The following is a 127,535-nucleotide window of genomic DNA, read 5'->3' on the forward strand; positions in this document are numbered from 1 at the left end:
ACGTCCACTCTATCCAGGCCTTTCAGTATTCTGTAAGTTTCAATGAGACCCCCCCTCATCCTTCTAAACTCCATCGAGGACAGACCCAGAATCCTCAAACTCTCCTCATACGTCAAGCTTTTCATTCCCGGATCATTCTCTGCAAAACATGGACAAATCTGGTTAGACCTAAGGGATAGAAAGTAGACTATGATCGTATTGCGAATGCCCAATAGACCATTGAGAAAGTCTTAAAGGAAGAGGTATGAAAATTTAGGAACAATATATTCTTTCAAATAGCTGGCATGGATGGGTCAAATAAATCTTATACCCAGGAGATTTGAGACGGGTTAACAGCGATCCAAGAAGGGGAAGATAAACTAAAATGATTAGTTCAAAAGAGGGATGTCACAAACCAAGGTCTAACAATGCAGAACAAAACTACATTAGAAAATAGAAGCAACGGAAATTGGAGAGGAAATGTGAAGATTGACTGACAGGAAACATGAAGGGAAATATTATTTTTTGAAATGCAAAGACACGTTTCTTTTTTTAAAAAAGGGGCAGGGACAATTGTTGGAGATCAGGAAATGTTATGGTAGGTGAACGGAGATAAGGCCTGCCTTGGTTTCCACATACATGTGTGGCAGTGAGAATTAATGGTTTCAAGAGGAAATGAAACAATTAAACAGGGTAATAATCGGTAAGGATCACTGAAAAAATATGTGCAAATCAGTGGGAAAGGTCCTGGGCAATTTAGTAGTAACCTCAATGAGAGTTTCTCCAGGGTTGATTGTGATTTGTGTCCAATAGAAATTTCCATGAAACTTCAGGGAATGTGTCATGGAAATTCACCAAGGTGACGCCAGAGATCGGAGGTGTTCATTAATAAATATATAAAAAGGAATAGAGTGGCTAGAGTGAATGTTGGACCCTTGGAGGACGAGAGGGGGGAGTTAATAGTGGGAAATGAGGATATGGCTGAGTCTTTAAATAAGTTTTTTGTGTCGGTCTTCACGGTGGAGGACACAAATAGTTTGCCAAATATTAACGATAGAGGGTTGGCAGCAGGAGAAATACTTAATACAATTAATGTTACCAGAGAGGCAGTGCTGGGTAGACTAATGGGACTGAAGGTGGACAAGTCCCCGGGTCCGGATGGAATGCATCCCAGGGTATTGAAAGAAATGTCAGAGGTAATAGTGGATGCGTTAGTGATTATTTATCAAAACTCGTTGCATTCTGGGGTAGTGCCGGTTGATTGGAAAACGGCTAATGTTACGCCGCTGTTTAAAAAAGGAAGGAGACAAAAGGCGGGTAACTATAGGCCGGTCAGCTTAACGTCTGTAGTAGGGAAAATGCTGGAATCCATTATTAAAGAGGAGATAGCAGGGCATCTGGATAGAAATGGTTCGATCAATCAGACGCAGCATGGATTCATGAGGGGAAAGTCGTGCTTGACGAACATGTTGGATTTTTATGAAGATGTGACTAGGGCGGTTGATGGAGGAGAACCGGTGGATGCGGTGTTTTTGGATTTCCAAAAGGCGTTTGATAAGGTGCCCCATAAAAGGCTGCTGAAGAAGATTAGGGCACACGGAGTTGGGGGTAGTGTGTTAAAGTGGATTGGGGACTGGCTATCCGACAGGAAGCAAAGAGTCGGAATAAATGGGTGTTTTTCCGGTTGGAGGAAGGTAACTAGTGGCGTGCCGCAGGGATCGGTACTCGGGCCGCAACTGTTTACCATTTATATAGATGATCTGGAGGAGGGGACGGAGTGTAGGGTAACGAAGTTTGCGGACGACACAAAGATAAGTGGAAAAGTGAATCGTGTGGAGGACGGAGAAGATCTGCAGAGAGATTTGGACAGGCTGAGTGAGTGGGCGAGGATATGGCAAATGGAGTATAACGTTGAGAAATGCGAGGTTATACACTTTGGAGGAAATAATAACAAATGGGATTATTATCTCAATGGAAACAAATTAAAACATGCTACCGTGCAAAGGGACCTGGGGGTCCCTGTGCATGAGACGCAAAAGCCCAGTCTGCAGGTGCAACAGGTGATCAAGAAGGCAAATGGGATGTTTGCCTATATTGCGAAGGGCATAGAATATAAAAGCAGGGATGTCTTGATGCACCTGTACAGGGCATTGGTGAGGCCGCAGCTGGAATACTGTGTGCAGTATTGGTCCCCTTATATGAGGAAGGATATATTGGCATTGGAGGGAGTGCAGAGAAGGTTCACCAGGTTGATACCGGAGATGAGGGGTTTGGATTATGAGGAGAGGCTGAGGAGATTGGGTTTGTACTCGTTGGAGTTTAGAAGGATGAGGGGGGATCTTATGGAGACTTATAAGATAATGCGGGGGCTGGATAGGGTGGAGGCGGAGAGATTCTTTCCACTTAGTAAGGAAGATAAAACTAGAGGACACAGCCTCAAAATAAAGGGGGGTCGGTTTAAGACAGAGTTGAGGAGGAACTTCTTCTCCCAGAGGGTGGTGAATCTCTGGAATTCTCTGCCCACTGAGGTGGTGGAGGCTACCTCGCTGAATATGTTTAAAGCGCGGATGGATGGATTCCTGATCGGTAAGGGAATTAAGGGTTATGGGGATCAGGCGGGTAAGTGGTACTGATCCACGTCAGATCAGCCATGATCTTATTGAATGGCGGGGCAGGCTCGAGGGGCTAGATGGCCTACTCCTGCTCCTATTTCTTATGTTCTTATTATAACAAGAAACTGGGATTCTTCATTGGAGCAGAGATTAACAGGAGAACTGTTTCAAGTGTTCAATATGATGAGGAATCCTGGTAAGTATCATAGAATCCCTACTGTGCACAAGGAGGCCATTCGGTCCATCGTGTCTACACCGCCCACAATCCCACCCAGGCCTGATCCCCACAACCCCACATATTTGTCCCGCTAATCCCGCCAACCAACGCATCCCGGGAGACTAAGGAGCAATTTAGCATGGTCAATGCACCTAACCCCCACATCTTTGGACTGTGGGAGGAAACCGGAGCACCCGGAGGAAACCCATGCAGACACGGGGAGAATGTGCAAACTCCACACAGACAGTGACCCAAGCCGGGAATTGAACCCAGGTCCCTGGAGCTGTGAGGCAGCAGTGCTAACCACTGCGCCTCTGTACCACCATTTCCACTGGTTGGAAAGTCAGTAAGTAGAAGAGAGAAATAGAGCTCTAACAACTGAGTTTTGGAGTACTTTTAAACAAAGTGTTGTTACGTTATGCAGAAACTGTGCTAGAAACAGACAGCTTTTAAGAGATGTCAGTCTGCCTGAGACTCTTCACATTATATCAATAACTAAACAACACTGATAGTGATTTTAATCTTCAGTTTATTAGCTAAGAACTGCCAGGGTAAAGGAAACATAACTGAGCCCAACGTGTGGTTGACGCTGTGCCCTGCATTTCTCAAAATAATGTACTGACATGTAGAGGGAGTTGCTGGCCTCCAGGTATTTTACCGACTGTATTGATAATCATGAGCATACCTGATAGACAATTCATAACTCGGAGTAAGGAGCTCGCAGAACATTTCAAACGCAAACTGCAAGGCTAGAACATGTACAAACATTGTTTGAACTTTCAAATTCAGTTCCAGCTCCGAATAATTCTGTTCTCAACTGAGATTTGAGCGCACATCCTGACTGGAGTCACTGGAGGATCAAGTTTGGGAACCCCAGTTAGAAACATAGAAAAACTACAGCACAATACAGGCCCTTCAGCCCACAAAGTTGTGCCGAACATGTCCCGACCTTATCGATTACTAGGCTTACCTATCACCTTCTATCTGACTAAGTTCCATGTACTTACCTAAAAGTCTCTTAAAATACCTTATCGAATCCACCTCCACCACCATTGCTGGCAGCCCATTCCACGCACCCACCACCCTCTGAGTGAAAAACGTACCCCTGACATCTCCTCTGTACCTTCTCCCCAGCACCTTAAACCTGTGTCCTTTTGTGGCAACCATTTCAGCCCTAGGAAAAAGCCTCTGACTGTCCACTCGATCAATACCTCTCAACATCTTCTCCACCTCTATCAGGTCACCCCTCATGCTTCGTCTCTCCAAGGAGAAAAGGCCGCGCTCACTCAACCAATCCTCATAAAGCATGCTCCTCAACCCAGGCAACATCCTTGTAAATCTCCTCTGTACCCTTTCTAAGGCTTCCACATCCTTCCTGTAATGAGGTGACCAGAACTGAGCACAGTACTCCAAGTGGGGTCTGACCAGGGTCCTATATAGCTGCAACATTATCTCACGACTCCTAAACTCAATTCCTCGATTGATGAAGGCCAGTACACCATACGCCTTCTTAACCACAGCCTCAAGCTGCACAGCTGCTTTGAGCGTCCTATGAACTCGGACCCCAAGGTCCTTCTGATCTTCCACACTGCCAATATAATATTATATTCCGCCATCCTATTTGACCTGCCAAAATGAACCACCTCACACTTATCTGGGTTGAACTCCATCTGCCACTTCTCCGCCCAGTCTTGCATCCTATCAATGTCTCGCTGCAACTTCTGACAACCCTCCACACTATCCACAACACCTCCAAACTTTGTGTCATCAGCAAACTTACCAACCCATCCCTCCACTTCCTCATCCAGGTCATTTATAAAAATGACAAAGAGTAAGGGTCCCAGAACAGATCCCTGGGGCACTCCACTGGTGACCGACCTCCATGCAGAATATGACCCATCTATAACCACTCTTTGCCTTCAGTGGGAAAGCCAGTTCTGGATTCACAAAGCAATGTCCCCTTGGATCCCATGCCCCCTCACTTTCTCAATAAGCCTTGCAGGGGGAACCTTATCAAATGCCTTGCGGCAGTCCATATATACTACATCTACTGCTCTTCCTTCATCAAATTGTTAAGTCGCATCCTCAAAAAATTCAATCAGGCTCGTAAGGCATGATCTGCCTTTGACAAAGCCATGCTGACTATTCTGAATCATATTATACCTCTCCAAATGTTCATAAATCCTGCCTCTCAGGATCTTCTCCATCAACTCCATCAACGGCAGGGCAAGGTTTACAATTGGGGGAGAGGTAATTATGATGCGATTAGGCAAGAAGTAGGGGGCATAAGATGGGAACAGAAACTGTCAGGGAAAGGCACTAATGGAAAGTGGAACTTTTTCAAGGAACAAATACTGCGTGTCCTTGATAGGTATGTCCCTCTCAGGCAGGGAGGAAATGGCCGAGTGGAGGGAAGCATTGTTCCATGGAAAGAGGTGGAATGTCTTGTGAAAAGGCAGAGGGAAGCTTATGTAGGGATGAGGAAACAAGGTTCAGATGGCTCGATTGAGGGTTACAAGTTAGCAAGGAATGAGCTGAAAAAGGGGCTTAGGAGAGCTAGGAGGGGACATGAGAAGTCCTTGGTGGGTCGGATCAAGGAAAACCCCAAGGCTTTTTACTCTTATGTGAGGAATAAAAGAAAGACCAGGGTGAGGTTAGGGCCGGTCAAGGACAGTAGTGGGAACTTGTATATGGAGTCAGTAGAGATAGGCGAGGTGATGAATGAATACTTCTCTTCAGTGTTCACCAAGGAGAGGGGCCATGTTTTTGAGGAAGAGAAGGTGTTACAGGCTAATAGGCTGGAGGAAATAGTTGTTCGGAGGGAGGATGTCCTGGCAGTTTTGAATAAACTGAAGGTCGATAAGTCCCCTGGGCCTGATGAAATATATCCTAGGATTCTTTGGGAGGCAAGGGATGAGATTGCAGAGCCTTTGGCTTTGATCTTTGGGTCCTCACTGTCCACGGGGATGGTGCCAGAGGACTGGAGAGTGGCGAATGTTGTTCCTCTGTTTAAGAAAGGGAATAGAAATGACCCTGGTAATTATAGACTGGTTAGTCTTACTTCGGTGGTTGGTAAATTGATGGAAAAGGTCCTTAGGGATGGGATTTATGACAATTTAGAATGATGCGGATTAATCCGGGATAGTCAGCATGGATTCGTGAAGGGCAAGTCATGCCTCACAAATTTGATAGAATTTTTTGAGGAGGTAACTAAGTGTGTTGATGAAGGTAGGGCAGTTGATGTCATATACATGGATTTTAGTAAGGCGTTTGATAAGGTCCCCCATGGTCGGCTTATGATGAAAGTGAGGAGGTGTGGGAAAGAGGGAAAGTTGGCCGATTGGATAGGTAACTGGCTATCTGATCGAAGACAGAGGGTGGTGGTGGATGGAAAATTTTCGGACTGGAGGCAGGTTGCTAGCGGAGTGCCACAGGGATCAGTGCTTTGTCCTCTGCTAGAACAAAGAACAAGAACAAAGAACAATACAGCACAGGAACAGGCCCTTCGGCCCTCCAAGCCCGTGCCGCTCCCTGGTCCAAACTAGACCGTTCTTTTGTACCCCTCCATTCCCACTCTTTGTGATTTTTATTAATGACTTAGAGGAGGGGGCTGAAGGGTGGATCAGTAAATTTGCTGATGACCCCAAGATTGGTGGAGTAGTGGATGAGGTGGAGGGCTGTTGTAGGCTGCAAAGAGACATAGATAGGATGCAAAACTGGGCTGAAAAATGGCAAATGGAGTTTAACCCTGATAAATGTGAGGTGATTCATTTTGGTAGGACTAATTTAAATGTGTATTACAGGGTCAAAGGTAGGGTTCTGAAGACTGTGGAGGAACAGAGAGATCTTGGGGTCTATATCCACAGATCTCTAAAGGTTGTCACTCAAGTGGATAGAGCTGTGAAGAAGGCCTATAGTGTGTTAGCTTTTATTAACAGGGGGTTGGAGTTTAAGAGCCGTGGGGTTATGCTGCAACTGTACAGGACCTTGGTGAGACCACATTTGGAATATTGTGCGCAGTTCTGGTCACCTCACTATAAGAAGGATGTGGAAGCGCTGGAAAGAGTGCAGAGGAGATTTACCAGGATGCTGCCTGGTTTGGAGGGTAGGTCTTATGAGGAAAGGTTGAGGGAGCTAGGGCTGTTCTCTCTGGAGCGGAGGAGGCTGAGGGGAGACTTAATAGGGGTTTACAAAATGATGAAGGGGATAGATAGAGTGAACGTTCAAAGATTATTTCCTCGGGTGGATGGAGCTATTACAAGGGGGCATAACTATAGGGTTCATGGTGGGAGATATAGGAAGGATGTCAGAGGTAGGTTCTTTACGCAGAGAGTGGTTGGGGTGTGGAATGGACTGCCTGCAGTGAAAGTGGAGTCAGACACTTTAGGAACATTTAAGCGGTTATTGGATAGGCACATGGAGCACACCAGGATGATAGGGAGTGGGATAGCTTGATCTTGGTTTCAGATAAAGCTCGGCACAACATCGTGGGCCGAAGTGCCTGTTCTGTGCTGTACTGTTCTATGTCTATGTCTAACTTACCAACCACTGAGGTTAGACTCACTGGTCTATAATTTCCAGGGCTATCTCTACTCCCTTTCTTGAATAAAGGAACAACATCCGCAATCCTCCAATCCTCTGGAACCTCCCCCGTCTCCATTGATGATGCAAACATCATCGCCAGAGGCTCAGCAATCTCCTCCCTCACCTCCCACAGTAGCCTGGGGTACATCCCATCCGGTCCTGGCGACTTATCTAAATTGATGCTTTTCAAAAGCTCCAACACATCCTCTTTCTTAATATCTACATGCTCAAGCTTTTCAGTCCGCTGCAAGTCTGCACTGCAACCACCAAGATCCTTTTCCATAGTGAATACTGAAGTAAAGTATTCATTAAGTACCTCTGCTATTTCTTCCGGTTCCATACAAACTTTCCCACCGTCACACTTGATAGGTCCTATTCTTTCATGTCTTATCCTCTTGCTCTTCACATACTTGTAGAATGCCTTGGGGTTTTCCTTAATCCTGCCTGCCAAGGCCTTCTCATGACCCCTTCTGGCTCTCCTAATTTCCTTCTTAAGATCCTTCCTATTAGCCGTATACTATTCTAGATCTCTAACATTACCTAGCTCCCTCAACCTTTTGTAAGCTTTTATTTTCTTCTTGACTAGATTCATTACAGCCTTTGTATACCACGGTTCCTGTAACCTACCATAACTTCCCTGTCTCATTGGAACGTTGCTATGCAGAACTCCAGACAAATATTCCCTGAAGATTTGCCACATTTCTACCGTACATTTCCCTGAGAAAACCTCTTTCCAATTTAAGCCTCCAATTTCCTGCCTGATAGCCTCATAGTTCCCCTTACTCCAATTAAACACTTTTCTAACTTGTCTGATCCTATCTCTCTCCAATGCTATTGTAAAGGAGATAGAATTATGATCACTATCTCCAAAATGCTCTCCCACTGAGAGATCTGACACCTGACCAGGTTCATTTCCCAATACCAAATCAAGTGCAGCCTCTCCTCTTGTAGGCTTATCTACATACTGTGTCAAGAAACCCTCCTGAACACACCTAACAAACTCCTCCCCATCTACACCCCTTACTCTAGGGAGATTCCAATCAATATTTGGGAAATTAAAATCTCCCATCACGACAATTCTGTTATTATTCCACCTTTCCAGGATCTGTTTCCCTATCTGCTCCTCAACATCCCTGTTACTATTGGGCGGCCTATAGAAAACACTCAGTAAAGTTATTGACCCCTTCCTGTTCCTAACCTCCACCCACAGAGACTCCGTAGACAATCCCTCCATGGTGTCCATCTTTTCTGCAGCCGTGGCACTATCTCTGATCAATAGTGCCACTCCCCCACCTCTTTTGCCTCCCTCCCTGTCCCTTCTGAAACATCTGAAACCCGGCACTTGAAGTAACCAGTCCTGTCCCTGAGTCATCCAAGTCTCTGTAATGCCCACCACATCATATTTCCAAGTAGTGATCCATGCTCTAAGCTCATCCACTTTGTTCACAACACTCCTTGCGTTAAAATAGACACATCTCAAACCTTTGGTCTGAGCGCTCCCCTTCTCTATCACCTGCCTATCCTCCCTCTCACACTGTCGGCAAGCTTTCTCTATTTGTGAGCTAACTTCCTCTCGCCCAGTCACTTCAATTTGATTCCCACCCCCCAACCATTCTAGTTTAAACTCTCCCCAGTAGCCTTAGCAAACCTCCCCGCCAGGATATTGGTCCCCCTGGGATTCAAGTGCCACCCGTCCTTATTGTACAGGTCACACCTGCCCCAAAAGAGGTCCCAATGATCCAGAAACCTGAATCCCTGTCCCCTGCTCCAATCCCTCGGCCACGCATTTATCCCCCACCTCATTCCATTCCTACTCTCACTGTCGCGTGGCACAGGCAGCAATCCCGAGATTACTACCTTTGCGGTCCTTCTTCTCAACTCCCTTCCCAACTCCCTATATTCTCCTTTCAGGATCTCTTCCCTTTTTCTACCTATGTCATTGGTACCAATATGTACCACGACCTCTGGCTCTTCTCCCTCCCACTTCAGGATATCTTGGACGCGATCAGAAACATCCCGGATCCTGGCACCAGGGAGGCAAACTACCATCCGAGTTTCTTGTCTGCATCCACTGAATCGCCTGTCCGACCCCCTCACTATAGAGTCCCCTATTACTACTGCCTTCCCCCTCCTTTCCCTACCCTCTGAGCTGCCGGGCCGGACTCTGTGCCGGAGGCACGGCCACTGTTGCTTCCCCCAGGTAGGCTGTCTCCCCCAACAGCACTCAAACAGGAGTACTTATTAAGGGGCACAGCTACTGGGGTACTCTCTAGTACCTGACCTTTCCCCTTCCCCTTCCTAACCGTGGCCCCGGTGTGACCACCTGCCTGTAACTCCTCTCTATCACCTCCTCATTCTCCCTGACCAGATGAAGGTCATCGAGCTGTAGCTCCAGTTCCCTAATATGGTCCCTTAGGAGCTGCAGCTCGATGCACCTGGCGCAGATATGGACGTCCAGGAGGCTAGGAGACTCCAGGACCTCCCACATCTGACACCGAGAACAACAAACTGGCCTCACACTCATAATTCCCCCTCTCTTCAAAAAGCACAGGAAACAACTAAGAACTAAACCTACCCTGCCTCGCCCGTTTCCGCCTAAGCCCGTTGAGCCAAAGCCCTTCAGCCTTCACTCTGCTACCTGCTCACTCCGCTGCCCGCTGGATAGTGTGGCCTGCTTTTTAAACTCACGCGCACTACTGGCTGACTTCAGGCACCTGCTCAGTCAAAATAAAACTCCGTGAAAAAGAAAGGTAAAAACCAAGAATAAATCTCTTACCCTCAGCAGTCCTGCCACGAATCTCTGCCTTGCTCCGGTCGAACAATGAGGTAGGTCTTCCCAGGTAAGTGATCTTTCTCTGGGCCTGAAGCACTCAAACTCATTGTAATGCCAACATATTTCCCCGGTTTATCAGCTAGCTATTTTAGGGCAATGTAACTTCAAGTCATTGTGATCTGTCTGGTTCAATACAATACGAGGCAATGCATCCCATCTCCTTGCACAGAGCAATCTATCTGTAGAATTTACGATGGTTTAATATTTGTAAAAATAAAGTTCGAGTGATCACTACAATTCTCAGACAGCCAAGATTAGATTCCTGCCTTAAGGCCACCACCCACCCCCCGCACCCCCATATTTTCTGATTATTTTGATGTGGGATGGGTTCTGGTATGTGCTGGGGAGGGGAGCTCTGCCTGTCCACATACACTGTCAAATTGACGCATGGCATGGCCATGATGAGTAGTGGATCAGTGATTGCAATATCAAGGTCAAAATTGCATTACATCTGCCCCATCCTGGATCTCTTCAAGTGCACTTAATCTTTACTCCCCACGGTTATCAACCTCATCACAGACTAACTTCAATGCGTCAAATGGCAGCTCAGAGAAGTGTATGTCAGAGAATTGACATTATTGGATACGATTTCTCACCGGTGCTGCCTTCAAGAATGGCTCATTGCGATAATTTTATCATTCCATTTCAGAATGCAACCAGTGCCAACTTTGTATTGGATGTAACGTGGCCAACGGGAACAAGATGTGAGGGTCAGCTGACCCAGTAAACTATGGAACCAATTACAGAGTGATGTAATAGTCAGCTGACCAGTTGATTCACTATAAATAAGGAACTGTGTGGAGCTTCGACTGGCCCAGGGTGAGGCCCCAAGTTTGGAGTAATGATGTTTCTTTATTAAACCCTTTCTTTGATTTTTAAGTTGGAGCAAGTTTTGTTGTATTCTCATTAGCTGCATTTTTGAAGAGTTCCTTTTGAAGAAACACAACACAGATGAAAAAGTCCTGAGATCAGACCAGAAATTGTATTCAGGGGTGCATAAAATTTAATTCCAACATTCTGTAGTGTATTATGATTTTCTCTGAAGCAGACATAACTCTGCTTCTCTCTCCACAGGTGCTATTTCACCTGCTGAGTTTTTTCAGCACTTTCTGTATTTATTTCAGAATTCCAACATCCACAGTATTTTGCTTTCATTTTCCTTGTCCTGAGGGTTGTCCAGTCACCCTTAATAAAAAGTGAGCATGTGACTGGGGTGTATGTGTGTGTGTGAATATTGTCCTGTCTGGGTGTGGGTGTGCCAAAGTTATGAGTGCATGCCTTTGTAGCATGTGTGTGCAACTGTTGTATGTGTGAATATACCTCATAGAGTCATAGAGGATTACAGCATGGAAACAGGCCCTTTGGCCCAACTTGTCAATGCCGCCCTTTTTTTAAAACCCCTAAGCTGGTCCCAATTGCCTGCGTTTGGCCCCTATCCCTCTATACCCATCCGACCCATGTAACTGTCTAAATGCTTTTTACTAGACAAAATTGTACCCGCATCTACTACGACCTCTGGCAGCTCATTCCAGACACTCACCACCCTCTGTGAATAAATTGCCCCTCTGGACCCTTTTGTATTTCTCCCTTCTCACCTTAAACCTATGTCTTCTAGTTTTAGACTCCCCTATCTTTGGGAAAAGATATTAACTGTCTAGCTGATCTATGCCCCTCATTATTTTATAGACCTCTATAAGATCATCCCTAAGCCTCCTACGCTCCAAGGAAAAAAGTCCCAGTCAATCCAGCTTCTCCTTATAACTCAAACTATCAAGTCCCACCTGTGTGTACGTGAACATAATGTGTGTTTGCACACAGAATTGCTCGAGTAGCACAGAGGGCCGGGAATTGTAAGCGGGAGGGCTGAAATGGGATTTTGTTGTGACTTTCCCGGGCCATTAATACAATATGCAAATAATTCTTAACATTGCTTTAGCGAGCACAGGACTCAATTGTCCGGGCTTGCTAATGTGATACCACCCCCCCCCCCCCCCCCCTCTGCGGGGGTCGCTCCCACTGGCGGGGATTAAAGCTGGTCCTCCGCAATGGAGACCAGGTGTGATAACCTCTTTTTGGGGGGGCAGAGGCCCCCACCAGGATGTCATGGGTTGGGCAGTGCCAGCCTGGTACTACCACCCTCGCAGTGCCAGCTTGGCATCCTGGTGCTGCCAGCCTGGCACTGGGCAGTGCCAAAGTGGGGGCTGAGGGCTCGGGCCTTGTGTGTGGGGGGTGGGACCAGATCAGGGACAGATCAATCCATGCTGATGCTGGGGGAACCACTGCACACTCTGCACTGTGATCAATGGGGGAGAGAGGGGGCTATGGGGGCTGGCCATCAGAGGGGGTGCTCAGGCTGGCCATCGTGGAGGGGTTCAGGCTGGCGATCAGGGGGGGTGTGGAATTGGGGAAGCCATTGGGAGTTCCGCGATGGGGTGGTCGGCAATGGGGGGGGTTGGGGGGGCGGGTGGGGGGAGTCAACTGACTTAGTTTTTTGGGGGAAAATCACCCCAACAAAAACAGAAAATGCTGGAAAATCTCAGCTAGTCTGACAACATCTGTGGAGAGAGAATAAAGCCAATGTTTCGAGTCTGGATGACCGTTCATCAGTTTTATGAACACCATCGGGCAGATCCAGCGGGCAGCGTCGTTAGTGGGCAGCAGAGAGAGCAGGTAGCAGAGTGAGGGCTGAAGGGCTTTGGCTCAATGGGCTTAGGCGGACACGGGCGAGGCAGGGTAGGTTTACTTTTCAGTTGTTTCACCTTTCAAATCTTAAGTTCTTTCCCTGTGGAATCTGAGGAAAAGGGGCATTATGAATGTGAAGCCAGTTTGCTGTTCTCAGTGCTGGATGTGGGAGGTCGTGGAGTCTCCTGGCCTCCCAGAAGTGCATATCTGTGCTGGGTGCATCGAGCTGCGGCTCCTAAGGGACCGAGTTAGGGAACTGGAGCTGCAGCTCGAGGACATCCGTCTGGTCAGGGAAAGCGAGGAGGTGATAGATAGGAGTTATAGGCAGGTGGTCACACCGGGGCCACAAGAAGCAGGCAAGTGGGTCACAGTCAGGAAAGGGAAAAGTCAGGTGGTAGAGAGTACCCCAGTGGTTGTGCCCCTTAAAAATAAGTACTCTTGTTTGGTACTGTTGGAGTGAACAGCCCACCTGGTGGAAACAGCAGTGGTCGTGCCTCCGGCGCGGAGTCCAGCCTTGTAGCACAGAAGGGTAAGGAAAGGAGGAGGAAGGCAGTGGTGATCGGGGACTCCACAGTGAGGGGATCAGACAGGCGTTTCTGTGGAGGAAGTCGAGAAACACGTATGGTGGTTTGCCTCCCTGGAGCCGGGATCAGGGATGTTTCTGACCGTATTCACGAAATCCTTAAGTGGGAGGGAGAGGAGCCAGAGGTCGTGGTGCATACTGGTACCACTGACATAGGCAGGAAAGGGGAAGGGGTTATGAAAAGAGAATATAGGAAGTTAGATGGGGAGTTAAGAAGAAGGAATGCAAAGGTAGTAATCTCGGGATTGCTGCCTGTACCACGAGACAGTGAGGGAAGGAACGAAATAAGGAGGAAGGGTTGAGATGTGTGTATTTTAACGCAAGGAGTGTAGTGAACAAAATGGATGAGCTCAGAGCGTGGATCACTACTTGGAAGTGTGATGTGGTGGCCATTACAGAGACTTGGTTATCTCAGGGACAGGACTGGATACTTCAAGTGCCGGGTTTCAGATGTTTCAGGAGGGACAGGGAAGGAGGCAAAAGAGGTGGGGGAGTGGCACTGTTGATCAGGGATAGTGTCACGGCTGTAGGAAAGATGGATGCCACAGAGGGATTGTCTACAGAATCTCTGTGGGTGGAGGTTCACAACAGGAAGGGGTCAATAACTTTACTGGGTGTTTTCTATAGGCTGCCCAATAGTAGCAGGGACATGGAGGAGCAGATTGGGAAGCAGATCCTGGAGAGATGTGATAAGAACAGAGTGGTCGTGATGGGAGATTTTAATTTCCCAAATATCGATTGGAATATCCCTAGGGTAAGGGGTTTAGATGGGGAGGAGTTTGTTAGGTGTGTTCAGGAGGGCTTCCTGAGACAGTATGTGGATAAGCCTACAAGAGGAGAGGCCGTGCTTGATTTGGTATTCGGGAATGAACCTGGGCAGGTGTCAGATCTCTCAGTGGGAGAGCATTTTGGGGATAGTGATCATAACTCTATCTCCTTTACATTAGCATTGGAGAGAGATAGGATCAGTCAAGCTAGGAAAGTGTTTATTTGGAGTAAGGGCAATTATGAGGCAATTAGGCAGGAAATTAGAGGCACAAATTGGAAGGAGGTTTACTCAGGGAAATGTACAGAAGAAATGTGGCAAATTTTCAAGGAAAATTTGTCTGGAGCTCTGCACGGCAATGTTCGGGTGCGACAGGGGAGTTATGGTAGGTTACAGGAACCGTGGTGCATGAAAGCTGTAACGGATTTAGTCAAGAAGAAAAGAAAAGCCTACAAAAGGTTCAGGGAGCTAGGTAATGTTAGAAATCTAGAAGAGTATACGACTAGTAGGATGGAACTAAAGAGGGAAATTAGAAGAGCCAGGAGGGGACATGAGAAGACCTTGGCAGACAGGATAAAGGAAAACCCCAAAGCATTCTACAAGTATGTTAAGAGCAAGAGGATAAGATGTGAAGGAGTACGACCTATCAAATGTGACGATGGGAAAGTCTGTATAGAACCGGTAGAAATAGCAGAGGTACTCAATGAATACTTTGCTTCAGTATTCACAGTGGAAAAGGATCTTGGTAGTTGCAGTGCAGACTTGTAGTGGACTGAGAAGATTGAGCATGTGGGCATTAGGAAAGAGGATGTGTTGGAGCTTTTGAAAAGCATCAAGGTTGATATATCGCCGGGACCGGATGGGATGTACCTCAGGTTACTGTGGGAGGCGAGGGAAGAGATTGCTGAACCTCTGGCGATGATCTTTACGTCATCAATGGAGACGGGAGAGGTTCCGGAGGATTGGAGGATTGCGGATGTGGTTCCGTTATTCAAGAAAGGAAGAAGAGATAGTCCGGGAAATTATAGACCAGTGAGTCTAACCTCAGTGGTTGGTAAGTTGATGGAGAAGATCCTGAGAGGCAGGATTCATGAACATCTGGAGAGGAATAGTATGATCAGAAATAGCCAGCACGACTTTGTCCAAGGCAGATCATGCCTTACGAGCCTGATTGAATTTTTTGAAGATGTAACTAGACACATAGACGAGGGAAGAGTGGTAGATGTAGTTTACATGGATTTCAGCAAGGCATTTGATAAGGTGCTCAATTGCAATGAGCAAGGCTCATTGAGAAAGTGAAGGGGCATGGGATACAAGGGAACATTGCTCTGTGGATTCAGAACTGGCTTGCCCACAGAAGGCAAAGAGTGGTTATAGATGGGTCTTTGTCAGCATGGAGGTCGGTCACCAGTGGGGTGCCCCAGGGATCTGTTCTGGGACCCTTGCTCTTTGTGATTTTTATAAATGACCTGGATGAGGAAGTGGAAGGATGGGTTGGCAAGTTTGATGATGACACAAAGGTTGGTGGTGTTGTGGATAGTGTAGAGGGATGTCAGCAGTTGCAACGAGACATAGATAAGATGCAAGACTGGGCGGAGAAGTGGCAGATGGACTTCAACCCAGATAAGTGTGTGGTGGTTCATTTTGGCAGGTCGAATAGGATGAAAGAATATAATATTAAGGGTAAGACGCTTGGCAGTGTGGAAGATCAGAAGGATCTGGGTTCATAGGACGCTCAAAGCAGCGTCACAGGTAGAGGCTGTGGTTAAGAAGGCGTATGGAATACTGGCCTTCATCAATAGAGGAATTGAGTTTCGAAATCGGGAGATATTGCTGCAGCTGTATAGGACCCTGGTCAGACCCCACCTGGAGCACTGTGCCCAGTTCTGGTCGCCTCATTACAGAAAGGATGTGGAAGCCATAGAAAGGGTGCAGAGGAGATTTACAAGGAGGTTGCCTGGATTAGGTGGCATGCCTTATGAGGATAGGTTGAGAGAGCTTGGTCTTTTCTCCTTGGAGAGGAGAAGGATGAGAGGTGACGTGATAGAGGTGTATAAGATGTTGAGGGGTATTGATAGAGTGGATTCTCAGGGCTGAAATTGTTGCCACAAGAGGTCACAGGTTTAGGGTGCTGGGGAGTAGGTACAGAGGAGATGTTCGGGGTAAGTTTTTCACTCAGAGGGTGGTGGGTGCATGGAATCGGCTGTCGGTAGTGGTGGTGGAGGCAGATTCGATAGGGTCTTTTGAGAGACTTTTGGATCAGTTCATGGAAGTTAGTAAGATGGAAGGTTATAGGTAAGCCTAGTAGATAGGGACATGTTCGGCGCAACTTGTGGGCCGAAGGGCCTGTTTGTGCTGTAGCTTTTCTATGTTCTATCATTAGATTGCTAATTCCAGATTTTTATTGAATTCAAAATTCACCAGTTGTCATGGTGGGATTTGAACTTGAATCGCCAGAACATTGCCCTGAGTCTCTCGGGATTGCTAGTCTAGTGACAATACCACTACACCACTGTCTCCCCTGTGGGCAACCACAGGTACAAGATAGTTCATGCTCCTCAGTGTTTCCTACAAGTTTCCATAGCAATGCAACGCTGCACTACTGCGCATTTCTGATAGGTATCGATAGATAATGTAAAATCTGAAAAGTAAATCACAAAACGTGGTGAATATCAATACAACTGTTAAGAAAACCACAAGGTTTGAGTAATTTCTTTTATTTTTAATAGTTTTTACAAGCTCAAAGAGAGTATACAGGGAATAAAATGCTTATGTTGGAAGCTGGAGATTGCATTCCATCGGGCTTCGTGAAATAGAATCCCACATCACGGCGCCATTTAGGCAATCCTGGTTCACAATGCCTCCCAGAAGTATTGCAATTTGGACATTATTCCTGGAGGCAGTAGTTCCTACGTTTCACTGACAATCCTCGCTAATCTATGGAACAGTTAGGCTCAAATATACAAGAGGAGTACAGTACAGATGAAGGCAACAAACGGGATTATATCGACAATGTTAGAAAAGCACATGACCCAACAATCAAATTTAAGTAAACACAATTAAGAATGGAAATATAGAATGTAATCCAACTGGTCTCGCTGCTGTCCCAATAATGTTTGCTTGCCAATATTCACAGCTTGTATTTCTCTACCCTTACCCCCACTAAAGAATTCTGACAAGACATTTGGTCAGGTCAACTGACTCTTGCATACACAACACAAACTATTACAAGCAATCTTTCTATACATTGTTTGTTAAGCCAATATAGTAACATAGAATGCCAACCTAAGCCCATTTAATTATTAAACATATTAAACATATGAACATATTAAAGCAAATCCCCGGTCTACCAACACACTTTTATGGGTTCCAACTGCTGATCAAAAGGAAAAGCTAAATCCAAAACTGAAATCACAGAGAATCTTTAAATGGTGTTGCCAGGATAAAATGTTGCATTGGATAAGGTAACAGGTTGAACAGACAGGGCATGGGCTACAGATGCCAGCCAGCACATATTTTGAAATGCATTTATTAGTGTCACAAGTGTGCTTACATTAACACTACAATGAAGTTACTGTGAAAATCCCCTGGTCACCACACTCCAGTGCCTCTTCGGGTACACTGAAAGAGAATTTAGCACAACCAATCCATCTAACCAGCACGTGTTTTAGACTGTGGGAGTGAACTCACACAGACATGGTGGAGAACATGCAGACTCCACACAGACAGTGATCCAAGCCAGGAATTGAACCCATGTTCCTGGTGGTGTGAGGCAGCAGCGCTAACAACTGTGCCAACCACTGTGCCACAACACATCACCTGGTGGAACGCAACAACAATGTGAAGGTTTTGAACATTTTTGTTGTAAAAACAGGTTCAAATGCTAAATTCAGATCAGTAACGTGCGTTGGGGATTTCCAGCAGATTAATGCAAGGTTCACCAATAGAAATACCATACCTAACTGCATGATACACATATTTGTACATGAATAGAAAATAAGTATTTACCATTTTAGAAAAAAGAAAAGCAATGCATTGGGCATTAATGCTCATCCACATTACAAAGTCCAAGTAGTCCAATTCTTTCTGTTTGATGTTCACCTCCAACCTCCTTTTTAAAGCCAATATGACTTTTACACATGAGTTGCCTTTCTGAATGACAGTTGTTCAATGCAGTCTTGTGCTGCACCTTAAATTGAGATTTTGTTCTGCCTATTATAGACGCAAAAGCCCAGTCTGCAGGTACAACAGGTGATCAAGAAGGCAAATGGGATGTTGGCCTATATTGCGAAGGGCATAGAATATAAAAGCAGGGATGTCTTGATGCACTTGTACAGGGCATTGGTGAGGCCGCAGCTGGAATACTGTGTGCAGTATTGGTCCCCTTATATGAGGAAGGATATATTGGCATTGGAGGGAGTGCAGAGAAGGTTCACCAGGTTGATACCGGAGATGAGGGGTTTGGATTATGAGGAGAGGCTGAGGAGATTGGGTTTGTACTCGTTGGAGTTTAGAAGGATGAGGGGGGATCTTATGGAGACGTATAAGATAATGCGGGGGCTGGATAGGGTGGAGGCGGAGAGATTCTTTCCACTTAGTAAGGAAGTTAAAACTAGAGGACACAGCCTCAAAATAAAGGGGGGTCCGTTTAAGACAGAGTTGAGGAGGAACTTCTTCTCCCAGAGGGCGGTGAATCTCTGGAATTCTCTGCCCACTGAGGTGGTAGAGGCTACCTCGCTGAATATGTTTAAAGCGCGGATGGATGGATTCCTGATCGGTAAGGGAATTAAGGGTTATGGGGATCAGGCGGGTAAGTGGTACTGATCCACGTCAGATCAGCCATGATCTTATTGAATGGCGGGGCAGGCTCGAGGGGCTAGATGGCCTACTCCTGCTCCTATTTCTTATGTTCTTATGTTCTTATAGCAACGCAGACACAACATCAAAGTATTTCAAATGAGACATGGCTTAAATGGATACTCTTGCATCCCTTGAATTTTATTTGGCAAGTAGCTCCTTTCCCTGCCCCTCACCCATAAAGTTGGTGAAATGTAGCTCGAGGACCAAAGGTTTGAAGAGATCATGACAATTGCGATAACTTCACAAGACAAGCCATTGAACACCAGTCATATGCACCATTGTGTAACTGCCAGAGTTCCTGCCCAATCACATATCTCTTTACCAAATCAATAAATCGCAAAAAACGTAGGTGGACAAGGTGCTATGGTGATGACTGCAGTTTGCTACTGGACAGTTGTTGGGCTTCGGTTTATTTAATGTGAGTCACAAGTAGCCTTACATTAACACTGCAATGGAGTTACTGTGAAAATCCCCTAGTTGCCACACTCCGGTGCCTGTTCGGGTACACTGAGGGAGAATTTAGCATGGCTAACGCACCTAACCAGCATGTCTTTCGGACTGTGGGAGGAAACTAGAGCACCCAGAGGAAATCCACGTAGACATGGGAAGAATGTGCAGACTCCGCACTGACAGTGGGCCCGATTTTGCCATCAAGCTGCGCCCACTTTCGGGTACGAAAACTTGGTAAAGTTGGGCATGAGGTGAGTGGCGCGATCCGCGCCTGCCTCTGCGCTGGTTTCCCCTTTACCGAGGCCTGAAAATGGGCACGATCGGGACAACGCCCAAAACAGGTTCGACAGCCATTTAAATGTATTTGCATGCAGTTAAATTGACTTAATGATCTGCATAGCACCTTACCGGCACTTCCCCCTTTACCACCGCATTCGCCCCATCCAGAATCCGCACGAAACAGACATGCTCCACAAAAGTCCGATTTGGGTGCTCCAGGTGGTGACGAGGTAAGTGCCGAGTGCCTGACGGCTCTCTGCTTGAGATCAGTGGGGTGGGAAGGGGAGATCCGCTGCCACTCTGCCTGAGATCAGTGAGGGGGAAGGGGGGGTCCACTACCACTCTGCCTGTGAAAAGTGGGAGGGAAGGGGGGATCCGCTGCCACTCTGCCTGAGATCAATGGGGGGGAGGGGCCTGCGATTGATCTGGGTGGCGGAGGGGGTGGGGGGATAAGGGGGTCAGTAATGTTGGGGGGGATGGGGCAATGCCTGTGGAGGCTGGGGGGAGGCATTATTCGGCCCGGGAGCGATGTGGCAGGGGAGCAGCATTCTATCACTTTTTTTCCTCACATGCGCAGTTGGAGGTGCCGACCAGAGTGGCAGGATTTCAGCCACATTAAGTCCTGCCCATAGGCTTGTGCAGCGCGATTCGGACTCGCTGATATTTTTTCAGGCAGAGTGCGTATGGGGGGGGGGGGGGGGGCCTGAGAACTGGTCTAAAAGTCGGATCTGAAACACTCGAGGTTTCATGTCCGCCCAGCACTTAGAATCAAAATGGTAAAATGGGGATCTGTGACCCAAGCCAGGAACCAAACCCGGATCCCTGGCGCTGTGAGGTAGCAGTACTGACCACTGTGCCATGGCACCACCCACGCACTCACACCAAGTGGTGACAAAGTAACTTGGAACACGCAAACACTTGGAAAAATGTGAAGCATTTCTCATCTTGCAGTGTGTGCACTCTTTCAAAACAATAGTCACATATTTATTTTCATCCAGGTGTGTAAGATGAGGTGATGTTCACTCCTGATTGTTTGCCTCTCGCGATCGTACCAGCACTGGATATCTGGCATGATCAGCCTCACGCCATTTCTGGCTGAAGGCTGAATAATGTATTCAAAATAAATTTCAATATAATTTACATGGCATTAGCGAGCCCAGGATTTAATTGACCTGTTCACTTGCCTTTGTGGACTCTTTGGGGGAGCTTCTCTCCGCCACGAATCACAGCTGGTCCCCAGCAACGGGGGGGGGGGGGGGGGGGGCGGACATGCTGGAGTCTGACAGTTCTGGAACTCTGTGCATGCGCAGTGGCCCCAATCTGTCAGACTCCCCATTCGCTGGCCAGCCCGGGATCTGCACAGTGCTGCCCCTCCAGACTACCCCCCCCCTCCCCCCACCACCACCCACAGCGCGATTTTGGCCCCCACAGCAATTCCCAGGCCAGCCCTGACCTCTCCCCCACCGTCCCCGAGCACCTCGATGCACAGCCCACAGCCCCCAGCAGTGGCGATCCCGCCACCCCTCTCACCATGGCAGACACCCCCGATAACCTCGCTGGGGTCAGACCTCCCCCCCCCCCCCCACAAGAGACAGCCCCCCTGGCAGACCACCTCCCCCAGCCTGCCCCAATCGCTGCCCACCCTCCAGCCCAGACCAATCCTGTCTGCAGCACGGTAGTGGGACCCCCCCACCCCCATCGATCATCCCCAGGCCCGGGCCACAATAGGCCCCGCCCCCTTGGCATTACCCAATGCCTGGTGGGCAGTGCTCAGGTGCCCCCTGGGCATGGGCACTTTGCACCTTGGGCAGTGCCAGGGGCACAGGTTGGCACCAGGGTGCTCATGCCCAGGGACCACCAACCCCCCACTGTCCGACCCCTTGGGAGCCCCGATTGCCCCCCCCCCCTTCATTCCAGCGGGGTCTCCCGCTAGTTCCCCGAATGTGGGGAGCTCGTCTGAACTATGGCAGTACAAAGTACTCCTGGTGGGGTGAGAGATTCAATCGGGACCTGAAATATATTCAAAAAAGATTTAAATTACTTACCTGCCTTCCCGCCGGTTTGCAGCGTGGTCTGACTGGCGACAGTTTGCTGGTTCTGGGTGATGTGCATGCGTTCCCGGCGCATGCGCAAATCCCTGTTCCAAGGCCAGTGGCGCGCATCTCCCACAGTGACCTGACAGAAAAGTTGCGAGTCGCGATGGGAGAATTGCAGCCCTGGTTCTGGTAAGATCACGAGAAATTGGGCACAATCCTGGGAGGGTGATTCTCCCATTCGAGCCTGAACTCCCACTGAAAAAACAATCGTGAATTACAGCAGTTTTCCCGCCACTTCAGCACTTAGAACCTTTTTGGGAGAATCGCCCCTTTGATTTCTCGGCTATTGCCTGATTTTACCAGCTCACTCCGCCCATTGATATGCGGGGCTAACCAGTCAAATCACAACTGATAAGATTGCAGATTTGAACTCACCCAATAGAAACTGTCCCGTTTTTCCACCCATCTTGGATTTGGAATTCTTTTGGTAAGATCAACCCCCGTGTCTACAGAACAGTTACCAGAATTAATTTGCCAAAATCGTGGAATCCACATGATGCACCATTGATTACGCAAAGACTCGTTGTTGCGAAATAACAGGCTTTTATTAACAAAGAACTGGAGCACTCCCGAACCGATAGCTAATCCGAACTGAGGCAAAAGGGGCGGAGAGCAGCCAGCTTTATACCCCGAGAAGGGCGGAGCCCCGGATTGAGGCAGCAGGGGCGTGTCCAGGCATATCACATAAACTCTCACATAAACAGACATCTACAGTGGTTCACCACACCACGATAGACACAAACTGTGAACAGAGAAAATATTACTGCTCACGAGAGAGAAAGGAGAAGTAGAAAACAGGTTGCATTTAACAGATATCAAGTGGATACAGGAATACATTTGAGAATTAGGCCCAATATAGAAGGTTCCGAGGGCAATTGGGAAAAAAACAAGAGAAAGCAGAGCATGAGAAAAGACTGGCAGCAAATACAAACTTCTTCAACAGTAAAACAATGGTAAAAGGAGTAGGGCTGTTAAGGGAGGAAAATGAGAATTTTCACATGGAGACAGGGGGCATGGCTGAGGTACTTTTCATGTCTTCACCAAGCAGAAGAACAGGATCAGACAGTATACATTAAAGGATACAATTCTAAAGTGATTCCACAAATCATTGTAGGAGCAGGGCAAGTTGAGAAAGTGGCTAAAAAAGCACAGGATCTTGACCTTTATACATAGGAGCATAGATTACAAAAGCAAGGAAGTTAGGATAATCCGGTATAAAACAATGGTTTGGCCTCAACTGGAGTATTGTGTGCCTTTCTGAGCACCGCACTTTGGGAAGGATGTAAAGGCTTTAGACGGAGTACAGAAAAGATCTATGAGAATGATTCCAGGAATGAGGAAGTTCAGAGATAAATTGGAGAAGCTGGGAGCGTTCTTTTGGGAGAAGAACAGACTGAGAAGAGATGTAATAGAGGCATTCAAAATCATGAGCAGTCGACACAATGTCAGTGGAGATAGAGTGAAGGACTTTTTATTGGGAAATAAGTCGGTGTGCGGAGTTTTTTCTATTCATTCGTGAGACATGGGCGTCACTGACTGGCCAGTATTTATTGCCCATCCCTGGTTGCCCGAGGGCAGTTGAGAGACAACCACATTGCTGTGGCTCTGGAGTCACATGTAGACCAGACCAGGTAAGGACGGCAGATGTCCTTCCCTAAAGGACATGAGTGAACCAGATGGGGTTCGACAACAATTGTTTCACCAGTCATCAGTAGATTCTTAATTCCATAATTTTTTTGAAATTGAATTCAAGTTCCACCATTTGCCGTGGTGAGATTCGAACCCACAGAACATTAGCTGAGTCTCTGGATTAATAGCTGAGTGATAATGCCACTCGGCCATCGCCTCCCCTAAGTGTTTTCAAGGAACTGCAGTTTGCGCACAGTGAAATCTGTCTATCAGAGTGGTTGAGTCTGCAAGTAAAATATATGGGAATAACGGTTTCAGGGACTGGAATGTTGTCACTGGCAATATCAGGTAATCTTTGCAGGTGCATCAAAGTCAAAATTAGGGAAATTATTGGGGTGTGCCATTGACATTATGAGGGCAAATACTGGAGGTGTAACAATACCAATACCGGCTGAATATCGGACTGGGAATTTGGAAGAAATAATGCATTTTGGAAGAAATAATGTAGTGAGGAGTTATACAATAAATGGCAGAGTCATCAGGAGCATAGAAACACAGAGGGACCTAGGTGTGCAAGTCCACAAATCCTTGAAGGTTGCAACACAGGTGGAGAAGGTGGTGAAGAAGGCATATGGTATGCTTGCCTTTATAGGACGGCGTATAGAGTATAAAAGCTGGAGTCTGATGATGCAGCTGTATAGAACGCTGGTTAGGCCACATTTGGAGTACTGCGTCCAGTTCTGGTCGCCGCACTACCAGAAGGACGTGGAGGCGTTAGAGAGAGTGCAGAGAAGGTTTACCAGGATGTTGCCTGGTATGGAGGGTCTTAGCTATGAGGAGAGATTGGGTAAACTGGGGTTGTTCTCCCTGGAAAGACGGAGAATGAGGGGAGATCTAATGGAGGTGTACAAGATTATGAAGTGGATAGATAGGGTGAACGGTGGGAAGCTTTTTCCCAGATCAGAAGTGACGTTCACGAGGGGTCACGGGCTCAAGGTGAGAGGGGCGAAGTATAACTCAGATATTAGAGGGATGTTTTTTACACAGAGGGTGGTGGGGGCCTGGAATGCGCTGCCAAGTAGGGTGGTGGAGGCAGGCACGCTGACATCGTTTAAGACTTACCTGGATAGTCACATGAGCAGCCTGGAAATGGAGGGATACAAACGATTGGTCTAGTTGGACCAAGGAGCGGCACAGGCTTGGAGGGCCGAAGGGCCTGTTTCCTGTGCTGTACTGTTCTTTGTTCTTTGTTTGTAATAATGCCAATTTCAGAGGAATTATCAGAAGGGCATCAATGCCAATATCATGGTAACTAATGGAGTGATTTTAATAGCAATATGAGGGCACTTAATGGAGGGGTATTAATACCAACATCAGGGTATATATTGGAAGGGATTCAAGGCAATTAAGGTAATTATTGAAGAGCTATCTATGCCAATATAGGGTAATTATCAGACTCCTTATTGGAGGAAATTACCACAGTGTCAGGATAATTATTGGAGGATTTCAATGGCAATATCAAAGTAATTATGGTGAGAGTATCAATGCCAATATTGGGGCATCATTGCCGGTATCCGGCCAATAATTGGAGGATATCCAGTGCCTATATCAGTGTAATTATTGCACAAGTGTCAATTGGAGCATCTGACAAATTACGGGAGGGTTATTTATATCAGTATCAGGTTATTTATTAGAGGGATAGTCATTTCAGTAATGCGGTATTAATCAGAGAGGTATCAATAAGGTAATAATGGAGGAGATTCCAACGCCAATATTAAATTTGTTATCAGGGGGATATAGATAGCAATGTGAGAGAAATCTTTGAAGGGGTATCAGTGCCAATACCAGGGTAATTATTACAGAGCTGTCAATGTCAGAGACATAGCAGGTGGGGGAACTGATTGCAGGAGCAACATTGGCCACAGCAGGATAATTATTGCAGTTGCCATAAAGGCAATATCAGGATACTATCAAAGCGGCATTAATGCAAATATCAGGGAAATTATTAGAGGGTACTCTCTTCCACCTTCTTCTGTCGGGAAAAAGATACAAAAGTCTGAGACCACATACCAACCGACTCAAGAACAGCTTCTTCCTTGCTGCTGTCAGACTTTTGAATGGACTTAACTCGTATTAAGTTGATCTTTCTCTACACCCTAGCTATGACTGTAACATTCTGCACTCTCTCCTTTCCATCTCTATGTACAGTATGCTTTGTCTGTGTACCGCAAGAAACAATACTTTTCACTGTATACCAATTCATGTGACAATAATAAATCCAATCAAATAATTATTGGAGGGGTTCCAATGGAATATTAGCATAATTATTGGGGGAATCTCAATGTCAATATCAGGATAATTATTGGAGGAGTATCATTGGAAGTATCAGGATAATTACTGGGGGAATATCAATGGAAATAGCAGGATAATTATTGGAGGAGTATCAATGGAAATATCAAGTTAATTATTGGGGAGTATCAATGGAAATATCAGGATAATTACTGGGGGAATATCAATGGAAATATCAGGTTAGTTATTGGAGGAATATCAATGGAAATATCAGGATAATTATTGGAGGAATATCACTGGAAATATCAGGATAATTATTCAAGGAATACCAATGGAAATATCAGGATAATTATCGGAGGAATATTAGTGAAATTATCAGGATAATTAGTGAGGAATATCCATGGAAGTTTTAGGATAATTGCTGAAGGATTATCAGTCCAAATATGAGGATAATTATTGAAGGAGTATCAAACCAAAGTCAGGGGTGGAGGCAATCTTACCAAAAATACTCGGAGTCCAGAATGAGCGTGAAAACGTTTCAGATCCGGTTTTCCAGCCACCAGTCGAATCATATGCACTTTTTGTAACAAAAAAACTCAATCTTTTTCTCACAAATAGAGCAAGTGGGTGGGGCCTAATTCACCTGAAAGGTAGCTGATAGCCACAGAGGACACCATTACACGTGTGCAGGTTTCTGTGCTCTGTCAGTGCCTCTGCTGCGATAGCTGGCAGGCCTTTGTGGCCTAAACCTGGTCCCCCGCTGTTACCACAGCGTCCCGCAGTGAATAGGAAAGATTGCTCCAAACCCACCTGGAATGATTGCTGCCAAATCCACCAGGCCCCTGGCCCCTCCCCCCTCATCAATTGCTGGGCCCTATTTTACCATTTTGATTCTAAGCGCTGGGCAGTCTTGAATCTGGGAGTGTTTCAGATCTGACTTTTAGACCCCTTCTGAGGCACCCCCATACGCACTCTGCCTGAAAAAATATCAGTGATTCTGAATCGCGCTGCACCAGCCTGTGAGCGGGCCTTAACACACCCAAAACCCTGCAGCTCCGATCAGCACCTCCAACTGCGCATGAACAGAAAAAGATAGAAAACCACTTCCCTGCCTCATCCCTCCTGGGCCAGATAATGCCTCCCCCTGGCCCCTACAGACAATGCCCCACCCCCCACAACATTACTGTCACCCTTATCTCCCCCACACTCCCGCCACCCAGACCGATCATTGGCCCCGCGCCCTCCTGCAGGGTGGCAGCGGACCCCCCTTTGCCCCCCACTGATCACAGAGTGTCAGCAGACTCACTTCCACCACCCCACCGATCTCAAGCAGAGAGCCATTGGTCGCTTGGCACTTACCTCCTCATTCAGCCTCACTGCTGGAGCACCCAAATCAGATTTACATGGAGCATGTCTGTTTCGTGCTGATTCCGGATGGGCGAACGCGGTGGTGAAGGGAGAAGAGTTGGTAAAGTTCTGCATGCAGCCCATTAAGTTAATTTAAATGCATGCAAATGCATTTAAATACCCATCGTGCCCGAAATGGTGGCGAGCATTAATGCCAGTGTCAGAGTAATTATTGGAGGAATATCAATGCCAGTATCAGGGTAATTATTGGAGGAATACCAATGCCAGTATCAGGGTAATTATTAGAGGAACATCAATGCCAGTGTCAGGGTAATTATTGCAGGAATGCCAATGCCAGTATCAGGGTAATTATTAGAGGAACATCAATGCCAGTGTCAGGGTAATTATTAGAGGAACATCAATGCCAGTGTCAGGGTAATCATTGCAGGAATACCAATGCCAGTATCAGGGTAATTATTAGAGGAACATCAATGCCAGTGTCAGGGTAATTATTAGAGGAACATCAATGCCAGTTTCAGGGTAATTATTGGAGGAATATCAATGCCATAATCAGGGTAATTATTGGAGGAATATCTATGCCAGTATCAGGGTAATTATTGTTGGGGTATCATGCCAGTGTCAGGGTGATTAATGGAGTAGTATTAATGCTGTAGTTAGGGTAACAATTGGAGGAGCATCAATGCAAGTCTCAGAGTAATAATTGGAGGGATGCCAATGCCATAATGAGGGTAATTATTGGGGGATATCAGAGGCAGCAACAGGGTAATTGTTGGAGGAATATCAATGCCAGCATCAGGTAATTATTGATGGGGAATCTATGCCAGTGTCAGGTTAATTGCTGGGTGGGTATCATTGCCAGTATCACGGTAATTGCTCGTGGGGTATCATTGCCTATGTCAGGGTAATTGCTCGGTGGTGTATGATTGCCAGTTCCAGTGTAATTGTTCATTGGGTATCATTGTTAGTGTCAGGGTAATTACCGGTGTGGTATCATTGCCAGTGTCAGGACGAAGTGTGAAGGGGTCAAGAACTTTAAGTTTTTAGGTGTCCAGATCACCAACAACCTTTCCTCGTCCCTCAGTGCCGACACTATAGGTAAGAAAACTCACCAACGCCTCTACTTTCTCAGAAGACTAAGGAAATTTGGGATGTCCACTACGACTCTCACCAACTTTTACAGATGCACCATAGAAAGCATTCTTTCTGGTTGTATCACAGCTTGCCCTGCTCTGCCCAACACCACAATAAAACTACAAAAGATTGTGAATGTCGCCCAATCCTTCACGCAAACCAGCCTCCCATCCATTGACTCTGTCTACACTTCCTGCTGCCTCGGCAAAGCAGCCAGCATAATTAAGGATCCCGCTCACTCTGGACATTCTCTCTTTTACCTTCTTCGGTTGGGAAAAAGATACAAAAGTCTGAGGTCACGTACCAACCGACTCAAGAATAGCTTCTTCCCTGCTGCTGTCAGACTTTTGAATGGACCTATTTTTCATTAAGTTGATCTTTCTCTACACCCTAGCTATGACTGTAACACTACATTCGACACTCTCTCGTGTCCTTCTCTATGAACAGTATGTTCTGTCTGTTTGGTACGCAAGAAACAATACTTTTCAATGTATGCTAATACATGTGACAATAATAAATCAAATCAAATCAAAATCAGTGCTAGCTAATTGCTAGGAGGGGTAACATTGCCAGTGTCAGGGTAATTGCTAGGAGGGGTATCATTGCCAGTATCAGGGTAATTGCTAGGAGGGGTATCATTGCCAGTGTTAGGGTAATTATTGTTGGGGTATCATTGCCAGTGTCAGGGTAATTACTGGTGGGGAATCATTGCCAGTATCAGGGTAATTGCTAGGAGGGGTATCATTGCCAGTGTTAGGGTAATTATTGTTGGGGTATCATTGCCAGTGTCAGGGTAAATCCTGGGTGGGGAATCATTGCCATTGTCAGGGTAATTTCTCAGAGGGGTACCATTGCCAGTGTCAGGGTAATTACTGGTGGGTACCATTGCCAGTAACAGGGTAATTATTGATGGGGTATTACCAATGGCAGGGTAATTGCTAGGTGGGGTATCATTGCCAGTGTCAGGGTAGTTTCTGGTGGGTGCCAGTGCCAGTGTAATTATTGATGGGATATAATTGCCAGTGTCAGAGTAATTGCTCGGTGGGGTATCATTGCCAGTGGCAGAGTAATTATTGATGGGATTTCATTGCCAGTGTCAGATCAATTGCTAGGTGGGGTATAATTGCCAGTGGCAGGGTCATTATTGATGAGGAAGCATTATCAGTAAAAGGGTAATTTTCGGAGGATTATCAACGCTAGTATCAGGGTGATTATTGGAGAAATATCAATGCTGTAATCAGCGTACATTTGGAGGGGCATCAGTGCCAGGGTAATTATTGATGGGGTACCATTGACAGTGTCAGGGTAATTACTAGCTGGGTTATGCTTGCCAGTGTTAGTGTAATTGCTAGTTGGGATATCATTGCCAGTGTCAGGGCAATTATTGGATGAATATCATTGCCAGTGTCAGGGTAATTGCTCGGTGGGATATCCTTGCCAGTGTCAGAGTAATTGCTAGGTGGGGCATCATTGCCAGTGTCAGGGTAATTTTGATGGGGTATCATTGTCAGTGTAGTTATTGGAGTATTATCAATGCCAGTATCAGGGTAATTATTGCAGGAGTATCAATGCCATCATCAGGGTGATTAATGGAGTAGTATTCACGCCGTAATCAGGGTAATACTTGGAGTAGCATCAATGCAAGTATCAGAGTAATTATTGGGGGGATATCAATGTCAGTATCAGGTTAATTATGTGATGAATATCAATGCCAGTATCTGGGTAATTATTGGAGGAATATCAATGCCAGCATCAGGGTGATCATTGGAGTAGTATTAATGCCATAATCAGGGGAACAATTCGAGGAGCATCAATGCAAGTATCAGAGTAATTATTGGAGGAATATCAATGCCGTAATTAGGTTAATTATTGGAGGAATGTCAATGCCAGTATCAGGGTAATCATTGGAGGAATGTCAATGTTGCTATAAGGATAATTATTGGATGAATATCACTGTCGTAACCAGGGTAATTATTGGAGACGTTTTCATGCCAGTATCTGGGTAATTACTGGAGAAATATCAATGTCAGCATCAGGATGATTATTGGAGTAGTATTAATGCCATAATCAGGGTAACAATTGGAGGACCATCAATGCAATTATCAGAGTAATTATTGGAGGCCTATCAACACCGTAATTAGGGTAATTATTGGGGGTATCAGTGGCAGCATCAGGTTAGTTATTGATGGAGTTTCATTGCCAGTGCAATAATTGATGGGGTATCTATGCCAGTGTAATGGCTGGGTGGGGTACCATTGCCATTGTCAGGGTAATTGCGAGGTGGGGTATCATTGCCAGTGCAATGGCTCATGGTGCATCATCGCCAGTGTCAGGGTAATTACTGGTGGGAACCATTGCCAGTGCCAGTGTAATTATTGATGGGGTATCAATACCAGAGCCAGGGTAATTGCTAGGTGGGGTATCATTGCCAGTGTCAGGGTAATTATTGGTGCAGTATCAATGCCAGTATCAGGGTAATTATTGGAGGATTATCAATGTCATTGTCAGGGTGATTATTGGAGTAATATTAATGCCATAATCAGGGTAATAATTGGAGGAGCATCAATGCATGTATCAGAGTAATTATGGGAAGGATATCAATGACATAGTTCGGGTAATTATTGGAGGGGTATCAGTGGCAGCAACAGGATAATTATTGATGGAGTATAAGAACATAAGAAATAGGAGCAGGAGTAGGCCATCTAGCCCCTCGAGCCTGCCCCGCCATTCAATAAGATCATGGCTGATCTGAAGTGAATCAGTTCCACTTACCCGCCTGCTCCCCATATCCCTTAATTCCCCTACCGATCAGAAATCCATCTATCCGTGACTTAAACATATTCAACGAGGTAGCCTCCACCACTTCAGTGGGCAGAGAATTCCAGAGATTCACCACCCTCTGAGAAAAGAAGTTCCTCCTCAACTCTGTCCTAAACTGACCCCCCTTTATTTTGAGGCTGTGCCCTCTAGTTCTGGTTTCCTTTCTAAGTGGAAAGAATCTCTCCACTTCTACCCTATCCAGCCCCTTCATTATCTTATATGCCTCTGTAAGATCACCCCTCAGCCTTCTAAACTCCAATGAGTACAAACCTAATCTGCTCAATCTCTCCTCATAATCTACACCCCTCATCTCCGGTATCAACCTGGTGAACCTTCTCTGCACTCCCTCCAAGGCCAATATATCCTTTCGCGAGTAAGGGGACCAAAACTGCACACACTATTCCAGCTGCGGCCTCACCAATGCCTTGGACAGATGCAGCAAGACTTCTCTGCTTTTATATTCTATCCCCTTCGCGATAAATGCCAACATCCCATTTGCCTTCTTGATCACCTGTTGTACTTGCAGACTGAGTATCATTGCAAGTGTCAGAGTAATAATTGATGGAGTATCATTGCCAGTGTCAGGGTAATTATTGTTGGGGTATCATTGCCAGTGTCAGGGTAATTGCTAGGTGGGGTATCATTGCCTGTGTCAGGGTAATTATTGTTGGGGTATCATTGCCAGTGTCGGGATAATTGCTAGGTGGGGTATCATGTCAGTGTCAGGGTAATTATTGGAGGAATGTCAATGTCGTAATCAGGGTAAGTATTGGAGGAGTATCAATGCCAGTATCAGGGTAATTATTGCAGGCGTATCAGTGCCATTGTCAGGGTGATTAATGGAATAGTATTAATGCCATAATCAGGGTAACAATTGGAGGAGCATCAATGCAAGTATCAGAGCAATAATTGGAGGGATACTAATGCCATAATTAGGGTAATTATTGGGGGATATCCGAGGCAGCAACAGGGTAATTATTGGAGGAATATCAATGCCAGCATCAGGTAATTATTGATGGGGAATCTATGCCAGTGTCAGGTTAATTGCTGGGTGGGTATCATTGCCAGTGTCACGGTAATTGCTCGTGGGGTATCATTGCCTGTGTCAGGATAATTACTCGTGGGGTATCATTGCCAGTTCCAGTGTAATTGTTCGTTAGGTATCATTTCCAGTGTCAGGGTAATGTCTGGGTGGGGTACAATTGCCAGTGTCAGGGTAATTACTGGTGGGTATCTTTACCAGCGTCAGGGTAATTATTAATGGGGTATCATTACCAGTGTCAGGGTAATTATTGATGGGGTAGCATTGTCACTGGCAGGCGAACGATTGGAGTATCAATGCCAGTATCAGGGTAATTATTGGAGGAATGTCAATGCCAGTATCAGGGTAATTATTGGAGGAGTATCAATGTCAGTATCAGGTTAATTATTGGAGGAATATCAATGCCAGTATCAGGGTAATTATTGGATGAATGTCAATGCCAGTATCAGGGTAATTATTGCAGGAGTATCAATACCATCGTCAGGGTGATTAATGGAATAGTATTAATGCCGTAATCAGGGTCATAATTGGAGAAGCATCAATGCACGTATCAGAGTAATTATTGGAAGAATATCAATACCATAATGAGGGTAATGATTGGAGGGATATCAGTGGCAGCAACAGGGTAATTATTGATGGCGTATCAGTGTAATAATTGATGAGGTATCTATGCCAGTGTCAGGGTAATTGCTAGGTGGGGTACCATTGCCAGTGCCTGTGCAATTGCACGTGGGGTACCATTGCCAGTGTCAGGGTCATTGCTAGGTGCGGCATCATTGGTCGTCTCAGGGTAATTTTTGATGGGGTATCATTGCCAGTGTGAGGGTAATTATTCAAGGAGTATCAGGATAGCCATGAGGAGGAGATGCCGGTGTTGGACTGGGGTGGGCACAGTAAGAAGTCTCACACAACAGGTAAAGTCCAACAGGTTATTTTTTTTAATATACTTTTCCAATTCAATCAAATCAAATCCAATTCAGAGTCTCAACAAGGCGAGACATTTCAGATCCAGGCTGACAAGACAGGACGGGAGACCAAAACCACCCTGTCCTGGGCCTGATCTACATGAGTCAAGCTGATTGGAGAAGGGGGAGGATCCTCCTCCAAGACTTGAACTCATTTGCATCTTAGCCAAAAGGCCGAGATGCCGCTTTTAAAAATTGCTTCATATGAAACACATGAAGCCTCAGTGTAACCTAATGAAGCACGAGCTTTTGGAGCGCTGCTCCTTCACCAAGTGAGTGACTCACTTGATGAAGGAGTAGCAAGCCGAAATCTCGTGCTTTCAAATAACCTGTTGGACTTTAACATGGTGTTGTGAGATTTCTTACTGTATCAGGGTAATTATTGGAGGAATATCAAGCTGAGTACCACGGTAATTATTAGAGGAATGGCAATGCCAGTATCAGGGTAATTATTGGAGGAATATCAATGCCAGTATCAGAGTAATTATTGCAGGAATATCAGTGCCAGTATCAGGGTAATTATTGGAGGGATTTCAATGCCAGTATCAGAGTAATTATTGCAGGAATATCAGTGCCAGTATCAGGGTAATTATTGGAGGATTATCAATGCCAGTATCAGGGTAATTATTGGAGGATTATCAATGCCAGCATCAGGGTAATTATTGGAGGAATGTAAATGCCAGTATCAGGGTAACTATTGAAGGGGTAACAATGCTGGGATCAGGGTAATTATTGGAGGAGTATCAATGCCAGTATCAGGGTAATTACTAGGTGGGTTACCATTGCCAGTGTCAGGGTAATTGCTAGGTGGAGTATCTATGTGAATATCAAGGTAATCATTCGAAGGGCATAATTACCTGTACCAGGGCAAATTATGGGAGGGGTTTCATTGCCAATATCAAGGTCATTGGTTCTCAACTGCAACATCAAAGTCATTATTTGAGGTGCAGCAATGGCATTATGGAGGTAAATATTGAAGGGGATTACTGCTAACAGGGGAGTAATTGTTGAATAATATGGCAATATCAGAGTAATTGTTAGAGGGTTATCAACACTCACATCGGGGTCATTATTCCAGAGTATCGGTGCCAATCTCAGGGTTATTATTGGAGCCTCTTCATACCAATATGAGAATTATTATTAGATATGATAAATATAGTTAATGAAGCAGGACGTTTTTAAAAATAGTGAAACTTCATCTGAAAAGCCCCTGCTGTGTGTATTCTGGAATACTCTTGGTTATCCAGAGGCTCTGACAATTTCCCAGTCATCTTGGAATCTAGGGGCAGGATTTTCCAGCCACCCATGGCATGTTCTCTGGTGATGGTGGCGGCTCACCATTGGCCGCTGATGGGGCCTTCTGGTTCCACCCATGTCGATGGAGTTTTGCGTGACTCATCTGTCACGACCCGGGGGGGGGGGGGGGGGGGGGGAGTTACCTTCAGTGGAACTGGAACAACCCGCCAGCGGGAAGGACCAGGAAATACTGCCTTAGGCCTTATGCCAGAGGACTCTCGCTTTATGGTTGAAAAAGCAGTGAAAGAGATGAGCCAGATTATATAAACCCGAAAGCCTAATGTTTGTTGGTCTAGAGTTAGAAGGTGGGATTTTCCAGCCATGCTCGCCCCAAAACCAGAAAATCCCACCCAAGGTCTAGGGAACTTTGCATGGTCTGCACCCCCCCCACCCCCCGCTCCAACCGCCCCTTGGTGGGTGGAAAATTCCCCCCATAGTACATATTAAAATTAAGACTCACCTGAAAAGGAGTCGAGAGATTTCAGCAAGGATGGAGGGCATTGATAAAGGACATGCAGTCCACATTTGGTACATTGATCTTCAAAAGGCAAACAATAAAGTGGCAGATAGGAAATTGGTTAAAGGAAAGAAAACAGAGTACTATTAATGAATGTTTTACTGAACGGGAGTGATGCAAACAATGTTGCTCACCAGAAGTCAGCGTTGGGATTAATGTTCCTCTCATTATATATCGATGACCTTAAGTTTAAGTTTAGTTATTAGTGTCTCAAGTAGGCTTACATTAACACTGCAATGAAGTTACTGTGAAATTCCCCTAGTCGTCACACTCCGGTGCTTGTTCAGGTACACTGAGGGAGAATTTAGCATGGCTAATACACCTAACCAGCACGTCTTTTGGACTGTGGGGGGGAACCGGAGCACCCGGAGGAAACCCACACAGACACAGGGAGAACGTGTAGAGTCCACACAGACAGTGAGCCAGCGCCGGGAATTGAACCTGGGTCCCTGGCGCTGTGAGGCAGCAGTGCTAACCACTATGCCGCCGTGCCGACCTGGACTTGGGTAGAGGGGCACAATGTTGCAATTCGTAAACAGCACAAAAACTGGGAGCGTGTAGGTTAACTGACCTCAGGAGATTTGGCCGGTCAAATAAAATTTAACTCGGGGAAATGTGAAGTGACACACATTGGGTGGAAGAATAAAGAGACAGAATATATCACTAAATGGTCAAACTCTGAAGTGATTCGAGACTGAAGATCTCAGGTACATAAATGTAAGATTTTATAAACAGAAGTATGGAATACAAAGAGATAATACTATATCTATACAGGTCACTGGTTAAGCCATTATATTTAGTTTTGGAAACACCACGCTAGGAAGGAGATCAAGTCCATGGGCAAGGTGCAGAAGAGATTCGTTGTGATAACAAGAATGAAAGGCTTCAGTTATTAGAACAGACCAAAGAAATTAGGACTCGTTTCATGAAAACAGATAAAGTTACAACAAACGTTGATAGTCGTTTCTACTTCTCATTGACTGCCTCTATTTCAACCGGCACCTTTGTTGGTAAATAGAAGCGACAAGTTTAAGATAATCACCAAAACAGAAAGGGAGCAATCAGGAGAATGTAAAAGTGCTGATAGGCAAGATGGATTGAATGGAATCCTATGTAATTATTTTATTAATTCCCTGAATAATGTCAGTATCAGGGTAATCATTGAAATTGTACCTATGATCATTACAGGGTAATTAATGGATAAATGCTCATATTAGTAAAATGTTATGTCACTGGAGAAGTAATCCAGAGGCCTGGATTAAGTATCCAGAGACAAGTTCAAATCCCACCACACTAACTGGGGATTAAACAAAATCTGGAATAAAAATCTAACGTCAATAATGGTGACTATGCAACTACCAGGTGAATGAAAAAACTCATCTGACGCACTAACAGCTTTAGGGAAGGAAATCTGCCATCCTTACCTGGCCTGGCCCATATCCAACTCCTGACTCTCAAAAATGTGGTGGACTCTTAACTGCCCTCTGAAAATGGCCGAGTGAGACATGTAATTACAGTCGAGAAGGCAGCTGATCACCACATTCACAAGGACAATTGGTGATGGGCAATAAATACTGGCCTCACCCTACAACTCATGAATGGAGTAAAAGTGGTAATTAATGCATTTGTATCAATCCAGTAATCAGAGTATTTACTGGAAATGCATAATGTTGTTATCTGGGTAATTAACATTTGATTAAATATTGGTATTGCGGTAATAATTAGATCTCCATTAATGTCAGTAATGGGGCAATTACTTGAAATGTACATCTACTGTACTGAGGTAATTATTGGGTCGGTACTAGTGCCAGTGTTGGAGTAACTATTTGACCAGTCCACGGTCCAGGTAATTACTGCAACTGAATAAATGCCAGTTTCGGTGTAAGTATTGAATCTATACCAATGCCAGTCTCAGGATCATCTTGCTATCAGCTCTCTTTACTGGCTGACAAAGATTTCTGGTGAATAGATAAAACAGAAACGCAGAGAGCATGGAGAGAGGCATGCGCAGACAAGATCAATATCCCCTTTCGGTGTGAAATTGCAAACATGTATCAGCAGGGAAGGAAAATATGCAACATTATGGGACTCCACAATACCCTTCTGGTAAAATCACTAATATTTTTTTCTCTAAAAATAAAGTTTGATAAGGTTTGCTTTGTTGAGCAGTTCAGAAACAGCAATACATGTTTTGTGATCCCAAGTTTGATGACCAAATCTTTTCACCTAAAGGCTTGGCCCCCTGTGGCATCTGGTGAGGCACTCATTTGATCCCTGCCCTCTGGCACGTTTACCAAAGAAAACTCTGAGAAGTCGGAGTTGCCTTGTCGGATCCTCAGGTTCACCTGCCCACCGGTACTACTGTTGAATGATGGAATAATTTCTCCCCCAGGAGCCGGGAACCTAGAGTTTTGAGCAAATGTGTCCAGTTGGTGATTGTGATGGCCTGGGGGCTCCTCTCGCTTCTTCTGCGTGTTAACCTGCCCTATGAAATCTGGCGGCGTAGAGATGCTGCTGCTGCTGTTGCTGGTTACAGCTGGTATGAAAGCAAAGGGATGCTGTGATTCACCAGCTAATAAACTGTACTGCGACTTCTGTGCCGGCAACCTCAATGGGGAACCAACTTCAGGTCGGAAGCCGTGCTGCGTAACCATGGTGGCAAATACCTGTCGCTCCAGAGTAGAAAACAGAGGCTGCACCGGAAGGCTACTGGTTAGGGGATGAGTTTCAGCCTCGTATGCAAGTCCTTGCTCAGTCGTGTAGCTATCGTTGTGGCAAGTCCTTTCCAAAGCTTGTTGGAGGAACTTGGAATACTCGTGGAGCATGTTGATGTTGTCTGTGGCTGCTGGCTGGGAGCTCTCAGTGACTCGCTCTGCTGGAGGTACGGTATTGATATCTGCAGAGCTCACGGTTATATTGGAAGTAACTTGGGTGTCACTGACAGAAAACGGGACCTGCCCGTTTGCCTTGTTGGTGTAGTGGTCCAACAGAGTCTGCAAAACTTCATCAGGGATTCCACTTTTGTCCTGACCGCTTTTTGGCTCAGCGTTATTGGGCTGTATCAGCATAGGTGTGCTCCCACTGCTTTCCCCAACATTAGTGTTGGCTGGCTGTGTTACTGCTGGCGGGATGGGGATCTGGCCCACAGTTAAAGTGTATTCTCTGCTGGTGCTGCTAGTCCCTTGCAAGAAACGCTTCTTCTTTACAAACTGCATCGCATCATCATAATTGCTGTTGCTGCCTCCTGGTTTGCGTGATGCATCTTGACCCTGATCAGCACTATGACCCTCCATGGCCAGAAGGTCAGGGTTGTCCATCATTGCGTAGGCAAATTTGTTGACCTTAGTGGCATTGAAATTGGGAGAAACAGGTAAGATCTGATTCAACTCTTCTGCTGTCTTTTGAGTTTTCTTTGAACTTACTACCTTTTTCAGAACAAGCTTTGGTGGACGCAGGATCGGATTCGGATATGCTTGTCCGAGGTGATCATTGCTGTGTGAAGACTGTGCGATCACAAGTGAGCATTGCTCCACTTTGTACTCATCCTTCACCTTTAGGTTGCTGGTGTAATAGTCTACACAGTCTCCCTTACCCAGCTTACCCTCTGCTGGGTTACCAGTCTCCTCTTTATCAGAAATTGCCAATGCTGGCTTCTCGGCAGTTTTGACCTTCTTTCTTGGATTGATGTCTTTTGGGGGTGACAGGAACCGGTTTTCTGCATTGATTGCGAGTATAATTGGTTCCGTTTTCGCAGTTGGGTTTTTGCCAGGCGTTTTCCCTTGATTTTCATGGCACATTCTTCTGTGTTTAAGCAAACGATCAGTTCTAGAAAAATACTGCAAGGAAACGTGTTAGAATTAATAAGTCATTAGTGCTTCTTAGTTTATGATTAAAGCGACTATGGACAAGGTGGTGTACTTTGATTTTGCCCACTGACAGGTTAAAGCCAGATTTGGCATTAGGCAAAGCTAAAATTGGCACCATCATGTGCTAAAACCCACACAATTTCACATAGAACAGTACAGCACAGAACAGGCCCTTCGGCCCACGATGTTGTGCCGAGCTTTATCTGAAACCAAGATCAAGCTATCCCACTCCCTATCATCCTGGTGTGCTCCATGTGCCTATCCAATAACCGCTTAAATGTTCCCAAAGTGTCTGACTCCACTATCACTGCAGGCAGTCCATTCCACACCCCAACCACTCTCTGCGTAAAGAACCTACCTCTGATATCCTTCCTGTATCTCCCACCACGAACCCTATAGTTATGCCCCCTTGTAATAGCTCCATCCACCCGAGGAAATAGTCTTTGAACGTTCACTCTATCTATCCCCTTCATCATTTTATAAACCTCTATTAAGTCTCCCCTCAGCCTCCTCCGCTCCAGAGAGAACAGCCCTCGCTCCCTCAACCTTTCCTCATAAGACCTACCCTCCAAACCAGGCAGCATCCTGGTAAATCTCCTCTGCACTCTTTCCAGCGCTTCCACATCCTTCTTATAGTAAGGTGACCAGAACTGCACACAATATTCCAAATGTGGTCTCACTAAGGTCCTGTACAGTTGCAGCATAACCCCACGCCTCTTAAACTCCAACCCCCTGTTAATATAAGCTAACACACTATAGGCCTTCTTCACAGCTCTGTCCACTTGAGTGGCAACCTTTAGAGATCTGTGGATATGGACCCCAAGATCTCTCTGTTCCTCCACAGTCTTCAGAACCCTACCTTTGACCCTGTAATCCACATTTAAATTAGTCCTACCAAAATGAACCACCTCGCATTTATCAGGGTTAAACTCCATTTGCCATTTTTCAGCCCAGTTTTGCATCCTATCTATGTCTCTTTGCAGCCTACAACAGCCCCTCCACCTCATCCACTACTCCACCAATCTTGGTGTCATCAGCAAATTTACTGATCCACCCTTCAGCCCCTTCCTCCAAGTCATTAATAAAAATCACAAATAGCAGAGGACCAAGCACTGATCCCTGTGGCACTCCGCTAGCAACCTGCCTCCAGTCCGAAAATTTTCCATCCACCACCACCCTCTGTCTTCGATCAGATAGCCAGTTACCTATCCAATCGGCCAACTTTCCCTCTATCGCACACCTCCTTACTTTCATCATAAGCCGACCATGGGGGACCTCATCAAACGCCTTACTAAAATCCATGTATATGACATCAACTGCCCTACCTTCATCAACACACTTAGTTACCTCCTCAAAAAATTCAATCAAATTTGTGAGGCACGACTTGCCCTTCACGAATCCGTGCTGACTATCCCGGATTAATCCGCATCTTTCTAAATGGTCGTAAATCCCATCCCTAAGGACCTTTTCCATCAATTTACCAACCACCGAAGTAAGACTAACCGGTCTATAATTACCAGGGTCATTTCTATTCCCTTTCTTAAACAGAGGAACAACATTCGCCACTCTCCAGTCCTCTGGCACCATCCCCGTGGACAGTGAGGACCCAAAGATCAAAGCCAAAGGCTCTGCAATCTCATCCCTTGCCTCCCAAAGAATCCTAGGATATATTTCATCAGGCCCAGGGGACTTATCGGCCTTCAGTTTATTCAAAACTGCCAGTACATCCTCCCCCCGAACATCTATTTCCTCCAGCCTATTAGCCTGTAACACCTTCTCTTCCTCAAAAACATGGCCCCTCTCCTTGGTGAACACTGAAGAAAAGTATTCATTCATCACCTCGCATATCTCTACTGACTCCATACACAAGTTCCCACTACTGTCCTTGATCGGCCCTAACCTCACCCTGGTCATTCTTTTATTCCTCACATAAGAGTAAAAAGCCTTGGGGTTTTCCTTGATCCGACCCGCCAAGGACTTCTCGTGTCCCCTCCTAGCTCTCCTAAGCCCCTTTTTCAGCTCATTCCTTGCTAACTTGTAACCCTCAATCGAGCCATCTGAACCTCGTTTCCTCATCCCTACATAAGCTTCCCTCTTCCTTTTCACAAGACATTCCACCTCTTTCGTGAACCATGGTTCCCTCACTCGGCCATTTCCTCCCTGCCTGACAGGGAGGACACCTTTCAACAAATGATATTGGTTGCAGTCTCATACACTTTTGAATTTGTCAGTTATTTATAATTCCACATTTTCCCGCAGATGTGGAACAATGACTATTTCTGAGGTGTAATAAGACAAGGGGAAAATTTAACTGCAACCCCAGACACCCCCCGGGTGGGAAATGGGGGGCAATGAATAGGATGCCTGTTTTTACACACCATCCTATAGGATTCTCCTAAAAATGGGCATCGCACACACTGCAGTCAATTTCCTGCCTGGTGGCAACAGTTGTAAACCAATTTTTTGATTTTGTGCTTCTAGCAGGGAACCTCATTCACTGACAAGTTTGAGCCGACATGTCACATAACAATGATATACCAAATGTACCTGAATTTCACATAGAATTATACAATCCATACAATGCAGATGGAGGTCATTCGGACGATCGAGTCTGCATCGACTCTCAGACAGAGCATGCCACCCATGCCCTATTTACCCCACTAATCTCCCTAACCTGCACATCTTTGGACATTAAGGGACTATTTACCATGGCCAATCCACCTAACATACACATTTTTGGAGTGTGGGAGGAAGCAGAGCACCGGGAGGAAACATATGCAGACACGGGGAGAATGTGCAAACTCAGCACAGACAGTGAGCCAAGCCAGGAATCGAACCCAGGTCCCTGGCACTATGAGGCAGCAGTGCTAACCACTGTGCCATCGTACCTGAATTTCAGATTCAGGAGGATCCCTCCAGGCAGCACAATGTTGGAAAATTAGAACGAGTGTGAGTGTCCCATGTAAGAAGACTGCTGCTGGAACTTAATACCCTTTCCTGTGACAAGGTTGATGACGGAGGAGGCATTTCATCAGGCAGGAGGGTAGCAGGTGGGGATCCTGGCATCTTGCTGCCTCCACCATGATTAAGTCTGTGGCGGGAGCCCATGGGCAGCCTTCCTGTCCCTTGAGCAACTAATGCCCCTTAAGGGTCTCAGCTGACTACCATGGGTGGCGGGCTCGCCATGTGGGGAGCATGACAAGCAAGCCCATGTGGGGTTGCTTGCCGTCTCCTGGGATGGGCAAGGAGGAAATCCCTCATTCAGAGGCATTCAGTGTCTGAGCAAGGGACTCGGCATCAGAGAGGATCCAGCAGAGAGCTCACTCCCTGCCCTTGCTGCTGAGCTTCCTTTGCAACTCTTCCCATACCCTCTGCATCTTCACAAAAGACCCTTTCTTCATCTCTGATCTGTCCCACTTTCCCCTTAACTAACCTTTATATACTGGGGAAACATCTTTGGATTTTCCTTAATCTTGCTTGCTAATATTTTTTCATGCCCTCTCTTTGATTTTCTTCTATTAAGTTGACCTTCTCCTACACCCTAGCTATGACTGTAACACTACATTCTGCACTTTCGTTTCCTTCTCTATGAATGGTATGCTTTGTCTGTATAGCGTGCAAGAAATAATAGTTTTCACTGTATATATGACAATAATAAATCAAATTATTTCTTTTTTTACGTGATCCCTGTACTTTCTATACTCCTCAGGACTATCTGCAGTGTTCAGTTTTTTGTGACTATCGTAAGCTTTCTTTCTCTGTTTAATCATCCCCTGTACGTTTCTAGACAACTGTGGGGATCTAGATTTGGCAGTACCATTCTTATTTTTGGAGGATCTCACATATTAGTGCTTCCCACTGGTTTACCACGGATTTATACTTTAGCAGTCTTGTCCAGTCCACCTCAGCCAAATCGCTTCTCAGTTTTGTAAAATTTGCCTCCCCCCCCCAGTTTAAAACTTTTACTCCCGATTCATCTCTAAACTTTCCATTATCATATTAAATCTAGTGGTCACTATCCCCGATATGGTCACCCACTCTCAGTTCACCCACTTGCCCATCTTCATTGCCTAAGACTAAATCCAGAATTGCATCTCCTCTCATTGGAACTGTCATGTATTGTTTAAAAGAAAATCCTGGACACAGTATATGAATTTTTCATCCTCAATGTCCCTTGCATTGTTTGAAACCAGTCGATATTGGGATAATTAGAAATTGTCTTCTTATTCCTACAGGCAGGAACTTGTCTACATACATGTTCTTCTATCACCCTCTCACTATTTGGAGGTCTGAAGTATAACCCTAATAGCGTGACTGCCTCTTTTTTATTCCTAAGCTCAACCTATAAAGCCTCATTTGTTAACCTGCTTAGTATATCATCCCCTCTAGAAATCATAGAAACCCTACAGTGCAGAAGGAGGCCATTCGGCCCATCGAGTCTGCACCGACCACAATCCCACCCAGGCCCTACCCCCACATACTTACCCGCTAATCCCTCTAACCTACGCATTTTAGGATTCTAAGGGGCAATTTTTAACCTGGTCAATCAACCTAACCCGCACATCTTTGGACTGTGGGAGGAAACCGGAGCACCCAGAGGAAACCCACGCAGACACGAGGAGAACGCGCAAACTCCACACAGACAGTGACCCGAGCCGGGAATCGAACCCAGGACCCTGGAGCTGTGAAACAGCAGTGCTAACCACTGCGCTACCGTGCCGCCCTCTCACAATGGTAATTAATTTTTAACCAATAATGCTACCCCTGCCCTTCCTTTTTTCTCACCCCCTCTATCCTGCCTGAAAACTCTATATCCAGTGATATTAAGCTGCCAACTTTGCTCCACCTTTAGCCAGGCTTCTGTTATCATCATGCTGCCATGTGTCTATCTGTGCCCTTAATTCATCGGCCTTGTTTGTAATACTCCTTGCATTGAAGCATATACAGCTCAATCCTATCAATTTCCTTTGCTGGATGCTTCTTAATCCTCATTTCCTTTTTCTTTCCAAGTTGCTGGCTATGTCACTCACTAATGTTCTACCTCCCGTTTCCGGACTTGAATCTGACCTATCTAAGCTTGTCCATTGGTTCCATCACCCTGCCATATGCGTTTAAAACCTTCCCAATGGAAGTAGTGAAAGCCCATGCAAGGATATTGGTCACAGCTCTACCTGGGTGCAACCCGACCGGCTTGTACAGGTCTCACCTTCCCCAGAACTGGTCTCAATGCCTCAAGAATCTGAACCCCTCCCTGGTACACTATTTCTCCAGCTACACATTCATCTGATCTATTCTCTTGCTCCTGCTCTCACTAGCACACAGCACTGGGAGTAATCCTGAGATTAACTATGTTTGAGGTTCTGCATTTTAATTCTGCTTTCAGGACCCTTTGTTTCCCTATGTCATTGGTACCTGTGTGTACCACGACCAGTGGCTGTTCACCCTCCCTCTCCAGAATGTCCTGCAGTACTCCATGACATCCCTGACCGTGGGGAGGCAACATACTATCCTGGATTAGTGTCTGCGGCCACAGAAGCACCTGTCTGTACCCCTTCCTATTGAATCGCCTATCACCATAGCCCTGCCACTTGTTTCCTTCCTGCCTCTCTGAGCAACAGAGCCATCATGGTACCATGAACTTGGCTGTTGCTGCACTCCCGAGAGGCCATACCCCCCCAACAGTATCGAAAGTAGAATATCTGTTTGAAAGGGGGATGACCACAGGGGACTCCTGCACTACCTTCCTGACCTTTTCCTTTGTCTGATGGTCACCCATTCCCTTTCTGCCTGTGTAATCCTTGCGTGCGGTGTGACCAGCTCATTAAGCGTGCTATCCACAACAAACAAAGAACAAAGAACAATACAGCACAGGAACAGGCCCTTCGGCCCTCCAAGCCCACGCCGCTCCCCGGTCCAGGATTGAATCCTGAATCCAGGATCCCCGCCCAATTTTCCATCCTATCTACATACCAATATCTATCCACCGAGCTGTCCCTCACAGCTACGATGCTTTGTTCATCACAACCTATTAACTCACCCCTACCCCCCCATTCCAGACCATGTGATCTCCAGGGAGAGGCGAAAACCCAGAGTGAAAACCGCAGGGCCAATATGGGGAAAAAAAATCTGGGAAATTCCTCTCCGACCCCCTGAGGCGATCGAAACGAGTCCAGGAGATCATACTGGCCCTGATCGGAAAATGCTTCCCAACCCTAGTCATTTCCACTTCCACGAACACCATATGAATTCCCTGCCCCCGAGACAGGCTCCCAACTATCCGCAGTCTCACTCTGTACTGGCACCAGCAAGATGATCATAGAATGAAGCCTTGAAACGAGAAACAAGGAACAATTAGCCCGCGCCGCTCCCTGGTCCAAACTAGACCACTCTTTTGTATCCCTCCATTCCCACTCCGTTCATATAGCTGTCTAGATAAGTCTTAAACGTTCCCAGTGTGTCCGCCTCCACCACCTTGACCGGCAACACATTCCAGGCCCCCACGACCCTCTGTGTAAAATATGTCCTTCTGATATCTGTGTTAAACCTCCCCCCCTTCACCTTGAACCTATGACCCCTCGTGAACGTCACCACCGACCCGGGGAAAAGCTTCCCACCGTTCACCCTATCTATGCCTTTCATAATTTTATACACCTCTATTAAGTCTCCCCTCATCCTCCGTCTTTCCAAGGAGAACAACCCCAGTTTCCCCAATCTCTCCTCATAACCAAGCCCCTCCATACCAGGCAACATCCTGGTAAACCTCCTCTGTACTCTCTCCAAAGCCTGAAACGTTTTCAGCATCCCAGAGGCTCCGCAGTGAGTCCGCCCACAGCTCCAGCTCCGAAATGTGGTTAGCCCATTTAATTTGGCCAGCACATTTTCAAATAAAATATCCATTTTCAACTCACACAAATACAAAGTTGGTCACATCACGGAAATATGCTACTGACTGTGTGAATTGCACTTAACGCATTTTGGCAGTGTATGAGGTATTGGATAGCCTCCAAGGTTGTTCTTGTATAGTGGGCTCCAATGCAATATCCAAAACCACTCCAAGATGAATAGAGCTCCTTCTCACTGCAGCAATGTTATCTCTACCTCAAGACCACTCTGGCATTGTGGGCTTCAACTGAAATTAATACTGTTACTGAAGACTGTTACGGCGGCACGGTGGCACAGTGGTTAGCACTGCTGCCTCACAGCGCCAGGGACCCGGGGTCGATTCCCGGCTTGGGTCACTGTCTGTGTGGAGTTTGCACATTTTCCCCGTGTCTGTGTGGGTTTCCTCCGGGTGCTCCGGTTTCCTCACATGGTCTGAAAGGTGTGTGGGTTAGGTGGATTGGCCATGCTAAATTGCCCCTTGGTGTCAGCGGGACTAGCTAGGGTAAATGCATGGGGTTACGGGAATAGGGCCTGGGTGGGATTGTAGGCGGTGCAGACTCAATGGGCCGAATGGCCTCCTTCTGCACTGTAGGGATTCTATGATTCTAAGAAATGTTCAGATGTATCCTTGGTACTTTGAAAATACTTTCTTACTTGCGTTACGTGGAGCAAAAGTCAGCAGCTGGGACACACAAATTTGAAAAAAATGAGAATAAAAATCAAACAGACATGACACAAAGGCAGTGAGTTGATCAGCTGGTAAATATTGGAGCTTTATCTCTCCCTCTCCAAAGCTAGGAAGTTAGTCTAGAGAACTGGTAACTTAAAAATATAGGGTGGCATTTTCCAGTCCTCCTCGCTGGCGGGATCTTCCAGTCCAGCTGAAGGCGACCCTTTGCTGTGGGTTCCCCAGCGTCAGGATGGGTGAGCCACACAAAACGCCATCGGCAGGACTGGAAGATCTCGCCAGTGGCGAGCCACCTCCGTCACCGGAAAACATGCCGCAGAGGGGCTGGAAGATCACACACAATCGTTTTTGCTTAAAGGTTCAGCAAAAGATTCACTTAACTGCCCTATATTTAACTAATATCAACAAAAGAGCAGTGAGTACTAAGGTTTATCAGTAGTAGTAAGATTCATTATCTAGTTAATGAGTAATGATAGGACAACTCTGACCTTTCCAGTGCACATACTGTGCTATGCAGAAACAGCCAGACCCTTGCTGTGTCACGGATAGCCAGATCTGGAAGTGTCATCAGTTGCAGCAGCTTGAACTCCAGGTTTTGGACCTTGTGGTAGTTGCCCTCACTGCGGTGCATCAAAGTTGAGAACTCTCTGGTTAGCATATTTATGGGTGTGACCACCCTGTAGCTCAAAGGGGGTGCCAATGACTGAAGGATTGCAAATGTTACACTCTTATGTAGAGGTAAGCCCAGCTTAACCCAGCAGTCCCTGTCCAAACGCAGAAAGACCTGCACAATGTCCAGGCTTGGGCTAACAAGTGGCAAGTAATATTCACGCCACACAAGTGCCAGGCAATGACCATCTCCAACAAGAGAGAATCTAACCATCTCCCCCATGACATTCAATGGCATTACCATCGCTGAATCCCCCACTGTCAACATCCTGGGGGTTACCAGGAAACTGAACTGGGCCCAGCCAGTGGCTACAAGAGCAGGTCAGAGGCTGGGAATCCTGTAGTGAGTAACTCACCTCCTGATTCCCAAAGCCTGTCCATCATCTACAAGGCACAAGTCAGCAGTGTGATGGAATACTCCCCACTTGCCTGGATAAGTGCAGCTCCAACGACACTCAAGAAGCTTGACACCATCCAGGACAAGTTAAGAGCGTGTGTTAATAAAGCATAAAGTATTCTGGGCTTTATTGATAAGACGTAGAGCACAAGAGGAAGGAGGTTATGCTAAACCTGTATAAAACAATGGTTCAGCCTCTACTGGAATGTTGTATTCCATTCTGGGCACCGCACTTCAGGAAGGATATGAGATTCACAAGAATGGTTCCAAGGATGAGGAAATTCAGTTACATGGTACGATCAGAAAAGTTAGGACAGTTTTCCTTGGAGAAGGAGATTTGATAGAGGTATTCAAAACTATGAAGGGTCAGGGCAGATAGACACTATTCCCAACAATGGAAGGATCGAAACCAGAGGGTGCATATACAAAGTAATTATCAAAAAAGGCATGGAGACATGAGGAACTGATCTAGAATGCATTGTCTGAGATTATGGTGCAGGCAAGTTCAATTGAGACATTCAAGAGGTAATTGGATGAATTTCTCAAAGGAACCATGCAAGGCTAGAGGAGAAGGCAGGAAAGTGACGCCAGATGAATACTCCTTCAGAGAACCAGCACAGACACTACAGGCTGAATAGCCCCCTTCTGCGCTGTAACCATTCTTCACCCCTTTCCTCCAACATAAACGTATGTGTTAATCTAGTTCAAGTAGAACGTTTGTCAGGATATTCAATGACAGCTCGGATAGAGACATTGATTGAAATTTGAGTGCCATATAAGTGCATTTAACAATGCTCCCCAACTGCTATTTTAATCATGTCCTAAGGAAAGCCAACAGCAACACAATCTGAGAGACAATGCATTGGCTAAAAGATAAAGGAAAATGAATGGGGTATCACTGAACCAGTTTGTATCCTTGATATTGCTGAAGACGTCGCTGATATTTAGCATGTTCAGTTTTCAGATATACTTTATGGATGTAAGGTCCATTATAACTAACAATTGGCAACATGCAATGCAGCCCCACAGGCTCAAGTCATGCTTCTCCTGTTGAAGTAACTACAGGTCGTATTCACACTGCTCCTATAGTAAAATACCTGTGGATAGTATTCAAATTACTGATGAAATACAGTATCTTTACACAATATCCATATTGTGCCTAACAGACACGCCTGGTAGGCAGCATTCTCAGTCTTCCTGCAAAACAGGAGATATAGGCATATAAGCCGCATTTTAGTACCTTTGGACAGTATTTCCAATACTCCTTTGATACAATAACTATAGACAAAATTTGCAAAAATCATGTAATACAGTATTGCAAAGACTGCTCAGATTAGTGCTTCAATACAGATCTGTCAGCAGCATTTACCCTGTAATCTAAAACTGTAAGGATTATTCACACAACTCCAGTGCAATGGACAGTAGACACACTGCTTCTTTAATATAGCACTAAAGGCATGATTCAAAGTCGGTATGCTCAGCCAATCTTCACACCGTACTTGCAACATTATATTAACAGGTAGTATTACTCCTCAAATGAATGACCAGGACGCATTATTTTCATTACTGCTATAGTACAGGAGTGTCAGGTTGTATTGGGACTGCATCTGTAATACAATCCCATGAGGTAAAATTTGCAATGCATCTATAAGATTGTAATGAAAATGCAAAATATCAGAATTTGTTTTGTGGCTATATTACACTACATGTTGGTAATAATAGTATCTGTTGGCAATGTTTACACAGCTCCTGTAATTCACTATCTACATGCATTATTCTGACTGAACTGTAGATACTGTACCTGAAGGCACACTCCTGTAATACTAAGCCATTGGGCAATACATTTATTGCTGCTGAAATATAGGACCTTTGGGCAATAATTGCATTGCTGCTGTAATACAGGAGCTTGGGTAATATAGACCTGTTAGACAACATTTGCATTGTTGTTGTACTATAGGATCTTTGAGCATTAATTGCATTGTTGCTGTGATACTGTACCTTTGAACAGTATTTGCACTGGTGTTCCAATTTAGAACCTTTTTGGGCAGTATTTATGCTGCTGTTGCAATGTAGAGCCTTTGCACTATATTTGTATTGCTGCTGCGATACTGCACATTTGGACAATATTTGCATTGATATTGGAATACAAGTTCTTCCAGCTATGTTTGCATTTCTGCGCTATAGTGCAGAACCTTTTGGCAATATTTGCATTGTTGCTGGGATACAGGAGCTTTGGGTATTTGCATTGCTGCTGTAATAATCTCCCCTTGGGGATTAAATGCATTGCTGCTGGGATACAGGAGCTGATTTGATTTGATTTATTTATTGTCACATGTATTGGGATACAGTGAAATGTATTGTTTCTTGCGCGCTATACAGACAAAGCATACCGTTCATAGAGAAGGAAAGGAAAGGGTGCAGAATGTAGTGTTACAGTCATAGCTAGGGTGCAGAGAAAGATCAACTTAATGCGAGGTAGGTCCATTCAAAAGTCTGACAGCAGCAGGGAAGAAGCTGTTCCTGAGTCAATTGGTACGTGACCTCAGACTTTGTATCTTTTTCCTGACAGAAGGAGGTGGAAGAGAGAATGTTCGGGGTGCGTGGGGTGCTTAATTATGCTGGCTGCTTTGCCATGGCAGCCGGAAGTGTAGACAGAGTCAATGGATGGGAGGCTGGTATTTGTAATGTGGCTGTATTGTCGCACATTTGGGCAATGCATTCATTGCCTCTGCAGTATTTGACCTTTGGACAATATTTGCATGGCTGCTAATACCAGACATTTAGGCATTGCTACTGCAACACAAGACCAGAGGCCAATATTTGAACTGATGTTACAACATTGGAGCTTTGAGCAATGTTGTACTGCTTCCACAATATAGACCCATTCAGCAATATTCACCTTGCTGCAGTAAAACTGTACCTTTCTGTAATATTTGCATTGCTGCTGTCAGAGGCATTCAACAATATTTGCATCACTGCTGCAATAATTGTGTTTGGAGAACTCTGCATTGCTGCTGTGATATTATACTTTTGGACAATATTTGTATTGCAGCTGTAATGCAGGATCTTTGGGCAGTCTCAGCACTGGATCTTTAGGTATTTTTGCATTGCTGCTGTAATACAGACCCTGTAGGCAAAAAGCATATTGCTCCTGTGGTAGTTTATGCAGGCAGTTTTCACACTACACTGCTAATGCTGCAACATAGATAATAAGCATGTTACTGATACAATAAAATCTAATTCTAGTGTGTCTACAATGCAGGGGCTGTAGAAATATTTGCTTTGCGGAAGTTTTCATATTATTGCATTAATCTAGTTGTGCTAGCAATTGTATTCAATTTGTAATGCAAGATTTGTCAGCATTACTCCAAATACTTCTGCAATACAGGACTTTGAGCAGTATTCACATTGCTCCCTAATACATTACTTAAGGTGGCATTCAGATTACTCCTGCAATACACCTGTAATGCAATAGTTGTTTTGTGCCTGTAATTATTGCCAGTAGTGCTACTGAATTCCAGCAGTATTCACACATTCCTGTAATAAAGAACCTGTAGGTACTGCACTCCTGTAATATCGACCCTGTCGGTGCTATTTGCATTGTTCCTGTAACACAGGGTCTGGAGGCGTTATTTGCATTGCTCTGTAAGACAGCCCTTTCAGTGCTATTTGCATTGCACCTGTAATACAGGCACTGGAGGTGCTATTTGCATTGCACCTGTAATACAGGTCATGTAGGTGCTATTTGCATTGCTCCTGTAATACAGGCACTGAAGGTGCTATTTGCATTGCTCCTGTAATACAAGTCATGGAGGTGGTATTTGCATTGCGCCTGTAACACAGGGTCTGTAGGTGCTATTTGCATTGCTCCTGTAATACAGGCCCCGTCGGTGCCATTTCTATTGCTCCTGTAATGCAGGCATTGTAGGTACCACTGGCATTGCCCAATTAAGATGTGGAGGTGCTGACGTTGGACAAATTAATAGTCTTTGTGGGTGCTATTTGCATTGCTCCTGTAATATGAGACTAGTAGGTGCTATTGCATTGCTCCTGTAATGCAGGCATTGTAGGTACCATTCGCATTGCTCCTGTAACACAGGCCCTAAAGATACTATTTGCATTGTTCCTGCAATGCAGGCATTGTCGGCACCATGTACATAGCCCCTGTAATACAGCCTCTGTGGGTGCTTTTTGCATTGCTCCTGTAACGAGACTGGTAGATGCTATTGCATTGCTTCTGTAATGCAGGCATTGTAGGTACCATTCGCATTGCTCCTGTAACACAGGCCCTAAAGATGCTATTTGCATTGTTCCTGCAATGCAGGCATTGTCGGCACCATGTACATAGCCCCTGTAATACAGCCTCTGTGGGTGCTTTTTGCATTGCTCCTGTAACGAGACTGGTAGATGCTATTGCATTGCTTCTGTAATGCAGGCATTGTAGGTACCATTTGCATTGCCCCTGTAACACAGGCCCTAAAGATGCTATTGCATTGCTTCTGTAATGCAGGCATTGTCGGCACCATGTGCATTGCCCCTGTAATACAGGCACTGTAGGTGCTATTTGCATTGCTCCTGTAACACATGGTCTGTGCATGCTTTTGCATTGCTCATGTAACACAGGTGCTGTAGGTGCCATTTGCATTTCTCCTGTAATATAGGCCATGTAGGTGCTATTTATATTGCTCCTGTAATAAGTCCCTGGGGGTGCTGTTTGCATTGCTACTGTAATATGGGACTGGTAGGTGCTGTTGCATTGCTTCTGTAATACAGGCACTGCGGGGTGCTATTTGCATTGCTCCTGTAATACAGATCATGTAGGAAATATTTGCATTGCTCTTGTAATGGAGGCATCGCAGATACCATTTGCATTGCCTCTGTTATACAGGCACTGTAGGTGCTATTTGCATTACTCCTGTAATACAGAATCTGAGCATGCCATTTGCAATGCTCCTATAATACAGGTCATGTAGGTGCTATTTGCATTGCTGCTGTAACACAGGGTCTGTGCACATTATTTGCATTGCTCCTGTAATACAGGCCCTGTCGGTGTTATTTGCATTGCTCCTGTAGTGCCGCCATTGTAGGTACCATTTGCATTGCCCCCGTTATACTAGCACTGTCGGTGCTATTTGCATTGCTCCTGTAATACAGGATCTGAGCATGCCATTTGCATTGCTCCTGTAATACAGGATCTGAGCATGCCATTTGCATTGCTCCTGTAATACAGGCCCTGTCGGTGTTATTTGCATTGCTCCTGTAATGCCACCATTGTAGGTACTATTTGCATTGCCCCTGTTACACTAGCACTGTAGTACTATTTGCATTGCTCCTGTAATACAGTTCATGTAAGTGCTATTTATATTGCCCCTCTAATACAGGTCATATCGGTGCTATTTACCTTGCTCCTGTAACACAGTCCCTGTGGGGTTATTTGCATTGCTCCTGTAATATGAGATTGGTAGGTGCTATTTGCATTGCTCCTGTAATACAGGTCATGTAGGTGATATTTGCATTGTTCCTGTAATACAAGGTCCGTGCATGCCATTTGCATTGCTCCTAGAATCAGGTAATGTAGGAAGTATTCAAAATGCATATAATAATATGTTTTTGTCATTTTCACATTTTCCTGCAATACAGCTTGCTTAGGCAGTTTTTACCTTGCTCTTCCAACACTATTATTGGGCAGTATCCAGAACCATGTAGTACAATACTCGAGGATGTTCCTATAATGTCATATTGTTATTGGTGTAATACAATACCTTTGGGCAGTATGAATACCTCACTATAGTCTGGTAGCTTCAGACATTACTCACATTGCTCACTGCTTGTGGGCAGGACTGCCATTGTAATTAAATATGTTCAGGTAGCATTCACATTGCTGTTATAACTTAAGACCTATAGACAGTATTTGGAATTGTAGTTATTGCCTATCGGCAATATTCAGGTTGCTCCTGCAACACAACAGATAGCAGCAAGTACTTGCACTGGTGTAATTATAACAGAACCCCCATTTGTGTACCTAAGGAGATAACTGACCAATGAATCTTCATGCTGGCTGAGGGAGAAATGGTTACCATGGCACAGGGAGAACTTCCATGCCCAATATCAAGCTGCACTACTGGATCTTTTAATGTTCACCTGAAAAAGCACGCATTCAGCATCTCATCCAAAAAATAGGACCTCTGACAATGTCGCACTCCCTCAGTGCTGCACTAAATTAGCAGCTCAGTTTATGAGCTTAGGTCAAGAAATGGCTTGAACTCTCAATCTTCTGACAATGGAGGTTTAGGCAATATTAGCTGTGCTTCCCACTCCTGCCACTGTTACCTCTGGACTGGACTGTTCCAACACACTCCTGGTTCCTCCCCCACATCATATCTTCAGTAAATTTAAGGTCATCCACAACCTCTGCTGTTCATGTCTTCTCACAGCAACTCTCATTCCCTAATATCCCTGTTCTCACTGACCTACATTGGCTCCCAGCAATATTTTGATTTTAAAATTCTCATCCTGGTTCTCAAATTCCTCCATGGCCTCGTCCTCCCCATCTCTGTACTCACCCGCAGCCCCACAACCCACCAAGCTATCTGCGCTCCTCTGATTCTGGCTTCTTATACAGTCCCACTCATAACTTACCCACCATTGGTGGCCATGCCTTCAGCTGCCTCGGCCCCAAGCTCTGAAATTCCGACATGTCTCTGCCTCTCTAACTTGCTTTCCTCTTTCAAGGCTCTCCTTAAAATCTACACCTTTGACCAAGATTTTTGTCATCTGATTTAGTCACCTGAATTCTACCACCCCGCCTGCCACGGGAATCGGAAGTTCCGTTGACTTCAGGTGGGATTTTCCGGTCTCAGGTAGAGCGAGGCCGTAAAAACCCGGCCAGTAACTCATTTGGTTCGGTGTCATAGTTTTATAATTCTCCTACGAATCACCTTGGGGCGTTTCATTACATTAAAGGCACAGTATAAATATGAGTTATTGTTGGAATTCATTCACTTGTTGTCAATGTTGCCCTTTGTAGCGAATATGATGTCACGGATGCTGAATTCTACAAGACGTTGATGTTTGAAAATGCTTTACCTTAAGGTAGACACAACATTCTGAAAATCGCAGGGGGTAATTATGAGATTCCTGACAAACATCTCAGTCCAGAGAAAGGCCCATGTGATCTGGTTGACATGGGGAGAGTTACTTAAATAGAAACCCACTGAGGTGGGGTGGCAGTTTGAACACCTTTCACAGTATCTCACAGAGAAAGGACACTTGAGACACAGGAAGCTACTGCTGTGGAAAAGCAGAGAAATGTTTTGTGTTAATGACCAAACAGGATGCTTTTAAGAGTTCAGTTTCTGTTCAAAACAAAGGGATTGGGCTCTTGAAGATGAACAGGGAGTCATCGAGGTGTGCCTTGCTAGTGATAATCTTATTTGGGAAAACTCAGTGGAGGGGAACAATTGCTGAAGGACGATGGACATTTCGACTTGGTGTGGTGGGGAGACACTCTGCTAGAGAGCTGAGTGACTTTGGGGCAGTTGCTTTCATGTCACAGATCTACCAGAAAGGCGGTGCAAAGTACAATTGCTGCGTAAGACACATCTTAGTTGTGTTAGGTAATGCAAACTTTTCTTTAGTTTATTAGTTGCCTGACAATTAATGCTTGAATCATGTTAATTTTAGTCTTAAAAAGTGAAACTCTTGTCTCCCAGTTTATTTGGGGCCATCTGGGGAAATTCACCCCTTTTAAAATGTTATCAGTCTCTATGAGGATCATAACAATTAACACTGCCCTGTAATTGAGTCCCTTGTAATGCTATTAACACTGGTCCTTGTAGTAGCATTCACATCGCTCCTGTAATACAGAAACTTGTACTAAATATTAACATAGTTACTGTAATACAAAAACTTAGTCAGTATTAACACTGTTCTTGCTATACAATAGGTAGCAGTCAGTATCCGGGTTGCTCCTGTAACAGTTATTGTAGTCAGTATTAATGCTGCTCCTATAATACAGTACCTGTAGGCAGTATTCACACTGGTATGGTTTCTCCCCACTGTGTGTCCGTTTGTGTCGTTCCATATGGTACTTCTGAATAAACCTCATGTCACATTCATCACAGTGGAATGGCTTCTCACCTGTGAAATCAAAGAAAGAATCTTCGAATGCATGGTTTTTTTTGCTATGTACAAGAACCTTTGATATAAAATAGCTTTTAACTTCAGCTGTGAATTTCTATTCCCAGCTTACTTCTCTTGGAGTGTCAGAGTGAACTGTCAGGAAGATGGTTGTCAAAGTAAATGCCGCAGTATCACAGTGATTGGCTTGGTATGGTATTGTTTAAAAGGAAGGGGTCAGTACATCACACTCAGTGGCCTGGTATATCGAACTAACAGTGAGGAAGCCAATACATTCATGAAACAATGAGGTCCAAGTGCATTTCCATATAGAGTCATAGATATATACAGCATGGAAACAGGCCCTTTGGCCTAACTCGGCCATGCTGACCAGATTTCCCAAACTGAACTAGTCCCATTTGATCTGACTGTGGCACAGAGAGTCTGACTGAATAGCATCACACCTAGGGGTTGGTGGCTTGCAATAAGATTCCCTGTATATTGCCATGTCTCATCCTGTGTGTATCAGTGATAGTGCACCACATATCCACAGTGAGGATTTGGCACACTATATTGTCACTGAAGCAGCCCAATTTATTAATATCAAAATAAGAATCTAGGCACATTACAGTGGCCTACTAAGAGGGTGACATATTAAGAGTGCCCCTTTGATCTGACTGCTATATTACATTGGAGTGAAGGTCCTGATATAGTAAAGTGTAAGAGGAATAGAGAACAAAAGCATAAGACATATAAAGACACTGAGTAGGCCTCAGCTGGACTACTGCTTCCAAGTCTGGGCATCATACTTTCGGAAGGATGTCAAGTCCTTAGAGAGGGTTCAGTGCTGAGGAACTTCAGTTACGTTGAGAAGCTGCGATTGTTCTCCTTAAGAGAGCAGAGAACGTTGCGAGAATATTTGCTAAAAGTGTTGAAATCATCAAAGGGTTTAATAGGGTAAAGGAGGAGAAATGGTTTCCAGTGGCAGAAGGGACAGCAACCAGAGGACACAGATTTGAGGTGAATTGCAATAGGATGAGAGACACATAAGGAAATACTGGCCTGAATCCTCCCCATGTCCAGAGCAGAAAAATCTGGCTTTAAGTCTACACTGTGCATCGGGATCCTCAGGAAGTCCTGGTGCACACACATACACTTACGTTCCCAAGGAGTTTCAATTTCGGATGGGGCAATCTGTGCTGCTTGGGACTCTAGGTCCCAAGGTCTCCAACCCTGAGCTCAGTGTCAGAAACTTGGGGTAGGTATGTGGGGCTTATGTGAAAACTTACCATGGGAACGTTACAGCCTAATCTCTGGTCCAATTCAGAGATTAATCAGTGTAACTGAACTCAGAACCGCCACAATTCTCCTCTCCCCCATCACCGTCCACACCACCCTGACATAACTACACCGCTCCCCCCAACCCAACTCTGCCCTACCCAACCACTACTCCGCCCATCACCCCACCAACCTACACCACGCCATGCCACACTGACTCATCAAGAATGTTGGCATCAAAGTGAGCGCTGTGAGATTCTGTGGTTATATTGAGGGGTTCTTTGTTACAGTCCAAAATTGAGCATCAAAATGAGATGCCTCATGCATGTGTGTCAACAACTGGAGATAGTATATTAGTGACAGCGGGTGGCAGATTGCATGTGGCAACTTGCATTTATATAGCACCTTTAAGATAGAAAAAAATATTCCAAGGCATTTACATTGACATAATCAGACAAAAATAGGCACTGAGACAATGGAGGAGATATCAAAAAGGGTGACTAAGAACTTGGTCAAAGAGGCTGCATTTTAACTGGGGTCTTAAAGGAGGAGGAGATGGATGTAAAGAGGTGGCAAGGTCAGGTTGAGCCTGAAATAATGGTCAAGGTGGGGGGATGGAATCGGTCCCTGGGGAATGGGGTTTGGGGTCAAGGACAATGGTTTCAATATTCCCAAAGTTTATTTGGAAAAAATTGCAGCTCACCCAAGACTGGATCTCAGATAAGCAAGCAGAGCATGCCGCAGTCAGGAATGGTGAGGTAGACCTGGATGTTGTCAATGTATATGTGGACACTGATCCCACGCCAAGGTGTAACATATAGATGGAAAATTGGAGGGGGCAAAGGCTGTAACTTTGGGAATTCCAGTGGTAACAGCGTGTTGCGAGGAGAGGAGCTAAGCTTCAGTCAAAACCACAACAGGCAGGTAATCAACAGATGGGGGTCAGAACCTTAGCTCAGGGTTATACCCAACACCAAGGTTGCAAACAATCTGTTTCAGCCTGAGGCCAGGGAGAGGGATCAAATGGGTTTTTGATTTCTGTTCACCCAATACTCGGTCAGTTGAGCAGAGAGACAAATCATTGCAGAGGCTCGGGAGAGGCAGTGCTGAGTTCAATCAGTGTATATGTGGAATCTGACTTCATGTTTTTAGATATGTAGATGAAGAGAAACGGAGGACCAGGAACAGGTTATTCCTCCCTCAAACTGGTGGGTCATGGCTGATCTGATTGAATAGTAGAACAGATGTGAGGGGCTGAATGGTCTAGCCCTATTCATAATTGACAAGCAGCAGCCAACATGGATTTTAGGAAGTAACATTTTGTTTGACACATTGCAAGGGTCTTTTGAAGAGGTGACTGACATGCTGGGGAAATTCAGGGGGTGTGGACTTTCAGAAAGCTTTGACAAGTTATCACAATAGAAACTATTGGAGAAGGTTCGGAGGCATGGAAATAGGAGAGGAATTAAGAACAGATTGAAAGGAAGAAAATGGAAGGAGGGAACGTGAAAAACAATTTCTTACAGGAGTTGAAAGTGAATAGTGGTATCCCATAGGGTTCAGTTCTGGGACCACCTTGGCTTACTCTGTAGAATGTTAAGGATGGCACTCGCCATCTGGAAAGTCAGTGCCTAACACACAGCTGATGACTCTTGGAAGTCCCACTGCTTTTTAATGCTCACTTGAGTGTTGATTGGCAGTGGGCAGGGCTATGGCCCACTTGAAAGGAAGTCCCGCCTCAGAGCTGTCAACTAATCAGATTGGCCGACACCTCTTCAACCCAGCCGGGCACAGCGCTGCAGTGGCCAGAAGCAGTACTGCAGTGCTCTGCCTGGGACTAAGTCCCAGGATCATTGACAAGGTAAGTCCTGGGGTGGGAGGGTAGGGGACGCCCTGGGAAGGGATTAGGGATCCCAATGTCACGAGGGGGGGGGGGGGGGGGGCGGGTTGCCACAACTCACTGGGAAAAGGATCGCCAAAAAGATCTTCAGAAGGACAGAAGAATCCTTCCCCTCCCGTCCACCCAAGATGAGGAAAAGTTTAAATGTCACGTTCCCACCCTACCCACCAGCCTAAAAATTGAGGCTGGGTGGGATATGGCCCTCAAGTGGCCACTTAAGAACCTTAGTAAGTAAACGGGCCCTGCCCGTCCAAGCATGAAATTGTGCCTGGGTTTGGGCAGGCGGGTTCCTGGGAGAAATTGTGTCTATTAAATGTTACGCTCCCCACCCCTGCCTCAGAACCCACCATAGGTCAGCGTAAAATTCTGCCCACTGTGTACATCAATTTTGTGGATAGAGGGAGAGAGAAGCATCCAAATTTCACCCAATTCAAAAACACTGCAGGAGTCAAAGTAAATAATGAGTCCAAAGGGAGGTGCAAGGGCATCAGATGAGATGGTGTATGGGGCCAATGCCATCAAGGGTAAAATGGTTCGACAGAGGAGACACAATAAATGCCAATGCTGCCATATGCAACACAAGTGTCCTGAAGTGGAGGGTGTATTACACTGTCACAGTGTGCGTCCCAGGGCAGGAGGGGTATTACACTGTCACAGTGTGCGTCCCAGGGTGTATTATGCTGTCAAAGTATATTATGGAAGGCATATAGTGTTCCTATTCAATAGCCTTCATTTTAATATATATCAGGAAATGGGTGAAATAGAACAGTTTGCGGTTCAGGTAGGAAACCAAAGAGACAGTATCCCTCTTTCTTCGCTTACCTAGGCTGTACGGTATCTCTTCAGCAATCACATTTAGTAAGCTGTATGCTATTTTAGCAATAATGAACTTTGACAGAATAGAATAGAGATATACATGGTGTCTGTGACAATATGTGAATTTGTCAAAACCTTTGATGGTTACAGGAGCCATCTGCGCCAAGATCAAAATGCAAGATGTTCTGAATTTTTTTGATACGTTCAATAAAAGGAGTCAAGATTTTTAGTCCTTTACAATTCCCCAAATCCATGCCATAATACACCTGTTCAGAAAATACACTTTGTGGACCTTGTCAGACAGAAAAGTGACGCACATTTGACAGGTGAATGCGCCTTCATTACTCAAAGGGTTTCAAATAACCTGCTATTTTGCAAGAACTGAGATCTGAAGAGAGAACTGTTTAAAATTTCACCCTGCTGTAGGTTGGCCAACCAAGATACACTGCTGCTCCTTGTATTCACAAACAAGAAGCGGATGACACAAATACTGCGTACAGTTTTGAATGCTTTAACACTTGTGCTTTCATCTTTTTTAGGTCAACAAAAGGGATAATGTCTCTTTAAGGAGTTTCACAGACTATGGTTATCTCGTGTCACCAGCACCAGCTCCTGATATTTCACTTACCCGTGTGTATCTTCTCATGTCTCTGCAGTAGGTACTTCTGGATAAATCGCATGCTACATTGGCTGCACTGATATGGCTTTTCACCTAAAAGCAAAACAAAATCCAAATTTCTCCTCAGCTCACTCAGGATGTAAATGACTAAAATTATTCTTCTCGACCTAGCAATCTAAGATACTTGCTAAGAACTATGAATGTTGGGATTTGTTTCAAAGGTGTCCTGCAAGCGACTCGAGATACTTTCTTACCATGAAGCTCCTGAGCTGAACGTAGCTCAACTGTCTTCGTTAAACAAAATAAGGCAAATAGAGACAGTATCCCTTTTTGTTGCTCTGATAAAGCTTGTCCTCACAACCATTATGAGAAATAATTCACACACATCCCCTCGCTGGCTGTAAAAGGTGTTGATGGAAAGTCTATTCAAACCATTCTCAATCATGTAAGCAATGGATGACACCAAATCTTGGGATCGTTCATATTTAGTAGCTTCAATTCTCTTAAATTAGCAAAATATACACTGACACACACACATGCATGCACACACACATTCGTGCACACGCATGCATGCACACATACTCGTGCACACACACACATACATGCACACACATATTCGTGCACACGCATGCATGCACACATACTCGCGCGCACACACGCATGCGCTCACATGCACACATGCTCATATGCACACGCGCGCGTGCACACACATTTGCGCACACACGTGCATGTACACACATACTCGCACACACATGCATGCACGCACACATACTCACACTCACATGCACACACATACTCTCGCATAGTCACACACACGCGTACACACACAAAGCAAATCTGAGGTGTAGTAACATATGGTCTGCTGATGCCTATGGATAGTAAATGCTTTGGATTGATATTGTTGTAAACTGACTTTAAGAAACTTGCTGACAATGGTGCTGTATTTAAGCAATGCCACTCCTGTGTTCAAACAAATCTTCAGAAATGACTGATGGCTCAGTGCTTGATATACTACCGAGTGTGGAATTGAGCTATGCAGCCAAAGATGGCAACAAAGTTAATCCCTGGTTAGAGTTTAGTTGATCTCACCCACAGCAACATCTGCAGTGCCAAGACTGGTCCCAGCATAATCCATTATGGAAAACAGGGGAGAGAGAAATAATTGGAATAATCAGCCAGGGTTCCCATTTCTAATCACAACCCAGTGAAGTGTGAATGTGGAAACATCGGGTGAAGGCAGCATCAAGCTCAGTTGTGATATCTTCCAGAGTTGAATAGCCAATCAATGCACATCATTGAGATGTTCAAATGAAGAGGGGCTACTTGGACAAGGTTCCAGAAAGCAGACTTTGCTGTGGGAGTTGTATCTTTGCACAAGTCAACAATCTTTGAGAAATGTGGGAAGAAACTTCAGCTATATAGCCCAGGGTCTTTACCAATTGCCATTTGCCCAGCAGAATTGGCTGTGTCAGTTCAGTCCAGTCCATATGACATTCTGCATAACCAAAGGTTTAAAGCATTTTCCCTTTGCTCTTACAGTTGTAGCCTTAGAGACTCTTTGCTGACAAAGAAAACATGCAGAATTTGTCAGCTCTCCCTCGCTAGTATTCGCTTGTTTAAAACCAGGTCACAAGGTTCATTTCACTTAAGAACGGAGACAAAACGTTCACTTGGGTTAGAAAAAAGGAAAGCAAATGGATTAAGAACTGGCCAAGATTGAGAGAACCGTTCCAGTGGTTGTATTCACTGCCCATGTGATTGTCTGCCCTCTCCTGACCCTCCTGCTGCTGCATCCGTCTTCCAACCTTTCCGCTGGCTGTTTTCTTCTCCTAACCTTTCCGTGGGAAGGGGAAGCGGCAAACGGGACGAAGAAGCTGCGAGCGGGAGGGGGAAGTGGTGAGTGGGAGGCTCAGGAGAGGGAACTGGTGTTGTGCAGTAACTGTGCTGATATAGAAACGGAGGTAGCGCTATTCGGTGAACATCCCCTAATTTATAACCACACTAAAATAAAAATAAGCAATGAGAAAACGTTTTAAATGGGGGATACCCGGATGTTATAACAATTACAATCAATGCTCTAGCAACTAATCAGATCAAGAGGATAAAGTTAAAATTAAATAAATGATAGTAACACTAAAATGTTCTGGATTTGTCAGTAAAACCTAAGATTTTTAGGTAATAAAAGTAAAATATTTTAGTATTGCTGAAAAAAGACATGTGGGCCGGAATTCCCCAGCTGTTCACGCCAGCGGGAAACTCGCTTTCCCGCTGGCATGGGGCGACGTCAAGCGGGTCCAGAGAATCCTGCCGCTAGCAAACAACACGTCACATCCTGCCGACGGGAAACACGTGGCTGGGAGGATGGAGAATCTCACCCACGTTGTCAAAGCTTTTCATCTTAGAACATAGAACATGCGCCAGGGACTTGCACTCTTGCACTCGTCAACAATTCACAAGATGATCAACTTTATACTGCAAGCAAAGAGAGAACTGATGAGTTGGCAAGTGGACTCTGATTGGTTTGAGGTGTTCCCATGGAGAATGCACCAGTTAACTGATGACTGACATTTGTGAATTGTCAAATCGTCCTGATGAGTACAAGAAGAAAAGTTTCGACGACGTCTTTTTTCAGTGATACTCAAGTTCTGTACTACCAAACGATTATTATAAAATGTTTAAGTTAACCCCCTATAAAATAGCAAAATCAGAAGATGAGAAGCAGCTGACTGGTAAGTAGCTGGTGAGTTCAAGTTTATTTATTAGTCACAAGCAAGGCTTACATTAACACTGCAATGAAGTTACTGTGAAATTCCCCTAGTCGCTGCACTCCAGCATCTGTTTGGGTCAATGCACCTAGCCAGCACATCTTTCAGAATGTGGGAGGAAACCGAAGCACCCGGAGGAAACCCATGCAGACACGGGGAGCACATGCAGACTCCACACAGACAGTGACCCAAGGCCGGAATTGAACCCGGGTCCCTGGCGCTGTGAGACAGCAGTGCTAACCACTGTGCCATTGTGCCGCCGAGTGTCTATTTCTTTGCTAACTTTTATTGTCTATTAAGCCAGGCTACCTGATCTTCATCCGTGAAATAAATGGATTAAAATTAAAAATGAGACTTTAAAAATAAGATAAAGAAATTTTTGAAAGAAAAAATTAGTGGAGATATTTGCCCTCTGGACATGTGCAGACTGAATATCCAAACAAAATCATTCAACAATTAGTTACCGCCTTTCACACAATTAATTAACAATTTTAATCCATCAAATACCTAAATTCACAAAATTATTGCACTCAAAAATGGTATTTGACAAAATATGATCATTTTCAGAATGAATCGACTTTCATTGGCTTCCCTGAAAAGTTTGAGGTGATGCACTTTGGAAGGAGTAATTTGACAAGGAAGTATTCAATGAATGGCAGGACACTAGGAAGTTCTGTGGAACAAAGGGACCCTGATGTGTTGTCCATAGATTTCTGAAGGCGGAAAGGCATGTTAGGAGGGTGGTGAAGTAGACATATGGGAGACTTGTCTTTATCAATCGAGGTATAGATTACACAAGCAGGGAAAGTCATGTTGGAGTTGTATAGAACTTTGGTGAGGCCACAGCTAGAGCACTGTGTGCAGTTCTGGTTGCCACATTATAGGAAGGATGTGATTGCACCGGAGGGGGTGCAGAGGAGATTCACCAGAATGCTGCCTGAGATGGAGCATTTAAGTTATGAGGAGGGGTTGGGTAAGGCTTGGGTTGTTTTTGTTGGAGCAGAGAAGACTGAGGGATGACCTGATCGATGTGTACAAGATTATGAGAGACATGGGCAGAGGGGATAAGGAGCAGCTGTTCCCCTTAGTTGAAGGGTCAGTCATGAGGGGTCACAAGTTCAAGGTGAAGGGCAGGAGGTTTAGTTGGTGGTGGGGGGCGGAGGGGGTGGAATGTGAGGAAAACCTTTTCTACCCAGAGGGTAGCAGATTGCCTCACATCCTTTAAAAAGTATCTGGATGAGCACTTGGCAGACTCAATGGGTCAAAGGGCCTCTTCTGCGCTGTAAGATTCTACTTTGTTTGAGTCTAGTTGAATTCGATTGTCAATTTTAACCGTCTGATTTCTACTCATCACTTTCCATATCTTCAGTATCACTCTCAAAATCCTCAAGATCAAAATATCTAACTGCACCTATTTCCCTAATGTTTGTTAATACTCTTAAATATTTATCACATATCAAAGGCAACATCTACAGTATCACCCTTTCCATTTTCAATGTCTCTCTCTGCCTTTTCAGTCTTTGTTGAAAAATTAAATATTTCATGTTTGACCACATTTGAAGTTCTTTCTCGAGCCAAAATAAAAAGATTTCTTGGTGAACCTACTGAGTTGTTATATTTTCTGATGTTTTTCAAGTGTTTGGATTTTGTTGTTGTTCCCATTAGAGGCACATTCAGTGGGTCAGGTGGCTCACTTAGGGGCAACAATTGTACTTCACCATTTGTGGAGCACATTGAAGGTGGATTCATATATCTCTACTGCCAACAGGAGACATGGTGATATTGTCACAAGACTAGTAATCCAGAGGCCCAGGCGAATGCTCTGGTGGTACGGGTTTAAATTTCACCATGGCAGCTGGTAGAATTTAAATTCAATGAATAAATCTGGAAGATGAAGCTCATGTCAGTAAAGGAGACCATGGGCGAGATTCTCCAGCCTCCCAGCTGCACGTTTCCCGTCGGCGGGAGGTGGCCGAAGGGAAACGCGCGGGATTCCCATTGATATCACCGCATGCTGACGGGACTGGAGAATTCCAGCCTGTGACTGGATTGATTGTTGTAAAACCCATCAGGCTCAGTAACGTCCTTCAGGGGAGGAAATCTGCCATCCTTACCTGGTCTGGCCTACATGGGACACCAGACCCACAGCAATGTGAACTCTTAACTGCCCTTTGAAATGGGCAAGCGAGACACTCAGTTAAAGGGCAACAAATGCTGGCCCAGCCAGTGGCACCCATATCCCATGAAAGAATAAAGAAAGAAAACACATTCTGGATCTGACTCAATGATGATGAAGGCCATGAATGAAAGCTTCCTTAAAGAGTCTAGTAAGAAGTCTCTCACTACCAGGTTAAAATCCAACAGATTTATTTGGAATCAGCTTTCGGAGCGCTGCTCCTTCATCAGGTGCGTGTCGTAAACCTGTTGGACTTTAACTTGGTGTTGTGAGACTTCTTACTGTGCCCCAGTCCAACACCGGCATCTCCACCTTAAAGAGTCTAGATCTCTAACTGGCAGCACTGATTCTGTCACTCTCGGTGAACCTCTTGACTTCTTGCTCTAACCTATTCATTTTTCCTTTATCTAGTTGTTGCCTGTCACTTTGTTTGCCTTTTTGCTGGAAGCTCTTTGCGCACCATCTGTCATTTTGCCTTGCCAAGCAATAATGCGTCATGTCTTAGAACGTAACTTATGCAAAGCAAATAAAGTAGGAAAAAAGTTCAAATGAAATATGAAAGTCAGGGATTTATCACTCAAATTTGTCAGTCTTTCTTGAAATGTATGGTTATGCTTCATTAATGCATGTCTGAGTAATGCTGTCAGCGGAAACACAGTATCAGCAGGGCTGCAGAATCCTCTACAAGGAGACCAAATTGCCCGTCTCGCCCCCACCCCATATCCCCAGGAAGGGGTGGTTAGCTGTCGACTCCTCCATGACTTGCTCTGAGGTATCATCCCAGCAAGTTTGGTTGAAATTGGCCAAAGGACCTCAGTGGAGTTTGCCAACAAACAAACACGCAGACAGATGTTTCAGTTTTTTACATAATATATATATATATATATATATAGAACATAACAGCGCAGTACAGGCCCTTCGGCCCTCGATGTTGCGCCGACCAGCGAAACCAATCTAAAGCCCATCTAACCTACACTATTCCAATATCATCCATATGTTTATCCAATAACCATTTGAATGCTCTTAATGTTGACGAGTCTATTACTGCTGCAGGCAGGGCATTCCACGCCCTTACTACTCTCTGAGTAAAGAACCTACCTCTAACATCTGTCCTATATCTATCACCCCTCAATTTAAAGCTATGTCCCCTAGTGCTAGCCATCACCATCCGAGGAAAAAGGCTCTCACTATCCACCCTATCTAATCCTCTGATCATCTTGTATGCCTCTATTAAGTCACCTCTTAACCTTCTTTTCTCTAACGAAAACAACCTCAAGCCCCTCAACCTTTCCTCATACGATTTTCCCACCATACCAGGCAACATAGAACATAGAACAGTACAGCACAGAACAGGCCCTTCGGCCCACGATGTTGTGCCGACCTTCATCTGAAACCAAGATCAAGCTATCCCACTCCCTATCATCCTGGTGTGCTCCATGTGCCTATCCAATAACCGCTTAAATGTTCCTCAAGTGTCTGACTCCACTATCACTGCAGGCAGTCCATTCCACACCCCAACCACTCTCTGCGTAAAGAACCTACCTCTGATATCCTTCCTGTATCTCCCACCACGAACCCTAGTTATGCCCCCTTGTAATAGCTCCATCCACCCGAGGAAATAGTCTTTGAACGTTCACTATCTATCCCCTTCATCATTTTATAAACCTCTATTAAGTCTCCCCTCAGCCTCCTCCGCTCCAGAGAGAACAGCCCAAGCTCCCTCAACCTTTCCTTATAAGACCTACCCTCCAAACCAGGCAGCATCCTGGTAAATCTCCTCTGCACCCTTTCCAACACTTCCACATCCTTCCTATAATGCGGCGACCAGAACTGTACGCAATACTCCAAATGCGGCCGCACCAGAGTTTTGTACAGTTGCAACATGACCTCCTGGCTCCGAAACTCAATCCCTCTACCAATAAAAGCTAACACACCATATGCCTTCTTAACAACCCTATCAACCTGGGTGCCAACTTTCAGGGAGCTATGCACATGGACACCCAGATCCCTCTGGTCATCCACACTACCAAGTATCTTACCATTAGCCCAGTACTCTCTATTCCTGTTACTCCTTCCAAAGTGAATCACTTCGCACTTTTCCGCATTAAACTCCATTTGCCACCTCTCAGCCCAGTTCTGCAGCTTACCTATGTCCCTCTGTAACCTGCCACTTCCCTCCGCACCGCCTACAACTCCACCGACTTTAGTGTCATCCGCACATTTACTAACCCATCCTTCTACGCCCTCATCCAGGTCATTAATAAAAATGACAAACAGCAGTGGCCCTAAAACAGATCCTTGCGGTACACCACTAGTGACTGAACTCCAGGATGAATATTTCCCATCAACCACCACCCTTTGTTTTCTGATAGCTAGCCAATTCCTGATCCAAACCACTAAATCACCCTCAATCCCATGTGTCCGTATTTTCTGCAAAAGCTTACCATGGGCAGTTTAGAGATCTGCTCATAAGCAGCAAACAGGGCATATTGCTGCTTATGAGCAGATCTCCCACTCACCTGACGAAGGAGCAGCGCTCCGAAAGCTAGTGGCGTTTGCTACCAAATAAACCTGTTGGATTTTAACCTGGTGTTGTTAGACTCCTTACTGTGTTTACCCCAGTCCAACGCCGGCATCTCCACATCTTGACTACCATTAAATGGGCAACCCCTTACTGTAAGATTATGCCCTCAAATCCTAGACTTGCCCAAAAAGAGAAACAAGGTGAGAAGCAGCTGGTGTCACTGGGTTGCATTGGTGATACTAAGAGCGATGTGAATTGCATGTTTGTAGACATCGTCACCACCACAACTTAAGCTATGACAGGGAGAGAGGAAATGGGTGCCGCCAGGGATTCGAGAAAGACCAGGCAGGTAGTGCAGGAGTCTGCTGTGTGCATCTCATTTTCCAACCAGGGTTTAGTTCTGACTACTGGCGAGAGTGATGGTTCATGTGGGGGAGTGCTGTCAGAGTCAAGTCCATGGCACCACAACTGTTTGAGCATACAGGGGGACAGGATGGGAAAAGATAGTGATAGGTCATTTGATAGGGGAATAGAAAGACATTTCTGCAACCGCAGACATGAACAGGATGGTGTGTTTCTTCTCTAGTTCCAGGACAAATGATGTCATTGAGCGGTCGCAGAGCAATCCGAGGGGTACATTCTGCCACTGTGCGTTGGTGGTGAAGGGCATAAATGTTTAAGATGGTGGATGGGGTGCTGATCAAGCAGGCTGCTCTGTCCTGAAGGATGTCAGGCTTCTGAGCTGCAGGCGATGGTCATTGCCTGGCACTTATATGGCACAAATGTTACTTGTCCCTTAGCAGCCCAAGCCTAAATGATGTCTAGGTCTTGCTGCATGTGGGCACGAACTGCTTCAGTATCAGAGGAGTCACAAATGGAATCAAACACTGTACAATCAGCAGTGAATATCGCCATTTCTGACCTGATGATGGAGAGAAGGTTATTGGTGAAGCAGCTGAAGATGGTTGGGCTCAGGACACTACCCTGAGAAACTCCTGCAGCAACGCCCTGGGCCTGAGATGATTGACCTCCAACCACCACAAGCCTCATCCTTTCCACGAGGTATGACTCTAGCCAGGAGAGAACTTTCCCCCCGATTCTGGCTGACTTCAATTTTGCGAGGGCTCGTTGGTGTTACACTCAGTCCAATTTTGCCTTGTGGTCAAAGGCAGTAACTCTTCTCACCTCAATGTTGAAATAGAATTTATATTTAGACCATGACTGTAATGAGGTAAGGCTGAATAGTCCTGGCAGAACCGAGAACGAACAGCAGAAAGAAATTATTGGTGAGTAAATACCATTTGATAGCACTACCCATGAGGTGTTGAGAGAGAATCTCCATTACAAGGAAGTGTTAGGTTTTTTAGGTAACATTAAAACTGACAAAGCCCCAGGGCCTGATGGCATCTACCCTAGACTGCTCAGGGAGACAAGAGATGTAATTGCTGGGCCTCTGACGGAAATCTTTGTCTCTTCATTGGACACAGGTGAGGTCCCTGAGGATTGGAGGAGAGCGAATGTGGTCCCGTTGTTTAAGAGGGGTAGCAGGGATAACCCGGGTAATTCTAGGTCAGTGAGCTTGACATCCGTGGTAGGGAAGTTGTTGGAGAGGATTCTTAGAGACAGGATGTATGCGCATTTAGAACGGAACAATCTCATTAGTGACAGACAGCATGGTTTTGTAAGAGGGAGGTCGTGCCTTACAAATTTGGTGGAGTTTTTTGAGGAAGTGACAAAAACGGTTGACGAAGGAAGGGCCGTGGATGTCGTCTATATGGATTTCAGTAAGGCATTTGACAAAGTCCCTCATGGCAGGTTGGTTAAGAAGGTTAAGGCTCATGGGATACAAGGAGAGGTGGCTAGATGAGTAGAGAACTGGCTTGGCCACAGGAGACAGAGGGTAGCAGTCGAAGGGTATTGTTCCGGCTGGAGGTCTGTGACCAGTGGTGTTCCGCAGGGCTCTGTACTGGGACCTCTGCTATTTGTGATATATATAAATGATTTGGAAGAAGGTGTAACTGGTGTTATCAGCAAGTTTGCGGATGACACGAAGATGGCTGGACTTGCGGATAGCGAAGAGCATTGTCGGGCAATACAGCAGGATATACATAGGCTGGAAAATTGGGCGGAGAAATGGCAGATGGAATTTAATCCAGATAAATGCGAAGTGATGCATTTTGGAAGAACTAATGTAGGGGGGAGTTATATAATAAATGGCAGAGCCATCAAGAGTATAGAAACGCAGAGGGACCTTGTTGTGCAAGTCCACAAATCCTTGAAGGTGGCAGCACAGGTGGAGAAGGTGGTGAAGAAGGCATATGGTATGCTTGCCTTTATAGGACGGGGTATAGAGTATAAAAGCTGGAGTCTGATGTTGCAGCTGTATAGAACACTGGTTAGGCCACATTTGGAGTACTGCGTCCAGTTCTGGTCGCCGCACTATCAGAAGGACGTGGAGGCTTTAGAGAGAGTGCAGAGAAGGTTTACCAGGATGTTGCCTGGTATGGAGGGTCTTAGCTATGAGGAGAGATTGGGTAAACTGGGGTTGTTCTCCCTGGAAAGACGGAGAATGAGGGGAGACCTAATAGAGGTATACAAAATTATGAAGGGGATAGATAGGGTGAACAGTGGGAAGCTTTTTCCCAGGTCGGAGGTGACGATCACGAGGGGTCACGGGCTCAAGGTGAGAGGGGCGAGGTATAACTCAGATATTAGAGGGATGTTTTTTTACACAAAGGGTGGTGGGGGCCTGGAATGCGCTGCCAAGTAGGGTGGTGGAGGTAGACACGTTGACATCGTTTAAGACTTACCTGGATAGTCACATGAGCAGCCTGGGAATGGAGGGATACAAACGATTGGCCTAGTTGGACCAATGAGCGGCACAGGCTTGGAGGGCCGAAGGGCCTGTTTCCTGTGCTGTACTGTTCTTTGTTCTATCTTCCACCTTGATTGAAAGCAGACTAGTGGAGCGGTAATTGTCCTGCTTTTTGTGGACAGGGCATAACTGGGAAATGTTTCACTTTGTCAGGGTTATGCCTGTACTGTAGCTGTTTTGAATAGTTTGGCTGGGGCCACTAGTTCTGGAGCATTAGTCTTCAGTATTGCAGTCAGGGTGCTATCCAGGCCTTTGCTTTGTCTTTGCCTTGTCCAGTGCGTTTGGCAGCCATTTCTTGATATCAAATGGAGTGAATCGAATTGGCTGATGACTGGAATCTATGGTATGAAGAACCTCAGGAGCGGGGAGAAATGGATGGTCCACTCGGCAATTCTACTGAAGATGGTTGCAAATTTTCAGCAGTGTCTCTTGCACTCTCATACTGGGCTCCGTCATCATTCAGGATGGGGATGTTCATGGAGCCTCCTATTCCCCATGAGTTCTTTCATTGTCCACCTCATTCACAACTGTGTATGGCAAGACTGCAGAGCTTCAATCTGCTCCATTGGTTGTTGGATCATTTAAGTTCGGTCTATAGCATGCCCTTCTGCTGTTCAGCATGCACATAGTATTGTGTTGCAACTTCACTGATCACTGCGTTGATGGCACTATTTTTAGGTATGTCTGGTGCTGGTCCTGGGAATGATAGCACAGCGCTTGTTACTGGACTAATGATCCAGAGACATAAGTTCAAATTCCACTTTGATTGGTGGGGAACTTAAACTCAATTAATTAAATAAATCTGTAATTAAAGAAACTGGGATCAGTAATAATAACAATGCAACCAGATTATTGTAGAAACCCACCTGGTTCACTTAAGGTCTTTTGGGGGAGGATATCTGCTGTCCTTTCCCAGCCTGGTCGATACGTGACTCCAGACCACAAGCAGTGTGGTTGATGCTTAACTGTCCGTGGAAATGGCCAAGCAGGTTACTGACTTGTTAAGAAGGCAGTTCACTCCAAAGGCAATTAGGTGATAAATATTGGCCATGTCAGTGACACCCACATCCCAGGAATGAATTACAAAAATGCTCTTCTACACTCCTCACTGAAGCAGGGCTTTCCACTGGTTTACAGTCATGGTGGAGAGGGGGATATGTTGAGTCAGGAGGCTTCAGGTTGTGGCACAATACAATACTGACGCTGCTAATTGTAGAATCCTGGGACATTTCTATTTGGGTTTCTCTTGCTAGTTTCTGAGAACTAACTTAAATACTACGTTCATTTCACTGAGACAATTAATCTCACACTGGAGTGTTTTAGTCCTGCTTGTGATGCACTCTGGGTGAAAGCAACTTGATGAGGAATTGTGATTTGGACTTTCATGGAACAAATCATAAAAGATAAGCTTCAACAGAAATCCGGTAGTGTCTACTCCACGAGAACCAAAAATAAACACCTTTGCAGAATACCAGAAAAAGGGCAGGGAAAACAATGATATCTTGAATTCTTGGATCATTTAAGTTCTGTCTATAGCATGCCTTCTGCTGTTCAGCATGCACATAGCATTGTGTTGTAACTTCACTGATCACTGCGTTGATGGCACTATTTTTAGGTATGTCTGGTGCCAAGGCCACCTTGTTTTCAAGCATAGCATTGTTTACAAGCTGACAGAGCATGGAAACCAAGATCTTGAGAGTTTGACCTGGCTTGGGAAGGTATAGATTTTTTTTTTAAAAACATGCCTGGGCGTTGCTGGCTGACCAGCATTTATTGCCCATCCCTAGTTGCCCAAGGGCAGTTGAGAGTCAACCACATTGCTGTGGCTCTGGAGTCACATGTAGGCCAGACCAGGTACAGACAGCAGCTTGTGAGAGAAATACTGTAGAACTCATGTTTACGTTAGGGTGTTTTCATGCTCATGTATCCAGAACTGATAAGAGCACAGCTGTTGTATGTTTTTCTAGTCAACATAAGAACCTAAGAAATAGGAGCAGGAGTGGGCCATCTAGCCCCTCGAGCCTGCCCCGCCATTCAATAAGATCATGGCTGATCTGAAGTGGATCAGTTCCACTTACCCGCCTGATCCCCATAACCCCTAATTCCCTTACCGATCAGAAATCCATCTATCCGTGATTTAAACATATTCAACGAGGTAGCCTCCACCACTTCAGTGGGCAGAGAATTCCAGAGATTCACCACCCTCTGAGAGAAGAAGTTCCTCCTCAACTCTGTCCTAAACTGACCCCCCTTTATTTTGAGGCTGTGCCCTCTCGTTCTCGCTTCCTTTCTAAGTGGAAAGAATCTCTCCACCTCTACCCTATCCAGCCCCTTCATTATCTTATAGGTCTCTATAAGATGCCCCCTCAGCCTTCTAACTTCCAAGGAGTACAAACCCAATCTGCTCAGTCTCTCCTCATAAGCTACACCCCTCATCTCTGGTATCAACCTGGTGAACCTTCTCTGCACTCCCTCCAAGGCCAATATATCCTTCCGCAAATAAGGGGACCAATACTGCACACAGTATTCCAGCTGCAGCCTCACCAATGCCCTGTACAGTTGCAGCAAGACATCTCTGCTTTTATATTCTATCCCCCTTGCGATATAGGCCAACATCCCATTTGCCTTCTTGATCACCTGTTGCACCTGCAGACTGGGTTTTTGCGTTTCATGCACAAGGACCCCCAGGTCCCTCTGCACAGCAGCATGTTGTAATTTCTTTCCATTTAGATAATAATCCAATTTGCTATTATTTCTTCCAAAGTGAATAACCTCGCATTTGTTAACGTTATACTCCATCTGCCAGATCCTCGCCCACTCACTCAGCCTGTCCAAATCTCTCTGCAGACCTTCTACGCCCTCCACCCAATTCACTTTTCCACTTATCTTTGTGTCGTCTGCAAACTTTGTTACCCTACACTCAGTCCCCTCCTCCAGATCGTCTATATAAATGGTAAATAGTTGAGGCCCCAGTACCGATCCCTGCGGCACGCCACTAGTTACCATCCGCCAACCAGAAAAGCACCCATTTATTCCGACTCTCTGCTTCCTGTCGGATAGCCAATCCCCAATCCACGCTAACACCCTACCCCCAACTCCGAGAGACCCAATCTTCTTCAGCAACCTTTTGTGAGGCACCTTATCAAACGCCTTTTGGAAATCCAAAAACACCGCATCCACCGGTTCCCCTCCGTCAACCGCACTAGTCACATCTTAGAGAGTTAGAATCCAGAATAAGAGAATTAGAGACGCACAACCAAGTCTTAGAAGCAAAACAATGAAGAGGGGAAACTGTTCCTCTACCTCCTAATGAGTCCATACAACAGGGACCAACCGCTCCTCCAGAGGAGTGGGAAGCGCTGGAATACAACTTAGCGCCAGTAACCCAGAGGGGAACTGGTGCGCGGCCAAAAGCTAATTAAAGACCCTTCACCCAGTATAAAACAGAGATTCAGAGGGGAGATTCAGAGAGCATTAGGGAATGCTCCCACTTACTGGAGCAGAATTACCACAACAAAACAATTAAGAGGGAGAAGAATGCACACAGAAGAGGGATCAGTGTATGTGATAATGAGGGAAACCCTAAGAGTTGGATAAGGTTGAAGTGGGAATGTGAGAGGTATGAGAAAGAGAAAAGAGATAGAGCAGAACAGGAAAGACTGCAAAGGAAAGATGAGACCGAGAGAAAAGGATTAGTACGGCAAGCCTAACGAAGGAAAGATAAAGAGGTATCTGGCTTGCCAATGTTGTTCCAAAATACCGATACGGGTGAACAGGAGGGGTGGAACCAACCCAGTGTAGATAATCACCAGACAGCTAAAGTAGCCGTCATTGCCCCGATAAATGTGACAGACACCAGCACCGGTGCCGCTGCAAAGACAGAAGGAACTCAAATCAGGCTCACTTGGTTAGTTTGAAGCGTGATAGTAACGGGTTAAACACAAGCAGGCTGTAGGTTTTTCTCTCTCTCTTGACAAAGGAAAAGAGAGAGAGGGGTGAATGTGTGCGATCGAGAGCCACATGTGGTGGAATAGGGTATAGCAGATCAAAGTGTTTGCTCTGAGTATGAGTTTTAATAAATTAGTTGAAATTGTACGATCGTGCATCGGATAGAGATTTGGGGAATGTGGGAAAAATAGCATTACATTACATCTGAAGAGTCGTAAGGGAAGTTAACTATTTAAGCACACAATAGATTCGATCTTGTATCTGTCCAGTTTAATAGGGATATTTAAAAGAGATACAAATAAACCTTAGTTTGGATTATCTGGATTGTTGAATTTGTAAATGTATTCTTGATAGAGCTGAAAATAAAAAGATAAATGGAAAGAATTATTCCTGCGTATTTGGAGTGATGGTTAATCACTTGTTTATGTTCAGCTGAGTGAACTGATCCCTCCTCTCGGCTGAAATAAGCAGACAGATCCTAGACAGGATGGGTCTTCGTGTTATAAGACTTGTAGTAATTTTAAGATATAGAGTCAAAATTTAACAGAGAATGGGAGTGTGTGTGTGTAATACTGGGAATTATTATACTGCCATAATGCATTCTGATTAAAATGTGTTACGTGGATATGCAAAGAAGTGAATCAACCATGAAACAGGAGGAGTAGTTTTGAACACAAAGCACACCCTATTATAACTTGAAATATGGGAAGGTCAGTATTAGATGCCAGCCGGCTAAAAGGGAATGCCCGCCTATAATACCAAATTGACAAATCAATATAATTAGAGAGGAGGGAAATAATGCAGTGGAATAAATGAGATAAGAAAATGCTGGGGAAGTGTTCGTTACAAACTGTTAAAGATTAAAGTGATAAGATTTCTTGAATTTACTTCTGTTTGAGTTGAATTACAGTTTGGAAAACAGCAGAATAAAAGCGACTGTTAATCAACGTTCAGTATTCTTAAATGTTTTACTTTCATCCCAGTTTAAGATGTTAAGTCTGAATAAATGTTGGAAGCTTCCATGTGTATCTATGTGTTTAACCACGTGATTGCCTGAATGTTTTATTGTTGTTCGCTTTCATGTTTTAATGTTGAGATAGGAATTAAACCTTGGAAAGACCATGTTCTTCTCTTGAAGTTGAAATTATATAAGAGTGTAGTTGAGAAGTTAAAAACAATAATCAGTAACTTTGTGAAAACAAAGGAAAGCAGGAACAAAAGAATGAGGTGAATATACTGTCTCTGAGTCAGTTTAAAGTGTATCAAATTAGTGAAATGAATCGTAGTTCTGATTACCCCAAGTTACAGCAGTAGATTAATCAGTTACAACCTCCGTTGTTAATACAGATAAAGATGTTGTCCTTGAGTATTTTTAATCTGCATTTGATGCCAACCATTGAACACCATGAATTGTTGGAACTTGTGTTGCCAGTTAGTTATTTTTAAATAACATGATAATAATATGAAATTCAAGACTTGTGTGATGTTCCGATAACATGCAACAAATTACATCATTTAAATCATCTAACATTGATGATAGTTCTGATAGTGTAACAAGTTAAAATTAAATATTACTGTTGGAATTGCATGTGCCATATATTGTTCAAGGCTTTCCAGATGAAAAACACTGCAAAGCTTAAAACCTAGCCAGCTAGGAAGCAAATCAAAACATTTCTAATCAAGCAGCTATTGTTATTGTTATTGTATTGTGCTCGTTATTGTTCTAAAAATGCAGGACTTCTGATCTGGAGCTCAGTTTAAAAATGGAAACAGATTAATTTAAACATTGAATTAGGAGGGTTTGGATATACCCGAGAAAATCAAATCCTGAAGAGCCTCAACCAATGTTATTGATAAAAATATAATTCTGTGGGAAAAAAGGCTATTTATTCCAAACATTTAACCATTCTTTGCCATAATTTGTAATAACTTGCACAATTAACATAACAGGAAGTGACACCGGATTACTTAAGAGCGAGAGAGTTGGAGACTGCCTTTGCAGCCAGACTCAAAAATCTTGCAGCATTCGGCTGAACACAACAGATAGCTCATTCGGTCATCTGTGTTTTTAGAGAGTTGTGTCATAAACAATTGGCATCTGTGACCACGAAATACTGTTGTTTTAAACAGCGCACTTTCAAATGTGGGCAAACAAATGATCAAATTAGATATAATGTAAGAATGCATCATATACAGATCGGAGCTGTATGGTATGTGATTTAAATAAGGAAAGCGATGTTGTTTGATAGAATTATACCCAAATGAATGGACGTGCAAAGTGTTATTTGATTTACACTGAGCTTTCTATGCAAGGGGTGGTATGTAGTTAAATGTATAATGCACTGGCTTGTGTGGCCAAAGGTATTGCCCACCATACTAATGAGATTAAGGGTTACCACAAACAGAACAACCGGATTAACACCTTATGAACTAATGACAGGACGGGCGATGCAATTACCAGAAAGCATCATAACAGGGATCATAACAGGGATAACCAACTAAAAGGGATGCGCAAATTTGTAAATAACAGACGGGGAGAGAGCCTGAAATGCTCCCTGATGTACCAACAGCGAGACGTCCTAGTGAAAACACTGCCTGACAAATCAGGGTTTGTACTAAAATGGGATGGGCCGTATGAAGTTTTAATTAGTGAAGAAACCTGTGCCTGTATAGACATAAGGCGGGAAAGGTCATTCAACTCAGTTGAAAGAATATGCTGAGACTAATTGGAAAAATATGTGATGTACTCCCATTGCAGGAATGTACAGACAACGACTGACCTCCAAGCAAGCTGAACGGGGTCGCGGTGTTTCGCGCAGGTGGTATAGCCTTTGGACCATTGTATAACGGTCGCGTGGGTTATTAGTAAGTGATAAGATGCTTTTCATGCTACTTCTCATGACCCTGGCCCTGTTAGCCATAGCGGGAAAGTATAGATGGAATAATAAGAATTTAGGGATGGGACACAGCGAACATCTCTGTAATGATGATTCTGTCTACTGTATGAACACCTTTGTGTATATGTCTTATCTGTATGCATCACACTCAAATCTGAGCAAGTGCTGGGTCTGTTCACACATTCCCATGCACGGAGGAAAGGGAGGGATTCCTTTATTCCCTATCCCTTTATCAGTTCCAGAAGTAATTGAATGGGTTTTAAATCAGAATGGAACCCAGAAAGGGACAAGGAAACTGACATTCAAAACCCCATTGGGTACCACCATGCAGGGTACGTTTAATCATAGAAATCATCATAGAAACCCTACAGTGCAGAAGGAGGCCATTTGGCTCATCGAGTCTGCACCGACCACAATCCCACCCAGGCCCTACCCCCACATATCCCTCTAACCTACGCATCCCAGGACTCAAAGGGGCAATTTTTTTAACCTGGCCAATCAACCTAACCCGCACATCTTTGGACTGTGGGAGGAAACCGGAGCACCCGGAGGAAACCCACGCAGACACGAGGAGAATGTGCAAACTCCACACACAGTGACCCGAGCCGGGAATCGAACCCGGGACCCTGGAGCTGTGAAGCAGCAGTGCTAACCACTGTGCTACCGTGCCGCCCTAATATTAGCAACAGTGATGTTGTGTTAAAGTTAGGGGGCGGAGGGTGCACTTTATCGTCCTTTAAGAAACATTACCAGCCCAGCTACGACAGATCAGGATCCCCACCCGAGTTCGTTGTGAAAAATAAACAAAGGGGATCTATCTGCCTGATAAGAAATGGAACCATCCCTGTTGGCCGTAGCTACTGTATACAGCAGGTTGATATCACTGATGACGCTGAGGCCATGATACAGGTCACAATCCAGTGCCCCATAGCCACCGTCCCGGTTAGCCTCTCCGCCGCTTATGTAAGCGAGATGACTGCATATAATGGGACCTATTTTGTCTGTGGAAACAGTGCCTATCCGTGGCTTCCCTGGAATTGGGCAGGATCGTGTTATTTGGCATATGTGGTACCTTATATTCACCATTACACTGACATACGGGACCATCCCGAGATACACCTGCTTAGGGCTAAGCGAGCCATTAGTGAGACAGAACGATTCTTCATGATAGCCTACCCATTTTATGGGACAGCAAAGGCAGCACAAGAACTTATACAGATGGCCTCGACCCGAGAGAGAATTGCAAATGAGACTAAGGATGGGTTCGAGGAGTTGAGCACGGCCATCTCTGAAATGTCAGCAGAGGTCGTAGCTATTCAGACTGTGGCGTTACAGAACCGATTGGCACTCGATTATGTGCTAGCCTCCCAAGGAGGAACATGTGCCATAGTTGGCTCCGAATGCTGTACATATATTCCCGATGCTTCGGAGAATATAACTCGCTTAGCAGATCATATTAAACACGTGGCGAAAACAATACAGGATGAGGGGAACCAATATCACAATTACAACCTTCCAGGATGGCTGGGGCAATGGTTCGGGTCGTGGGGTGCCTGATGCATGGATTGATTGTATTAATTGGAATTGTAATTACTTGCTGTGTTTGTATGGCATTATTGAACACCTGTTGCAAAACAGTAACAGCGCGGATTATGCCGGGTGCAAGTGTACAGGCAGAGGGGGCGGACCTCCTGACAAAGGAGATGGGCCCATATGCTGGTAACTTTTGGTTCTGAATTGGTCATGGGGCCATGTTTGGACCACCTGGCACCCGACCAAAAGGGGGGAGTGAAGTCGGGAATGGGTTAATGAACTTCAATACTCGAAGTGTCAAAGTGACCTGTGTGATATTTAGAGCTTGAGAGAAATACTGTATAACTCATGTTTACGTTAGGTTGTTTCATGCTCATGTATCCAAGAACAGATAAGAGCACAGCTGTTGTATGTTTTTCAAGAATGTGGCTAATCCGCCATTTTGTATTCTTTAATTATGTATTGCTGTGTAACAGTGAAGGCCTATATGTAGGCCTTCTCTGACGTATAATGATACCTTCATCATAACCTCTACTGAGAAACATTATACAAGTACCTACGAACGTATATAACTGGTTTGTGCGAAGACTGTAACTTTGTACATTAGTAAGATACCCCACCTGTGCTCACAGAGAACAAGAACACTCGCGGCCTTGGGATAACCGTGAAGAAAATGCCAATGCAGCAAGGTTCACACAGGAAGATGTGCAACTGCCTGGGAACCTGTGAGGCCTGAGAAACTGCGTACGTGCAAGGAGGGGTACAAATGTATGTTTTTAGCCTGTATTTACTGAGACATCTGAGACCATGTTAGGCATCGGGCGGTCTCCCACAATTGTGCAAATAAACCAATATATTTTGATCCACGCCTAGCCTCAGAGGTATCTTTACCTACAACAGCGCGCAAGAAACAATGGCCGGAATGCTCCCATCCCGCCCGCCACTGGAATTCTTGTGGGCGAGGACCATGTAAAGGTCCATTGAAGTCAGGCGGGAATCTCTGGTTTTCAGGCCAGCGCAGCCAGAGAATCCCGCCCAATACTTTTCACTGTATTCCAATACATGTGACAATAATAAATCAAACTAAATCCTGTCCCACTCTGCTTATCTTTACCCCAATGGTTACACTGCCCTTTTACCTCAATTTTTCTCTGCAGATTTCTAAATCTCCCTTCACCTGTCTCCTCCCTCCCTTATTCATTTAGAGCCCTCCCCACAGCCCTAGTTATACAATTCACCAGGACACCACTCCCAGTCAGTTCTAAGTGGAGTCCACCCCAACGGAACAGTTCCCTCTTTTTCCAGTACCTTGTGAATTAAAAACTTTCTTCCCACACCACACTATGAACAGATGTAATTGTCAAGTCTGCTTGTTACATTAGCACATGGCTCAGGTAACAATCCAGAGACTATTATCACAGAGAGTCTGTGTTTTAATTTAACTCCTCAAACTCTCTTAGCAGATCATCATTCCTAGTTCTACCTATGCTGCCGGTTCCTACGTGGATCATCCCACTCCAAGTCTGTCCCCAGACACCAAATAATGTCTTTAACCCTGGCAGGTGAAACAACCTTTTGAGCTCTCGGTTATGCCTTCAAAGAACATTAGGTGGAATTTTCTGCTCCAGAGACGGAGTACAGTGGCGGGCAGGGAAGTCGGCACAGTTCTTGCTAGCTGGTGAGATGGGCTGCTGTGCTCGATCGTCCCCTTTTCATCTCACTGTGTATGCACAAGAGAGCAGCACATCACATCTCGTGGCAGGTAGGTTGAGATTCGCCAACCCGACCATTACTTCAACGGGTTGTATTTCTGGTTGCCAAGTTCAAACAGTGCCCGCGCACACGGTCGTTCTCTGCAGCCCAAGATTTTTGTGACAAGCACCAAAATGGTCCCTAGAAGAGACAAACCATCTACATCAGAAGTTCAGTGTCAAGTGCCTGGCAACACTCCAGGCAGTCGAGAACCAGCTGTCCTTTACCCCAGTGATGGGAGCCAACAGGTTCACCAACGTCACCATCTAGACTTGGGAAGAGGTTGCCAGTGTGGTCAGTGTCGGAGGTCTTCAGAGGAGGACCACTCTCCAGTGCCCAAAAAAAGTTTCATGATCTCATCTGCTCCATCAGGGTAAGTCAACCTTTTTCCCTCCCTCTCAACTCTGACAAGGCCATCAGCTATTCACAGAGTTACAATCCACAGGAATCTCACTCATTACCCGCACAAGGGACATCATTACTGATTCTCTCTCAACCACTTGTATATCTGCAACTCTTATCACATCCTGCACAAGTCACATCTTCAGCCCACTCAGTACACACTGCATGCTTATCATATCCTGCTCAGTCTCTGAGAATCTTAGAAACCCTACAGCACAGAGAAAGGCCATTCGGCCCATCGAGTCTGTACCGACCACAATCCCACCCAGACCCTACCCCCATATCCCTACATATTTACCCACTAATCCCTCTAACCTACGCATCCCAGGACACTAAGGGCAATTTTAGCATGGCCAATCAACCAAACCCGCACATCTTTGGACTGTGGGAGGAAACCGGAGCACCCGGAGGAAACCCACGCAGACACGGGGAGAATGTGCAAACTCCACACAGACAGTGACCCGAGCCGGGAATCGAACCCAGGTCCCTGGAGCTGTGAAGCAGCAGTGCTAACCACTGTGCTACCGTGCCGCCCACTATCCATGTGTCTTAATGCAGGGCAGGATTGTTCACTACAACAGGGAGCGAGAGGGGAAATGCCGGAGCTCTGGGCACTCACCCATTTTGAAGAGCAGGTGGCAAAGCTAGCTGGCAAGGACAGGGGACTTTCCTGCACTGAAATTGAGATTAGCATCTCGCAGCAAGCCAGTAATGGTCCATCCACCCTCCAAAACGGAGAGTGTTCTTTAATGTAGGTGACTATCCAGGAAAACACTAATGATCCTTTCTCTTGCTTCCAGCCACCAGCAAGAAGAGGAGGCCCACCATCAGCCAGCTCCTCAGCCCCCAGGCCATCTTGGAGGAGGACCCGAGGACCGACTGGATGTCAAGCCGTCACTGTGTTCACCTGCACCCTCCACCAGCACAGAGACGTGCACCTCAACGGGCCCATATTTTACAGCAGGCTCAGGGTCACAGATTCAGGGCCACAGCAGGCCGAGGCAGGGATAAGCAAGGTTACCGACGTGCAGAGGACTGGTAGATGCCAGGCTCCTGTTGAGTCCGAGTCTGATGACGAGCCTCTGAAGCCTGTGTGGAGCTCCAAAGACAGGCAGGGGTACAGTAGGCAATGCTATAAGAGGCTATCAGCAGATTAGAACGGAAGATGGAAGAATTTGTCCACATTCTGTCTGATGTTGCAGCACCAACACGCCAGCACACAGAGGTCACAACTGGTCAACCCACCCAGAACTCTCCTGGTCTGTCCAACCACTTCAATTCCCCCTCTGCCTATGACCCGCGCACCCCCAACTGCTCCAGGCTGAGGAAGGTGCATCTGTCTCACAGCAGGAGGCTCAAAGCTGGCCAATGCTTTCGAGGCCCCGATCCTCCCTCACCAAGGGAACAGCAGTCAGCAGGCTGCCTCCACCCCTGCTGATAAAGAATAAAGAACAGTACAGCATAGGAACAGGCCCTTCGGCCCACCAAGTCTGTGCCGACACAGATGCCTCTAATCTAATATTTTCTTGCCTCTACATGGTCCATATCCCTCTATTCCCTGCCTATCCATGTATCTATCCAGAATCTCCTTCCACCAGCTCCTCTGGCAGCACGTTCCAGGCATTCACCACCCTGTGTGTGAAAAACTTCCCCCTTCCACTTTTAACCGATGCCCCTGAGTAATTGAACCTTCGACCCTGGGAAAAAAAGACCATCTCGTCTATCCAAGCCTGTCATAATCTTGTAAACCTCTATCAGGTCCCCCCGCATCCTCCGACGCTCCAATTAAGACAATCCAAGTTTGTTCAAACTCTCTTCATAGTCCATATCCTCCAAACCAGGCAACGTCCTGGGAAATCTCCTCTGCACCCTTTCCAATGCATCAACATCCTTCTAGTGTGGTATGCTGTGTCCTCTGATAATCCTCCTCACTATCCGCTACTCCCCCAATATTTTATTCACCTGCAAATTTACTAATCAAACCATCTACATTTTCCTCCAAATCATTTATATATATTAAAAACAACAGAGGTCAGAGATGTACCTAGACAGCATAGAATCCCTACAGTGCAGTCAGAGGCCATTTGGCCCATTGAGTCAGCACCGACCACAATCCCACCCAGGCCCTAATCCCGTAACCCCACACATTTACCCAGCTAATCCCCTTGACACTAGGGTCAATTTAGCATGGCCAATCAACCTAACCCGCACACCTTTGGACTGAGGCTGGAAACCGGAGCACCCGGAGGAAACCCACGCAGACATGGGGAGAACATACAAACTCCACACAGACAGTGGCCCGAGGCTGGAATTGAACCCGGGTCCCTGGCGCTGTGAGGCAGCAGCGCTAACCACTGTGCCACCGTGCTGCAGTAGTGCAAGAAAAATTAAATATTGAGAGCACAATGGCGCCATGGCTGTTCATTCACTGTATAGACTTTCCACTTCTGTAAATATATTTTGCTTCCCTGTGCCACCATGCCCCCACTTTATCAGCATGGCAGTTGGGCAATGCACATCTTACATTTGTGTCAGAGAATCAGATCATGTGGCCTCAGGAGTATAGATTCTGGAGTTTGGTTCATTCTCCTGATGCTGTTCCACTGCAATCTGTTCTCTGTGGATGAAATAGGGTTTAATGACGACCCACATTGGAGTCATTCTAACTCTCTGCATTTTTCAACAGCCTCCATGTAATATTTGTCAGCCTTGGGCATGGGTTACATTGAGTAATAGTCAGAGACCTTCAAGGCAGCCTGTAATGTGATGTGTTGACTGCGTTTATAACTAAACAGCACCCCTAGTAATAGTTCCCACTCTCGCATCTGCATGATACCGAGCTAGTGCTGGTGACTCCTGAAATATCTGCTCGATGGCCACGACTGGGTGAGATTAGGGTTGTGTGTCTGGGCTCATGATGCTAAACTATTAAGTGAAAGGATGTTGGTTTTTACTTCAAGGTCTGGTGAGCGTGACTTGACAGAAGCCCTGTGCTCTCTCTCATGACAGTGCCATCAGTGATTAGCACTGCTGCCTCACAGCGCCAGGGACTCTGGTTTCATTCCTATATTTGGAAACTGTGTGGAGTTTGCACGTTCTCCCCGACTCTGCATGGGTTTCCTTCGAGTGCTCTGGTTTCTTCCCACAGTCCAAAGATATGCAGGTTAGGTGGATTGGCCATGGTAAATGTGTGGGGGTATGGGAATAGGGCTTGGGAGGGGGTCTGGCTCAAATACACTGTCAAAGAGTCAGTGCAGATGCAATGGGCCAAATGGTCTCTGCTGCACTGTAGGGATTCTATGATTAGTGTCCTAGGCTTCCTTGTGTATATATTAAATCTGCTGGAATGAAAATATGGAGACCTCAAATGGGATCTTTAATGTTTGCGTTTTACTATCAACGTGTCGAGATTTACTGGGCCACCTCAAACTCGGGTGTCAAGGCAATGCTGAATGCAAACTTAGGAAGGTACATACAATGGCCAGCTCGTGAGTGTTGGTCAATGATCAGACAATGGTGCTGTTGAAGCTCCCTCTCTGCACACGAAGGTAACTTGACATGAGAACAACAGATCGAAGTGTCCTAAAGAACATTCTCATGCTGGGGACTCAGGAGGAGGTTGGGACCTGAACATGATTCCCGCTTGAGTGATGGCCTATGGAGGATGCCGCTGACCAGATTCAGGTCAGCCCTCAGATGTTCACACGAGAACCAGTGATTGATGATTATCCTCTGAGGCACCTTGCAACACACAACGCAAGCTGCCATGAGTGCACTGATGCTTGCAGTGCTGCTCCAGCCTGTTGAAGGCTGTCACACGCAGTGAAATGTTGACATGAGGCTTGAAAAGATTGCACCATGTCTTCATTGCTTCACAGTGAGTGCCGGTGGAGTTCTTGTCCCAGAACAGAACAGCCACATGCTCCAGAGGCTGCCTAACCTTTCAAGGATGAGGCTACCATCATGCAAGATTGTGATGACTCATTCTGACATTGATGTCCTTCATTGAGATGCTGAGGACAGCAAAAAAAGTGTTGATTTTGAGCCTGCATAGAGGGCACAGGAGAAAGAGGCTCATATGAGTTTGCCGTCGTCTTCTTCATTGTCCGGGAACCTTGTGGCTACAAGGATCTCGCAGGCATGTCTGTCACCTCTGGCCTGTGCTATGGCCCTTTCCTCTGGGGCCTCAACTTCTTTGTGTTCATCAAGCTCACCCCTCTCGACGTCCTCCCCATCGGAGGGGGTGCGCAGCTCCTCCATCTTGAAATGCAGCAGGTTGTGTACAGCACAGCAAGCCATGATGATGAGGGACACCCTCTGTGGAGAGTGGTGGAGAACACTGCCTGACTGCCCCAGACGTCCAAAATGCTAATGGTGCACTCAACCAAGCAGCGTGCTGTGGAATGAGCTGTATCAGACCTCTCCTCTGAATCACTTCGTAACCACTGAACGGATCAATTGCCACATCTTTTGGGGGTAGTCTTTAATACCAATGAGTCAACCCTGAACATATTGAGGGCCTGCAAAGGCTGCTGCCAGGCAGCTCTTGAAGCCACAATTGTGCAGTCGATGGCACCCCACACCTGTGCGAAGACACAGATTGCAGCAAGTCCCACTGCTGTGGCAGCCTGCCTGCCTTCATCCAGGGACATTATTGTGTGCCTTACTGACATCGGTACCTGTCCACTATATTTATGAGCTGAGGATGGAGATATTCCGCAAAAGTCTCCAATGGAGTCCAACACAAGCTACTCACAAAAATGTTGAGTGCGGCAGTCACCATTAGCGCCACTGGAAATGGAGGCTCTCCGGGGCCGGGTGACATCAGATCCTCATGAAAAGACTTGGTAAACATGAGCCACCAAACATGGCACTGTCTCTCTCTCTCATCTGTAAGTGTGGGAGGTGCCTTCCACACACCCTGGGTCACACCAAACACCTCTATTGAACGGATCTCTCCGTCTCAGCATCATGGGGCCCTGCTGGCCCGCGTTCCTCGAGGCGGGGTTTTTGCCTGCTGTCTGCCTTCTGCACTACTCCTCGTGTCTGTGGACACAGACAGAGACATGGTTAACGATTACCCTGCAATGATCATTGTTCATTGCCAAGCCAGGGAGACATTGTGAAATCTTTAGGCTACTCTCATTCTAGCCACTCCATCCTCCCTTGAAGCTGCTGCATGGCCTGAGAGATCACGAGAAGCGGATTTCCAATCGCTCCCCCCAACCTGTCCACCACACGCCAGGCATGACGGCAACATTCACAAAGGGGGGGATGGACCTGAATCAGTACAGCCGGGCACTAACAGGCTCAGTCAGGACTGTCAAAATGCTGCTGCTCCTTTATTACAACCGTACAAGCACACCCCACACTCCCCCCACAGCCCCCCGCCAGCAATCAGCCAAGTCCGTCCTAACAACCGGTAAGAGCATGTGCAAGTTTCCTTCTCTCCGATCATTCGAATTCCTTCTCCCTCCCACAACCCAGGTGCCCATTGGAAATCTGGCCGATAATCCTATCCTGTACTCTGAACCACTGTGCAGATTTGCTGACGGCCCATGTCAAACTCACCCCCTCCACACGAAGAGACTAGTGACAGACCAAGCCAAACCACACCCCGACACCCCGCCCTCCACACCCACCATCAGACCAAGTACTTTGCTCTCACTTACCAGCCCCCCATTTAGACGCTGCAGATCATAGAAGTCATAGAAACCCTACAGTGCAGAAGGAGGCCATTCGCCCATCGAGTCTGCACCGACCACAATCCCACCCAGGCCTGACCCCCATACCCCGACATATTTTACCCGCTAATCCCTCTAACCTACACATCTCAGGACACTAAGGGCAATTTTAGCATGGCCAGTCAACCTAACCTGCACATCTTTGGACTGTGGGAGGAAACCGGAGCACCCGGAGGAAACCCACACAGACACGGGGAGAATGTGTAAACTCCACACAGACAGCGACGCAAGCCGGGAATCGAACCCAGGTCCCTGGAGCTGTGAAGCAGCAGTGCTAACCACTGTGCTACCGTGCCGCCCATGCAGCAGATGCCTTCACTGAATGAGCCCGTGTCATGTGTGGCCCAGTATCAAACCACCAACCCCCAGGACAGGAATGTGAAAGACAAATGAATCCATGGCCTAGTGGTATTATTGCTGGACTATTAATCCAGAAACTCAGCGAATGTTCTGGGGACCCGGGTTCGAATCCCACCATGGCAGGTGGTGGAATTTGAATTCAATAAAAAGAATCTGGAATTAAGAATCTACTGATGACCATGAAACCATTGTCAATTGTCGGAAAAACACATCAGGGTCACTGATGTCCTTTAGGGAAGGAAATCTGCCGTCCTTACCCGGTCTGGCCAACATGTGACTCCAGAGCCACAGCAATGTGGTTGATTCTCAACGACCCCTGTGCAACGAGGGATGGGCAATAAATGCTGGCCAGCCAGCGACGCCCATGTCCCAACATGTAAAGAACGGCCTGCACACCATGCTGTGCATGACTGAAAAGCTGGATTGTAACCAAGGAATTGGCCAAAACAAAGTGCCAAAAAAGCCATGTAAGATGATGCACCCAGAACCAACACTACCTTTACTGACCCTAACGACATGGTGCACACTGTCCCAGGACTGTCTCTATCTGACCCTGACTACATGGTGCACACTGTCCCAGGACTGTCTCGATCTGACCCTGACTACACAGTGCACACTGTCCCAGGACTGTCTCTATCTGACCCTGACTACATGGTGCACACTGTCCCAGGACTGTCTCTATCTGACCCTGACTACATGGTGCACACTGTCCCAGGACTGTCTCTATCTGACCCTGACTACACGGTGCACACTGTCCCAGGACTGTCTCTATCTGACCCTGACTACACAGTGCACACTGTCCCAGGACTGTCTCTATCTCACCCTGACTACATGGTGCACACTGTCCCAGGACTGTCTCTATCTGACCCAAATGACATGGTGCACACTGTCCCAGGACTGTCTCGATCTGACCCTGACTACATGGTGCACACTGTCCCAGGACAGTCTCTATCTGACCCTGACGACACAGTGCACACTGTCCCAGGACTGTCTCTATCTGACCCTGACTACACGGTGCACACTGTCCCAGGACTGTATCTATCTGACCCTGACTACATGGTGCACACTGTCCCAGGACTGTCTCTATCTGACCCTGACTACATGGTGCACACTGTCCCAGGACTGTCTCTTTCTGACCCTGACTACATGGTGCACACTGTCCCAGGACTGTCTCTATCTGACCCTGACTACACGGTGCACACTGTCCCAGGACTGTCTCTATCTGACCCTGACTACACGGTGCACACTGTCCCAGGACTGTATCTATCTGACCCTGACTACATGGTGCACACTGTCCCAGGACTGTCTCTATCTGACCCTGACTACATGGTGCACACTGTCCCAGGACTGTCTCTTTCTGACCCTGACTACATGGTGCACACTGTCCCAGGACTGTCTCTATCTGACCCTGACTACATGGTGCACACTGTCCCAGGACTGTCTCTATCTGACCCTGACTACATGATGCACACTGTCCCAGGACGGTCTCTATCTGACCCTGACTACACGGTGCACACTGTCCCAGGACTGTCTCTATCTGACCCTGACTACATGGTGCACACTGTCCCAGGACTGTCTCTATCTCACCCTGACTACACAGTGCACACTGTCCCAGGACTGTCTCTATCTGACCCTGACTACATGGTGCACACTGTCCCAGGACTGTCTCTATCTGACCCTGACTACATGGTGCACACTGTCCCAGGACTGTCTCTATCTCACCCTGACTACACAGTGCACACTGTCCCAGGACTGTCTCTATCTGACCCTGACTACACGGTGCACACTGTCCCAGGACTGTCTCTATCTGACCCTGACTACATGGTGCACACTGTCCCAGAACTGTCTCTATCTCACCCTGACTACACAGTGCACACTGTCCCAGGACTGTCTCTATCTGACCCTGACTACATGGTGCACACTGTCCCAGGACTGTCTCTATCTGACCCTGACTACATGGTGCACACTGTCCCAGGACTGTCTCTATCTGACCCTGACTACATGGTGCACACTGTCCCAGGACTGTCTCTATCTGACCCTGACTACATGGTGCACACTGTCCCAGGACTGTCTCTATCTGACCCTGACTACACGGTGCACACTGTCCCAGAACTGTCTCTATCTCACCCTGACTACATGGTGCACACTGTCCCAGGACTGTCTCTATCTGACCCTGACTACACGGTGCACACTGTCCCAGGACTGTCTCTATCTGACCCTGACTGCATGGTGCACACTGTCCCAGGACTGTCTCTATCTGACCCTGACTACATGGTGCACACTGTCCCAGGACTGTCTCTATCTGACCCTGACTACATGGTGCACACTGTCCCAGGACTGTCTCTATCTGACCCTGACTACAAGGTGCACACTGTCCCAGGACTGTCTCTATCTGACCCTGACTACATGGTGCACACTGTCCCAGGACTGTCTCTATCTGACCCTGACTGCATGGTGCACACTGTCCCAGGACTGTCTCTATCTGACCCTGACTGCACGGTGCACACTGTCCCAGGACTGTCTCTATCTGACCCTGACTACACGGTGCACGCTGTCCCAGGACTGTCTCTATCTGACCCTGACTACATGGTGCACACTGTCCCAGGACTGTCTCTATCTGACCCTGACTACACAGTGCACACTGTCCCAGGACTGTCTCTATCTGACCCTGACTACATGGTGCACACTGTCCCAGGACGGTCTCTATCTGACCCTGACTACATGGTGCACACTGTCCCAGGACTGTCTCTATCTGACCCTGACTACATGGTGCACACTATCCCAGGACTGTTTCTATCTGACCCTGACTACATGGTGCACACTGTCCCAGGACTGTCTCTATCTGACCCTGACTACACAGTACACACTGTCCCAGGACTGTCTCTATCTGACCCTGACTACATGGTGCACACTGTCCCAGGACTGTCTCTATCTGACCCTGACTACATGGTGCACACTGTCCCAGGACTCTCTCTATCTGACCCTGACTACACAGTGCACACTGTCCCAGGACTGTATCTATCTGACCCTGACTACATGGTGCACACTGTCCCAGGACTGTCTCTATCTGACCCTGACTACATGGTGCACACTGTCCCAGGACTGTCTCTATCTGACCCTGACTACACGGTGCACACTGTCCCAGGACTGTCTCTATCTGACCCTGACTACACAGTGCACACTCTCCCAGGACTGTCTCTATCTGACCCTGACTACATGGTGCACACTGTCCCAGGACTGTCTCTATCTGACCCTGACTACATGGTGCACACTCTCCCAGGACTGTCTCTATCTGACCCTGACTACATGGTGCACACTGTCCCAGGACTGTCTCTATCTGACCCTGACTACATGGTGCACACTGTCCCAGGACTGTCTCTATCTGACCCTGACTACACGGTGCACACTGTCCCAGGACTGTCTCTATCTGACCCTGACTACATGGTGCACACTGTCCCAGGACTGTCTCTATCTGACCCTGACTACATGGTGCACACTCTCCCAGGACTGTCTCTATCTGACCCTGACTACACAGTGCACACTGTCCCAGGACTGTCTCTATCTGACCCTGACTACATGGTGCACACTGTCCCAGGACTGTCTCTATCTGACCCTGACTACACGGTGCACACTGTCCCAGGACTGTCTCTATCTGACACTGACTACAAAGTGCACACTGTCCCAGGACTGTCTCTATCTGACCCTGACTACACGGTGCACACTGTCCCAGGACTGTCTCTATCTGACCCTGACTACACAGTGCACACTGTCCCAGGACTGTCTCTATCTGACCCTGACTCCATGGTGCACACTGTCCCAGGACTGTCTCTATCTGACCCTGACTACATGGTGCACACTGTCCCAGGACTGTCTCTATCTGACCCTGACTACATGGTGCACACTGTCCCAGGACTGTCTCTATCTGACCCTGACTACACGGTGCACACTGTCCCAGGACTGTCTCTATCTGACCCTGACTACACAGTGCACACTGTCCCAGGACTGTCTCTATCTGACCCTGACTACATGGTGCACACTGTCCCAGGACTGTCTCTATCTGACCCTGACTACACAGTGCACACTGTCCCAGGACTGTCTCTATCTGACCCTGACTACACGGTGCACACTGTCCCAGGACTGTCTCTATCTGACCCTGACTACATGGTGCACACTGTCCCAGGACTGTCTCTATCTGACCCTGACTACACGGTGCACACTGTCCCAGGACTGTCTCTATCTGACCCTGACTACACGGTGCACACTATCCCAGGACTGTCTCTATCTAACCCTGACTACACGGTGCACACTGTCCCAGGACTGTCTCTATCTGACCCTGACTACATGGTGCACGCTGTCCCAGGACTGTCTCTATCTGACCCTGACTACATGGTGCACACTGTCCCAGGACTGTCTCTATCTGACCCTGACTACACAGTGCACACTGTCCCAGGACTGTCTCTATCTGACCCTGACGACATGGTGCACACTGTCCCAGGACTGTCCCTATCTGACCCTAACGACATGGTGCACACTGTCCCAGGACTGTCTCTATCTGACCCTGACTACATGATGCACACTGTCCCAGGACTGTCTCTATCTGACCCTGACTACATGGTGCACACTGTCCCAGGACTGTCTCTATCTGACCCTAACTACATGGTGCACACTGTCCCAGGACTGTCTCTATCTGACCCTGACTACACAGTGCACACTGTCCCAGGACTGTCTCTATCTGACCCTGACAACATGGTGCACACTGTCCCAGGACTGTCTCTATCGGACCCTGACTACACGGTGCACACTGTCCCAGGACTGTCTCTATCTGACCCTGACTACACGGTGCACACTGTCCCAGGACTGTCTCTATCTGACCCTGACTCCATGGTGCACACTGTCCCAGGACTGTCTCTATCTGACCCTGACGACATGGTGCACACTGTCCCAGGACTGTCTCTATCTGACCCTGACTACACGGTGCACACTGTCCCAGGACTGTCTCTATCTGACCCTGACTACATGGTGCACACTGTCCCAGGACTGTCTCTATCTGACCCTGACTACATGATGCACACTGTCCCAGGACTGTCTCTATCTGACCCTGACTACATGGTGCACACTGTCCCAGGACTGTCTCTATCTGACCCTGACTACACAGTGCACACTGTCCCAGGACTGTCTCTATCTGACCCTGACTACATGGTGCACACTGTCCCAGGACTGTCTCTATCTGACCCTGACTACATGGTGCACACTGTCCCAGGACTGTCTCTATCTGACCCTGACTACATGGTGCACACTGTCCCAGGACTGTCTCTATCTGACCCTGACTACATGGTGCACACTGTCCCAGGACTGTCTCTATCTGACCCTGACTACATGGTGCACACTGTCCCAGGACTGTCTCTATCTGACCCTGACTACATGGTGCACACTGTCCCAGGACTGTCTCTATCTGACCCTGACTACATGGTGCACACTGTCCCAGGACTGTCTCTATCTGACCCTGACTACATGGTGCACACTGTCCCAGGACTGTCTCTATCTGACCCTGACTACACAGTGCACACTGTCCCAGGACTGTCTCTATCTGACCCTGACTACATGGTGCACACTGTCCCAGGACTGTCTCTATCTGACCCTGACTACACAGTGCACACTGTCCCAGGACTGTCTCTATCTGACCCTGACTACATGGTGCACACTGTCCCAGGACTGTCTCTATCTGACCCGGACTACACGGTGCACACTGTCCCAGGACTGTCTCTATCTGACCCTGACTACATGGTGCACACTGTCCCAGGACTGTCTCTATCTGACCCTGACTACATGGTGCACACTGTCCCAGGACTGTCTCTATCTGACCCTGACTACACGGTGCACACTGTCCCAGGACTGTCTCTATCTGACCCTGACTACATGGTGCACACTGTCCCAGGACTGTCTCTATCTGACCCTGACTACATGGTGCACACTGTCCCAGGACTGTCTCTATCTGACCCTGACTACATGGTGCACACTGTCCCAGGACTGTCTCTATCTGACCCTGACTACATGGTGCACACTGTCCCAGGACTGTCACTATCTCACCCTGACTACATGGTGCACACTGTCCCAGGACTGTCTCTATCTGACCCTGACTACACGGTGCACACTGTCCCAGGACTGTCTCTATCTGACCCTGACTACACAGTGCACACTGTCCCAGGACGGTCTCTATCTGACCCTGACTACACGGTGCACACTGTCCCAGGACTGTCTCTATCTGACCCTGACTACATGGTGCACACTGTCCCAGGACTGTCTCTATCTGACCCTGACTACATCGTGCACACTGTCCCAGGACTGTCTCTATCTGACCCTGACTACACGGTGCACACTGTCCCAGGACTGTCTCTATCTGACCCTGACTACATGGTGCACACTGTCCCAGGACTGTCTCTATCTGACCTTGACTACATGGTGCACACTGTCCCAGGACTGTCTCTATCTGACCCTGACTACATGGTGCACACTGTCCCAGGACGGTCTCTATCTGACCCTGACTACACGGTGCACACTGTCCCAGGACTGTCACTATCTGACCCTGACTACACGGTGCACACTGTCCCAGGACTGTCTCTATCTGACCCTGACTACATGGTGCACACTGGCCCAGGACTGTCTCTATCTGACCCTGACTACATGGTGCACACTGTCCCAGGACTGTCTCTATCTGACCCTGACTACACAGTGCACACTGTCCCAGGACTGTCTCTATCTGACCCTGACTACATGGTGCACACTGTCCCAGGACTGTCTCTATCTGACCCTGACTACATGGTGCACACTGTCCCAGGACGGTCTCTATCTGACCCTGACTACATGGTGCACACTCTCCCAGGACTGTCTCTATCTGACCCTGACTACATGGTGCACACTGTCCCAGGACTGTCTCTATCGGACCCTGACTACATGGTGCACACTGTCCCAGGACTGTCTCTATCTGACCCTGACTACATGGTGCACACTGTCCCAGGACTGTCTCTATCTGACCCTGACTACATGGTGCACACTGTCCCAGGACTGTCTCTATCTGACCCTGACTACATGGTGCACACTGTCCCAGGACTGTCTCTATCTGACCCTGACTACATGGTGCACAATGTCCCAGGACTGTCTCTGCTTTCTGACTCTGGCTATACGGTGCTGTGGACGGAAAAAGAATGATGGCAACAATGATTTAACAACACAATGGCAAATTAGCTTTAAAATGGCTATTCTGCCTCAGAGTAAGCATGCTGTGATTTTTGGTCAACATAACTAAATACCAGATGCAAGTCGTAAAGTTGCTCTGGGTCAGGATCCCATCTGGGAACTGTGATCTGAAGCTACCTTTCTTGACTAAATGAGGGAAGTTGTTTAAGTTGAGTCAGAAATTGTGGCTTTGACTTTTATTGCTGTTGTGTGGGGTACATGTCATGTGAACTAAGCGTAATGGCGTCGTTTACAAGTAATTTCACTGGATGGTCGGACCATGTAATCGGTTTCTGGTGACACAGTTGGTTGGATGACAGAGAATCTTCCGGAAGCAAGTGGAAGATTTCTGGATAATTGACATGTGCAGTCCTTCATTTGCCAGCGACAACTCGACAGGGACTAACCATTGTAAGAAGTATGTGCCGAGAATGAATTTTCCTCAGAGGAGGAGATAGATTTTCCAGAGGATATTTCTTGGGCAAGACTTTTCCTAAACTCAGTCGTGTCTATTTTCAATTAAATAATTAATGTTAATGTTCCGTTCAAGTTAAGTTTCAGTTAAGAGTTAAAGCTCAGTTGAGAGTTGATATTCAGTTACGTTTAGTACAAGAGTTAATGAGTTGCAACTGTTTATGTTTGAGTTGGTCCCCGAGGTGTTTAATTCATTCAACTATTTCTTTATTTAAGAGTCAATTACTGTTCTCATTTGTCTCAAACTGGACTGCTTCCAAGGTGTTAGTGAGGCCACACTTGGAATATAGTGTTCAATTCTGGTCGCCACACTGCCAGAAGGATGTGGAGGCTTTGGAGAGGGTACAGAAAAGATTTACCAGGATGTTGCCTGGTATGGAGGGCATTAGCTATGAGGAGAGGTTGGAGAAACTTGGTTTGTTCTCACTGGAGCGACGGAGGTTGAGGGGAGACCTGATGGAAGTCTACAAGATTATGAGGGGCATACAGTGGATAGTCAGAAGCTTTTTCCCAGGGTGGAAGAGTCAATTACTAGGGGGCACAGGTTTAAGGTGCGAGGGGCAAGTTTTAAAAGAGATATACGAGGCAAGTTTTTTTTTTACACAAAGTGGTGGGTGCCTGGAACCTGTTGCCGGGGGAGGTAGTGGAAGCGGATACGGTAGTGACTTTTAAGGGGCGTCTTGACAAGGATGTTGCCTGGATTGAGTGGCATGCCTTATGAGGATAGGCTGAGGGAGCTCGGTCTTTTCTCCTTGGAGAGACGTAGGATGAGAGGAGACCTAATAGAGGTATATAAGATGTTGAGAGGCATAGATCGGGTGGACTCTTAGAGGTTTTTTCCCAGGGTGGAATTGGCTGCTACGAGAGGACACAGGTTTAAGGTGCTGGGGGGTAGGTACAGGGGAAATGTTAGGGGGAGGTTTTCACACAGAGGGTGGTGGGCAAGTGGAATTGGCTGCCGTCAGTGGTGGTGGAGGCAAACTCAATAGGGTCTTTTAAGAGACTCCTGGATGAATACATGGGACTTAATAGGATGGAGGGTTATAGGTAGGCCTAAAAGGTAGGGATATGTTCGGCACAACTTGTGGGGCCGAAGGGCCTGTTTTGTGCTGTAGTTTTTCTATGTTTCTAACATGAATGAGATGGGACTAGAGGGATATGGTACCCGGAAGCGTAGGGGTTTTAGTTAAGTCAGGCAGCATGGTCGGTGCAGGCTTGGAGGGCCGAAGGGCCTGTTCCTGTGCTGTAATTATCTTTGTTCTTTGTGTTTAAATTAAAAGCCAGGTAACAGTTTGGCACCCCAGATAGGACCTTAATCAGGGGTAGCTAGAATCATAGAAAACCTACAGTGCAGAAAGAGGTCATTTGGCTCATCGAGTCTGCACCGACCACAATCGCACCCAGGCCCGACCCCCATATCCCTACATATTTACCCACTAATCCCTCTAACCTACACATCTCAGGACACTAAGGGGCAATTTTTAGCATGGCCAATCAACCTAACCCGCACATCTTTGGACTGTGGGAGGAACCGGAGCACCCGGAGGAAACCCACGCAGACACGAGGAGAATGTGCAAACTCCACACAGACAGTGACCCAAGCCGGGAATTGAACCCCAGTCCTTGGAGCTGTGAAGCAGCAGTGCTAACCACTGTGCTACCGTGCCACCAGTGCTGCAGCAAAACTTTTATTTGCCATGTGATTAAAAGTAACCCAGACATTTAATTTGGTGTGACAAAACAGTAACAGAACGAGCTTAAACAGGGGAGGTGATAACCCTATAGCCGCTGTAAGAGGGGATTAAAGACCTATCTTTCGGTAGCATTGCAGGGGGATGAATTGATTCACATTCTTGATATGCCAGGCATAGCGGGAGTTGGAACTAATCTTTTAGCCTGAGCATGTTCCTGGGCCGAAGCGCCTGTCTTCCTTCCTTAGTTAATCTCGAAGTGAGATTTTGAAGTCAGGTTAGTCATAGAAACCCTACAGTGCAGAAGGAGGCCATTCGGCCCATCGAGTCTGCACCGACCACAATCCCACCCAGGCCCTATCCCCACATATTTACCTGCTAATCCCTCTAACATACACATCTCAGGACTCTAAGGGGCAATTTTTAACCTGGCCAATCAACCTAACCCGCACATCTTTGGACTGCTGCTGTCAAGAGGAAGAGTGAACTCTATTGTCGACTATGTGGCAAAGCTAAAACCTAACGCTGGAGTAGAAAGGGGGTGTTCATCGCGCACTCGATACCAATTGATTTAGAGGGATTGATTGGTAAATTAGCAGTACCCCCTTCAGTCACTTCTTGTGCCACTGGGACTAAGCCGAGAGAAATGAGAGAAGCCGAAGTGGGCAGAATACTGCAGTAAGTTTACCGGCTCTCGGATCCGAGAGTCAGAGATGTTGTAGAGAGAGAAACAAAGATCAAGGAAAACATTCATTGAAATTGATAAACTGACGTGATTGGTACTTTGTTAGAAGAGTTACAGAGTGAGAAATCAAAGAAGATGAAGTTAAGAAATTATGAGAGAATGAGCTGAGAAGTTAAAAGAAAGTGAGCAGTTATGTGGAAAAGTAGGAAAGCAGGAACAAAAGAACGAGGTAAATATATTATAAACGAGTCAGTTTAAAATTCAACGTGAGAAACTTTATCAAGTTGGTGAAGAGAATCAAAGTTCTGATTACTCTAAGTTCCAGCAGGAGATTAATAAATTAAAATCTTTGATTTGATTTATTGTCACATGTATTAGTACACAGTGAAAAGTATTGTTTCTTGCACACGATACAGACAAAACATACCGTTCATAGAGAAGGAAACGAGACAGTGCAGAACATAGTGTAACAGTCATAGTTAGGGTGTCGAGAAAGATCAACTTAATGCAAGGCAAGTCCATTCAAAAGTCTGACAGCAGCAGGGAAGAAGCTGTTCTCGAGTCGGTTGGTATGTGACCTCAGACTTTTGTATCTTTTTCCCGAAGGAAGGTGGAGGAAGAGAGAATGTCCGGGGTGTGTGGGGCCCTTAGTTGTCAATGCAGATAGGGATGATATCTGTATTTGGGACAGCTGAGTCTCAGGGAGATGGCCATTATGGATTGGGCTGTGGATTGTTTCTGGAAAAGAATGCCTGCTTTGCACATGGTGTTGATTGGGGACCCCCACCTGCTTTTACAGAGGCATCTAATCCCTCAGTGCCATTAGAATTTGCCCCTGGTCTGATGAATTCTGTGACGATTAGTCACAAGGAGGGCATGGAATAACCAGGACATGTGTTGTTTGGGAATGAAAGTTTTGAAGAATCCCACCACTGTCCATAATTCCAAGCACAGTAAGAAGTCTCACAACACCAGGTTAAAGTCCAACAGGTTTATTTGGTAGCAAATACCATAAGCTTTCGGAGCAATGCTCCTTCGTCAGATGGAGTGGTCTCTGTTCTCAAACAGGGCACAGACACAGAAATCAAATTACAGAATACTGATTAGAATGCAAATCTCTACAGCCAGCCAGGTCTTAAATGCACAGACAATGTGGGTGGAGGGAGCATTCAACACAGGTTAAAGAGATGTGTATTGTCTCCAGACAGTACAGCTTGTGAAATTGTGCAAGTCCAGGAGTCAAGCTGTGGGGGTTACTGATAATGTGACATAAGTCCAACATCCCGGTTTAGACCGTCCTCATGTGTGCGAAACTTGGCTATCAGTTTCTGCTTAGTGACTCTGCGCTGTCGTGTGTCGTGAAGGCCGCCTTGGAGAACGCTTACCTGAAGATCCAAGGCTGAATGCCCGTGACTGCTGAAGTGCTCCCCCACAGGAAGAGAACAGTCTTGCCTGGTGATTGTCGAGCGGTGTTCATTCATCCGTTGTCGTAGCGTCTGCATGGTTTCCCCAACGGCCTCAGTACTCAATGCCGTCAACTGCAAGTTTCCAGATGCAATTTTACAACTCATCCGCTTCATCCTGGATCACAATATCTTCACCTTCAACAACCAGTTCTTCATCCAGACACACGGAACAGCCATGGGGACCAAATTCGCACCTCAATATGCCAACATCTTCATGCACAGGTTCGAACAAGACTTCTTCACCGCACAGGACCTTCAACCGATGCTATACACTAGATACATCGATGACATTTTCTTCCTTTGGAGTCATGGTGAGCAATCACTGAAACAACTATATGATGACATCAACAAGTTCCATCCCACCATCAGACTCACCATGGACTACTCTCCGGAATCGGTTGCATTCTTGGACACACGCATCTCCATTAAGGACGGTCACCTCAGCACCTCACTGTACCGCAAGCCCACGGATAACCTCATGATGCTCCACTTCTCCAGCTTCCACCCTAAACACGTAAAAGAAGCCATCCCCTACGGACAAGCCCTCCGAATACACAGGATCTGCTCGGATGAGGAGGATCGCAACAGACACCTCCAGACGCTGAAAGATGCCCTCATAAGAACAGGATATGGCACTCGACTCATCGATCAACAGTTCCGACGTGCCACAGCAAAAAACCGCACCGACCTCCTCAGAAGACAAACACGGGACACGGTGGACAGAGTACCCTTCATCGTCCAGTACTTCCCCGGAGCGGAGAAGCTACAGCATCTCCTCCGGAGCCTTCAACATGTCATTGATGAAGACGAACATCTCGCCAAGGCCATCCCCACACCCCCACTTCTTGCCTTCAAACAACCACGCAACCTCAAACAGACCATTGTCCGCAGCAAACTACCCAGCCTTCAGGAGAACAGTGACCACGACACCACACAACCCTGCCACAGCAACCTCTGCAAGACGTGCCGGATCATCAACACGGATGCCATCATCTCACGTGAGAACACCATCTACCAGGTACATGGTACCTACTCTTGCAACTCGGCCAACGTTGTCTACCTGATACGCTGCAAGAAAGGATGTCCCGAGACATGGTACATTGGGGAAACCATGCAGACGCTACGACAACGGATGAATGAACACCGCTCGACAATCACCAGGCAAGACTGTTCTCTTCCTGTGGGGGGAGCACTTCAGCAGTCACGGGCATTCAGCCTTGGATCTTCAGGTAAGCGTTCTCCAAGGCGGCCTTCACAACACACGACAGCGCAGAGTCACTGAGCAGAAACTGATAGCCAAGTTTCGCACACATGAGGACGGTCTAAACCGGGATGTTGGATTTATGTCACATTATCAGTAACCCCCACAGCTTGACTCCTGGACTTGCACAATTTCACAAGCTGTACTGTCTGGAGACAATACACATCTCTTTAACCTGTGTTGAATGCTCCCTCCACCCACATTGTCTGTGCATTTAAGACCTGGCTGGCTGTAGAGATTTGCATTCTAATCAGTATTCTGTAATTTGATTTCTGTGTCTGTGCCCTGTTTGAGAACAGAGACAACTCCATCTGACGAAGGAGCATTGCTCCGAAAGCTTATGGTATTTGCTACCAAATAAACCTGTTGGACTTTAACCTGGTGTTGTGAGACTTCTTACTGTGCTTACCCCAGTCCAACGCCGGCATCTCCACATCATAATTCCAAGTGCAGATTTAACCGCCCCCACCAACAAATAGTCTTCCATTATTAGAAAATGCTATGCCTATGAACCCCATTAAAATAGACCATGTGGGGCAAGGAGGAGGAGCTGAAACCCTCACTAACATTACAAAGAACCCAAGGGGTCCTTTGCATCAAAATAAAAATGGCGGCAGTGTAGTGAAGTGTTACAGAATGGAGACAGAAAGGAACAATGTCCTCTCACCTTACCAGGCAAATATCGTAAATTAATTGGCAAGACGCAAAAAAAAAATGATTCGAGAAGAAGTTGAGCTGATAATTTGAGTAGTTTTTGTGTTTCGGTGTGTTTGTGGGGTCTGGTTGCTTGCTATGTGTAGCTGGCTGTTGTTGCATTAGATTGAGAACAGGTGTTGTGAAAGCCATTGCCTTGTTCTTGTATTTCATTGTGGGTAATAAATGCAATGTTTTACACTTTGGTTTAACTTCAAAGGGGCTGAGAAAATGTTAAAACTGTTAAAATTAAAAATTTCTTGAAATTACCCTTTTGTCTGAGTTTGATTACAAAGAACAATACAGCACAGGAACAGGCCCTTCAGCCCTCCAAGCCCGCACCGCTCCCTGGTCCAAACGAGACCATTCTTTTGTATCCCTCCATTCCCACTCTATTCATGTTGTTATCTAGATAAGTCTTAAACGTTCCCAGTGTGTCCGCCTCCACCACCTTGCCCGGCAGCGCATTCCAGGCCCCCACCACCCTCTGTGTAAAATATGTCCTTCTGATATAAGTGCTAAACCTCCCCCCCCTCACCTTGAACCTATGACCCCTCGTGAATTTCACCACCGACCTGGGAAAAAGCTTCCCACCGTTCACCCTATCTATGCCTTTCATAATTTTATACACCTCTATTAGGTCACCCCCTCATCCTCCATCTTTCCAGTGAGAACAACCCGTTTACCCAATCTCTCCTCATAACTAAGCCCTTCCATACCAGGCAACATCCTGGTAAACCTCCTCTGCACTCTCTCTAAAGCCTCCACGTCCTTCTGGTAGTGTGGCGACCAGAACTGGGCGCAGTATTCCAAATGCGGCCGAACCAACGTTCTATACAACTGCAACATCAGCCCCCAACTTTTATACTCTATGCCCCGTCCTATAAAGGCAAGCATGCCATATGCCTTATTCACCACCTTCTCCACCTGTGACTTCACCTTCAAGGATCTGTGGATTTGCACACCCAGGTCCCTCTGCGTATCTACACTCTTTATGGTTCTGCCATTTATAGTATAGCTCCCCCCATGTTAGTTGTACCAAAATGCATCACTTCGCATTGATCTGGATTGAACTCCATCTGCCATTTCTTTGCCCAAATTTCCAGCCTATCTATATCCTTCTGTAGCCTCTGACAATGTTCCTCACTATCTGCAAGTCCAGCCATTTTCGTGTCGTCCGCAAACTTACTGATCACCCCAGTTACACCTTCTTCCAGATCGTTTATATAAATCACAAACAGCAGAGGTCCCAATACAGAGCCCTGCGGAACACCACTAGTCACAGGCATCCAGCCGGAAAAAGACCCTTCCACTACCACCCTCTGTCTTTTGTGACCAAGCCAGTTCTCCACCCATCTAGCCACCTCCCCCTTTATCCAATGAGATCCAACCTTTTGCACCAACCTCCCATGAGGGACTTTGTCAAACGCTTTACTAAAGTCCATATAGACGACATCCACGGCCCTTCCCTCGTCAACCATTCTGGTCACTTCTTCAAAAAACTCCACCAGGTTAGTGAGGCATGACCTCCCTCTCACAAAACCATGCTGACTATCGTTAATGACTTTATTCCTTTCTAAATGCGCATACATCGTATCTCTAAGAATCCTCTCCAACAACTTCCCTACCACAGACGTCAAGCTCACCGGCCTATAATTTCCCGGGTTATCCTTCCTACCCATCTTAACGGGACCACATTAGCTATCCTCCAATCCTCTGGGACCTCACCTATGTCCAGTGACGAGACAAAGATTTGCGTCAGAGGCCCAGCGATTTCATCTCTCATCTCCCTGAGCAGCCTTGGATAGATTCCATCAGGCCCTGGGGGTTTGTCAGTCTTTATAGAACATAGAACATAGAAAGCCACAGCACAAACAGGCCCTTCGGACCACAAGTTGCGCCGATCACATCCCCACCTCTAGGCCTATCTATAGCCCTCAATCCCATTAAATCCCATGTACTCATCCAGAAGTCTCTTAAAAGACCCCAACGAGTTTGCCTCCACCACCACCGACGTCAGCCGATTCCACTCACCCACCACCCTCTGAGTGAAAAACTTACCCCTGACATCTCCTCTGTACCTACCCCCCAGCACCTTAAACTTGTGTCCTCTCGTAGCAACCATTTCAGCCCTTGGAAATAGCCTCTGAGAGTCTACCCTATCCAGACCTCTCAACATCTTGTAAACCTCTATCAGGTCACCTCTCATCCTTCGTCTCTCCAGGGAGAAGAGACCAAGCTCCCTCAACCTATCCTCATAAGGCATGCCCCCCAATCCAGGCAACATCCTTGTAAATCTCCTCTGCACCCTTTCAATGGCTTCAACATCTTTCCTGTAATGAGGTGACCAGAACTGCGCGCAGTACTCCAAGTGGGGTCTAACCAGGGTCCTATAAAGCTGCAGCATTATCTCCCGACTCCTAAACTCAATCCCTCGATTAATGAAGGCCAGTACGCCGTACGCCTTCTTGACCGCATCCTCCACCTGCGAGGCCGATTTAAGAGTCCTATGGACCCGGACCCCAAGGTCCTTCTGATCCTCTACACTGCTAAGAATGGTACCCTTCATATTATACTGCTGCTTCATCCCATTGGATCTGCCAAAATGGATCACCACACACTTATCCGGGTTGAAGTCCATCTGCCACTTCTCCGCCCAGTCTTGCATTCTATCTATGTCTCGCTGCAACTTCTGACATCCCTCCAAACTATCCACAACACCACCTACCTTGGTGTCGTCAGCAAACTTACCAACCCATCCCTCCACTTCCTCATCCAGGTCATTTATGAAAATGACAAACAGCAAGGGTCCCAGAACAGATCCCTGGGGCACTCCACTGGTCACTGACCTCCATGCAGAGAAAGACCCCTCCACAGCCACTCTCTGCCTTCTGCAGGCAAGCCAGTTCTGGATCCACAAGGCAACAGCCCCTTGGATCCCATGCCCTCTCACTTTCTCAAGAAGTCTTGCATGGGGGACCTTATCGAACGCCTTGCTGAAGTCCATATAGACCACATCCACCGCTCTTCCTTCGTCAATGTGTTTGGTCACATTTTCAAAGAACTCAACCAGGCTCGTAAGGCACGACCTGCCCTTGACAAAGCCGTGCTGACTACTTTTGATCATACTAAACTTCTCTAGATGATCATAAATCCTGTCTCTCAGGATCCTCTCCATCAACTTACCAACCACTGAGGTGAGACTCACCGGTCGGTAATTTCCCGGGCTGTCCCTGTTCCCTTTCTTGAATATAGGGACCACATCTGCAATCCTCCAATCCTCCGGAACCTCTCCCGTCTCCATCGACGATGCAAAGATCATCGCCAAAGGCTCCGCAATCTCCTCCCTCGCCTCCCACAGTAAACTGGGGTACATCCCATCCGGTCCCGGCGACTTACCAACCTTGATGCCATTCAATAGTTCCAACACATCCTCTTTCTTTATGTCCACATGCTCGATCCTTTCTGTCCACCGCAAACCAGCAGTACAACCACCCAGATCCCTTTCCACCGTGAATACCGAGGTAAAGTATTCATTAAGCACCTCCGCCATTTCTAACGGTTCCGCACAAACTTTTCCCCCTTCACCTTTTAAGGGTCCTATGCCTTCACATCTCATCCTTTTACTCTTGACATATTTGTAGAAAGCCTTGGGATTCTCCTTAATCTTACCCGCCAAGGCCTTCTCATGACCCCTTCTCGCTCTCCTAATTTCCTTCTTAAGCTCCTTCCTACATCCCGTATACTCCTCTAAATCCTTAACACCTCCTAGCTCCCTGAACCTTCTGTACGCCTCTCTTTTCTTATTCACCAGGTTCATCACAACCTTCGTGCACCACGGTTCCCGTACCCTACCAACACCCCCCTGTCTCATCGGAACGTTGTCATGCAGAGCTCCAGACAAACATTCCTTGAAAATCCTCCACTTTCCTTCGGTACTTTTCCCCAAGAATGCCTCCTTCCAATTTACCCGTCTAATTTCCTCCCTGATGACACTGTATTTCCCTTTACTCCAGAGAAACACTTTCCTAGCCTGCCTGATCCTATCTCTTTCCAATGCTATCGTGAAGGAGATAGAATTATGATCGCTATCCCCAAGATGCTCACCCACCGAGAGATCCTCCACCTGTCCAGGTTCATTAGCCAGCACCAGATCAAGTACAGCCTCTCCTCTAGTAGGCTTATCCACATACTGTGTCAGGAAACTCTCCTGGACACACCTAACAAACTCCTCTCCATCCAAACCCCTAGCCCTAGGGATATTCCAATCTATGTTTGGGAAATTAAAATCTCCCATCACGACAACTCTGTTATTCCTACATCTCTCCAGGATCTGTTTCCCCATCTGCTCCTCAACATCTCTGTTACTATTGGGCGGCCTATAGAAAACACCCAGCAACGTTACCGACCCCTTCCTGTTCCTAACCTCCACCCACAGAGACTCCGTAGTCAATCCCTCCACGGCGTCCACCTTCTCTACAGCCGTGACACTATCCCTGATCAACAGTGCCACTCCCCCCCCTCTCTTGCCTCCCTCCCTGTCCTTCCTGAAACATCTAAAACCCGGCACCTGAAGCACCCAGTCCTGTCCCTGAGACATCCAAGTCTCCGTAATGGCCACCACATCACAATTCGAAGCAGCAATCCACGCTCTAAGCTCATCCACTTTATTCACAACACTCCTGGCATTAAAATAGACACATCTCAGACCTTCAGCCTGAGCACTTCCCTTCTCCATCACTCGTCTAACCTCCCTCTTACCCTGTTTACATTCCTTATCTATTCCTTATATTCCCTAAAAAACCTAACACTTCCTCCCTTGTAATAGAGATTTTCTCTAACGGGTCAACACTCCCCTCCGAGATACTCCCAGTCAACACATCCCTCTCCTTTGTGAATACCGACGCAAAGTATTCATTTAGGATCTCCCCTACTTCTTTGAGCTCCAAGCATAATTCCCCACTTTTGTCCGAGAGGTCCGATTTTTTCCCTGACAACCCTTTTGTTCCTAACGTATGAATAAAATGCCTTGGGATTCTCCTTAATGCTGTCTGCCAAGGACATTTCGTGACCCCTTTTTGCCCTTCTAATTCCTCATTTGAGTTCTTTCCTACTTTCTTTGTCTTCCTCCAGAGCTCCCTCCGTTTTTAGCTGCCTGGACCTAACGTACGCCTCTCTTTTCTTTTTGACCAGTCCCTCAATTTCCCTGGTTATCCACGGTTCTCGAATCCTACACTTCCTATCCTCCTTTTTTAACAGGCATATGCCTGTCCTGTAGCCCTAACAACTGTTCCTTAAAAGACTCCCACATGCCAGACGTGGACTTACCCTCAAACAGTTATTCCTCAAACAAAATTACAGTTTGGAAAAAAGGATGAAGGCCACTGTTTTCATCTGTTTCTTTATTTTCTTTGAATGCTTTGTTTTCATTCCAGCTTAAAATGTTAAGACCGAATGAAAGAAAATTGCTGTAGATTGCTGCGGTGGAAGCTTCCATGAGCACCTGTATGTGTTTAAAGTATGTGTGTGGGTGTTTTTGTTATGTTGTTTACTTTAATGTTTTCACCTAATTGTGATTTTATGATAGTGGGTTTGATGCAGAGTATCAAACAGGAATTGGATTGGATTAAAGTGCAAATTGAAATAAGATAAATTTTTGAAATTCCTTAATCTTGAGTATAATCGATGACCACGGTTGTTCTCAAGAGACATAGGATATACATGTAGAAAAGTTAAGTTGAAATTTTAAAATCAAAGTATATAAATTGGAATTTGCAAATAACCAATTTGAACTTTGAATAATCCTGGGTTCAAATTATGATAAGAAAGGATTTAAAGCTTAGAGGGAACCGTGTGCTCTTTCCTTTGTCTTGGTTTGTACAGATAGTGGGATTGAGGGGTCATCACATTGGAATTTGTTTTACCTCTTTGGTGTTTTTAACTGGCAGAGATTTCACTATCTTCTGTTCCTAATTTGGTGATTAAGCATTTATATACATTCAAGATTATGAATTTTATTTTTATTTTGACAGAGATGGAGACCAAATTAACTCATTTGGCTCCAAGCTGAATGTATTTTTTTGTGTTTTGTTTTAAATAGGTGGATCGTGAATTACAGATCATGAACAAGTCTAGCAGCTTCAAGACTGTTTATCACAACCTAATGACAATTGAGAACTGAAGGATTTGGCTCATTCAGATTTTCTCACTGTTACCTTTTGAATTAAAGTGATTGGTTATACTTAAACATTACGGTTTCTGACATTTAATTGATTGAATAAATTGAGTGCGTAAGATAGCCAACTCATGAATGGGAAGTTACCTAAATTCTAAAGGGGTAAATAAGTTTTAATTTTGACAAATATAAGGTGCTATAGAGTCTGTATGAGTTTTGCTTTTCCAGGAAATAAACTTTTCATTTGCTGTTGAAGAGGGATAAATTGAAACATATTCCCAGTTCATGATGTCACCATTTGAATCTAGGATAATTTTACAAAGTAATATATATTTGCTTTCTGCGTTTCACATATTGAGTAAATGTTATCGAAGGTAATGCACATGTGAACATGTAAAATCTGTTTGATTCAATGTTCCTAAATGTGAATAAGTTAGGAGTTAATTTTCTGTGAAAGATAAGGGTTCTGGAGAGTGTCAATGACATTACAACAGATGTCAGGATTTTTCTATTATTTAGTTATCTGGGGTTACAGGAGTTAAAGCCCTTGGAAGAGGAACAAATGAACCATTTGTGCAGATCATGTTATTCATAAATAAAAGGAATTGGCCAAAAGCAGATGAAATGATGGAGGCGTTTACTCTACAATTTGTTAAATTGGCATAAAATCACTTGAATCACTTCTTGCTGAAACATTGGGTAATTTGAGTCGTAAACGAATATTGCATGTGTATGTTAGTAGGGATGATGTGGAGATGCCGCCGTTGGACTGGGGGAAACATACTAAGTTTTAACAACACCAGGTTAAAGTCCAACAGGTTTATTTGGTAGCAAATGGCATTTGCTACCAAATAAACCTGTTGGACTTTAACCTGGTGTTGTTAAAACTCTTAGTATGTTAGTAGGGGACAGGTTTTGAGCTCTAACTGTTGGAGGTTTAGATTTATAATGGTAGTTGTGACAAAAGTGATTATGCAAATATGGATCATTTTTAACTATCAAATACATTGGCGGGTTAAACCTACCACTTCAGTACTTTTGATACATGACCCTCCTAAATCCAAATCTGAATTTTGTTTCCCTCTTCCATCTGTACCAATTGCCCTGTGCATAACTCTGGACCTAAAATGGTTTAATCATAACGAATTTGAACAAGGTATTATATGACAATGTTTACTATGAATTGGTACCAGTCTTATTAGATCTCTGAAATACATTTACCAGATTGGTGTCCCTCTCAACTTAGGGAATTATATTTTTATTTAACAGAGAGGTTGTCAAATCAAGTAGTGACAAATGAGGAGCAAGAATGGTTTGGTGGTTCAAAAGGGTCGCCAGAGGGGGGAATCCAATAAAACTAGTACCAATTCATAGAAAACATTGTCATATAATCATAGAATAGAATCATAGAAACCCTACAATGCAGGAGGCGGCCATTCGGCCCATCGAGTCTGCACCGACCACAATCCCACCCAGACCCTACCCCCACATATTTTACCTGCTAATCCCTCTAACCTACACATCCCAGGACTCTAAGGGGCAATTTTGTTTTTAACCTGGCCAATCAACCTAACCCACACATCTTTGGACTGTGGGAGGAAACCGGAGCACCCGGAGGAAACCCACGCAGACACGAGGAGAATGTGCAAACTCCACACAGACAGTGACCCGAGCCGGGAATCGAACCCGGGACCCTGGAGCTGTGAAGCAGCAGTGCTAACCACTGTGCTACCATGCCACCCTTCAATACCTTGTTCAAGTTCATTATGATTCAAAAGGGTTACCAGAGTTAATTATTGATGGAGCAACTGCTATATTGCAGGAGTGTTCATGGTTAACACTGTTGATTTTACAAATCTGGACATTAAACTTCAAACATTAATCGGGCAGGTTAAGACAATGTGAATTGTACGATGGAAGTTAGGTGGCTACATACAAATATTACTAAAGTAGATACTGTTCAGTTTGGAAGATGGAAAAGGGAAATAACGCAACAATTGCATACGGAATTGTTGTTACAAAAACAAGTATTCCGTTAATTGTAATTAAAACATTTGTAACATGTTAGTGAGTTCGATTGGATTTTGATACTTCCTGGTTGGGAAAGAGTTTGGCTATGGTCTGTGATGCATTTCGATTTATGCTCCAGGATCAAGAGGAGAGACCGTGGACGGAGAAAGATCGGCTACAACAAGGATTTAACAACAATATTGTCAATAGTGGCTTTAATATGGTTATTCTGGCTGAGTGTTAAGCATATTAGGATTTTTGTCAACTCATAATTAAAATCAGAGGCAGGTCGTAAAGTTGCTCTGGGTCAGGATCTCGTCTGGGAACTGTGATCTGAAGCTTCCTATGTTGACTAAATAAGGGAAGTTATTTACATTGAGTCAGACATTGTGGCTTTGACTTTTATTGCTGTTGTGTGTGCAATATGTCATGTGAACTAAGCATAATGGCGTCATTTGCAAGTAATTTCACTGGATGGTCGAACCATGTGATTGGTTTCTGGTGACACAGTTGGTTGGATGACAGAGAACCTTCCGGAAACCAGTGGAGGATTTGTGAATAAAAGACATTTGCGATCCTTTGTTTGCCAGCGACAACTCTATAGAGACTGGCCATCGTTTAGAAGACTTGTGCCCTGAAGGACTTTTACTCAGAAGATAGATTCTATATCGAGGATATTTCTTGGGCAAGGTTTTTCCAAAACTCACTGGTATCGATTTTCAGTTAAGTAATTAAAGTTGATTTCAGTAAAAGTTGATGTTCACTTAAAAGTTAAAGTTTAGTTGAGAATTGATGTTCAGTTAAGCGTTAACTGTAGTAAGAGAGTTAATGAGTTGCAACTGTTTATGTTTCAGTTGCTACCCGAGGCATCAAATAAAGAAATAGTTGAATGACTGAATGAGTCTATTACTGCTCTTGCTTGGCTCATTAAACTGCAAGGATACTCGGGCATACTGCCAGGATTGTCTCTGCTTTCTGACCCTGACTACATGGTGCACACTGTCCCAGGACTGTCTCTATCTGACGCTGACTACACGGTGCACACTGTCCCAGGACTGTCACTATCTGACCCTGACTACACGGTGCACACTGTCCCAGGACTGTCTCTATCTGACCCTGACTACATGGTGCACACTGTCCCAGGACTGTCTCTATCTGACCCTGACACCATGGTGCACACTGTCCCAGGACTGTCTCTATCTGACCCTGACTACATGGTGCACACTGTCCCAGGACTGTCTCTATCTGACCCTGACTACACAGTGCACACTGTCCCAGGACTGTCTCTATCTGACACTGACTACACAGTGCACACTGTCCCAGGACTGTCTCTATCTGACCCTGACTACACAGTGCACACTGTCCCAGGACTGTCTCTATCTGACCCTGCCTACACAGTGCACACTGTCCCAGGACTGTCACTATCTCACCCTGACTACATGGTGCACACTGTCCCAGGACTGTCTCTATCTGACCCTGACTACACGGTGCACACTGTCCCAGGACTGTCTCTATCTCACCCTGACTACACGGTGCACACTGTCCCAGGACTGTCTCTATCTGACCCTGACTACATGGTGCACACTGTCCCAGGACTGTCTCTATCTGACCCTGACTACAAGGTGCACACTGTCCCAGGACTGTCTCTATCTGACCCTGACACCATGGTGCACACTGTCCCAGGACTGTCTCTATCTAACCCTGACTACACGGTGCACACTGTCCCAGGACTGTCTCTATCTGACCCTGACTACAAGGTGCACACTGTCCCAGGACTGTCTCTATCTCACCCTGACTACATGGTGCACACTGTCCCAGGACTGTCTCTATCTGACCCTGACTACATGGTGCACACTGTCCCAGGACTGTCTCTATCTGACCCTGACTACATGGTGCACACTGTCCCAGGACTGTCTCTATCTGACCCTGACTACAAGGTGCACACTGTCCCAGGACTGTCTCTATCTGACCCTGACTACATGGTGCACACTGTCCCAGGACTGTCTCTATCTGACCCTGACTACAAGGTGCACACTGTCCCAGGACTGTCTCTATCTGACCCTGACTACATGGTGCACACTGTCCCAGGACTGTCTCTATCTGACCCTGACTACACAGTGCACACTGTCCCAGGACTGTCTCTATCTGACCCTGACTACACGGTGCACACTGTCCCAGGACTGTCTCTATCTGACCCTGACTACACGGTGCACACTGTCCCAGGACTGTCTCTATCTGACCCTGACTACACGGTGCACACTGTCCCAGGACTGTCTCTATCTGACCCTGATTACATGGTGCACACTGTCCCAGGACTGTCTCTATCTGACCCTGACTACACGGTGCACACTGTCCCAGGACTGTCTCTATCTAACCCTGACTACACGGTGCACACTGTCCCAGGACTGTCTCTATCTGACCCTGACTACACGGTGCACACTGTCCCAGGACTGTCTCTATCTAACCCTGACTACACGGTGCACACTGTCCCAGGACTGTCTCTATCTGACCCTGACTACACGGTGCACACTGTCCCAGGACTGTCTCTATCTGACCCTGACTACACGGTGCACACTGTCCCAGGACTGTCTCTATCTGACCCTGACTACACGGTGCACACTGTCCCAGGACTGTCTCTATCTGACCCTGACTACACGGTGCACACTGTCCCAGGACTGTCTCTATCTGACCCTGACTACACGGTGCACACTGTCCCAGGACTGTCTCTATCTGACCCTGACTACATGGTGCACACTGTCCCAGGACTGTCTCTATCTAACCCTGACTACACGGTGCACACTGTCCCAGGACTGTCTCTATCTGACCCTGATTACATGGTGCACACTGTCCCAGGACTGTCTCTATCTGACCCTGACTACACGGTGCACACTGTCCCAGGACTGTCTCTATCTAACCCTGACTACACGGTGCGCACTGTCCCAGGACTGTCTCTATCTAACCCTGACTACACGGTGCACACTGTCCCAGGACTGTCTCTATCTGACCCTGACGACATGGTGCACACTGTCCCAGGACTGTCTCTATCTGACCCTGACTACACGGTGCACACTGTCCCAGGACTGTCTCTATCTGACCCTGACTACACGGTGCGCACTGTCCCAGGACTGTCTCTATCTGACCCTGACTACATGGTGCACACTGTCCCAGGACTGTCTCTATCTGACCCTGACTACACGGTGCACACTGTCCCAGGACTGTCTCTATCTGACCCTGACGACATGGTGCACACTGTCCCAGGACTGTCTCTATCTGACCCTGACTACACGGTGCACACTGTCCCAGGACTGTCTCTATCTGACCCTGACTACACGGTGCGCACTGTCCCAGGACTGTCTCTATCTGACCCTGACTACATGGTGCACACTGTCCCAGGACTGTCTCTATCTGACCCTGACTGCATGGTGCACACTGTCCCAGGACTGTCTCTATCTGACCCTGACTACACGGTGCACACTGTCCCAGGACTGTCTCTATCTGACCCTGACTACATGGTGCACACTGTCCCAGGACTGTCTCTATCTGACCCTGACTACATGATGCACACTGTCCCAGGACTGTCTCTATCTGACCCTGACTACACGGTGCACACTGTCCCAGGACTGTCTCTATCTGACCCTGACTACATGGTGCACACTGTCCCAGGACTGTCTCTATCTGACCCTGACTACACAGTGCACACTGTCCCAGGACTGTCTCTATCTGACCCTGACTACATGGTGCACACTGTCCCAGGACTGTCTCTATCTGACCCTGACTACATGGTGCACACTGTCCCAGGACTGTCTCTATCTGACCCTGACTACATGGTGCACACTGTCCCAGGACTGTCTCTATCTGACCCTGACTACACAGTGCACACTGTCCCAGGACTGTCTCTATCTGACCCTGACTACATGGTGCACACTGTCCCAGGACTGTCTCTATCTGACCCTGACTACATGGTGCACACTGTCCCAGGACTGTCTCTATCTGACCCTGACTACACGGTGCACACTGTCCCAGGACTGTCTCTATCTGACCCTGACTACATGGTGCACACTGTCCCAGGACTGTCTCTATCTGACCCTGACTACATGGTGCACACTGTCCCAGGACTGTCTCTATCTGACCCTGACTACACGGTGCACACTGTCCCAGGACTGTCTCTATCTGACCCTGACTACACGGTGCACACTGTCCCAGGACTGTCTCTATCTGACCCTGACTACACGGTGCACACTGTCCCAGGACTGTCTCTATCTGACCCTGACTACATGGTGCACACTGTCCCAGGACTGTCTCTATCTGACCCTGACTACACGGTGCACACTGTCCCAGGACTGTCTCTATCTCACCCTGACTACATGGTGCACACTGTACCAGGACTGTCTCTATCTGACCCTGACTACATGGTGCACACTGTCCCAGGACTGTCTCTATCTGACCCTGATTACATGGTGCACACTGTCCCAGGACTGTCTCTATCTGACCCTGACTACACGGTGCACACTGTCCCAGGACTGTCTCTATCTGACCCTGACTACATGGTGCACACTGTCCCAGGACTGTCTCTACCTGACCCTGACTACATGGTGCACACTGTCCCAGGACTGTCTCTATCTGACCCTGACTACACGGTGCACACTGTCCCAGGACTGTCTCTATCTGACCCTGACTACACGGTGCACACTGTCCCAGGACTGTCTCTATCTGACCCTGACTACATGGTGCACACTGTCCCAGGACTGTCTCTATCTGACCCTGACTACATGGTGCACACTGTCCCAGGACTGTCTCTATCTGACCCTGACTACACGGTGCACACTGTCCCAGGACTGTCTCTATCTGACACTGACTACATGGTGCACAATGTCCCAGGACTGTCTCTATCTGACACTGACTACACAGTGCACACTGTCCCAGGACTGTCTCTATCTGACCCTGACTACACAGTGCACACTGTCCCAGGACTGTCTCTATCTGACCCTGACTACATGGTGCACACTGTCCCAGGACTGTCTCTATCTGACCCTGACTACATGGTGCACACTGTCCCAGCATTGTGTTAGACTTTTGCCCCCACACCACCACGACCTCCCACCCGTCCAGCCATGTGTCTCTCCCTCCACCCCTTCTACTCCAGGGTCTACTCACCCCCGTCAAGCAAGCGAATACCTTTCAGCTCCTACCCTTGCCCTGTCTCCCTCACCCTCCCCTCCCCTTAGGTCAAGCATGCCTTCCAGCCCTTTCACCTGCCTATAATGAGTTTTGGCCCCCCCCCCCTCCACATTTCCTCCACAGACACCCCACTCCAGTATGCCCATTCCATTCCCTTTTTGCAGGTCTTGCTCAGCAACCTTGGCACGGAGTTAGAGCAGCTGCAAGCAGATCAGTGAAAGGTAGCTAAACACTTTGCGCACAAATCTTGAAGTGGTGAATGAAGAGCAGTTTGCCAGGTGTACATGAGGTATATGTGCTCGTGGTTCACACTGGTCTCATTAGCTGCTGGCGTAGCCATTGGATTTGGAGGACGATTCTGGAGAGGTGGATTTTTAATGATGATTCTTGAGTTGCAAAGGCACACAAATGCATTTCCCGACATAGCGCAGCGGGCAACCCGACCCACCACGAAAGGCCAGAGTGGAACACTGCAACCTGTTTTTAAACTGGTGAAAAAGTGACTTTTCAAAGTTTATTTAATAGGCTTACATTCACACTGCAATGAAGTTACTGTGAAAATCCCCTAGTCACCACACTCCGGCGCCTGTTCGGGTACACTGAGGAAGAATTTAGCATGGCCAATCCACCTAACCAGCACATCTTTGCACTGTGGGAGGAAACCGGAGCACCCGGAGGAAACCCACGCAGACACGAGGAGAATGTGCAGACTCCACACAGACAGTGACCCAAGGCAGGAATCAAACCCAGATCCCTGGCGCTGAGGCAGCAGTGTTAACCACTGCGTCACCGTGCCACAATCTGAATTTTCTGTTTCCTTGTGCCACGATGCCCTCCGCTGGGGAAACCCGAAAATCCCACCCGACATCTTTCCCTCTGACTGTACTTCCGCCTGTCATTACTGCGTTAATTATGATTCTCTTCACTTCTGGCCTCCTGCATTAGGGCGCTTTGGCCAGTTGGTTCACGCTTGCTGCAAGTCCTTGTTCTCATCCACACATTCCTGTTGGTCAAAGTCTAGGGCTGAGGCTCCTCCATCACTACATTGTGTATAACCATATCTGTCTGATTCATAGACCCTCCTCTCCCTGATCACTGCCCAGCTGTCAGGTTCTGCTCAACAGAATGGATATGACTGCCTCCTGGAACCGTGTCCAGGTAACTCCCTCTCTCCCTGATGCTCTACAATGTCCACAGCTCAACTCCAGTGCAGCAATTCTGAGCTGAAATTCCTCAAGCTGCAGATATTGACTATGGATAGGGTTATTGCGATTGCAGCGCTCTCCTCCAACTTGCACGTTTCAGTTATGGCACACCATCTGTCCTGCCATGTCTATCTAACCTTATTTATTTGATTACTTAATTTGTTACTAACTTAATAAGGGAAAGTTGCAGTTTCCTAGCTGAAAGCCAAAAAAACTCACCAGTTACTAGCGGCATCTCCTTTGCTTTCTGGATCAAATTAATGCTTACAAAGCACCCAGCTCTGCTACACGGTTGATTCATAATGGCCTGAGGGCAAGTAGCAGTAGATGTGGTGTTGCTCATGAGAACAATCAAACAACAATCACTGATGTTTAAAATGGCACTGGAACTGTGGTTTGGTGAAGACTGTGTTATGTTCAATGTTTGAGAGAGGGACAAATGAAGTCGCGTGTTTTACAAAAGGTTGTGGAAGTGGCACCTCGCGAGAACCATCTTTAATCTTTGTAGCGCTGCCGGCAAACTTCACTCTTAACTCTTCAGCATTGATCATTTCCATTTCTGCCCAAGGCTCTATTGGCTTCTAATCTTTTCTTTTTTAATTTTCATATACTGTCTTGGAAACATAGAAAATAGGTGCAGGCGGAGGCCATTCAGCCCTTCGAGCCTGCACCACCTTTCAATATGATCATGGTTGATCATGCACTTTCAGTATCCCACTCCTGCTTTCTCTCCAGACTCCTTGATCCCTTTAGCTGCAAGGGCCACGTCCAGCTCCCTCTTGAACATATCTAACGAACTGGCCCCAACAGCTTTCTGTGGTAGAGAATTCAACAGGTTCACAACTCTCCGAGTGAAGACATTCTTCCTCATCTCAGGAACAAATACTGGGTGTCCTTGATAGGTATGTCCCTGTCAGGCAGGGAGGAAATGGCCGAGTGAGGGAACCGTGGTTCACAAAAGAGGTGGAATGTCTTGTGAAAAGGAAGAGGGAAGCTTATGTAGGGATGAGGAAACAAGGTTCAGATGGCTCGACTGAGGGTTACAAGTTAGCAAGGAACGAGCTGAAAAAGGGGCTGAGGAGAGCTAGGAGGGGACATGAGAAGTCCTTGGCGGGTCGGATCAAGGAAAACCCCAAGGCTTTTTACGCTTATGTGAGGAATAAAAGAATGACCAGGGTGAGGTTAGGGCCGGTCAAGTACAGTGGTGGGAACTTGTGTATGGAATCAGTAGAGATAGGCGAGGTGATGAATGAATACTTTTCTTCAGTGTTCACCAAGGAGAGGGGCCATGTTTTTCAGGAAGAGAAGGTGTTACAGGCTAATAGGCTGGAGGAAATAGATGTTCGGAGGGAGGATGTATTGGCAGTTTTGAATAAACTGAAGGTCGATAAGTCCCCTGGGCCTGATGAAATGTATCCTAGGATTCTTTGGGAGGCGAGGGATGAGATTGCAGAGCCTTTGGCTTTGATCTTTGGGTCCTCGCTGTCCACGGGGATGGTGCCAGAGGACTGGAGAGTGGCAAATGTTGTTCCTCTGTTTAAGAAAGGGAATAGAAATGACCCTGGTAATTATAGACCGGTTAGTCTGACTTCGGTGGTTGGTAAATTGATGGAAAAGGTCCTTAGGGATGGGATTTACGACCATTTAGAAAGATGCAGATTAATCCGGGATAGTCAGCACGGATTTGTGAAGGGCAAATCGTGCCTCACAAATTTGATAGAATTTTTTGAGGAGGTAACTAGGTGTGTTGATGAAGGTAGGGCGGTTGATGTCATATACATGGATTTTAGTAAGGCGTTTGATAAGGTCCCCCATGGTCGGCTTATGATGAAAGTAAGGAGGTGTGGGATAGAGGGAAAGTTGGCCGATTGGATAGGTAACTGGCTGTCTGATCGAAGACAGAGGGTGGTGGTGGATGGAAAATTTTCGGACTGGAGGCAGGTTGCTAGCGGAGTGCCGCAGGGATCGGTGCTTGGTCCTCTGCTCTTTGTGATTTTTATTAATGACTTAGAGGAGGGGGCTGAAGGGTGGATCAGTAAATTTGCTGATGACACCAAGATTGGTGGAGTAGTGGATGAGGTGGAGGGGTGTTGTAGGCTGCAAAGAGACATAGATAGGATGCAAAGCTGGGCTGAAAAATGGCAAATGGAGTTTAACCCTGACAAATGTGAGGTGATTCATTTTGGTAGGACTAATTTAAATGTGGATTACAGGGTCAAAGGTAGGGTTCTGAAGACTGTGGAGGAACAGAGAGATCTTGGGGTCCATATCCACAGATCTCTAAAGGTTGCCACTCAAGTGGATAGAGCTGTGAAGAAGGCATATAGTGTGTTAGCTTTTATTAACAGGGGGTTGGAGTTTAAGAGCCGTGGGGTTATGCTGCAACTGTACAGGACCTTGGTGAGACCGCATTTGGAATATTGCGTGCAGTTCTGGTCACCTCACTATAAGAAGGATGTGGAAGCGCTGGAAAGAGTGCAGAGGAGATTTACCAGGATGCTGCCTGGTTTGGAGTGTCGGTCTTATGAGGAAAGGTTGAGGGAGCTGGGGCTGTTCTCTCTGGAGCGGAGGAGATTGAGGGGAGACTTAATAGAGGTTTATAAAATGATGAAGGGGATAGATCGAGTGAACGTTCAAAGACTATTTCCTCGGGTGGATGGAGCTATTACGAGGGGGCATAACTATAGGGTTCATGGTGGGAGATATAGGAAGGATATCAGAGGTAGGTTCTTCACGCAGAGAGTGGTTGGGGTGTGGAATGGACTGCCTGCAGTGATAGTGGAGTCAGACACTTTAGGAACATTTAAGCGGTTATTGGATAGGCACATGGAGCACACCAGGATGGTAGGGAGTGGGATAGCTTGATCTTGGTTTCAGATGAAGGTCGGCACAACATCGTGGGCCGAAGGGCCTGTTCTGTGCTGTACTGTTCTATGTTCTATGTTCTCAGTCCTGAATAGCTTACCCCTTATTCTTAGACTGTGACCCCCTAGTTCTGGACTTCCCCAACATCGGGAACATTCTTCCTGCATCTAGCATGTCCAGTCCCATCAGGATTTATATATTTGTTTGAGATCTCCTCTCAATTCCAGTGAGTACAAGCCCAGTCAATCCAGTTTCTCTTCATAGGTCAGTCCCGCTATTCCAGGAATTGGTCAGGTAAACCTTGTGTTTGATATATGATGTATTTTTACCCGAGGTAGTTCAATATTATTGAAAGATTACACCAATTTGATGACAAAACTCTGCATATGCATCATAAGTAACAACAGGACGTTGGCACCTGTTAGTTTACTATCCTGCATGTGCCTCGTATTTCCATTTCTTGCAAAAACAAACTGGCACCTTTCTCAATCAAGCAGAATACGCATCAATGCAAGGAATTAGTTACAGCTTAATCCATCCCTACGAAGTATTCAGGCACAAAGTTACTGCAAAGAAACAAGAGGCTCAAAATGAATCCGGTTTACAGTCAGCCCTTGTTACAACAGAACCAGCATACAAATCACTTGGCACACTGACCTTTCTTTGCCTGTTCACAACGGCATTTAGTTTGGGGCTTATTTTTGCAATGTTGCAGAGTGAGAAAAACAGTTAGCTCCAATTTATTATATGTTGCTTATATATAGTAAGGAATGAATCTGATGCCAGTAGATTATAGATATAAAATCATGTGATAGCAAAAGCTGCGACTGAAAACCTAACCATCTAAACGTGAAGCAAGAGGTAACTTACACAATGCATCACTGTGCTCAGTATTTTGACGTCACACATGAATATCATTCAAAAGAACTTACTGATTCAGAGTTTCATTGAAAAACAGCACCTGTTCCAGAGAAATGGAAACGGGAAAAGGCAATTCAGCCCACCTGATCAACTGGCACCTTCTCTGTTTAATGCATCACTGGGTCAGACAGAGCTGGCAAGTCCCAGGTTCAAATCCCCCTCTCTGTGTGAAGCTGGCTGATCTTAGCTGTAGGAGCTGTGGCATTCCCAAGCTCAGAGTCAGGGGGAGGCAAGAGCAGAACTGTCAGGATTCCCTCTCCTGATCACAGCCCAGTAAGACATGCTGAAAATGAGGGCTCAGTTGTGGTATTCCCACCCATCGCAAACTCCCTCCCCCAGCAAACAAACAGTCTATTGACACACAAGTGGGATTTTCCGGCCGCGCTCACATCAAAACCGGAAAATCCCGCTCGATGTCAATGGACCTTTTCATGGTCCACTTCCCCCTCCCCCACCCTCCCGCTGCGATTCCTGTGGTGGGCGGGATGGGAAAGTTTCCCCGTCTGCACTTACACCAGAAGACCGAACGGTGGCTGACATCTGCGGAACCGAGCTTCCAACAAGAGGCAGCATGATCGGAAGAGGGGAGGAGAAAATAGGCATGGTCATCTGCTTATTTTCTGTTTTTTGGAAATGCATTTGAAATTTGAATTTAGAACGTCTACACCTACAAATCAGAGAGTAAAAGTCAGTGTACTGGTTACAGCAGTGTAAAAGTCACAACACAATTTCCATCACACCTGCGAGTAAGTGAGAGCCCAGATCACAGAAACCTGTATCAAGGCACAACTTACACAAGGAGACTTATGTAGCCACTTCCAAAAACTTCAGTTCAAATATGTTACGATATTTATGACATTGGAGAATACGCACTTGTTTTCTAAAGAATGCAATAAAAAAGCTCCATTGATGGATCAGCTGGTAAGAACACCACGTAGATGTGGTTCCCAGACTTGTGTCATGTTTGCTAATTTCAGCAAGGAGAGCAGTTGGAGCACGACAACTCCTTCCCCGTGTCCTTGGGTGAAAGGATCATTAGCCACTTTTCTAATTCCAATCACAGCCAAAGGACCCCTTGATATCCGGTAAAGACCAGATCGGGGTCTGCCACGCAAAAATAATCTGGTGACATTCACTGGTTAACACAAGGAGGATGGCTATTGGATGAGGTACTTGCGGAACTACTACCCTTGTTGACTTTATTGGATCGCAGAAAAGAGGGTGCAAGAAAATTTAAACATGCGCTCATTTCATGATCAAAAGAAAAACATTTTACGACCTTACAAATCTTAAAGAAAAGAGCTCTTATTAAACAGAACAAGGGCCTTATAATCTTCTGGCATCTGTAACAAGAGTTTGGCTGCAGTGGTATTTTCTTCTGAAAGTGCACACATTCTTTATCTTACTGTGAGCTCTGTACACACCATGGCCCTTGCGTTCTACCTGTGTGGATGAGGATGTGCCTCTGGAGGTGGTAGTTAGTCCGGAAGGCTGCGCTGCATTGCTCGCAGACGTGAGTCTTGGGAGACTTAACCAGGAAGGAGCCATCTTCACCGACTACCAAAATCTGAAAGGCAGAATATTCACACACAATGCTCGACATGCTTACTGCCAAGACACTGGACAAGCCCTCAGAAAATCCTTGCTAGGAAAAACACAAAATGGGAATCACAGTCACTGGTACAGCAGACACACTCTGATAGGCACAGGCTATTACAGCTGGGACTCCCGTCAAAAAAAAGTCACAGGACATTTTTAGAATGGACAAACTTTCATTGAATAAAACAGGCATTTCAGGACAAATGGCAGAATAATCCATCATGTTACAACCATTTATTCAGATATATAGGTTTTTCGCCACTTTTTAGCCGAATTTTTAATCAATATTCAGATCAGGGCATCATAGAGTCATAGAGGTTTATAGCATGGAAACAGGCCCTTCAGGCCAACTTGTCCATGCCACCCAGTTTTTAACCACTAAGCTAATCCCAATTGCCTGCATTTGGCCCATATCCCTCTATACCCATCTTACCCATGTAACTGTCTAAACGCTTTTTAAAAGACAAAATTGTACCCACCTCTACTACTATCTCTGGCAGCTTGTTCCAGACACTGAAAATCTTATTCCTCTTTCCCTTTTGTATCTCTCCCCTCTCACCTTAAACCTATGCCCTCTAGTTTTAGACTCCTCTACCTTTGGGAAAAGATATTGACTATCTAGCTGATCGATGTCCCTCATTATTTTATAGACCTCTATAAGATCACCGCTTAAGCCTCCTTAAAAAAATTAAACATAAGCGGAAACTGCTCTTCAAGTAAATTGTTATAAAAAGAGAAATTGTTATAAAAAGAGAAAATGTTGGAAAAACTCAGCAGGTCTGGCAGCATCTGTGGAGAGAGAAACAGAGTTTCTCAGTTTTAGAATATTCAGTTAACTTTTCATCAGAACTTGGGAAAGTTAGAATCATAGAATCCTACAGCGCAGAAGGAGGTCATTGAGCCCATCAGGTCTGCACCGACCACAATCCCACCCAGGCCCTTTCCTTGTAACCCCACGTAATTCCCATGACACTAAGGGGCAATCCCACCCACACCTGTTCCCCATAACCCCAAGTATTTACCCCACTAATTTCCCTAACCTACACATCTTGGGACACTAAGGGGCAATTTAGCATGGCCAATCCACCCAATCTGCATATCGCTGGAGTGTGGGAGGAAACCGCACCCGGGGGAAACCCACCCAGGCACTGGGAGAACGTGCAAACTCCACACAGACAGTGACCCAAGGCCGGAATTGAATTGGTTCTGATCAACTAAAAGGAGCGCGGGGAGGTCAGGGGTAGGGTGGAGGAGAGGTTCATTCACAGGTTTGGTGGTGCAGAGCCAAAAGGAGTGGTAATGGGACAAGTAAAGAAACAAAAGATTTGTCTAGAGTCGGTGTGAATGGCAGGATGATCGTAAACATCTGAAAGCAAAACAAGAGGAAACAGAGTAAAACCAAAACTCAGCTCAGGAAAAGGAAACAAAATGGCTGCTGAGATTACCATCTGAAGTTGTTGAACTCCATGTTGAGTCTGAAAGGCTGCAAAGTGCCGAATCAGAAGGTGGGGTGTTGTTCCTCTGAACTTGTGTTGAGCTCCATTGGAACAGTGCAGCAGGATGAGCTCAGAGGCCAGAGTGGGAGCAAGGTGGAGAATTTAACTGACAGGTGACTGGAAACTCAAGGTCACACTTGTCAGCTGAACAGACATTCCACAAAGCAGTCACCCAGTCTGCGTTTGATCTCTCCAGTGAGCACTGAGTACAGAAGACTAAATGGAAAGGATTACAAGTGAATCACTGCTTTCCCTGGAAGGAGTGTTTGGGGCCTCGGACAATGAGGAGGGAGGAAGTGAAGGGGCAGGTGGTACATCTCCTGTATTTGCACAGAAAGCTGTCGTGGGAAGCACAGGGGATATTGGAGTTAATCGAGGAATGGACCAGGGTGTCACAGAGGGAGCAGTCCCTTCGGAATGAGGAGAGGGGAAAATGTGTCTGGGGGTGGCATCATGCTTGAGGTGCAGAAATGACAGAGGAAGATCCACTGAACATGGAGGCTAGCGAGGTGGAAGGTGAGGAAAATGAGAGCCTATTAGGGCTCAAGGAGGGAGGGGAAGGGGAGAGAAAAGAGCGTGAAATGGAAAGGACCCAGTCGAGAGCCCCTGCAGGGAGACATCTTCAGTTAATGAAAAGGAAAGACATTACAGAAGCACTGGTATGGAAGGGTGCATCATCAGAACAGATCAAACAGAGAGGCTGCAAGAATGGAAGACAATTGTCCCAGGAATGAAGTCATGGTAGCTGTGGCAATCAATACAGTTAATGTTAAAAAAAAAGAGGCAAAGGAGAGAGAGAGGGGAGCCCAAGGAATGTTCCACACATTCCACAAAAAGATAGACATAGCTAGGACCCATGCAGGTGCCCAAAACAACCGCTTTCATTTGGAAGGAGTGAGTGTAGTTCAAGGACAAATTGTTTAACGTGAGAATAATTTCAGCTCAGCAGAAGAGGATTGGCCAGGTCTGTTCAAGGAAGGAAACCATCCTGCTGGGGTTTGGAGGGAGAGGGAGATCAGCCATCCACGGTTAGGGCCAAGAAGCTGGAAACACACTGATGGACAGCATTAGAAGAGTCACCGGTATAAATGGCAACTTATGGCTCACTCCCTCCCGCAGTGCAGAATTCCAATGGACCCAACCGTTCCCAATTCACTCCCATTTATAGAATTCCATTAGACAAAGCAAGTCATTCCCACTGTACAAAACTTCAGTGAACCAAACCACTTCCCATGAACTGCCAATATATAAAACCAACAGCTCCAACATCTCATATTGATGCCCGTCAAGAATTCAAAAAGATCAAACTATCTCCGATGAGTATCAGTAAGCACCTGGCTGTGAGAAATCTACAGACGTTGAATTGGGTGGCATCTGTCACTCAGTTTCAGAGTGTGTGCGCCTCACCACAGTTGCTCTGTTGGGTTTATAGGGACTGTACTTACTGAGAACCATGTGGTACAAGATATATTCTGTAACTTTACATACAACATAGAACAGTACAGCACAGGAACAGGCCCTTTGGCCCACAATGTTGAGCTAACCATGACACCAGATTAAACTCATCCCTTCTGTCTGCCCTTGGTCCATATCCCTCTATTCCTTGCATATTCAGGTGCTTATCTAATAGCCCCTTAAACACCCCCATCATATCTGCCTCCACCACCAACCCTGGCAGCGCGTTCCAGACATGTAGCACTCTGTAAAAAAAAAAAACTTGCCCCTCACATCTCCTTTGAATTTTCCCCCTCTCGCCTTCAGTGCTTGCTCCCTAGTATTAGACATTTCAACTCTGGGGAAAAGCTTCTGTCCGTCAACCCTATCTATGCCTCTCATCATTTTATAGACTTCTATCAGGTCTCCCCTCAACCGCTCCAGAGGAAACAACCCTAGTTTGCCCAGCCTCTCCTTATAGCTCATACCCTCTAATCTAGGCAGCATCCTGGAAACCTTTTCTGCACCCTCTCCAAAGCTTCCATATCCTTCCTGTAATGTGGTGACCACAATTGAACACAATACTCTGAAGTGCAGCCTAACCAAAGTTGTATAAAGCTGCAACATGACATCCTGACTCTTGTACTCAATGCTTGTGTCATTCTTAAAAATCTGTGTACATCTGTGAAGACATAGGTGGGGTGATGAAGTGTTGTATTATAGTCATATAGTCATAGAGGTTTACAGCATGGAAACAGGCCCTTCGGCCCAACTTGTCCATGCCACTCTTTTTTTTTTAAAAACGACGAAGCTAGTCCCAATTGCCCGCGTTTGGCCCATATCCCTCGATAACCATCTTACTGAGCAGCACAGTGGCTCAGTGGTTAGCGCTGCTGCCTCACAGCACCAGGGACCTGGGTTCAATTCCCAGCTCGGTTCACTGTCTGTGTGGAGTCTGCACGTTCACCCAGTGTCTGCGTGGGTTTCCTCCGGGTGCTCTGGTTTCCTCCCAGTCCAAAGATGTGCGGGTTAGGCGGATTGGCTATGTCAAATTGCCCCTTAGTGATAGTGGGACTATCAGGGTAGATACATGGGGCTACAGGGATAGGGGCTGGGTGGGACTGTGGTCGACACAGGCTCAATGGGCCGAATGGTCTCCTTCTGCACTGTTGGGATTCTACGATGTAACTGTCTAAATGCTTGTTAAAAGACAAAATTGTACCCGCCTCTACTACTATCTCTGGCAGCTTGCTCCAGACACTCACCACCTTGTGTGTGAAATAATTGCCCCTCTGCACCGTTTTGTATCTCTCCCCTCTCACCTTAAACCTATGCCTCTAGTTTTAGACTCCTCTACCTTTGGGAAAAGATATTGACAATCTAGCTGATCTATGCCCCTCATTATTTTATAGACTTCCATAAGCCTCCTATGCTCCAGGGAAAAAAGTCCCAGTCTATTCAGCCTCTCCTTATAACTCAAACCATCAAGTCCTGTAGTATGCTAGTAAATCTTTTCTGCAATCTTTCTCGTTTAATAGGGTGACCAGAACTGTACACAGTATTCCAAGTGTGGCCTTACAACTTCAACAAGACGTCCCAACTCCTGTATTCAATGTTCTGACCAATGAAACCAAGCATGCTGAATGCCTTCTTCATCACTCTGTCCACCTGTGACTCCACTTTCAAGGAGCTATGAACCTGTATCCATAGATCTCTTTGTTCTGTAACACTCCCCAACGCCCAACCATTAACTGAGTAAGTCCTGCCCTGGTTCGATCAACCAAAATGCATCACCTCGCATTTATCTAAATTAAACTCCATCTGCCATTCGTCAGCCCACTGGCCCAATCTTTCAATGTCAATCGTTCCATGTTTAATAATAATTTTATTATTTTGGTAAAACTAAATTCGCAGTCCCGTGACTGCTCAGATATAAAACTTCGGGTCTATTGAGCCAGGGTTCCATTCTGGGACGCAACTGCCCAGAATTATCATGCGCTGAGATCGCAACACTGTATTCCAGCCAGGGTCAGCGCCAGGGGACCAGTGCTCCAGCCGGGATCAGCGCCAGGGAAATGGCACCTCAGTGACAGTCCGTTATACTGCATTTGAACATGGACTGCTTCAGTATCTGAGTCATCGTGAATGGTGCTGAACATTGTGCAATCATCAGTGAACATCCCCACTTCTGACCTTATGATGGAGGGAAGGTCATTGATGAAGCAGCTGAGATAGTTGGGCCTCAGACACTAACCCTCAGGAACTCCTGCAGAGATGTCCTGGAGCCGAGATGATTGGCCTTCATCCATCACAACCATCTTCCTTTGTGCTGGGTATGACTCCAAACGTTCTCCAAGGCAGCCTTCGTGACACACGGCAACACAGAGTCGCTGAGCAGAGACTGATAGCCAAGTTCCGCACACATGAGGACGGCCTCAACCAGGATCTTGTCACACTATCTGTAACCCCCACGACATGCCTGGGCTTGCAAAATCTCACTAACTGTCCTGGCTTAACCTGTGTTTAACCCTCTCTCCACTCACATTGTCTGTACCTTTAAGACTTGATTAGCTGTAAAGACTCGCATTCCAATCATTATTTTGTAAATTGAGTTTGTGTCTTTATATGCCCTGTTTGTGAACACAACTCCCACTCACCTGACGAAGGAGCAGCGCTCCGAAAGCTAGTGGCTTGTGCTACCAAATAAACCTGTTGGACTTTAACCTGGTGTTGTGAGACTTCTTACTGGATTTACCCCAGTCCAACGCCGGCATCTCCACATCAATGGAGTGCGCAGGAGGGCATGCCAGGTGCAGCACCAGCAGGCATACCCAAAAATGAGATGTCAACCTGGTGAAGCTACAATAAAGGATTACGTACATGCCAAACAGTATAAGCAGCAAATAGACAGAGCTAAGCAATTCCATAACCAACGCTAAGCTCTGCAGTCCTTCCACATCCAGTCGTGAATGATAGTGGACAATTAAACAACTCACTGGAGGAGGAGGCTCCACAAATATCCCCATCCTCAATGATGGAGGAGCCCAGCACATCAGTGCAAAAGATAAGGTTGAAGCATTCGCAACAATCTTCAGCCAGAAGTGGCGAGTGAATGATCCATCCACTCGGTACTTATATCACTGAGACAATGATATAAGAGAGCACAGGACCTTCCCTCACCCTCGCACAACAGAGAGCTCCGGATCTGCGAGGGGCACTCACCAGGACAGCGAGATAAGAGAGCACAGGACCTTCCCTCACCCTCGCACAACGGAGAGCTCTGGACCTGAGGGACACACCTCACCGGGACACTATTGGAAACTACTACTGGTGAGGACATTAAGGGTGAAAAATTCATGTACTCTGTCCAGAATCATATTTTCAAAAAGACAGTACATGACAAGCCCAACAAAAATAGAAAATGCTGGAGAATTTCAGCAGGTCAGACAGAATAGAGCCTACGTTAAGAGTCAGAATGACCCTTCGTCAGACAGGAGACAGAATTCTGGATTAATAAGAATGGTACTGCCAAATCTAGACCCCCACAGTTGTCTGGAAAAATACAGGGGAAGACTAAATAGAAGCAAGCTTACAATAGTCACAAAAATCTCAACACTGCAGATAGTCCAGAGGAGTATAGAAAGTACAGGGATCACGTAAAAAAATAAGAAAATCAAAGAGAGGGCATGAAAAATATTAGCAAGCAAGACCAAGGAAAATCCAAAGATGTTTCCCCAGTATACAAAGGATAGTTAAGGAAAAAGAGGAACGGTTAGAGATGAGGAAGGGATCTTGTGTGAAGATGCAGAGGGTATGGGAAGAGTTGCAAAGGAATTTTTTTGCCGTATTCACAAAGGAAAGTGATGGTGCGGATATAGCAATCCAGGAAGAGCAGTGTGAAATATTGGATAAAATCATAGCGAGAGAGGAAGTGTTGGAGGA

The 127,535-nt window shown here is 46.2% G+C and overlaps 1 protein-coding gene across 1 annotated transcript; it reads right to left on the reverse strand.

Moving 5' to 3' along the window:
* Positions 1–35,708: 35,708 nt before the first annotated feature.
* Positions 35,709–120,709, reverse strand: LOC144481871 (zinc finger protein 148-like; the record flags this gene model as incomplete). The annotated part of the gene is made up of 4 exons (XM_078201016.1): positions 35,709–38,834; positions 55,521–55,639; positions 60,241–60,324; positions 120,508–120,709. Coding segments are annotated over 4 exons (2,019 nt in total), but the record flags the coding sequence as incomplete, so codon positions are not given.
* Positions 120,710–127,535: the final 6,826 nt, after the last annotated feature.

The sequence above is a fragment of the Mustelus asterias genome, chromosome X (assembly GCF_964213995.1).
Source record: "Mustelus asterias chromosome X, sMusAst1.hap1.1, whole genome shotgun sequence".
Taxonomy (NCBI): domain Eukaryota; kingdom Metazoa; phylum Chordata; class Chondrichthyes; order Carcharhiniformes; family Triakidae; genus Mustelus; species Mustelus asterias.